This window comes from Scyliorhinus torazame, chromosome 2 (genome assembly GCF_047496885.1).
Source record: "Scyliorhinus torazame isolate Kashiwa2021f chromosome 2, sScyTor2.1, whole genome shotgun sequence".
Classification (NCBI taxonomy): domain Eukaryota; kingdom Metazoa; phylum Chordata; class Chondrichthyes; order Carcharhiniformes; family Scyliorhinidae; genus Scyliorhinus; species Scyliorhinus torazame.
In genome coordinates, this window is record NC_092708.1 from 13,350,764 (window position 1) to 13,494,942 (window position 144,179).

Here is a 144,179-nt window from a genome sequence, read left to right on the forward strand (position 1 = left end):
AAAATCCCCTCGTCGCCACATTCCAGCGCCTGTTCGGGTACACAGAGGGAGAATTCAAAATGTCTTTCGGGACTTGTGGGAGGAAACCGGAGCACCCGGAGGAAACCCACGCAGACACGGGGAGGACGTGCAGACTCCGCACAGACAGTGACCCAAGCTGGGAATCGAACCTGGGACCCTGGAGCTGTGAAGCAACAGTGCTAACCACTGCGCTACCATCTGCCCGATGCTTCACCCGATGCCTGTGTTCTGTGTACATTGTGGACCTTGTGTTGCCCTATTGTGTATTTTCTTCTCATGTACTTAATGATCTGTTGAGCTGCTCGCAGAAAAATACTTTTCACTGTCCCTCGGTACACGTGACAATAAACAAACCCAATCTAGCTCTTGAAGTTTAAGGAGTTACAGGATATGGGGGAAGGCGGGGACAGGCTGTTGAGCTGGATATGAATGGTGGAGCAGGCTCGATGGGCTGAATGGCCTCCTGCTCCTTGTTGCTGTGTTTCAAATTCTGCAATTTTCTCAGGCGTTGTGCGGTGCTGGCGCATGCTCAGTAGGTTACGCCGTGAGAGCGCATGCTCAGTAGGTTACGCCGTGCGAGCGCATGCTGAATGGGTTACGCCGTGCTCACGCATTCTCAGTGAGTTGCGCCGTGGGAGCGCTTGCTCAGTCAGTTGGGCCGTGCTGGCGCATGCTCAGTAAGTTGCGCCGTGGGAGCGCTTGCTCAGTCAGTTGGGCCGTGCTGGCGCATGCTCAGTGAGTTGCGCCGTGGGAGCGCTTGCTCAATCAGTTGGGCCGTGCTAGCGCATTCTCAGTTGCGCCGTGCTGGCGCATGCTCAGTGAGTTGCGCCGTGCTGGCGCATGCTCAGTAGCTCCGTGACCATGGGAAAGAAGGAGCGCGGTGAGGCCTGGAGCTCCCCGGCGGGACCCCCCTCCCCCGGATCCCTTCCACCCCCAGGACCCCACCCCTCCCACACGCACCCACCCGGGACCCCTCCCTGCCCCCCCCAAACCCCAGGAACCCCCTCCCACCAGGATTCCCCCCCCCCCCCCCAGGACCAGCCCCCCCAAAACCCCAGGAACCCCCTCCCACCAGGATTTCGCCCCCCACCCCCACAACCCTCCCCCCCCCCCCCAGGAACCCCCTCCCACCAGGATTTCGCCCCCCACCCCCACAACCCTCCCCCCCCCCCCCCCAGGAACCCCCTCCCACCAGGATCCCCCCACAACCCTCCCCCCAGGAACCCGCCCCCCCCCCCAACCCTCTTCCCCCCCCCCCCAACCCTCTTCCCCCCCACCCCCTCCACCCCCAGAAACCTCCTCCCCCCCAGGGACCCCCCCCCCCCACCAACCCCAGGACCCTCACGCCCCCCCCCCCCGGACTCTTCCCCCCCCCCCCCCCCCCAGCACCCCCCAACCCCAGGACCCCCCCTCCGTCTCCCCGTCCCCCCACCATGCCCAGTTTATGTCCTGTTGTATATATTCCTGAATGGAGAGAGATTGCCAAACCGATTGGGGCAGAGGGATCTGGGTGTCCTTATGTACGATTCACACAAAGTTGTGCAGGGCATTTGTGACATCTGGATACTGTCGTACGGTTTTAGGATATAATCCAGTGTGTAAATCAGTTCAGAGAAGCCTCGCGTGACTCATGCCTGAGATGAAGGGGCTTATGAAGAAAGAGGGTTGGCACGGTTCCTATTGGAGTTTAGAAGAATGAGAAGTGATCATATTGATCCTGAGAGGAATTGAGAGAGCGGATAGAGGGAAGATGTTTCCTCTTGTGGGGGAGACTGGAACTCGGGGACACGGGTTGACGGCATCACCTGAGCAGCCATGATCTGATACAATGGTGGAACAGGCTCCTAAGTCCTGTGTTCCTATTTGAACGGAGTGACGGCCTTGGCCACTTAAGAGGCAGCTCGGAAACATGCAGACTGATGCAGTACTGGAGTCACGTATAAGACAGAAGTGGTAGGGAAAGCAAGTTTCCTTCCTAAAGGGAATTAATAAATTGGCTATTTGCAATATTGACGTTTTACATTAAACTGAACTCAAATTCTCAGGCAGGCACTGTGTAATTTGAACGTGTGTTCTTTGTATTAATAGTGCTGGATTACTGGCCTGGGAATATACATTTTCTAATTTGTGTACTTGGACACCCAGATCCTTCTGCACCTCCAGCAGTCTCTCTGTTTTTCTCTTCTTCCCACCAGAGTGGACAACCTCACAGTTTCTCACATCAAACTCCAGCCATCAGATTTTTACCCGCTCACTTCACCATTTTATAATCCCTTTGCCGACACTGTGTCTCCCTCAGTTTCCTTTCCTACTTAGCTATGTGTCAGCAAATCTGGCTGCAATACAGTCGGTCCCTTCACCCAAGCCGTTCATGTAGATTGTAAACAGTAAAGAGATTAAGGCTCATAAATGCCTTAATCCTTCTCACGTTTTTTCCATCAGATAAGAAAAAGTTCAAGCGACGTCGTTGTGACGATGACGAAGACGACGAGGATGAGTTTTCTGTCGATGCGGAGTCTCAGGAGGCAGTTCCGTCTGCTGCTGGGAAACAGGTGGAGCAGGCTGTGGTTAAGGAAGATGAGTATGGAGCCAAGGATTACAGGACGCTGATGAATCTAAAGGAGGATCATTCCTCAAGGCCGCTGTGGGTGGTAGGTCAACAGCAACAACTTCCATTAGGACTGGTTAACCAACAGGATAAATGGGGCATTTCCAGGATGGCAAACTAACTTGTGGAGTGCCGCAGGCTGGGGCCTCAACCATTTGGGATCTACATTAATACGTTTTGCAGTGCAGCCGGATTCGCTGATGGGTCAGAAAGCAAGTTGTGAGGAAGTTACAAAGCATCAGCAAGGGGATACAGGTTCGGTGAATGAGGAAAAAATTGGCAGGAAGACTAGCAAAGCAGAATATTATTCGAATGGAGATATACTGCACAGTGCTGCCGTACAGAGGGACCCGGTGTCCTTGTACATCAGTCACAAAAAGTCAACATGCAGGTACAGCGAGTGATGAGGAAGGTAAATGGAATGTTGTCCTTTATTGCAAAATGGGGTGGACTATAAAAGTAGGGAAGTGTTTCTACAACTGTACAGGGCTTTGGTGAGTCCACACCGAGAATACTGTGAATAGCTCTAGTCTCCTTACCGAGGGAGGGACATACTTGCTTTGGAGGCAGTTCGGAGAGGCTTCGCTGGGCTGTTTGCTGGGATGCTGTGTTTGTCTACTGAAGATCCCCCCCCCCCCCCCCCCCCCCCCCCCCCGCCCCATGTTGATTTCAGTTGCCCCTTTAGCAACGTGACTGAGAGTATTCCTGTCACACAGTGACTGAGAGTATTCCTGCTGTACAGTGACTGAGAGTATTCCTGCTGTACAGTGACTGAGAGTATTCCTGTCACACAGTGACTGAGAGTATTCCTGTCACACAGTGACTGAGTATTCCTGTCACACAGTGACTGAGAGTATTCCTGTCACACACTGACTGAGAGTATTCCTGTCACACAGTGACTGAGAGTATTCCTGTCACACAGTGACTGAGAGTTTTCCGGCCACACAGTGACTGAGAGTATTCCTGTCACACAGTGACTGAGAGTATTCCTGTCACACAGTGACTGAGAGTATTCCTGTCACACAGTGACTAAGAGTATTCCTGTCACACAGTGACTGAGAGTATTCCTGTCACACAGTGACTGAGAGTATTCCTGTCACACACTGACTGAGAGTATTCCTGTCACACACTGACTGAGAGTATTCCTGTCACACACTGACTGAGAGTATTCCTGTCACACACTGACTGAGAGTATTCCTGTCACAGTGACTGAGAGAATTCCTGTCACACAGTGACTGAGAGTATTCCTGTCACACACTGACTGAGAGTATTCCTGTCACACACTGACTGAGAGTATTCCTGTCACCGTGACTGAGAGTATTCCTGTCACACAGTGACTGAGAGTATTCCTGTCACACACTGACTGAGAGTATTCCTGTCACAGTGACTGAGAGTATTCCTGTCACACACTGACTGAGAGTATTCCTGTCATACAGTGACTGAGAGTATTCCTGTCACACACTGACTGAGAGTATTCCTGTCACAGTGACTGAGAGTATTCCTGTCACACAGTGACTGAGAGTATTCCTGTCACACAGTGACTGAGAGTATTCCTGCCACACAGTGACTGAGAGTATTCCTGTCACACGGTGACTGAGAGTATTCCTGTCACACAGTGACTGAGAGTATCCCTGTCACAGTGACTGAGTATTCCTGTCACACAGTGACTGAGAGTATTCCTGTCACACACTAACTGAGAGTATTCCTGTCACACAGTGACTGAGAGTATTCCTGTCACACAGTGACTGAGTATTCCTGCCACACAGTGACTGAGAGTATTCCTGTCACAGTGACTGAGAGTATTCCTGTCACAGTGACTGAGAGTATTCCTGTCCCACAGTGACTGAGAGTATTCCTGTCACACAGTGACTGAGAGTATTCCTGTCACAGTGACTGAGAGTATTCCTGTCACAGTGACTGAGAGTATTCCTGTCACACAGTGACTGAGAGTATTCCTGTCACACAGTGACTGAGAGTATTCCTGTCACACACTGAGAGCATTCCTGCCACACAGTGACTGAGAGTATTCCTGTCACACAGTGACTGAGAGTATTCCTGTCACAGTGACTGAGAGTATTCCTGTCACACAATGACTGAGAGTATTCCTGTCACACAGTGACTGAGAGTATTCCTGTCACGCAGTGACTGAGAGTATTCCTGTCACACAGTGACTGAGAGTATTCCTGTCACACAGTGACTGAGAGTATTCCTGTCACACAATGACTGAGTATTCCTGTCACACAGTGACTGAGAGTATTCCTGTCACACAGTGACTGAGAGTATTCCTGTCACACAGTGACTGAGAGTATTCCTGTCACACAGTGACTGAGAGTATTCCTGTCACACACTGACTGAGAGTTTTCCGGCCACACAGTGACTGAGAGTATTCCTGTCACACTGTGACTGAGAGTATTCCTGCCACACAGTGACTGAGTATTCCTGTCACACAGTGACTGAGAGTATTCCTGCCACACAGTGACTGAGAGTATTCCTGTCACACAGTGACTGAGAGTATTCCTGTCACACAGTGACTGAGAGTATTCCTGTCACGCAGTGACTGAGAGTATTCCTGTCACACAGTGACTGAGAGTATTCCTGTCACACAGTGACTGAGAGTATTCCTGTCACACAGTGACTGAGTATTCCTGTCACACAGTGACTGAGTGTATTCCTGTCACACACTGACTGAGAGTATTCCTGTCACACAGTGACTGAGAGTATTCCTGTCACACAGTGACTGAGAGTATTCCTGTCACACACTGACTGAGAGTATTCCTGTCACACACTGACTGAGAGCATTCCTGTCACACACTGACTGAGAGTATTCCTGTCACAGTGACTGAGAGTATTCCTGTCACACAGTGACTGAGAGTATTCCTGTCATACAGTGACTGAGAGTATTCCTGTCACACACTGACTGAGAGTATTCCTATCACAGTGACTGAGAGTATTCCTGTCACACAGTGACTGAGAGTGTTCCTGCCACACAGTGACTGAGAGTATTCCTGTCACACAGTGACTGAGAGTATTCCTGCCACACAGTGACTGAGAGTATCCCTGTCACAGTGACTGAGTATTCCTGTCACAGTGACTAAGAGTATTCCTGTCACAGTGACTGAGAGTATTTCTGTCACACACTAACTGAGAGTATTCCTGTCACACAGTGACTGAGAGTATTCCTGTCACACTGTGACTGAGAGTATTCCTGCCACACAGTGACTGAGTATTCCTGTCACACAGTGACTGAGAGTATTCCTGCCACACAGTGACTGAGAGTATTCCTGTCACACAGTGACTGAGAGTATTCCTGTCACACAGTGACTGAGAGTATTCCTGTCACGCAGTGACTGAGAGTATTCCTGTCACACAGTGACTGAGAGTATTCCTGTCACACAGTGACTGAGAGTATTCCTGTCACACAGTGACTGAGTATTCCTGTCACACAGTGACTGAGAGTATTCCTGTCACACAGTGACTGAGAGTATTCCTGTCACACAGTGACTGAGTATTCCTGTCACAGTGACTGAGTGTATTCCTGTCACACACTGACTGAGAGTATTCCTGTCACACAGTGACTGAGAGTATTCCTGTCACACACTGACTGAGAGCATTCCTGTCACACACTGACTGAGAGTATTCCTGTCACAGTGACTGAGAGTATTCCTGTCACACAGTGACTGAGAGTATTCCTGTCATACAGTGACTGAGAGTATTCCTGTCACACACTGACTGAGAGTATTCCTATCACAGTGACTGAGAGTATTCCTGTCACACAGTGACTGAGAGTGTTCCTGCCACACAGTGACTGAGAGCATTCCTGTCACACACTGACTGAGAGTATTCCTGTCACAGTGACTGAGAGTATTCCTGTCACACAGTGACTGAGAGTATTCCTGTCACACAGTGACTGAGAGTATTCCTGTCACACAGTGACTGAGAGTATTCCTGTCACACACTGACTGAGAGTATTCCTATCACAGTGACTGAGAGTATTCCTGTCACACAGTGACTGATAGTATTCCTGTCACACAGTGACTGAGAGTATTCCTGCCACACAGTGACTGAGAGTATCCCTGTCACAGTGACTGAGTATTCCTGTCACAGTGACTAAGAGTATTCCTGTCACAGTGACTGAGAGTATTTCTGTCACACACTAACTGAGAGTATTCCTGTCACACAGTGACTGAGAGTATTCCTGTCACACAGTGACTGAGAGTATTCCTGTCACACAGTGACTGAGAGTATTCCTGTCACACACTAACTGAGAGTATTCCTGTCACACAGTGACTGAGAGTATTCCTGTCACACACTGACTGAGAGTATTCCTGTCACACACTGACTGAGAGTATTCCTGTCACACAGTGACTGAGAGTATTCCTGTCACACAGTGACAGAGAGTATTCCTGTCACACAGTGACTGAGAGTATTCCTGTCACAGTGACTGAGAGTATTCCTGTCACACACTAACTGAGAGTATTCCTGTCACACAGTGACTGAGAGTATTTCTGTCACACACTAACTGAGAGTATTCCTGTCACACAGTGACTGAGAGTATTCCTGTCACAGTGACTGAGAGTATTTCTGTCACACACTAACTGAGAGTATTCCTGCCACACAGTGACTGAGAGTATTCCTGTCACAGTGACTGAGAGTATTCCTGTCACACAGTGACTGAGAGTATTCCTGTCACAGTGACTGAGAGTATTCCTGTCACACACTGACTGAGAGTATTCCTGTCACACAGTGACTGAGAGTATTCCTGTCACACAGTGACTGAGAGTATTCCTGTCACACACTGACTGAGAGTATTCCTGTCACACAGTGACTGAGAGTATTCCTGTCACACAGTGACTGAGAGTATTCCTGTCACACACTAACTGAGAGTATTCCTGTCACACAGTGACTGAGAGTATTCCTGTCACACACTGACTGAGAGTATTCATGTCACAGTGACTGAGAGTATTCCTGTCACACACTAACTGAGAGTATTCCTGTCCCACAGTGACTGAGAGTATTCCTGTCACACACTGACTGAGAGTATTCCTGTCTCACAGTGACTGAGAGTATTCCTGTCTCACACTGACTGAGAGTATTCCTGTCACACACTGACTGAGAGTATTCCTGTCACACACTGACTGAGAGTATTCCTGTCACACAGTGACTGAGAGTATTCCTGTCACACAGTGACTGAGAGTATTCCTGTCACACAGTGACTGAGAGTATTCCTGTCACACACTGACTGAGAGCATTCCTGTCACACACTGACTGACAGTATTCCTGTCACACAGTGACTGAGAGTATTCCTGTCACAGTGACTGAGAGTATTCCTGTCACACAGTGACTGAGTATTCCTGTCACACAGTGACTGAGAGTATTCCTGTCACACACTGACTGAGAGTATTCCTGTCACACAGTGACTGAGAGTATTCCTGTCACACAGTGACTGAGAGTATTCCTGTCACACACTGACTGAGAGTATTCCTGTCACACAGTGACTGAGAGTATTCCTGTCACACAGTGACTGAGAGTATTCCTGCCACACAGTGACTGAGAGTATCCCTGTCACAGTGACTGAGTATTCCTGTCACACAGTGACTAAGAGTATTCCTGTCACACAGTGACTGAGAGTATTCCTGTCACACACTAACTGAGAGTATTCCTGTCACACACTGACTGAGAGTATTCCTGTCACACACTGACTGAGAGTATTCCTGTCACACAGTGACTGAGAGTATTCCTGTCACACAGTGACTGAGAGTATTCCTGTCACACAGTGACTGAGTATTCCTGCCACACAGTGACTGAGAGTATTCCTGTCACACACTGACTGAGAGTATTCCTATCACAGTGACTGAGAGTCTTCCTGTCACACAGTGACTGAGAGTATTCCTGCCACACAGTGACTGAGAGTATTCCTGTCACACAGTGACTGAGAGTATTCCTGCCACACAGTGACTGAGAGTATCCCTGTCACAGTGACTGAGTATTCCTGTCACACAGTGACTAAGAGTATTCCTGTCACACAGTGACTGAGAGTATTCCTGTCACACACTAACTGAGAGTATTCCTGTCACACAGTGACTGAGAGTATTCCTGTCACACACTAACTGAGAGTATTCCTGTCACACAGTGACTGAGAGTATTCCTGTCACACAGTGACTGAGAGTATTCCTGTCACACAGCGACTGAGTATTCCTGCCACACAGTGACTGAGTATTCCTGTCACACAGTGACTGAGAGTATTCCTGTCACAGTGACTGAGAGTATTCCTGTCACAGTGACTGAGAGTATTCCTGTCACAGTGACTGAGTGTATTCCTGTCACAGTGACTGAGAGTATTCCTGTCACAGTGACTGAGTGTATTCCTGTCACAGTGACTGAGAGTATTCCTGTCACACACTGACTGAGAGTATTCCAGTCACACAGTGACTGAGAGTATTCCTGTCACACAGTGACTGAGAGTATTCCTGTCACACAGTGACTGAGAGTATTCCTGTCACACACTAACTCAGAGTATTCCTGTCACACAGTGACTGAGAGTATTCCTGTTACACAGTGACTGAGAGTATTCCTGTCACACAGTGACTGAGTATTCCTGCCACACAGTGACTGAGCGTATTCCTGTCACAGTGACTGAGAGTATTCCTGTCACAGTGACTGAGAGTATTCCTGTCACAGTGACTGAGAGTATTCCTGTCCCACAGTGACTGAGAGTATTCCTGTCACAGTGACTGAGTATTCCTGTCACACAGTGACTGAGAGTATTCCTGTCACACAGTGACTGAGAGTATTCCTGTCACACAGTGACTGAGAGTATTCCTGTCACAGTGACTGAGAGTATTCCTGTCACAGTGACTGAGAGTATTCCTGTCACAGTGACTGAGTGTATTCCTGTCACAGTGACTGAGAGTATTCCTGTCACACAGTGACTGAGAGTATTCCTGTCACGCAGTGACTGAGAGCATTCCTGTCACACACTGACTGAGAGTATTCCTGTCACAGTGACTGAGAGTATTCCTGTCACACAGTGACTGAGAGTATTCCTGTCATACAGTGACTGAGAGTATTCCTGTCACACACTGACTGAGAGTATTCCTGTCACACACTAACTGAGAGTATTCCTGTCACACAGTGACTGAGAGTATTCCTGTCACAGTGACTGAGAGTATTCCTGTCACAGTGACTGAGAGTATTCCTGTCACAGTGACTTAGTGTATTCCTGTCACAGTGACTGAGAGTATTCCTGTCACACAGTGACTGAGAGTATTCCTGTCACACAGTGACTGAGAGTATTCCTGTCACACACTGACTGAGAGTATTCCTGTCACACAGTGACTGAGAGTATTCCTGTCACACACTGACTGAGAGTATTCCTGTCACACACTGACTGAGAGTATTCCTGTCACACACTGACTGAGAGTATTCCTGTCACAGTGACTGAGAGTATTCCTGTCACAGTGACTGAGAGTATTCCTGTCACACAGTGACTGAGAGTATTCCTGTCATACAGTGACTGAGAGTATTCCTGTCACACACTGACTGAGAGTATTCCTATCACAGTGACTGAGAGTCTTCCTGTCACACAGTGACTGAGAGTATTCCTGCCACACAGTGACTGAGAGTATTCCTGTCACACAGTGACTGAGAGTATTCCTGCCACACAGTGACTGAGAGTATCCCTGTCACAGTGACTGAGTATTCCTGTCACACAGTGACTAAGAGTATTCCTGTCACACAGTGACTGAGAGTATTCCTGTCACACACTAACTGAGAGTATTCCTGTCACACAGTGACTGAGAGTATTCCTGTCACACACTAACTGAGAGTATTCCTGTCACACAGTGACTGAGAGTATTCCTGTCACACAGTGACTGAGAGTATTCCTGTCACACAGCGACTGAGTATTCCTGCCACACAGTGACTGAGTATTCCTGTCACACAGTGACTGAGAGTATTCCTGTCACAGTGACTGAGAGTATTCCTGTCACAGTGACTGAGAGTATTCCTGTCACAGTGACTGAGTGTATTCCTGTCACAGTGACTGAGAGTATTCCTGTCACAGTGACTGAGTGTATTCCTGTCACAGTGACTGAGAGTATTCCTGTCACACACTGACTGAGAGTATTCCAGTCACACAGTGACTGAGAGTATTCCTGTCACACAGTGACTGAGAGTATTCCTGTCACACAGTGACTGAGAGTATTCCTGTCACACACTAACTCAGAGTATTCCTGTCACACAGTGACTGAGAGTATTCCTGTTACACAGTGACTGAGAGTATTCCTGTCACACAGTGACTGAGTATTCCTGCCACACAGTGACTGAGCGTATTCCTGTCACAGTGACTGAGAGTATTCCTGTCACAGTGACTGAGAGTATTCCTGTCACAGTGACTGAGAGTATTCCTGTCCCACAGTGACTGAGAGTATTCCTGTCACAGTGACTGAGTATTCCTGTCACACAGTGACTGAGAGTATTCCTGTCACACAGTGACTGAGAGTATTCCTGTCACACAGTGACTGAGAGTATTCCTGTCACAGTGACTGAGAGTATTCCTGTCACAGTGACTGAGAGTATTCCTGTCACAGTGACTGAGTGTATTCCTGTCACAGTGACTGAGAGTATTCCTGTCACACAGTGACTGAGAGTATTCCTGTCACGCAGTGACTGAGAGCATTCCTGTCACACACTGACTGAGAGTATTCCTGTCACAGTGACTGAGAGTATTCCTGTCACACAGTGACTGAGAGTATTCCTGTCATACAGTGACTGAGAGTATTCCTGTCACACACTGACTGAGAGTATTCCTATCACAGTGACTGAGAGTATTCCTGTCACACAGTGACTGAGAGTGTTCCTGCCACACAGTGACTGAGAGCATTCCTGTCACACACTGACTGAGAGTATTCCTGTCACAGTGACTGAGAGTATTCCTATCACACAGTGACTGAGAGTATTCCTGTCACACAGTGACTGAGAGTATTCCTGTCACACAGTGACTGAGAGTATTCCTGTCACACACTGACTGAGAGTATTCCTATCACAGTGACTGAGAGTATTCCTGTCACACAGTGACTGAGAGTATTCCTGTCACACAGTGACTGAGAGTATTCCTGCCACACAGTGACTGAGAGTATCCCTGTCACAGTGACTGAGTATTCCTGTCACAGTGACTAAGAGTATTCCTGTCACAGTGACTGAGAGTATTTCTGTCACACACTAACTGAGAGTATTCCTGTCACACAGTGACTGAGAGTATTCCTGTCACACAGTGACTGAGAGTATTCCTGTCACACAGTGACTGAGAGTATTCCTGTCACACACTAACTGAGAGTATTCCTGTCACACAGTGACTGAGAGTATTCCTGTCACACACTGACTGAGAGTATTCCTGTCACACACTGACTGAGAGTATTCCTGTCACACAGTGACTGAGAGTATTCCTGTCACACAGTGACTGAGAGTATTCCTGTCACACAGTGACTGAGAGTATTCCTGTCACAGTGACTGAGAGTATTTCTGTCACACACTAACTGAGAGTATTCCTGTCACACAGTGACTGAGAGTATTTCTGTCACACACTAACTGAGAGTATTCCTGTCACACAGTGACTGAGAGTATTCCTGTCACAGTGACTGAGAGTATTTCTGTCACACACTAACTGAGAGTATTCCTGCCACACAGTGACTGAGAGTATTCCTGTCACAGTGACTGAGAGTATTCCTGTCACACAGTGACTGAGAGTATTCCTGTCACAGTGACTGAGAGTATTCCTGTCACACACTGACTGAGAGTATTCCTGTCACACAGTGACTGAGAGTATTCCTGTCACACACTGACTGAGAGTATTCCTGTCACACAGTGACTGAGAGTATTCCTGTCACAGTGACTGAGAGTATTCCTGTCACACAGTGACTGAGAGTATTCCTGTCACAGTGACTGAGAGTATTCCTGTCACACACTGACTGAGAGTATTCCTGTCACACAGTGACTGAGAGTATTCCTGTCACACACTGACTGAGAGTATTCCTGTCACACAGTGACTGAGAGTATTCCTGTCACACAGTGACTGAGAGTATTCCTGTCACACACTAACTGAGAGTATTCCTGTCACACAGTGACTGAGAGTATTCCTGTCACACACTGACTGAGAGTATTCATGTCACAGTGACTGAGAGTATTCCTGTCACACACTAACTGAGAGTATTCCTGTCCCACAGTGACTGAGAGTATTCCTGTCACACACTGACTGAGAGTATTCCTGTCTCACAGTGACTGAGAGTATTCCTGTCACACACTGACTGAGAGTATTCCTATCACAGTGACTGAGAGTATTCCTGTCACACACTGACTGAGAGTATTCCTATCACAGTGACTGAGAGTATTCCTGTCTCACAGTGACTGAGAGTATTCCTGTCACACACTAACTGAGAGTATTCCTGTCCCACAGTGACTGAGAGTATTCCTGTCACACACTGACTGAGAGTATTCCTGTCTCACAGTGACTGAGAGTATTCCTGTCACACACTGACTGAGAGTATTCCTGTCACACAGTGACTGAGAGTATTCCTGTCACACAGTGACTGAGAGTATTCCTGTCACACAGTGACTGAGAGTATTCCTGTCACACACTGACTGAGAGCATTCCTGTCACACACTGACTGACAGTATTCCTGTCACACAGTGACTGAGAGTATTCCTGTCACAGTGACTGAGAGTATTCCTGTCACACAGTGACTGAGTATTCCTGTCACACAGTGACTGAGAGTATTCCTGTCACACACTGACTGAGAGTATTCCTGTCACACAGTGACTGAGAGTATTCCTGTCACACAGTGACTGAGAGTATTCCTGTCACACACTGACTGAGAGTATTCCTGTCACACAGTGACTGAGAGTATTCCTGTCACACAGTGACTGAGAGTATTCCTGCCACACAGTGACTGAGAGTATCCCTGTCACAGTGACTGAGTATTCCTGTCACACAGTGACTAAGAGTATTCCTGTCACACAGTGACTGAGAGTATTCCTGTCACACACTAACTGAGAGTATTCCTGTCACACAGTGACTGAGAGTATTCCTGTCACACACTAACTGAGAGTATTCCTGTCACACAGTGACTGAGAGTATTCCTGTCACACAGTGACTGAGAGTATTCCTGTCACACAGTGACTGAGTATTCCTGCCACACAGTGACTGAGTATTCCTGTCACACAGTGACTGAGAGTATTCCTGTCACAGTGACTGAGAGTATTCCTGTCACAGTGACTGAGAGTATTCCTGTCACAGTGACTTAGTGTATTCCTGTCACAGTGACTGAGAGTATTCCTGTCACACAGTGACTGAGAGTATTCCTGTCACACAGTGACTGAGAGTATTCCTGTCACACACTGACTGAGAGTATTCCTGTCACACAGTGACTGAGAGTATTCCTGTCACACACTGACTGAGAGTATTCCTGTCGCACACTGACTGAGAGTATTCCTGTCACACACTGACTGAGAGTATTCCTGTCACAGTGACTGAGAGTATTCCTGTCACAGTGACTGAGAGTATTCCTGTCACACAGTGACTGAGAGTATTCCTGTCATACAGTGACTGAGAGTATTCCTGTCACACACTGACTGAGAGTATTCCTATCACAGTGACTGAGAGTCTTCCTGTCACACAGTGACTGAGAGTATTCCTGCCACACAGTGACTGAGAGTATTCCTGTCACACAGTGACTGAGAGTATTCCTGCCACACAGTGACTGAGAGTATCCCTGTCACAGTGACTGAGTATTCCTGTCACACAGTGACTAAGAGTATTCCTGTCACACAGTGACTGAGAGTATTCCTGTCACACACTAACTGAGAGTATTCCTGTCACACAGTGACTGAGAGTATTCCTGTCACACACTAACTGAGAGTATTCCTGTCACACAGTGACTGAGAGTATTCCTGTCACACAGTGACTGAGAGTATTCCTGTCACACAGCGACTGAGTATTCCTGCCACACAGTGACTGAGTATTCCTGTCACACAGTGACTGAGAGTATTCCTGTCACAGTGACTGAGAGTATTCCTGTCACAGTGACTGAGAGTATTCCTGTCACAGTGACTGAGTGTATTCCTGTCACAGTGACTGAGAGTATTCCTGTCACAGTGACTGAGTGTATTCCTGTCACAGTGACTGAGAGTATTCCTGTCACACACTGACTGAGAGTATTCCAGTCACACAGTGACTGAGAGTATTCCTGTCACACAGTGACTGAGAGTATTCCTGTCACACAGTGACTGAGAGTATTCCTGTCACACACTAACTCAGAGTATTCCTGTCACACAGTGACTGAGAGTATTCCTGTTACACAGTGACTGAGAGTATTCCTGTCACACAGTGACTGAGTATTCCTGCCACACAGTGACTGAGCGTATTCCTGTCACAGTGACTGAGAGTATTCCTGTCACAGTGACTGAGAGTATTCCTGTCACAGTGACTGAGAGTATTCCTGTCCCACAGTGACTGAGAGTATTCCTGTCACAGTGACTGAGTATTCCTGTCACACAGTGACTGAGAGTATTCCTGTCACACAGTGACTGAGAGTATTCCTGTCACACAGTGACTGAGAGTATTCCTGTCACAGTGACTGAGAGTATTCCTGTCACAGTGACTGAGAGTATTCCTGTCACAGTGACTGAGTGTATTCCTGTCACAGTGACTGAGAGTATTCCTGTCACACAGTGACTGAGAGTATTCCTGTCACGCAGTGACTGAGAGTATTCCTGTCACAGTGACTGAGAGTATTCCTGTCACACACTGACTGAGAGTATTCCTGCCACACAGTGACTGAGAGTATTCCTGTCACAGTGACTGAGAGTATTCCTGTCACAGTGACTGAGAGTATTCCTGTCACACACTGACTGAGAGTATTCCAGTCACACAGTGACTGAGAGTATTCCAGTCACACAGTGACTGAGAGTATTCCTGTCACACAGTGACTGAGAGTATTCCTGTCACACAGTGACTGAGAGTATTCCTGTCACACAGTGACGGAGAGTATTCCTGTCCCACAGTGATTGAGAGTATTCCTGTCACACAGTGACTGAGAGTATTCCTGTCACACAGTGACGGAGAGTATTCCTGTCCCACAGTGACTGAGTATTCCTGTCACACAGTGACTGAGAGTATTCCTGCCACACTGTGACTGAGAGTATTCCTGTCACACAGTAACTGAGAGTATTCCTGTCACACAGTGACTGAGAGTATTCCTGTCACACAGTGACTGAGAGTATTCCTGTCACACAGTGACTGAGAGTATTCCTGTCACACAGTGACTGAGAGTATTGCTGTCCCACAGTGACGGAGAGTATTCCTGTCACAGTGACTGAGAGTGTTCCTGTCACACAGTGACTGAGAGTATTCCTGTCACACAGTGACTGAGAGTATTCCTGTCACACAGTGACTGAGTGTATTCCTGTCACACAGTGACTGAGAGTATTCCTGTCACACACTGACTGAGAGTATTCCTGTCACAGTGACTGAGAGTATTCCTGTCACACAGTGACTGAGAGTATTCCTGCCACACAGTGACTGAGAGTATTCCTGTCACACAGTGACTGAGAGTATTCCTGTCACACACTGACTGAGAGTATTCCTGTCACACACTGACTGAGAGTATTCCTGTCACACAGTGACTGAGAGTATTCCTGCCACACAGTGACTGAGAGTATCCCTGTCACAGTGACTGAGTATTCCTGTCACAGTGACTAAGAGTATTCCTGTCACAGTGACTGAGAGTATTTCTGTCACACACTAACTGAGAGTATTCCTGTCACACAGTGACTGAGAGTATTCCTGTCACACAGTGACTGAGAGTATTCCTGTCACACACTAACTGAGAGTATTCCTGTCACACAGTGACTGAGAGTATTCCTGTCACACAGTGACTGAGAGTATTCCTGTCACACAGTGACTGAGAGTATTCCTGTCACACACTGACTGAGAGTATTCCTGTCTCACACTGACTGAGAGTATTCCTGTCACACACTGACTGAGAGTATTCCTGTCACACACTGACTGAGAGTATTCCTGTCACACACTGAATGAGAGCATTCCTGTCACACACTGACTGACAGTATTCCTGTCACACAGTGACTGAGAGTATTCCTGTCACAGTGACTGAGAGTATTCCTGTCACACAGTGACTGAGAGTATTCCTGTCACACACTGACTGAGAGTATTCCTGTCACACAGTGACTGAGAGTATTCCTGTCACACAGTGACTGAGAGTATTCCTGTCACACACTGACTGAGAGTATTCCTGTCACACAGTGACTGAGAGTATTCCTGTCACACAGTGACTGAGAGTATTCCTGCCACACACTAACTGAGAGTATTCCTGTCACACAGTGACTGAGAGTATTCCTGCCACACACTAACTGAGAGTATTCCTGTCACACAGTGACTGAGAGTATCCCTGTCACAGTGACTGAGTATTCCTGTCACACAGTGACTAAGAGTATTCCTGTCACACAGTGACTGAGAGTATTCCTGTCACACACTAACTGAGAGTATTCCTGTCACACAGTGACTGAGAGTATTCCTGTCACACACTAACTGAGAGTATTCCTGTCACACAGTGACTGAGAGTATTCCTGTCACACAGTGACTGAGAGTATTCCTGTCACACAGTGACTGAGTATTCCTGCCACACAGTGACTGAGTATTCCTGTCACACAGTGACTGAGAGTATTCCTGTCACAGTGACTGAGAGTATTCCTGTCACAGTGACTGAGAGTATTCCTGTCACAGTGACTTAGTGTATTCCTGTCACAGTGACTGAGAGTATTCCTGTCACACAGTGACTGAGAGTATTCCTGTCACACAGTGACTGAGAGTATTCCTGTCACACACTGACTGAGAGTATTCCTGTCACACAGTGACTGAGAGTATTCCTGTCACACACTGACTGAGAGTATTCCTGTCACACACTGACTGAGAGTATTCCTGTCACACACTGACTGAGAGTATTCCTGTCACAGTGACTGAGAGTATTCCTGTCACAGTGCATGAGAGTATTCCTGTCACACAGTGACTGCGAGTATTCCTGTCATACAGTGACTGAGAGTATTCCTGTCACACACTGACTGAGAGTATTCCTATCACAGTGACTGAGAGTCTTCCTGTCACACAGTGACTGAGAGTATTCCTGCCACACAGTGACTGAGAGTATTCCTGTCACACAGTGACTGAGAGTATTCCTGCCACACAGTGACTGAGAGTATCCCTGTCACAGTGACTGAGTATTCCTGTCACACAGTGACTAAGAGTATTCCTGTCACACAGTGACTGAGATTATTCCTGTCACACACTAACTGAAAGTATTCCTGTCACACAGTGACTGAGAGTATTCCTGTCACACACTAACTGAGAGTATTCCTGTCACACAGTGACTGAGAGTATTCCTGTCACACAGCGACTGAGTATTCCTGCCACACAGTGACTGAGTATTCCTGTCACACAGTGACTGAGTATTCCAGTCACACAGTGACTGAGAGTATTCCTGTCACACAGTGACTGAGAGTATTCCTGTCACACAGTGACTGAGAGTATTCCTGTCACACAGTGACGGAGAGTATTCCTGTCCCACAGTGATTGAGAGTATTCCTGTCACACAGTGACTGAGAGTATTCCTGTCACACAGTGACGGAGAGTATTCCTGTCCCACAGTGACTGAGTATTCCTGTCACACAGTGACTGAGAGTATTCCTGCCACACTGTGACTGAGAGTATTCCTGTCACACAGTAACTGAGAGTATTCCTGTCACACAGTGACTGAGAGTATTCCTGTCACACAGTGACTGAGAGTATTCCTGTCACACAGTGACTGAGAGTATTCCTGTCACACAGTGATTGAGAGTATTGCTGTCCCACAGGGACGGAGAGTATTCCTGTCACAGTGACTGAGAGTGTTCCTGTCACACAGTGACTGAGAGTATTCCTGTCACACAGTGACTGAGAGTATTCCTGTCACACAGTGACTGAGAGTATTCCTGCCACACAGTGACTGAGAGTATTCCTGTCACACAGTGACTGAGAGTATTCCTGTCACACAGTGACTGAGAGTATTCCTGTCACACGGTGACTGAGAGTATTCCTGTCACAGTGACTGAGTATTCCTGTCACACAGTGACTGAGAGTATTCCTGTCACACAGTGACTGAGAATATTCCTGTCACAGTGACTGAGTATTCCTGTCACACGTTGACTGAGAGTATTCCTGTCACACAGTGACTGAGAGTATTCCTGTCACACAGTGACTGAGAGTATTCCTGTCCCACAGTGACTGAGTATTCCTGTCACACAGTCACTGAGAGTATTCCTGCCACACAGTGACTGAGAGTATTCCTGTCACACAGTGACTGAGAATTTTCCTGTCACAGTGACTGAGTATTCCTGTCACACGTTGACTGAGAGTATTCCTGTCACACAGTGACTGAGAGTATTCCTGTCACACAGTCACTGAGAGTATTCCTGCCACACAGTGACTGAGAGTATTCCTGTCACACAGTGACTGAGAGTATTCCTGTCACACAGTGACTGAGAGTATTCCTGTCACACAGTGACTGAGAGTATTCCTGTCCCACAGTGACGGAGAGTATTCGTGTCCCACAGTGACGGAGAATATTCCTGTCACAGTGACTGAGAGTGTTCCTGTCACACAGTGACTGAGAGTATTCCTGTCACAGTGACTGAGTATTCCTGTCACACATTGACTGAGAGTATTCCTGTCACACAGTGACTGAGAGTATTCCTGTCACACAGTGACTGAGAATATTCCTGTCACAGTGACTGAGTATTCCTGTCACACGTTGACTGAGAGTATTCCTGTCACACAGTGACTGAGAGTATTCCTGTCACACAGTGACTGAGAGTATTCCTGTCCCACAGTGACTGAGTATTCCTGTCACACAGTGACTGAGAGTATTCCTGTCCCACAGTGACTGAGTATTCCTGTCACACAGTGACTGAGAGTATTCCTGCCACACAGTGACTGAGAGTATTCCTGTCACACAGTGACTGAGAGTATTCCTGTCACACAGTGACTGAGAGTATTCCTGTCACACAGTGACTGAGAGTATTCCTGTCCCACAGTGACGGAGAGTATTCGTGTCCCACAGTGACGGAGACTATTCCTGTCACAGTGACTGAGAGTGTTCCTGTCACACAGTGACTGAGAGTATTCCTGTCCCACAGTGACGGAGAGTATTCGTGTCCCACAGTGACGGAGAGTATTCCTGTCACAGTGACTGAGAGTGTTCCTGTCACACAGTGACTGAGAGTATTCCTGTCACACAGTGACTGAGAGCATTCCTGTCACACACTGACTGAGAGTATTCCTGTCACAGTGACTGAGAGTATTCCTGTCACACAGTGACTGAGAGTATTCCTGTCACACAGTGACTGAGAGTATTCCTGTCACAGTGACTGAGTATTCCTGTCACACATTGACTGAGAGTATTCCTGTCACACAGTGACTGAGAGTATTCCTGTCACACAGTGACTGAGAGTATTCCTGTCACAGTGACTGAGTATTCCTGTCACACATTGACTGAGAGTATTCCTGTCACACAGTGACTGAGAGTATTCCTGTCCCACAGTGACTGAGAGTATTCCTGTCACACAGTGACTGAGAGTATTCCTGTCACACAGTGACTGAGAGTATTCCTGTCACACAGTGACTGAGAGTACAAAGAACAAAGAAATGTACAGCACAGGAATAGGCCCTTCGGCCCTCCAAGCCCGTGCCGACCATGCTGCCCCACTAAACTACAATCTTCTACACCTCCTGGGTCCGTATCCTTCTATTCCCATCCTATTCATGTATTTGTCAAGATGCCCCTTAAATGTCCCTGTCGTCCCTGCTTCCACTACCTCCTCCGGCAGCGAGTTCCAGGCACCCACTACCCTCTGCGTAAAAAACTTGCCTCGTACATCTACTCTAAACCTTGCCCCTCTCACCTTTAACCTATGCCCCCTAGTAATTGACCCCTCTACCCTGGGGAAAAGCCTCTGACTATCCACTCTGTCTATGACCCTCATAATTTTATATACCTCTATCAGGTCTCCCCTCAACCTCCTTTGTTCCAGTGAGAACAAACCGAGTTTATTCAATCGCTCCTCATAGCTAATGCCCTCCATACCAGGCAACATTCTGGTAAATCTCTTCTGCACCCTCTCTAAAGCCTCCACATCCTTCTGGTAGTGTGGCGACCAGAATTGAACACTATAATCCAAGTGTGGCCTAACTAAGGTTCTATACAGCTGCAACATGACTTGCCAATTCTTATACTCAATGCCCCGGCCGATGATGGCAAGCATGCCGTATGCCTTCTTGACTCCCTTCTCCATCTGTGTTGCCCCTTTCAATGACCTGTGGACCTGTACTCCTAGATCTCTTTGACTTTCAATTCTCTTGAGGGTTCTACCATTCCTGTCATTCCTGTCACACAGTGACTGAGTGTATTCCTGCCACACAGTGACTGAGTATTCCTGCCACACAGTGACTGAGTATTCCTGTCACACACTGACTGAGAGTATTCCTGTCACACACTGACTTGAGAGTATTCCTGTCACACAGTGACTGAGTATTCCTGTCCCACAGTGACTGAGAGTATTCCTGTCACAGTGACTGAGAGTATTCCTGTCACAGTGACTGAGAGTATTCCTGTCACAGTGACTGAGAGTATTCCTGCCACAAACTGACTGAGAGTATTCCTGTCACAGTGACTGAGTATTCCTGTCACACAGTGACTGAGAGTATTCCTGTCACACAGTGACTGAGAGTATTCCTGTCACACAGTGACTGAGAGTATTCCTCTCACAGTGACTGAGAGTATTCCTCTCACAGTGATTGAGAGTATTCCTGTCACACAGTGACTGAGTATTCCTGTCACACAGTGACTGAGAGTATTCCTGCCACACAGTGACTGAGAGTATTCCTGTCACACAGTGACTGAGAGTATTCCTGTCACACAGTGACTGAGAGTATTCCTGTCACACAGTGACTGTGAGTATTCCTGCCCACAGTGACGGAGAGTATTCGTGTCCCACAGTGACGGAGAGTATTCCTGTCACAGTGACTGAGAGTGTTCCTGTCACACAGTGACTGAGAGTATTCCTGTCACACAGTGACTGAGAGTATTCCTGTCACACACTGACTGAGAGTATTCCTGTCACACACTGACTGAGAGCATTCCTGTCACACAGTGACTGAGAGTATTCCTGTCACAGTGACTGAGAGTATTCCTGTCACACACTGACTGAGAGTATTCCTGTCATACAGTGACTGAGAGTATTCCTGTCACAGTGACTGAGAGTATTCCTGTCACACAGTGACTGAGAGTATTCCTGTCACACAGTGACTGAGAGTATTCCTGTCCCACAGTGACTGAGAGTATTCCTGTCACAGTGACTGAGAGTATTCCTATCACAGTGACTGAGAGTATTCCTGTCACACAGTGACTGAGAGTATTCCTGTCACACGGTGACTGAGAGTATTCCTGTCACAGTGACTGAGTATTCCTGTCACACACTGACTGAGAGTATTCCTGTCACACAGTGACTGAGAGTATTCCTGTCACACAGTGACTGAGAGTATTCCTGTCACACACTGACTGAGAGTATTCCTGTCACACACTGACTGAGAGTATTCCTGTCACACACTGACTGAGAGCATTCCTGTCACACACTGACTGAGAGTATTCCTGTCACAGTGACTGAGAGTATTCCTGTCACACACTGACTGAGAGTATTCCTGTCATACAGTGACTGAGAGTATTCCTGCCCACAGTGACGGAGAGTATTCCTATCACAGTGACTGAGAGTATTCCTGTCACACAGTGACTGAGAGTATTCCTGTCACACACTGACTGAGAGTATTCCTATCACAGTGACTGAGAGTATTCCTGTCACACAGTGACTGAGAGTATTCCTGCCACACAGTGACTGAGAGTATCCCTGTCACAGTGACTGAGTATTCCTGTCACACAGTGACTAAGAGTATTCCTGTCACACAGTGACTGAGAGTATTCCTGTCACACACTAACTGAGAGTATTCCTGTCACACAGTGACTGAGAGTATTCCTGTCACACACTAACTGAGAGTATTCCTGTCACAGTGACTGAGAGTATTCCTGTCACAGTGACTGAGTGTATTCCTGTCACAGTGACTGAGAGTATTCCTGTCACACACTGACTGAGAGTATTCCAGTCACACAGTGACTGAGAGTATTCCTGTCACACAGTGACTGAGAGTATTCCTGTCACACAGTGACTGAGAGTATTCCTGTCACACACTAACTCAGAGTATTGCTGTCACACAGTGACTGAGAGTATTCCTGTTACACAGTGACTGAGAGTATTCCTGTCACACAGTGACTGAGTATTCCTGCCACACAGTGACTGAGCGTATTCCTGTCACAGTGACTGAGAGTATTCCTGTCACAGTGACTGAGAGTATTCCTGTCACAGTGACTGAGAGTATTCCTGTCCCACAGTGACTGAGAGTATTCCTGTCACAGTGACTGAGTATTCCTGTCACACAGTGACTGAGAGTATTCCTGTCACACAGTGACTGAGAGTATTCCTGTCACAGTGACTGAGAGTATTCCTGTCACAGTGACTGAGAGTATTCCTGTCACAGTGACTGAGTGTATTCCTGTCACAGTGACTGAGAGTATTCCTGTCACACAGTGACTGAGAGTATTCCTGTCACACACTGACTGAGAGTATTCCAGTCACACAGTGACTGAGAGTATTCCTGTCACACAGTGACTGAGAGTATTCCTGTCACACAGTGACTGAGAGTATTCCTGTCACACAGTGACGGAGAGTATTCCTGTCCCACAGTGATTGAGAGTATTCCTGTCACACAGTGACTGAGAGTATTCCTGTCACACAGTGACTGAGAGTATTGCTGTCACACAGTGACTGAGAGTATTGCTGTCCCACAGTGACGGAGAGTATTCCTGTCACAGTGACTGAGAGTGTTCCTGTCACACAGTGACTGAGAGTATTCCTGTCACACAGTGACTGAGAGTATTCCTGTCACACAGTGACTGAGAGTATTCCTGTCACACAGTGACTGAGAGTATTCCTGTCACACAGTGACTGAGAGTATTCCTGTCACAGTGACTGAGAGTATTCCTGTCACACAGTGACTGAGAGTATTCCTGTCACACAGTGACTGAGAGTATTCCTGTCACACGGTGACTGAGAGTATTCCTGTCACACAGTGACTGAGAGTATTCCTGTCACACGGTGACTGAGAGTATTCCTGTCACAGTGACTGAGTATTCCTGTCACACATTGACTGAGAGTATTCCTGTCACACAGTGACTGAGAGTATTCCTGTCACACAGTGACTGAGAGTATTCCTCTCACAGTGACTGAGAGTATTCCTCTCACAGTGATTGAGAGTATTCCTGTCACACAGTGACTGAGTATTCCTGTCACACAGTGACTGAGAGTATTCCTGCCACACAGTGACTGAGAGTATTCCTGTCACACAGTGACTGAGAGTATTCCTGTCACACAGTGACTGAGAGTATTCCTGTCACACAGTGACTGTGAGTATTCCTGCCCACAGTGACGGAGAGTATTCGTGTCCCACAGTGACGGAGAGTATTCCTGTCACAGTGACTGAGAGTGTTCCTGTCACACAGTGACTGAGAGTATTCCTGTCACACAGTGACTGAGAGTATTCCTGTCACACACTGACTGAGAGTATTCCTGTCACACACTGACTGAGAGCATTCCTGTCACACAGTGACTGAGAGTATTCCTGTCACAGTGACTGAGAGTATTCCTGTCACACACTGACTGAGAGTATTCCTGTCATACAGTGACTGAGAGTATTCCTGTCACAGTGACTGAGAGTATTCCTGTCACACAGTGACTGAGAGTATTCCTGTCACACAGTGACTGAGAGTATTCCTGTCCCACAGTGACTGAGAGTATTCCTGTCACAGTGACTGAGAGTATTCCTATCACAGTGACTGAGAGTATTCCTGTCACACAGTGACTGAGAGTATTCCTGTCACACGGTGACTGAGAGTATTCCTGTCACAGTGACTGAGTATTCCTGTCACACACTGACTGAGAGTATTCCTGTCACACAGTGACTGAGAGTATTCCTGTCACACAGTGACTGAGAGTATTCCTGTCACACACTGACTGAGAGTATTCCTGTCACACACTGACTGAGAGTATTCCTGTCACACACTGACTGAGAGCATTCCTGTCACACACTGACTGAGAGTATTCCTGTCACAGTGACTGAGAGTATTCCTGTCACACACTGACTGAGAGTATTCCTGTCATACAGTGACTGAGAGTATTCCTGCCCACAGTGACGGAGAGTATTCCTATCACAGTGACTGAGAGTATTCCTGTCACACAGTGACTGAGAGTATTCCTGTCACACACTGACTGAGAGTATTCCTATCACAGTGACTGAGAGTATTCCTGTCACACAGTGACTGAGAGTATTCCTGCCACACAGTGACTGAGAGTATCCCTGTCACAGTGACTGAGTATTCCTGTCACACAGTGACTAAGAGTATTCCTGTCACACAGTGACTGAGAGTATTCCTGTCACACACTAACTGAGAGTATTCCTGTCACACAGTGACTGAGAGTATTCCTGTCACACACTAACTGAGAGTATTCCTGTCACAGTGACTGAGAGTATTCCTGTCACAGTGACTGAGTGTATTCCTGTCACAGTGACTGAGAGTATTCCTGTCACACACTGACTGAGAGTATTCCAGTCACACAGTGACTGAGAGTATTCCTGTCACACAGTGACTGAGAGTATTCCTGTCACACAGTGACTGAGAGTATTCCTGTCACACACTAACTCAGAGTATTGCTGTCACACAGTGACTGAGAGTATTCCTGTTACACAGTGACTGAGAGTATTCCTGTCACACAGTGACTGAGTATTCCTGCCACACAGTGACTGAGCGTATTCCTGTCACAGTGACTGAGAGTATTCCTGTCACAGTGACTGAGAGTATTCCTGTCACAGTGACTGAGAGTATTCCTGTCCCACAGTGACTGAGAGTATTCCTGTCACAGTGACTGAGTATTCCTGTCACACAGTGACTGAGAGTATTCCTGTCACACAGTGACTGAGAGTATTCCTGTCACAGTGACTGAGAGTATTCCTGTCACAGTGACTGAGAGTATTCCTGTCACAGTGACTGAGTGTATTCCTGTCACAGTGACTGAGAGTATTCCTGTCACACAGTGACTGAGAGTATTCCTGTCACACACTGACTGAGAGTATTCCAGTCACACAGTGACTGAGAGTATTCCTGTCACACAGTGACTGAGAGTATTCCTGTCACACAGTGACTGAGAGTATTCCTGTCACACAGTGACGGAGAGTATTCCTGTCCCACAGTGATTGAGAGTATTCCTGTCACACAGTGACTGAGAGTATTCCTGTCACACAGTGACTGAGAGTATTCCTGTCACACAGTGACTGAGAGTATTGCTGTCCCACAGTGACGGAGAGTATTCCTGTCACAGTGACTGAGAGTGTTCCTGTCACACAGTGACTGAGAGTATTCCTGTCACACAGTGACTGAGAGTATTCCTGTCACACAGTGACTGAGAGTATTCCTGTCACACAGTGACTGAGAGTATTCCTGTCACACAGTGACTGAGAGTATTCCTGTCACAGTGACTGAGAGTATTCCTGTCACACAGTGACTGAGAGTATTCCTGTCACACAGTGACTGAGAGTATTCCTGTCACACGGTGACTGAGAGTATTCCTGTCACACAGTGACTGAGAGTATTCCTGTCACACGGTGACTGAGAGTATTCCTGTCACAGTGACTGAGTATTCCTGTCACACATTGACTGAGAGTATTCCTGTCACACAGTGACTGAGAGTATTCCTGTCACACAGTGACTGAGAATATTCCTGTCACAGTGACTGAGTATTCCTGTCACACGTTGACTGAGAGTATTCCTGTCACACAGTGACTGAGAGTATTCCTGTCACACACTGACTGAGAGTATTCCTGTCACAGTGACTGAGAGTATTCCTGTCCCACAGTGACTGAGTATTCCTGTCACACAGTGACTGAGAGTATTCCTGTCCCACAGTGACTGAGTATTCCTGTCACACAGTGACTGAGAGTATTCCTGTCACAGTGACTGAGAGTATTCCTGTCACACAGTGACTGAGATTATTCCTGTCACACAGTGACTGAGAGTATTCCTGTCACAGTGACTGAGTATTCCTGTCACACATTGACTGAGAGTATTCCTGTCACACAGTGACTGAGAGTATTCCTGTCCCACAGTGACTGAGAGTATTCCTGTCCCACAGTGACTGAGAGTATTCCTGTCACACAGTGACTGAGAGTATTCCTGTCACACAGTGACTGAGAGTACAAAGAACAAAGAAATGTACAGCACAGGAACAGGCCCTTCGGCCCTCCAAGCCCGTGCCGACCATGCTGCCCCACTAAACTACAATCTTCTACACCTCCTGGGTCCGTATCCTTCTATTCCCATCCTATTCATATATTTGTCAAGATGCCCCTTAAATGTCCCTGTCGTCCCTGCTTCCACTACCTCCTCCGGCAGCGAGTTCCAGGCACCCACTACCCTCTGCGTAAAAAACTTGCCTCGTACATCTACTCTAAACCTTGCCCCTCTCACCTTTAACCTATGCCCCCTAGTAATTGACCCCTCTACCCTGGGGAAAAGCCTCTGACTATCCACTCTGTCTATGACCCTCATAATTTTATATACCTCTATCAGGTCTCCCCTCAACCTCCTTTGTTCCAGTGAGAACAAACCGAGTTTATTCAATCGCTCCTCATAGCTAATGCCCTCCATACCAGGCAACATTCTGGTAAATCTCTTCTGCACCCTCTCTAAAGCCTCCACATCCTTCTGGTAGTGTGGCGACCAGAATTGAACACTATAATCCAAGTGTGGCCTAACTAAGGTTCTATACAGCTGCAACATGACTTGCCAATTCTTATACTCAATGCCCCGGCCGATGATGGCAAGCATGCCGTATGCCTTCTTGACTACCTTCTCCACCTGTGTTGCCCCTTTCAATGACCTGTGGACCTGTACTCCTAGATCTCTTTGACTTTCAATTCTCTTGAGGGTTCTACCATTCCTGTCATTCCTGTCACACAGTGACTGAGTGTATTCCTGCCACACAGTGACTGAGTATTCCTGTCACACAGTGACTGAGAGTATTCCTGTCACACAGTGACTGAGAGTATTCCTTTCACACAGTGACTGAGTATTCCTGTCACACAGTGACTGAGAGTATTCCTGTCACACAGTGACTGAGAGTATTCCTTTCACACAGTGACTGACACTATTCCTGTCACACACTGACTGAGAGTATTCCTGTCACACACTGACTTGAGAGTATTCCTGTCACACAGTGACTGAGTATTCCTGTCCCACAGTGACTGAGAGTATTCCTGTCACAGTGACTGAGAGTATTCCTGTCACAGTGACTGAGAGTATTCCTGCCACAAACTGACTGAGAGTATTCCTGTCACAGTGACTGAGAGTATTCCTGTCACACAGTGACTGAGAGTATTCCTCTCACAGTGACTGAGAGTATTCCTCTCACAGTGATTGAGAGTATTCCTCTCACAGTGATTGAGAGTATTCCTGTCACACAGTGACTGAGTATTCCTGTCACACAGTGACTGAGAGTATTCCTGCCACACAGTGACTGAGAGTATTCCTGTCACACAGTGACGGAGAGTATTCCTGTCACACAGTGACTGAGAGTATTCCTGTCACACAGTGACTGAGAGTATTCCTGCCCACAGTGACGGAGAGTATTCGTGTCCCACAGTGACGGAGAGTATTCGTGTCCCACAGTGACGGAGAGTATTCCTGTCACAGTGACTGAGAGTGTTCCTGTCACACAGTGACTGAGAGTATTCCTGTCACACAGTGACTGAGAGTATTCCTGTCACACACTGACTGAGAGTATTCCTGTCACACAGTGACTGAGAGTATTCCTGTCACACACTGACTGAGAGTATTCCTGTCACACACTGACTGAGAGTATTCCTGTCACAGTGACTGAGAGTATTCCTGTCACACACTGACTGAGAGTATTCCTGTCACACACTGACTGAGAGTATTCCTATCACAGTGACTGAGAGTATTCCTGTCACACAGTGACTGAGAGTATTCCTGTCACACGGTGACTGAGAGTATTCCTGTCACAGTGACTGAGTATTCCTGTCACACACTGACTGAGAGTATTCCTGTCACACAGTGACTGAGAGTATTCCTGTCACACACTGACTGAGAGTATTCCTGTCACACACTGACTGAGAGTATTCCTGTCACACACTGACTGAGAGTATTCCTGTCACACAGTGACTGGGAGTATTCCTGTCACACACTGACTGAGAGTATTCCTGTCATACAGTGACTGAGAGTATTCCTGTCACACACTGACTGAGAGTATTCCTGTCACAGTGACTGAGAGTATTCCTGTCACACACTGACTGAGAGTATTCCTATCACAGTGACTGAGAGTATTCCTGTCACACAGTGACTGAGAGTATTCCTGTCACACGGTGACTGAGAGTATTCCTGTCACAGTGACTGAGTATTCCTGTCACACACTGACTGAGAGTATTCCTGTCACACAGTGACTGAGAGTATTCCTGTCACACACTGACTGAGAGTATTCCTGTCACACACTGACTGAGAGTATTCCTGTCACACACTGACTGAGAGTATTCCTGTCACACACTGACTGAGAGTATTCCTGTCACACAGTGACTGAGAGTATTCCTGTCACACAGTGACTGAGAGTATTCCTGTCACACACTGACTGAGAGTATTCCTGTCATACAGTGACTGAGAGTATTCCTGTCACACACTGACTGAGAGTATTCCTATCACAGTGACTGAGAGTATTCCTGTCACACAGTGACTGAGAGTATTCCTGCCACACAGTGACTGAGAGTATCCCTGTCACAGTGACTGAGTATTCCTGTCACACAGTGACTAAGAGTATTCCTGTCACACAGTGACTGAGAGTATTCCTGTCACACACTAACTGAGAGTATTCCTGTCACAGTGACTGAGAGTATTCCTGTCACAGTGACTGAGTGTATTCCTGTCACAGTGACTGAGAGTATTCCTGCCACACACTAACTGAGAGTATTCCTGTCACAGTGACTGAGAGTATTCCTGTCACAGTGACTGAGTGTATTCCTGTCACAGTGACTGAGAGTATTCCTGTCACACAGTGACTGAGAGTATTCCTGTCACACACTAACTGAGAGTATTCCTGTCACAGTGACTGAGAGTATTCCTGTCACAGTGACTGAGTGTATTCCTGTCACAGTGACTGAGAGTATTCCTGTCACACACTGACTGAGAGTATTCCAGTCACACAGTGACTGAGAGTATTCCTGTCACACAGTGACTGAGAGTATTCCTGTCACACAGTGACTGAGAGTATTCCTGTCACACACTAACTCAGAGTATTGCTGTCACACAGTGACTGAGAGTATTCCTGTTACACAGTGACTGAGAGTATTCCTGTCACACAGTGACTGAGTATTCCTGCCACACAGTGACTGAGCGTATTCCTGTCACAGTGACTGAGAGTATTCCTGTCACAGTGACTGAGAGTATTCCTGTCACAGTGACTGAGAGTATTCCTGTCCCACAGTGACTGAGAGTATTCCTGTCACAGTGACTGAGTATTCCTGTCACACAGTGACTGAGAGTATTCCTGTCACACAGTGACTGAGAGTATTCCTGTCACAGTGACTGAGAGTATTCCTGTCACAGTGACTGAGAGTATTCCTGTCACAGTGACTGAGTGTATTCCTGTCACAGTGACTGAGAGTATTCCTGTCACACAGTGACTGAGAGTATTCCTGTCACACACTGACTGAGAGTATTCCAGTCACACAGTGACTGAGAGTATTCCTGTCACACAGTGACTGAGAGTATTCCTGTCACACAGTGACTGAGAGTATTCCTGTCACACAGTGACGGAGAGTATTCCTGTCCCACAGTGATTGAGAGTATTCCTGTCACACAGTGACTGAGAGTATTCCTGTCACACAGTGACTGAGAGTATTCCTGTCACACAGTGACTGAGAGTATTGCTGTCCCACAGTGACGGAGAGTATTCCTGTCACAGTGACTGAGAGTGTTCCTGTCACACAGTGACTGAGAGTATTCCTGTCACACAGTGACTGAGAGTATTCCTGTCACACAGTGACTGAGAGTATTCCTGTCACACAGTGACTGAGAGTATTCCTGTCACACAGTGACTGAGAGTATTCCTGTCACACAGTGACTGAGAGTATTCCTGTCACAGTGACTGAGAATATTCCTGTCACACAGTGACTGAGAGTATTCCTGTCACACAGTGACTGAGAGTATTCCTGTCACACAGTGACTGAGAGTATTCCTGTCACACGGTGACTGAGAGTATTCCTGTCACAGTGACTGAGTATTCCTGTCACACATTGACTGAGAGTATTCCTGTCACACAGTGACTGAGAGTATTCCTGTCACACAGTGACTGAGAATATTCCTGTCACAGTGACTGAGTATTCCTGTCACACGTTGACTGAGAGTATTCCTGTCACACAGTGACTGAGAGTATTCCTGTCACACACTGACTGAGAGTATTCCTGTCACAGTGACTGAGAGTATTCCTGTCCCACAGTGACTGAGTATTCCTGTCACACAGTGACTGAGAGTATTCCTGTCCCACAGTGACTGAGTATTCCTGTCACACAGTGACTGAGAGTATTCCTGTCACAGTGACTGAGAGTATTCCTGTCACACAGTGACTGAGATTATTCCTGTCACACAGTGACTGAGAGTATTCCTGTCACAGTGACTGAGTATTCCTGTCACACATTGACTGAGAGTATTCCTGTCACACAGTGACTGAGAGTATTCCTGTCACACAGTGACTGAGAGTATTCCTGTCACACAGTGACTGAGAGTATTCCTGTCACACAGTGACTGAGAGTACAAAGAACAAAGAAATGTACAGCACAGGAACAGGCCCTTCAGCCCTCCAAGCCCGTGCCGACCATGCTGCCCCACTAAACTACAATCTTCTACACCTCCTGGGTCCGTATCCTTCTATTCCCATCCTATTCATATATTTGTCAAGATGCCCCTTAAATGTCCCTGTCGTCCCTGCTTCCACTACCTCCTCCGGCAGCGAGTTCCAGGCACCCACTACCCTCTGCGTAAAAAACTTGCCTCGTACATCTACTCTAAACCTTGCCCCTCTCACCTTTAACCTATGCCCCCTAGTAATTGACCCCTCTACCCTGGGGAAAAGCCTCTGACTATCCACTCTGTCTATGCCCCTCATAATTTTATATACCTCTATCAGGTCTCCCCTCAACCTCCTTTGTTCCAGTGAGAACAAACCGAGTTTATTCAATCGCTCCTCATAGCTAATGCCCTCCATACCAGGCAACATTCTGGTAAATCTCTTCTGCACCCTCTCTAAAGCCTCCACATCCTTCTGGTAGTGTGGCGACCAGAATTGAACACTATACTCCAAGTGTGGCCTAACTAAGGTTCTATACAGCTGCAACATGACTTGCCAATTCTTATACTCAATGCTCCGGCCGATGATGGCAAGCATGCCGTATGCCTTCTTGACTACCTTCTCCACCTGTGTTGCCCCTTTCAATGACCTGTGGACCTGTACTCCTAGATCTCTTTGACTTTCAATACTCTTGAGGGTTCTACCATTCCTGTCATTCCTGTCACACAGTGACTGAGTGTATTCCTGCCACACAGTGACTGAGTATTCCTGCCACACAGTGACTGAGTATTCCTGTCACACAGTGACTGAGAGTATTCCTGTCACACAGTGACTGAGAGTATTCCTGTCACACAGTGACTGAGAGTATTCCTGCCACACAGTGACTGACACTATTCCTGTCACACACTGACTGAGAGTATTCCTGTCACACACTGACTTGAGAGTATTCCTGTCACACTGACTGAGTATTCCTGTCCCACAGTGACTGAGAGTATTCCTGTCACAGTGACTGAGAGTATTCCTGTCACAGTGACTGAGAGTATTCCTGCCACACACTGACTGAGAGTATTCCTGTCACAGTGACTGAGTATTCCTGTCACACAGTGACTGAGAGTATTCCTGTCACACAGTGACTGAGAGTATTCCTCTCACAGTGACTGAGAGTATTCCTCTCACAGTGATTGAGAGTATTCCTCTCACAGTGATTGAGAGTATTCCTGTCACACAGTGACTGAGTATTCCTGTCACACAGTGACTGAGAGTATTCCTGTCACACAGTGACTGAGAGTATTCCTGCCACACAGTGACTGAGAGTATTCCTGTCACACAGTGACTGAGAGTATTCCTGTCACACAGTGACTGAGAGTATTCCTGTCACACAGTGACTGAGAGTATTCCTGTCCCACAGTGACGGAGAGTATTCGTGTCCCACAGTGACGGAGAGTATTCCTGTCACAGTGACTGAGAGTGTTCCTGTCACACAGTGACTGAGAGTATTCCTGTCACACAGTGACTGAGAGTATTCCTGTCACACACTGACTGAGAGTATTCCTGTCACAGTGACTGAGTATTCCTGTCCCACATTGACTGAGAGTATTCCTGTCACACAGTGACTGAGAGTATTCCTGTCACACACTGACTGAGAGTATTCCTGTCACAGTGACTGAGTATTCCTGTCACACAGTGACTGAGAGTATTCCTGTCACACAGTGACTGAAAGTATTCCTCTCACAGTGACTGAGAGTATTCCTCTCACAGTGATTGAGAGTATTCCTGTCACACAGCGACTGAGAGTATTCCTGTCACACACTGACTGAGAGTATTCCTGTCACACAGTGACTGAGAGTATTCCTGTCACACAGTGACTGAGAGTATTCCTGTCACACAGTGACTGAGAGTATTCCTGTCACAGTGACTGAGAGTATTCCTGTCACACAGTAACTGAGTATTCCTGTCACACACTGACTGAGTATTCCTGTCACACAGTGACTGAGAGTATTCCTGTCACACAGTGACTGAGAGTATTCCTGTCACACAGTGACTGAGAGTATTCCTCTCACAGTGATTGAGAGTATTCCTGTCACACAGCGACTGAGAGTATTCCTGTCACACACTGACTGAGAGTATTCCTGTCGCACACTGACTGAGTATTCCTGTCACACAGCGACTGAGAGTATTCCTGCCGTACAGTGACTGAGAGTATTCCTTCCTTTTGGTCTGAGCTGAATTAACTGGCGTTGTCCGGATTTGTATCACATGTTGGCCTCAGTGCCCCGGGATATCTATGGAGAGACAGTTTGTGGGAAGGGGGCATCGGGAGGGATTCTCGAACCTGATTGCACTTTACTCTAAAATGTGTCTGGTGTTTGTGATGCAATGTTGGGAATGGACTGGAACGTGATGCCTCCGGCAGTTCAGTAGTCTGCTGAAACCTGCTGTTGGCTCACAGTTGCTCATGGATTGATTGATTGATAGATAGATATTTATCGTCACATATACCAAAGTACGGTGAAAAATATTTTTCTGCGACCAAGGGAACGTACGCAGTACATTCATAGTAGACAATAAGAATAATCGACAGGGAACATTGACAAATGGTACATCGACAAACAGCGATTGGTTACAATGCGGAACAAGGGGCCAAACAAAGCAAATACATGAGCAAGAGCAGCATAGGGCGTGGTGAATAGTGTTCTTACAGGGAACAGATCAGTCCGAGGGGGAGTCGTTGAGGAGTCTTGTAGCTGTGGGGAAGAAGCTGTTCCTATGTCTGGATGTGCGGGTCTTCAGACTTCTGTACCTTCTGCTTGATGGAAGGGTCTGGAAGAAGGCAATGCCTGGGTGGGAGGGGTCTCTGATAATGCTGTCTGCCTTCCTGAGGCAGCGGGAGGTGTAGACAGAATCAATGTGGGGGTGGAAAGCTTGTGTGATGCGTTGGGCTGAGTTCACCACACTCTGCAGTTTCTTGCGATCTTGGCCGAGCAGTTGCCATACCAGGCTGTGATGCAGCCGGATAGGATGCTCTCTATGGCACATCTGTAGAAGTTTGTGAGAGTCGATGCAGACATGCCGAATTTCTTTAGCTCCTGGAGGAAGTAGAGACGTTGTTGGTCTTTCCTGACTGTTGCAAAAACGTGAGGGGACCAGGACAGACTGTTGGTGATGGTGATCCCCAGGAACTTAAAGGTATCGACCATCTCCACTTCGGAGCCATTGATGCAGACGGGAGTGTGTGTCGTGCTACGCTTCCTGAAGTCGATGATCAGTTGCTTGGTCTTTCCAACATTTAGAGAGAGGTTGTTTTCGGTGCACCGTGCAACCAAGTGATCTATCTCCCTTCTACAGTCTGATTCGTCGTTGTTTGAGATGCAACCCATCACCGTCGTATCGACCCAAACTTATGGATTGAATTGGAGTTGAATCTCCGCACATAGTCGTGTATGTACAGGGAGTACAGTAGAGGACTGAGCACACATCCTTGCGGGGCCCCGGTGTTGAGGACTATTGTGGAGGAAGTGCTGTTCCTATCCTGACAGATTGTGGTCTGTTGGTGAAGTCAAGGATCCAGCTGCACAGGGAGAGGTCAAATCCAAGGTTTCAGAGTTTGGTTATTAGTCTTGTCGGGATAATGGTGTTGAAGGCGGAGCTGTAGTCTATGATCAGCAGTCTTACATAGGTGTCCTTGTTGTCGAGGTGTTCAAGTGTTGATTGTAGGGCCAGAGAGATAGCATCTGCTGTGGACTGGTTGCGGTGATAGGCGAACTGCAATGGATCAAGACCGTCTGGGGGGCTGGCGTTGATCCATCTCATGACTAGCCGCTCAATGCATTTCATGATAACAGACGTCAGGGCCACCGGTCGGTAGTCGTTGAGACAGGCTACCTTGTTCTTCTCTGGTATTGGTATTATGGTGGTCTTCTTGAAGGAGGTAGGGACCTCGGAGTGGAGAGTGAGGTGATGAAGATATCTGCGAGTACACTCGCCAGCTGGTCAGTGCAGGCTCTGAGTGCTCACCCAGGGACTCCGTCGGGGCCGTCGCTTTCCGCGGATTTACTTTCAAGAAGGCAGCTCTTACCTCTGAGGGTGTAATAGTGGGTATGGGTGTGTCCAGGGCTGTTGGGGCGGGTGGCACTGATACATTGGCTGACTGCTCAAAGCGGGCATAGAACTTGTTCAGATCATGGGGGAGGGATGCTCCAGCCACAGATATTCTGCCTGGCCTTGCTTTGTAGCCTGTGATCTCATGTAAGCCCTGCCATAGACAGGGTTTGTGTCGTTGGCCTGGGACTCTAGTTTGATCCGGTATTGTCTTTTGGTGTCCCTGATGGTTTTCCATACGTCGTACCTGGATTTCTTTTTTTTAAAAATATATTTTATTGAAATTTTTTTTTCCAAACAACAATTTTTCCCTCTTACAAAGCAAACGAAACAATAACAAAACAGAAATTTTTAACAATACACAAGTAACAAAACCCCATTATCTATTGACCTAAGCTAAACTAAAGCGCCCCCCCCCCCCCTCCCCCTGGGTTGCTGCTGCTGGTCATCTGTCTTCCCTCTAACGTTCCCCTAGGTAGTCGAGAAATGGCTGCCACCGCCTGGTGAACCCTTGAGCCGATCCTCTCAGGGCAAACTTTATCTGCTCCAGTTTAATGAACCCCGCCATATCGTTTACCTAGGCCTCCAGTCCGGGGGGTTTCGCCTCCTTCCACATGAGTAGGATCCTGCGCCGGGCTACTAGGGACGCAAAGGCCACGACATCGGCCTCTTTCGCCTCCTGCACTCCCGGCTCTTCCGCAACTCCAAATAGAGCTAACCCCCAGCCTGGTTTGACCTGGGCCTTCACCACCTGCGAAATCACTCCCGTCACTCCCTTCCAATACCCTTCCAGTGCCGGGCACGCCCAAAACATATGTGCGTGGTTTGCCGGGCTCCCGCCACACCTCCCACATTTGTCCTCCACTCCAAAGAACCTGCTCAATCTTGCCCCCGTTATGTGTGCTCTATGTAGCACCTTAAATTGAATCAGGCTAAGCCTGGCGCATGAGGTAGAGGAATTTACCCTGCTTAGGGCATCAGCCCACATACCCTCCTCTATCTCCTCCCCTAATTCTTTTTCCCACTTTCCTTTTAGTTCGCCCACCGACTCCTCCCCCTCTTCCCTCATCTCTCTATAAATCTCTGACACCTTGCCCTCTCCGACCCACACCCCTGAAAGCACCCTGTCCTGTATCCCCTGTGTCGGGAGCAACGGAAATTCCCTCACCTGTTGTCTAGTAAACGCCCTCACCTGCATATATCGCAAGAAATTTCCCCGGGGCAACTTATACTTTTCCTCCAATGCTCCCAAGCTCGCAAAAGTCCCATCTATAAATAAATCTCCCACCTTCCTAATTCCCAACTGGTACCAGCTCTGAAATCCTTCATCCATTTTTCCTGGGGCGAACCTATGGTTGTTCCTGATAGGGGACCCCACCAGGGCTCCCCGCACCCCTCTCTGTCGCCTCCACTGTCCCCAGATATTCAGTGTTGCCGCCACCACCGGGTTCGTGGTAAACTTTTTTGGTGAGATCGGTAGCGGCGCCGTCACCAGCGCCTCTAAACTCGTCCCTTTACAGGACTTTCTCTCCAGTCTTTTCCACGCCGCTCCCTCACCCTCCATCATCCATCTACGTATCATTGCCACATTGGCGGCCCAATAGTAATCACCCAAGTTCGGTAGTGCCAGTCCTCCTCTGTCCCTACTACGCTGAAGGAACCCCCTCCTTACTCTCGGAACTTTCCCTGCCCACACGAAGCTCGTGATGCTCCTATCTATTTTATTAAAAAAGGTCTTGGTGATTAGTATAGGGAGACATTGAAATACAAATAAGAACCTCGGGAGGACCATCATCTTAATTGCTTGCACCCTGCCCGCCAGCGATAGAGGCTGCATGTCCCACCTCTTGAAGTCCTCCTCCATTTGTTCTACCAGCCGTGTCAGATTAAGTCTGTGCAAGGTTCCCCAGCTCCTAGCGATCTGAATCCCCAGGTATCGGAGGTTTCTTTCCACTTTCCTTAGCGGTAAGCCTTCAATCTCTCTACTCTGGTCCCCTGGGTGTATCACAAATAATTCACTCTTCCCCATGTTTAACCTATACCCCGAGAATTCCCCGAACCCCCTCAAAATTCGCATAACCTCTATCATCCCCCCCGCTGGGTCCGACACGTATAACAATAGGTCATCTGCGTATAACGAGACTCGGTGTTCTTCTCCCCCTCTAATCACCCCTCTCCATTTCCTGGAGTCTCTCAACGCCATGGCCAGAGGTTCAATTGCCAACGCGAACAACAATGGAGACAGCGGGCATCCCTGTCTTGTTCCCCTATATAATCGGAAATACTCCGATCTATGTCGACCTGTAACTACGCTTGCCGTTGGAGCCCCATAAAGAAGTCTAACCCAGCTAATAAACCCGTTCCCAAACCTCCTTAACACTTCCCATAAATACTCCCACTCCACCCTATCAGATGCCTTCTCTGCGTCCATTGCCGCCACTATCTCTGCCTCCCCCTCCACTGGGGGCATCATTATCACCCCTAATAGTCGTTGCACGTTAACATTCAGTTGTTTCCCTTTTACGAACCCTGTCTGGTCTTCGTGCACCACCCCCGGGACACAGTCCTCTATCCTCAATGCCAGTACCTTTGCCAGCAATTTGGCGTCCACGTTCAATAGTGAAATAGGTCTATAGGACCCGCACTGCAACGGATCTTTGTCCCTCTTCAAAATTAGCGATATCGTCGCCTCCGACATCGTCGGGGATAGAGTCCCCCCTTCCCTGGCCTCATTGAACGTCCTCGCCATCAACGGGGCCAACAAGTCCACATATTTTCTGTAATATTCCACCGGGAACCCGTCTGGCCCCAGGGCCTTCCCTGCTTGCATGCTTCCCAGTCCCTTAATAACCTCGTCCACCTCAATCGGTGCCCCCAGGCCTGCCACCTCCTGCTCCTCCACTTTCGGGAACCTCAATTGGTCCAGGAACTGCCGCATCCCCTCCTCTCCCTCTGGGGGTTGAGACCTATACAGTTCCTCATAGAAGGTCTTGAACACCTCATTTATCTTTCCTGCCCTTCGCACCGTGTCTCCCCTTTCGTCTCTAATTCCTCCTATCTCCCTCGCTGCTGCCCTCTTTCGCAATTGATGTGCCAACAGGCGACTAGCCTTTTCCCCATATTCATACCTCCTCCCCTGTGCCTTCCTCCACAGTACCTCCGCCTTTCTGGTGGTCAGAAGGTCAAACTCCGTCTGGAGTCGTCTCCTCTCCCTGTACAATTCCTCCTCCGGGGTCTCTGCAAATTCCCTGTCCACCCTTAAAATCTTCCCCAGTAATCTTTCCCTTTCCTTGGCCTCTGTTTTCCTTTTGTGGACCCCAATAGAGATCAGCTCTCCTCTGACCACCGCTTTTAATGCTTCCCAGACCACTCCCACAGGGACCTCGCCATCGTCATTGACCTCCAGGTATCTCTCAATACACCCCCGCACTCTTGCACACACTCCCTCATCCGCCATCAGTCCCACATCTAATCGCCAGAGTGTTCTCTGCTCCCTGTCCTCTCCTACTTCCAGGTCCACCCAATGTGGGGCATGATCCAAAACCGCTATGGCTGAGTACTCAGCTTCTTCCACCCTAGAGATCAACGACCTTCCCAAAACAAAAAAATCTATCCGGGAGTACACTTTATGGACATGGGAGAAGAAGGAAAACTCCCTAGCCCTAGGTCTAAAAAATCGCCATGGATCCACTCGCCCCATTTGGTCCATAAACCCCTTAAGTACCTTGGCCGCTGCCGGCCTTCATCCGGTCCTTGAGCTGGATCTATCTAGCCCCGGGTCCAGCACCGTATTAAAGTCCCCTCCTAAAATCAAGTCTCCTGCCTCCAGGTCCGGTATACGCCCCAGCATCCGTCTCATGAATCCCGCATCGTCCCAATTTGGGGCATACACATTAACCAACACGACCTCCATTCCCTCCAGCCTACCACTCACCATTACATATCTACCTCCGCTATCTGCTACGATGTTCTTTGCTTCAAATGCTACCCGTTTCCCCACCAAAATGGCCACCCCTCTGTTCTTTGCGTCCAGTCCTGAGTGGAACACCTGTCCCACCCATCCTTTCCTTAGCCTAACTTGGTCCGCCACCTTTAGGTGCGTCTCTTGGAGCATAACCACGTCTGCCCTTAGTCCTTTCAAATGCGCGAGCACTCGGGCCCTTTTTATCGGTCCATTCAGGCCTCTCACGTTCCACGTGATCAGCCTCACTAGGGGGCTACCTGCCCCCCTCCCGTGTCGACTAGCCATTACCTTCTCTAGGCCAGTCCCATATCCCGCCTCCGCGCTCCCGCTCGCTCCCCCAGCGTCGCACACCATCCCCGCCCACCCACTCTTTAGCCATTTCCTTTTGGATTTCCGCAGCAGCAACCCAGCTGTGTCCCCGTCCCCCCGTCCCCCGTCCCGTCCCCCCCGTCCCGTCCCCCCGCTAGATCCCTATCTAGCATGATTGCTCCCCCATATCACTTCCGTAAGTCAGCTGACTTCAACTGACCCCGGCTACTCCTCACTCCTCGACCCCCCCCCCCCCGTGTGGGGGAGCTCCCATCCGCCTTGCGCCTGTCTTCCCACCTTATTCTTTCTGGCGCGGGAACATCCCTTTACCTGACCCGCCTCTTATGGCGCAGCTCCCTTTCCCCTCCCCCTCTCCTTCCCCATTCTCCGACTATGTCCCGTCTTTCCCCCCTCACCGGCGCCCACATTTCCCCAATGTCTCCCCCCTTCCCTGTTTACTTCTCAATTAACTTCCACCGTAACATTAACAAAAACAATAACAATAACATTTCCTGCAGCATCAGTCCCTCAGTTCCGGTCCAATTTCTCTTCTTTGATGAAGGACCATGCTTCCTCCGCCGTCTCGAAATAATAGTGTCTCTCCTGATACGTGACCCATAGTCTTGCCGGCTGCAGCATCCCAAACTTCACCTTCCTTTTATGCAACACCTCTTTGGCTCGGTTGAAGCTCGCCCTCCTTCTCGCCACCTCCGCACTCCAATCCTGGTATATCCGTACCACAGCATTCTCCCATCTGCTACTCCGCACCTTTTTAGCCCATCTCAGGACCTCTTCTCTGACCTTAAGGCGGTAAAATCGCACGATTATCGCCCTCGGTGGTTCTCCCGCTTTTGGTCTTCTCGCCGGAATCCGATTTGCCCACTCCACCTCCATGGGGCCCGCAGGGGCCTCAGCACCCATCAGTGAGCTCAGCATCTTACTTGCGTACGCTCCACAGTCCACTCCTTCCACACCCTCAGGGAGACCTAGTATCCGAAGGTTCTTCCTTCGCGCTCCGTTTTCTAGGGCCTCGATCCTTTCAGTGCACTTTTTATGAAGTGCCTCGTGCGTCTGAGTCTTAACCGCCAGGCCCAGGATCTCGTCCTCAATATCTGTCACCTTCTGCTCCACCACGCGGAGCTCAGTCTCCTGGGTCTTTAATGTCTCCTTGAGCCCCTCAATTGCCTGTAGCATCGGGGTCAGCACCTCCCTCTTCAGCAGCTCCACGCACCGTCTCACGATTTCATCCTGCTCAGGCCCCCATGTCGCCTGCGCTTTCTCCGCCGCCATCTTGTATTTCTCTCCCTCTGACCTTTTGGTCGATGATTCCTCGCGCTGCAGCCGCCGCCGCCGGTTTCTTCCTCCTTCGTTCGGGGGGACTCCCTTCCCACACACCCCACACCGGGTCGCGTCGTCGAAAAAATCCCCGTTGGGGCTCTTAAAAGAGCCCGAAGGTCCGTCGGAGCTGGAGCCGCCGAAACGTGCGGCTAGCTCGGCATCACCGCAACCGGAAGTCCACCCCTGGATTTCTTATATAGGTCTTCAGACCTGAACGCCTCCGTCTGGGACTTTAGCAAGGAGTGGACCTTTTGGTTGAGCCTCAACACACTTCCTGATGAAGTCTGTGACGGTGGTTGCGTACTTGTCCAGGTTAGCTGCCACGGCCGTGAATATGGACCAGTCCACAGTCTCCAAGCAGTCGCGAAGAATGCCCTCAGATTCCTCGGACCAGCGCTGCACGCTTTTCTTGACTGGCTCAGCACGCTTGAGTTGTTGTTTGTAAGCCGGAAATAGGAGTACTGACTTGTGGTCGGATTTGCCAAAGTGTGGTCGGGGAATGGAGCGGTAGGCACCTTTGATGCTCGTGTAGCAGTGGTCCAGGGTGTTTGCACCTCTCATGGGGCAGGAGATATGTTGATGGAGTTTGGGTAGAACCTTCCTGAGGTTGGCCTGGTTGAAGTCTCCAATCACGATTATCAGGGCTTCAGGGTGATTTGTTTCTTGGTTGTTGATGGTGGAATGTAGTTCGTCAAGTGCTTTCTTCACTTCAGTCTGGGGTAGGATGTAGGCTGCTGTGATGACTGCAGAGGTGAATTCACGTGGAAGGTAGAAGGGGCGACACTTCATGGTTAGGTATTCTAGGTCTGGGGAGCAGCGGCACGCTGGGGACACCACATCTGAGCATCAGGAGGTGTTGATGAGAAGGCAAACACCCCCGCCCTTCGACTTGCCTGAGGCCATCGTGCGGTCCATTCGGTGGATCGAGAAGCCTTCGGGTTGGATGCAGTCTGGTGTGGCCAGAGTGAGCCATGTCTCTGTGAAGCAGAGCACACAGCAGTTCCTCACTTCCCTCTGGGAGATAAGTCGAGCGTTGAGGCCATCAAGCTTGTTCTCAATCGCTTGAACGTTCGCCAGGAGTACGCTGGGGAGTGTCTCCAACGCAAGTGAGTGCCTTTAGGAGGGGAAGGGGAAGAAAGGTACTTGTGCTGTTGCCTTTTCTGTTTTGTGAAGAGGGTGAGATTGGAGGGGCTAAGGAGTGGAATTTCAGAGCTCTAAACGACTCACTGCCAGCCCTTTGAAGCTGGGGTCCAGACTTGTCGCCCCTCCAGAACGTCAGTGATGTTCGCTAGACCCAGTACCCGGGATGGGGTCAGACCTGGAATGTTTGAGCAGAGCGTCCTCCAGCTTTACCTCCAGGGGAAAGCAAGGGGAGAGTGGTGGGAATGGATGACAAGGGGAGAGTGGTGGGAATGGATGGCAAGGGGAGAGTGGTGGGAATGGACGGCAAGGGGAGAGTGGTGGGAATGGACGGCAAGGGGAGAGTGGTGGGAATGCACGGCAAGGGGAGAGTGGTGAGAATGGATGGCAAGGGGGGAGTGGTGGGAATGGATGGCAAGGGGAGAGTGGTGGGGATGGACGGCAAGGGGAGAGTGGTGGGAATGGACGGCAAGGGGAGAGTGGTGGGAATGGACGGCAAGGGGAGGTGGTGGGAATGGACGGCAAGGGGAGAGTGGTGGGAATGGACGGCAAGGGGAGGTGGTGGGAATGGATGGCAAGGGGAGAGTGGTGGGAATGCACGGCAAGGGGAGAGTGGTGAGAATGGATTGCAAGGGGGGAGTGGTGGGAATGCACGGCAAGGGGAGAGTGGTGGGAATGGACAGCAAGGAGCGAGTGGTGGGAATGGACGGCAAGGAGCGAGTGGTGGGAATGGACGGCAAGGGGAGAGTGGTGGGAATGGATGGCAAGGGGAGAGTGGTGGGAATGGACGGCAAGGGGAGAGTGGTGGGAATGCATGGCAAGGGGAGAGTGGTGGGAATGGACGGTAAGGGGAGAGTGGTGGGAATGGACGGCCAGGAGAGAGTGGTGGGAATGGACAGCAAGGAGAGAGTGGTGGGAATGGACGGCAAGGGGAGAGTGGTGGGAATGGATAGCAAGGAGAGAGTGGTGGGAATGGACGGCAAGGGGAGAGTGGTGGGAATGGACGGCAAGGGGAGAGTGGTGGGAATGGACGGCCAGGAGAGAGGCCGGTGTGGGGAGAGGCCTGGCAGCTGCCAGTCCATGACCAGCTTTGAAGGCAGCATTGAGGTGGGAGTGTGCCCACACTGGGAAAGTGCCAAAACGTATCCAAGTGCAGTTAGGGTTGATACAGGAAACCGCCTGGAATTTTGCTGACTTCACGGGCTGTGACACAACACTGCTTATGTGCAGGAATTGCTCCCCTCAATGTTGCAGTCCAGATAAATGCAGCCTTTTGTTTCCTGCTTCTCTGATTTGGTTGAATAAGTTGAGCAGCAAATCTGCCAAGCCCGGTCGTTTTAATATTACCATCTGTTATTTCAGCATAATGTGTGGGCATTTATGTCACTAATTCTTCTCTCGTGCATCAGATATCCAGCGATGTGGAACTTTGGTTAATGTGGAGAGACTGGAGAAGCTGAGCTTGTTGTCCTTGGAGCAGGGAGGGTTAGAGGGAGGTTCAATCGAGGTATTTTGATCGAGTAAATAAAGAGAAACCTCTTTCTAGTGACAGGTGGGTCGATAACCAGAGGGACGTGAATCGAAGATAGCTGATAAAGAACAGGAGGAGAAATGAAGAGTGATATTTTAACACAGCGAGTTGCTGTGATCTGGAAGGTGCTGCCTGAAAGGGCGATGGAAGCAGGTTCTGCAGGAACTTCCACAAAAGGAATTGAATAAATGGTTGAAAGGGCAAATTTGCAATGGATAAAGCTGTGTGTGTGTGTCTGTGTATGTGCGTCTGTCTGTGTGCGTCTGTCTGTGTGTGTCTGTCTGTGTGCGTCTGTCTGTGTGCGTCTGTGTGTGTCTGTGTGCCTGTGTGTGTGTGTCTGTGTCTTATGTGTGTGTGTGGCGCTGTGCGTGTGTCTGTGCGTGTGTCTGTGTGCGTGTGTCTGTGTGCGTGTGTCTGTGTGCGTGTGTCTGTGTGCGCCTGTCTGTGTGCGCCTGTGTCGTGTGTGTGTCTGTGTGCGCCTGTGTGTGTCTGTGTCTTATGTGTGTGTCTGTGTGTGGTGTATGTGTGTATCTGTGTGTGTGGTGTGTGTGTGTGTGTCTGTGTCTTATGTGTGTGTCTGTGTGTGGTGTATGTGTGTGTGTGTGTGTGTGTGAGGAGGTTGAAGTAGGACTACTTGGACAGCTCCTTCAAAGAGCTAGCAGAAGTATGCGGAGTGCCGTATGGCCTCTCCCTGTGCGTCACGAGCCACAGCTTCACTCAGTTACACATTTATTGTAACTGTGGTTTAGCACAGTGGGCTAAACAGCTGGCCTGTAATGCAGAACATTGCGAGCAGCGCGGGTTCAATTCCCGTACCGGCCTCCCTGAACAGGCGCCGGAACGTGTGTGTGCCTGTTGAAGCCGACTTGTGACAATAAGCGATTATTATTATTAGGTGTTTTTAATTGTTGGGTTTTTATTTCATGTCTGCAGGCTCCTGATGGACACATTTTCCTTGAAGCCTTTTCCCCAGTTTATAAGTATGCGCAGGACTTCCTGGTCGCCGTGTCTGAGCCTGTGTGCAGGCCCACACACACGCACGAGTATAAACTGACAGCGTACTCGCTGTATGCGGCTGTCAGTGTCGGGCTGCAAACCAGTGACATTATCGAGTATCTGCAGAAACTGAGCAAGACTTCAATTCCTGACGGGATCGTACAGTTCATTAAGGTGAGCGTTCTTTAATACTTGTTGTCGAGTTGCCCACAATACTGGCTATCCTTGGCATTGACCACGCAGCACGAGTTGCTGAGAGGGCATCGAGCCAACAAGAGGTGTGGAACTGTAACCAGGTGTGGGTTAGAAGGGGTGATGACAAAAACATTGGTGAACCGTTTTGGTTTTATGACTTTGCGGCAGTTTCATAGGATCAAAAGTAGACCATTCAGCACTGCAGCCTGCTCTGCCATTCAACTCGATCAGGGGTGATCGTCTACCTCATCGACATTTTCCCCGACGAGCTCCATGAAGTTTATCTGTCACCTGTCCACCGAACACCCAATGTGCCCCCAAATCACCTTGCCAGCTTGTCGCGGTGGGGTTTGAACACTCGTCTCTGGAATGTGAACCTGGCTTTGGAACCACAAGGCTGCCATATCCTTACCTTGTGCCCAGTGTATACTCTACGTATGCAGGAGCATGGCGGCACGGTAGCACAGTGGTTAACACTGTTGCTTCACAACGCCAGGGTCCCAGGTTCGATTAGCGCTGGGTCACAGTGCGGAGTCTGCACGTTCTCCCCGTGTCTGCGTGGGTTTCCTCCGGGTGCTCCGGTTTCCTCCCACAAGTCCTGAAAGACGTGCTGTTAGGTGAATTGGACATTCTGAATCCTCCCTCTGTGTACCCAAACGGCGCCGGAGTGTGGCGACTAGAGGATTTTCACAGTAACCTCATTGCAGTGTTAATGTAAGGCCTACTTGTGACAATAAAAGAGATGATTATTATTATACGGGGATCCCTCTAAGAAACAATCAGATCCTCCAACTGAAATTTGTTTCCAACAACAACTTGTATTTATGTATCCTTTTTGACATAGTCAAATACCCCATGGGGGGGCACAGTTCCCCTTCACAGCTCCTGGGTCCCAGGTTCGATTCCCGGCTTGGGTCACTGTCTGTGCGGAGTCTGCACGTTCTCCCCGTGTCTGCGTGGGTTTCCTCCGGGTGCTCCGGTTTCCTCCCACAGTCCAAAGATGCACAGGTTAGGTGGACTGGCCGTGCTAAATTGTCCCTGGTGTCCAAAAAGGTTGGGTGGGGTTACGGGGATAGGGTGGAGGTGTGGTCTTGGGGGGGTGGTGGGGGGGTGAGGTGGGGGGGGGGGTGGGGTGGGGGGGGGTTGGTGGGGGTGGGGGGTGGGGGGGGGGGTGGGGGGGAGGGGGAGTGGGGGGGGTGGGGTGGGGGGGGGTTGGTGGGGGTGGGGGTGGTGGGGGGGGTGGTGGGGGGGGTGGGGGGGGAGGGGGAGTGGGGGTGGTGGTGGTGGTGGGGGGGAGGGGGGGTGGGTGGGGGGGGGGGGTGCTCTTTCCCGGGGCGGGTGCAGACTCACCAAAGAAACGAGATCTGACCACACATTCGGAATCTTGGTCAAAGAGGTCGGTTGTGGGAAAGGCGGAGAGAGAGCAAAGATTGAGGGAGAGAATTCCAGAGCTTGGGGACCACCCAGCTGGAGGCACGGTGCCTGATGGTGGTGTGATTAGAAACACCAGTCCGTCTACCGCAGACCACATCACCAGCTGTGTTCCATGTAGACGGGGACCCAGTGGAGGGTGAATCTTTTATCGGGAGGCAGGGTTACAGATGACTCTCTCGCTCTCTCTGGTCCAGAATTGCTCTTATCTCCTGGGCGAAGAGCAATATAATGAAACTTGTGGAAAGATGAATGTGCTGAGTGCTGAAGCTGTGTTTGTTCCCACAGCTCTGCACTGTTAGTTACGGCAAGGTCAAAATGGTCCTCAAACACAACAGGTAAGGACACGCATATTCGTGTGCTATTTCTCAGCTTGTTTAATGTATCTTCCGTTTCAGAATACTCAACTGTTAGAGGGTCAGAGAGTATTTTTTTAAAATTTGTTTATGTGCCAGCATTTATTGCCCAACCTTAATTGCCCTCGAGGGGGCAGTTAAGAGTCGACCATATTGCTGTTAGTCTGGAGTCACGTGTAGGCCAGATTGGGTAAGGGCGGCAGATTTCCTTCGCGAAAGGAATTAACTTTTTATCACAATCAACAATGGCTTCATGGTCATCATTAGACATTTTAATTCCAGATTTTTATTGAATTCAAATTTCACCATCTGCAGTGACGGGATTTGAACTTTAGGTGGAGTTACTGGGTTACGGGGATGGGGTGGAGGCATGTGCTTAAGTGGGGTGCTCTTTCCGAGGGCCGGTGCAGACTCGATGGGCCAAATGGCGGCCTCCTGCACTGTAAATTCTATGATCCCCAGAGCATTACTCTGGGGTCTCTGGTTTACTCGTCCAGTGACAATACCACTACGCCATCGCCCCCCACAGCACAGAAAGAGGCTCTTCAGCCCATGGTGTACACTCTGGCCATCAAGCACCTATCTACTCTAATCTCATTTTTCAGCACTAGGTCTATAGCCTCGTATGCTGTGACATTTCAAGCTCCTCAGGCAGTGAGTTCCAGATTCCCACCACCCTCTGGGTGAAACAGTTTTCCCTCGTATCCCCTCTAAACTTCCTGCCCCCTTACCTTAAATCTAGGTCCACTGGTCATTGACCACTCCCTGCGAAGGGCAAAGGTTCCTGCCTATCCACCCTATCTATGCCGCTGAATTTTATACACCTCATCCATTCTGCTCCAAGGAAATCAACCCCAGTCTATCCACCCTTTCTTGTGTCCAGATCATTAATGGACACTACAAACAGGAAGGGACCCAGCACCGATCCCTGTGGTACACATCTGGGCAAAGGCTCCAGTCACAAAAAAACCTTTTGACCGTCACCCACTGCCTCCAACCACTAACCCAATTTTGGATCCAAATTGCCCTGGGAGCCAGGACAATTTGGATCCAAAATTGGGTTAGTGGTTGGAGGATGTGGGCTCTTAGCAACTTGACAGGTCTCCCAAGCGAACAATTGTGGCAGCATTTTAAGTTAGGGGTGGGGTCGAAGATGGCACTGATCCGTCCAGGTCACGTAGAATCAGAGAATCATAGAATTTACAGTGCAGAAGGAGGCCATTCGGCCCATCGCATCTGCATCAGCCCTAGGAAAGGGCACCCTACCTATCCCCGGAACCCAATATCCCCATCTAACATTTTGGACACCAAGGGCAATTTATAGCGGCCAGCCCACCTAACCTGCACATCTTTGGACTGTGGGAGGAAACCGGAGCACCCGGAGGAAACCCACGCACACACGGGGAGAAAATGGCAACACCACACAGACAGTCACCCGAGGCCAGTATTGACCTCGGGTCCCTGGAGCTGTGAGGCAGCAGTGCTAGCCACTGTGCAGCCCCTTGTTTGTTTGAAGCGGCCAGATTAGATGCTAGGTTCCCAGGCTGGGACGATAAGGGTGTGGTAGGAATGAAGGATTTGTTTCTGGAGGGGCGGTTCGAGCGTTTGGAGGAGTTGACGGAGAAGTTTGGGATCCCACGGACTGAGATTTCCGGTATATGCAGGTGCAGGATTTTGCGAGGAAGATCTTTCCGATGTTCCTGGTGAGACCGCCCTCCTCGCTGGAGGGAGTGCTGCCGGCGGGTATGGAGGAGGGGGTTACCCTGGGGATTTACAGGAGGATTCTGGAGGAAGATTTGGTGCCGCTGGAGGAGGAGTTAGGGGTGGCGCTGGTGGAGAGGGTGAGGTGTGAAGTGTTGCGCAGGGTGAATGTCACGGCTTTGTGTGTGAGATTAGGGTGGATTCAATTCAAGGTGGTGCAGAGGGCACATTTAACCAGGTCGAGGATGAGCCGGCTGTTTGAGGGAGAGGAGGACAAGTGTGAGCAGTGTCGGTAGAGGAACGGTTGAGGACTCTGGGTCTGTACTCGTTGGAGTTTAGAAGGATGAGGGGGGATCTTATTGAAACTTACAAGATACTGCGAGGCCTGGATAGAGTGGACGTGGAGAGGATGTTTCCACTTGTAGGAAAAACTAGAACCAGAGGACACCATCTCAGATTAAAGGGACGATCCTTTAAAACAGAGATGAGGAGGAATTTCTTCAGCCAGAGGGTGGTGAATCTGTGGAACTCTTTGCCGCAGAAGGCTGTGGAGGCCAATTCACTGTGTGTCATTAAGACGGAGATAGACAGGTTCTTGATTAATAAGGGGATCAGGGGTTATGGGGAGAAAGCAGGAGAATGGGGATAAGAAAAATATCAGCCATGATTGAATGATGGAGCAGACTCGATGAGCCGAGTGGCCTAATTCTGCTCCTATGTCTTATGGTCTTATAGAGGGGCCCGGCCAATCATGTTCACATGTTCTGGTCCTCGCCTGAGCTGGGAGGCTTGGGGGCTCGTTCCTCAGCACCATGTCGGCAATCCTGCAAATGGATTGGAGCCCAGACCCCTAAGGGTTATATTTGGGGTGTCGGAGCTGGGGGTGGGGGAGGCTGTATTAGCCTTTGCCTCACTGATCACTCGCAGGCGGGTCCTGTTGAGGTGGAGGTGAGCCTCTCCACCCTGTGCCTCAGCGTGGCTGGGGGACTTAATGAAATTCCAATACCTTGAAAAAGTTACGTTCACCGTGACAGGGAGGATTGGGGGATTCCCGTCCATTCTGTATTTCAAGGGGTTGAGCACCATCAGGTGCTCGGTTGAGGAGTAGGGTTTTGGGGGGGGGGGGGGTAGGGGAATGTTGTGGGTGTTTCTTTTTGTTCTGGCTCTGTTTGGGGAGGGGTGTGTTTTCTTTGTTTTGTATAAAATGTTAAAAATGTTGTTAAAATATTGCAAAAAAGAAGACTCCCATGCACGACCTTGCCAAAAGCCTTCCTGAAGACCATGTGGACTACATCAGTGGCACTGCCTCTATCGACACGCCTAATCACCTCAAAATTGAAACAGATTTGGAAGACATGATCTTCCTTTCACAAAGCCATACTGACTAGATTAATCCTCGCCTCCCCAAGTGGAGATTGATTCTATCCCTCAGATCTTTTCCAAGTTTCCTTACCACTGATGTTAGGTTCCCTGGCCTCTAATTTCTTGGTTTATATTTATCGGCCTTCTTGAATGATGTCACCACATTGGTTGTCCCTAAGTCCTGTGACAACTCTCCTGTGGACAGAGAGGATTTGAAGATTATTGCCAGAGCCTCTGCAATCTCCTGCCTTGCCTCCCACAGTAGCCTGGGATACATCTCATCTGGGCCTGGGGATTTATCCACTTTTAAATCCACTAAACTGGGTAATACCTTGTTATTCTCAACATTAATTTGTTCAAGTACATAACAATCCCGCTCCCTGATTTCGAGACCGACATTGTCCATCTCCAGAGACAACACAGATGCAAAATATTCATTTAACATCTTACCTACGCCTTCGGTCTCCACACACACTGCAACACTGGTCCATAATGGACCCTTCACATTCCCTGGTCACCCTCATCCTTTATATACTTATAAAACACCTTGGTATTTTCCTTCATTTTACCGCCGTGTTTTTTCATGATCCCTATTCGCTCTCCTAATTTCTTTTCAAAGTAACCCCCCCCCCCCCGTACTTTTTGTGCTCCTCGAGGCCTTCTGCATTGTCAGGGTCAGTATTGAGGGGGTGCTTCACTATCAGAGGGTCAGTACTGAGGGAACACTGCACTGTCAGAGGGTCAGTACTGAGGGAGTGCTGCACTGTCAGAGGGTCAGTACTGAGGGAACATTGCACTGTCAGAGGGTCAGTACTGAGGGAGTGCTGCACTGCCAGAGGGTCAGTACTGAGGGAGTGCTGCACTGTCAGAGGGTCAGTACTGAGGGAACATTGCACTGTCAGAGGGTCAGTACTGAGGGAGTGCTGCACTGCCAGAGGGTCAGTACTGAGGGAGTGCTGCACTGTCAGAGGGTCAGTACTGAGGGAGTGCTGCACTGTCAGAGGGTCAGTACTGAGGGATTGCTGCACTGCCAGAGGGTCAGTACTGAGGGAGTGTTGCACTGTCAGATGGTCAGTACTGAGGGAACACTGCACTGTCAGGGGGTCAGTTCTGAGGGAACATTGCACTGTCAGAGGGTCAGTACTGAGTGAGTGTTGCACTGTCAGAGGGTCAGTACTGAGGGAGTGCTGCACTGTCAGAGGGTCAGTACTGAGGGAACATTGCACTGTCAGAGGGTCAGTACTGAGGGAGTGCTGCACTGCCAGAGGGTCAGTACTGAGCGAGTGCTGCACTGTCAGAGAGTCAGTAATGAGGGAACACTGCACTGTCAGAGGGTCAGTACTGAGGGAACATTGCACTGTTAGAGGGTCAGTACTGAGGGATTGCTGCACTGCCAGAGGGTCAGTACTGAGGGAGTGCTGCACTGTCAGAGGGTCAGTACTGAGGGAACACTGCACTGTCAGAGGGTCAGTACTGAGGGAACATTGCACTGTCAGAGGGTCAGTACTGAGGGAGTGCTGCACTGTCAGAGGGTCAGTACTGAGGGAACATTGCACTGTCAGAGGGTCAGTACTGAGAGAGTGCTGCACTGCCAGAGGGTCAGTACTGAGGGAGTGCTGCACTGTCAGAGAGTCAGTACTGAAGGAGTGCTGCACTGTCAGAGAGTTAGTACTGAGGGAATGCTGCATTGTCAGAGGGTCAGTACTGATGGAGTGCCGCACTGTCAGAGGGTCAGTACTGAAGGAGTGCCGCACTGTCAGAGGGTCAGTACTGAGGGAGTGCCGCACTGTCAGAGGGTCAGTACTGAGGGAGTGCTGCACTGTCAGAGGGTCAGTACTGAGGGAGTGCTGCACTGTCAGAGGGTCAGTACTGAGGGAGTGCTGCACTGTCAGAGGGTCAGTACTGAGGGAGAGCTGCACTGTCAGAGGGTCAGTACTGAGGGAGTGCCGCACTGTCAGAGGGTCAGTACTGAGTCAGTGCCGCACTGTCAGAGGGTCAGTACTGAGGGAGTGCTGCACTGTCAGAGGGTCAGTACTGAGGGAGTGCCGCACTGTCAGAGGGTCAGTACTGAGGGAGTGCTGCACTGTCAGAGGGTCAGTACTGAGGGAGAGCTGCACTGCCAGAGGGTCAGTACTGAGGGAATGCTGCACTGTCAGAGGGTCAGTACTGAGGGAGTGCTGAACTGTCAGAGGGTCAGTACTGAGGGAGTGCTGCACTGTCAGAGGGTCAGGACTGAGGGAGTGCTACACTGTCAGAGGATCAGTACTGAGGGAGTGCTGAACTGTCAGAGGGTCAGTACTGAGGGAGTGCTGCACTGTCAGAGGGTCAGTACTGAGGGAGTGCCGCACTGTCAGAGGGTCAGTACTGAGGGAGTGCCGCACTGTCAGAGGGTCAGTACTGAGGGAGTGCTGCACTGTCAGAGGGTCAGTACTGAGGGAGAGCTGCACTGTCAGAGGCTCAGTACTGAGGGAGTGCCGCACTGTCAGTGGATCAGTACTGGGGGAGTGCCGCACTGTCAGAGGGTCAGTACTGAGGGAGTGCGAATGCTGCATCCAATGATCCAGTTTGAGGATGTCAGTGGCAGGAGATGTGTTTTGGGCATCAGTCATGGATGTGGTGTTTGGTTTGACAGTGGATCTCTTTCCGGGGCAGGTACTTTGTGGAGAGCACACATCCCGATGTGATCCAGAAGCTGTTGCAGGACAAGATCATAAAGGAATGTCGCCTGAGATCAGAAGAAGGTGATGAAACTGAACTCATCATGGGGACAGTCTCCAGTAAATCTGCCATGTTGGTAAGTCATTGGAATCCATAATCTTCATCACTTCATTTGAACACAAAAAATCACAGGGGCAGGAAACAATCACATGGCCCAATAAACCCAGCAGGAAACATGCTCAGTGTATCTCGCGAATCCTGGTTAGATACAGAGTAAAGCCCCCTCTACACTGTCCCCAGCAAACACTCCCAGGACAGGTACAGCACGGGGTTAGATACAGAGTAAAGCTCCCTCTACACTGTCCCCAGCAAACACTCCCAGGACAGGTACAGCACGGAGTTAGATACAGAGTAAAGCTCCCTCGACACTGTCCCCAGCAAACACTCCCAGGACAGGTACAGCACGGGGTTAGATACAGAGTAAAGCTCCCTCTACACTGTCCCCATCAAACACTCCCAGGACAGGTACAGCACGGAGTTAGATACAGAGTAAAGCTCCCTCGACACTGTCCCAATCAAACACTCCCAGGACAGGTACAGCACGGAGTTAGATACAGAGTAAAGCCCCCTCTACACTGTCCCAGCAAACACTCCCAGGACAGGTACAGGACGGGGTTAGATACAGAGTAAAGCTCCCTCGACACTGTCCCCAGCAAACACTCCCAGGACAGGTACAGCACGGAGTTAGACACAGAGTAAAGCTCCCTCTACACTACCCCCAGCAAACACTCCCAGGACAGGTACAGCACGGGGTTAGATACAGAGTAAAGCTCCCTTTACACTGTCCCCAGCAAACACTCCCAGGACAGGTACAGCACGGAGTTAGATACAGAGTAAAGCTCCCTCGACACTGTCCCCAGCAAGCACTCCCAGGACAGGTACAGCACGGAGTTAGATACAGAGTAAAGCTCCCTCTACACTGTCCTCATCAAACACTCCCAGGACAGGTACAGCACGGAGTTAGATACAGAGTAAAGCTCCCTCGACACTGTCCCCATCAAACACTCGCAGGACAGATACAGCACGGGGTTAGATACGGAGTAAAGCTCCCTCTACACTGTCCCCAGCAAACACTCCCAGGACAGGTACAGCACGGAGTTAGATACAGAGTAAAGCTCCCTCTACACTGTCCCCATCAAACACTCACAGGACAGGTACAGCACGGGGTTAGATACAGAGTAAAGCTCCCTCTACACTGTCCCCATCAAACACTCACAGGACAGGTACAGCACGGGGTTAGATACAGAGTAAAGCTCCCTCGACACTGTCCCCATCAAACACTCCCAGGACAGGTACAGCACGGGGTTAGGTACAGAGTAAATCTCCCTCTACACTGTCCCTAGCAAATACTCCCAGGACAGGTACAGCACGGGGTTAGATACAGAGTAAAGCTCCCTCTACACTGTCCCCAGCAAATACTCCCAGGACAGGTACAGCACGGGGTTCGATACAGAGTAAAGCTCCCTCTACACTGTCCCCAGCAAATACTCCCAGGACAGGTACAGCACGGGGTTAGATAGAGTAAAGCTCCCTCTACACTGCCCCCATCAAACACTCACAGGACAGGTACACCACCGGGTAAGATACAGAGTAAAGCTCCCTCTATACTGTCCCCATCAAACATTCCCAGGACAGGTACAGCACGGGATTAGATACAGAGTAAAGCTCCCTCTACACTGTCCCCATCAAACACTGCCAGGACAGGTAGAGCACGGGGTTATGTACAGGATAAAGCTCCCTTTACCCTGTCCCCATCAAACACTCACAGGACAGGTACAGCACGGGGTTAGATACAGAGTAAAGTTCCCTCTACACTGTCCCCATCAAACACTCTAGGACAGGTACAGCACGGGGTTAGATACAGAGTAAAGCTCCTTCTACAGTGTCCCCATCAAACACTCACAGGACAGGTACAGCATGGGGTTATGTACAGGATAAAGCTCCCTTTACCCTGTCCCCATCAAACACTCACAGGACAGGTACAGCATGGGGTTATGTCCAGGATAAAGCTCCCTTTATCCTGTCCCCATCAAACACTCCCAGGACAGGCACAGCACGGGGTTAGATACAGAGTAAAGTTCCCTCTACACTGTCCCCATCAAACACTCCAGGACAGGTACAGCACGGGGTTAGATACAGAGTAAAGCTCCTTCTACAGTGTCCCCATCAAACACTCACAGGACAGGTACAGCATGGGGTTATGTACAGGATAAAGCTCCCTTTACCCTGTCCCCATCAAACACTCCAGGACAGGTACAGCATGGGGTTAGATACAGAGTAAAGCTCCCTCTACACTGTCCCCATCAAACACTCCCAGGCCAGGTACAGCACGGGGTTAGATACAGAGTAAAGCTTCCTCTACACTCTCCCCATCAAACACTCCCAGGACAGGTACAGCACGGGGTTAGATACAGAGTAAAGCTCCCTCGACACTGTCCCCATCAAACACTCCCAGGACAGGTACAGCACAGGGTTAGATACAGAGTAAAGCTCCCTCTACACTGTCCCCATCAAACACTCCCAGGACAGGTACAGCACAGGGTTAGATACAGAGTAAAGCTCCCTCTACACTGTCCCCATCAAACACTCCCAGGACAGGTACAGCACAGGGTTAGATACAGAGTAAAGCTCCCTCTACACTGTCCCAGAGAGATCACTGTGTTCTATTAAGGAATGCTGCATGAGTGATATTTTCCCAGTCCTGCTCTTAGCCCTGGGGGTGGGTTGGGTTGTCTGAATGGGATTGCCGATGTTGTATATCTACAGTTAGACAAATTGGGGATTGAATTGGCAGCTTTTGGTTTTTGTGTGGCTGTGCAGTCGGTTGGGTTTTGGGATATTGCTGCAGCACAGTCACAAACAACGTTGTTCGGCACAGATGCCCAAGCCCGTGCAGAATAACGGAGCCCCTTCGACGTCACAGAGCGTGGAGCCCACCCCCAATAAACCCGATGTTCCTGCCGATCTGTTTGATTTCTATGAACAAATGGACAAGGAGGAGGAAGAGGAGGAGGAGTTGCAGACGGTGTCGTTTGAAGTCAAACAGGTGATGATCTGTACCTTTTTTCAGTGAATAAATCTGTACGGGATTCTGGAGGAACACCTGTACCCAGAGAGGGATGAGTGTGTGGACCTCACTTCCCTGTCGCAGGCGAGCAGTATCCATACTGTTCAGAAAAACTTGGGGGGTAAACCCCAGCACGGACCAGCTGGGCAGAATTGTCTCTTTCTCTGCTATACAATTCTACATAACTGGTGGCACTTGAACTGAGCCGATGGTTACTGCAGGATTTATTTATTTATTTATTAGAATTTTAATTGTCACAAGTAGGCTTACATTAACACTACAATGAAGTTACCGTGAAAATCCCCTGGTCGCCCATTCCGACGCCTGTTTGGGTGCACACAACAATATAGCACAGGAACAGGCCCTTGGCCCTCCATGCCTGCGTCGATCATGTGTCCTATCTGGACCAACCGCCTGTATCTTTTTATACCCCATCTGTTCATGTGCCTGCCATGAGGGACCGCATCAAATGCTCGATTTCATCTCTTGTCTCCCTCGGTCATCTGGGATAGATGCCATCTGGCCCTGGGGATTTGTATCCTTAATGCTTTTTAACAGCACCTTAATTCTTTTTAAGCTTAATGCTTTTTAGGGGCTGGTTTAGCACAGTGGGCTAAATAGCTGGCTTGTAATGCAGAACAAGGCCAGCAGCGCGGGTTCAATTCCTGTACCGGCCTCCCCGAACAGGCGACGGAATGGGGCGACTAGGGGCTGTACAGAGGGAGGACACAGTAACTTCATTGAAGCCTACTTGTGACATTTTTAACACCTAACAAACAAAGAACAAAGAACAAAGAAATGTACAGCACAGGAACAGGCCCTTCGGCCCTCCAAGCCCGTGCCGACCATACTGCCCGACTAAACTACAATCTTCTACGCTTCCTGGGTCCGTATCCTTCTATTCCCATCCTATTCATATATTTGTCAAGATGCCCCTTAAATGTCCCTATCGTCCCTGCTTCCACTACCTCCTCCGGTAGTGAGTTCCAGGCACCCACTACCCTCTGCGTAAAAAACTTGCCTCGTACATCTACTCTAAACTTTGCCCCTCTCACCTTAAACCTATGCCCCCTAGTAATTGACCCCTCTACCCTGGGGAAAAGCCTCTGACTATCCACTCTGTCTATGCCCCTCATAATTTTGTATACCTCTATCAGGTCGCCCCTCAACCTCCTTCGTTCCAGTGAGAACAAACCGAGTTTATTCAATCGCTCCTCATAGCTTATGCCCTCCATACCAGGCAACATTCTGGTAAATCTCTTCTGCACCCTCTCTAAAGCCTCCACATCCTTCTGGTAGTGTGGCGACCAGAATTGAACACTATACTCCAAGTGTGGCCTAACTAAGGTTCTATACAGCTGCAACATGACTTGCCAATTCTTATACTCAATGCCCCGGCCAATGAAGGCAAGCATGCCGTATGCCTTCTTGATTACCTTCTCCACCTGTGTAGCCCCTTTCAGTGATCTGTGGACCTGTACTCCTAGATCTCTTTGACTTTCAATACTCTTGAGGGTTCTACCATTCACTGTATATTCCCTACCTACATTAGCCCTTCCAAAATGCATTACCTCACATTTGTCCAGGTTAAACTCCATCTGCCATCTCTCCGCCCAAGTCTCCAGACAATCTAAATCCTGCTGTATCCTCAGACAGTCCTCATCGCTATCCGCAATTCCACCAACCTTTGTGTCGTCTGCAAACTTACTAATCAGACCAGTTACATTTTCCTCCAAATCATTTATATATACTACAAAGAGCAAAGGTCCCAGCACTGATCCCTGTGGAACACCACTGGTCACAGCCCTCCAATTAGAAAAGCATCCCTCCATTGCTACCCTCTACCTTCTATGGCCTAGCCAGTTCTGTATCCACCTTGCCAGTTCACCCCTGATCCCGTGTGACTTCACCTTTTGTACTAGTCTACCATGAGGGACCTTGTCAAAGGCCTTACTGAAGTCCATATAGACAACATCTACTGCCCTACCTGCATCAATCATCTTAGTGACCTCCTCGAAAAACTCTATCAAGTTAGTGAGACACGACCTCCCCTTCACAAAACCGTGCTGCCTCTCACTAATACGTCCATTTGCTTCCAAATGGGAGTAGATCCTGTCTCGAAGAATTCTCTCCAGTAATTTCCCTACCACTGAAGTAAGGCTCACCGGCCTGTAGTTCCCGGGATTATCCCTGCCACCCTTCTTAAACAGAGGAACAACATTGGCTATTCTCCAGTCCTCCGGGACATCCCCTGAAGACAGCGAGGATCCAAAGATTTCTGTCAAGGCCTCAGCAATTTCCTCTCCAGCCTCCTTCAGTATTCTGGGGTCGATCCCATCCGGCCCTGGGGACTTGTCTACCTTAATATTTTTTAAGACACCCAACACCTCGTCTTTTTGGATCACAATGTGACCCAGGCTATCTACATCCCCTTCTCCAGACTCAACATCTACCAATTCCTTCTCTTTGGTGAATACTGATGCAAAGTATTCATTTAGTACCTCGCCCATTTCCTCTGGCTCCACACATAGATTCCCTTGCCTATCCTTCAGTGGGCCAACCCTTTCCCTGGCTACCCTCTTGCTTTTTATGTACGTGTAAAAAGCCTTGGGATTTTCCTTAACCCTATTTGCCAATGACTTTTCATGACCCCTTCTAGCCCTCCTGACTCCTTGCTTAAGTTCCTTCCTACTTTCCTTATATGCCACACAGGCTTTGTCTGTTCCCAGCCTTTTAGCCCTGACAAATGCCTCCTTTTTCTTTTTGACGAGGCCTACAATATCACTCTTCATCCAAGGTTCCCGAAAATTGCCGTATTTATCTTTCTTCCTCACAGGAACATGCCTGTCCTGTATTCCTTTCAACTGCCACTTGAAAGCCTCCCACATGTCAGATGTTGATTTGCCCTCAAACATCCGCCCCCAATCTATGTTCTTCAGTTCCCGCCTAATATTGTTATAATTAGCCTTCCCCCAATTTAGCACATTCATCCTCGGACCACTCTTATCCTTGTCCACCAGTACTTTAAAACTTACTGAATTGTGGTCACTGTTACCGAAATGCTCCCCTACTGAAACATCTACCACCTGGCCGGGCTCATTCCCCAATACCAGGTCCAGTACCGCCCCTTCCCTAGTTGGACTGTTTACATATTGTTTTAAGAAGCCCTCCTGGATGCTCCTTACAAACTCTGCCCCGTCTAAGCCCCTGGCACTAAGTGAGTCCCAGTCAATATTGGGGAAGTTGAAGTCTCCCATCACCACAACCCTGTTGTTTTTACTCTTTTCCAAAATCTGTCTACCTATCTGCTCCTCTATCTCCCGCTGGCTGTTGGGAGGCCTGTAGTATACCCCCAACATTGTGACTGCACCCTTCTTATTCCTGATCTCTACCCATATAGCCTCACTGCCCTCTGAGGTGTCCTCTCGCTAACAATTATACCCTCGTAATAACACCCTGTTCTAAAGTGTTTACACATCCCTCTGAGACACCACCAATCAACGTGTCAATCTCCTTTGTGAATACCGATGCAAAATACTCATGAAGGACCTCACCTTCTTCCTCTGGTTCGACACATAATTTCCCTCCTTTGTCCTTGAGTGGACCAACTCTTTCTCGAGCTACCCTCTTGTTCCTAATATATGTATAAAATGCCTTGGGATTCTCCTTAATCCTGTCTGCCAAGGACATTTAGTGACCCCTTTTTGCCCTCCTAACTCCCTGCTTGGGCCCCTTTCTACTTTCCTTGTTCCCCAGGTGCTTTTTCTGTTTTTAGTTGCCTGTACCTCACAGATGCATCTTTTTTCTTTTTGATAATATTCGCAAATTCCCTGGTCATCCATGGTTCCCGAATCCTGCCTTTGCTCTCCTTCCTTTTTACCGGCACATGCCTGCCCTGCACTCCCATAAACTGCTCCTTAAAAGACTCCCACATGCCAAATGTGGATTTACCCTCAAACAGCCTCTCCCAAACACCAGCCTCCAAATCCTGCCTAATCTGGTTGTAGCCCAATTTAGCACCTTAACCCGAGGACAACACTTGTCCTTTTCCATGAGTATCCGAAAGCTTAAGGAATTGTGTCCACTGGTGGCCATATGTTCTCCCACTACAACGTTGATGCCCAGGCTGGGCTCATTCCCTAGTACTAGGTCCAATATAGCCCCCTCTTTAGTCGGACCATCCACATATTGTTCCAAAAAACCTTCCTGGACACACTTAACAAATTCCTCACCACCCTAGCCCTGAGGGATTTCCAGTCAATATGGGGAAAATTAAAGTCTCCCACTACAACAACCCTATTATTTCTACGTCTATCCAGAATCCGCTTACATATCTGTTCTTCAACTTCCCGTGGGCTGTTGGGAGGCCTGTAGTACACCCCCATCATAGTGACTGCCCCCTTCCTGTTTCTGAGCTCTACCCACAGTGCATCGGTACTTGAAAGCAAAGAGAAAATGCTGGAAAATCTCAGCAGGTCTGGCAGCATCTGTAGGGAGATAAAAGAGCTAACGTCTGGAGTCCAGACTTGATTCTTCCATGGTGGCCTCCCTCTGTACAGCAGTAATATGTTTCCAAACAAGTATTGCAACTCCCCCACCTCTTTTACCTTCCTCCCTGTCTTGCCAAAAACACCTATATCCTGTAATATTTAGCTGCCAGTCCTGTCCCTTTCTTAACCAAGTCTCGGTTACAGCAACCACATCCAAGTTTCGCATGTGAATCAAGGCCGTGTTATACTCCGTGCATTGAAGCAGATACACTCCAGACCTCCAGTCCCACTCAGTTCGACCTCCCCCAGCCTACCCTTCCTCTTTGCCAGCCTGACCCTGGTACCATGCTCATCACCAGTGTCTCCACTTGCTGGCTTACTGTCCTGATTCCCACCCCCCTGCCAAATTAGTTTAAACCCACCAGAGGGAGAATTCAGAATGTCCAATTCACCTAACAAGCACGTCTTTCGGGGCTTGTGGGAGGAAACCGGAGCGCCCGGAGGAAACCCACGCAGACACGGGGAGAACGTGCAGACTCCGCACAGTCAGTGACCCAAGCGGGAATCGAAGCCGGGACCATGGAGCTGTGAAGCAGCAGTGCTAACCACTGTGCTACCTTGCCCTATTCAGGGCTCGAGTACTGACAATGTAAAGATCAGGCTGTTGCCAACACTCCCTTGTGTGATCAAACAGGATTAATTCCTATGACCGTATTTATAAAACAAAACGTCTGTTTGAACGTGTCAGTCTGTGGTGACATCCTCCTGGCTGAGTTGACCTGATGGGACAGGTTGAACTCCTTGTTTTATTTGTATTTCACTGTGTTCTGGTCTGGAGGGATATGTTTCTAAACAGTGACTTCTGACAGGAAATGATTGAGGAGCTGCAGAAACGCTGTATTCACATGGAGTACCCGTTACTGGCAGAATACGATTTCCGGAATGATACCGTCAATCCAGATGTTAACATCGATCTGAAGCCCACGGCTGTGCTCCGACCCTATCAGGAAAAGAGCCTGCGGAAGATGTTTGGGAATGGCCGTGCTCGGTCAGGAGTTATTGTCCTCCCCTGTGGTGAGTATTGGAGACTCTGTTCATCTTAAAAGATTCTGCACAGCCTCGCAGGCTGTCTAGAATACATGTTTTAACCAGGAGCCCTGCTCGAGAATTTAGAAAGCTGCCTTTCTCACAAAATGGATCTGTTTGATTTCACCCTCCAGAACACTAATTTGGTTACCTCCCAACTGCAGTTCCATGTTTCCAACTGTGCAGCACTCCCTCAGTACTGACCCTCTGACAGTGCAGCACACCCTCAGTACTGACCCTCTGACAGTGCAGCACTCCCTCAGTACTGACCCTCTGACAGTGCAGGTCTCCCTCAGTACTGACCCTCTGATAGTGCAGCACTCCCTCAGTACTGACCCTCTGACAGTGCAGCACTCCCTCAGTACTAACCCTCTGACAGTGCAGCACACCCTCAGTACTGACCCTCTGACAGTGCAGCACTCTCTCAGTACTGACCCTCTGACAGTGCAGCACTCTCTCAGTACTGACCCTCTGACAGTGCAGCACTCCCTCAGTACTGACCCTCTGACAGTGCAGCACTCCCTCAGTACTGACCCTCTGACAGTGCAGCACTCCCTCAGTACTGACCCTCTGACAGTGCAGCACTCCCTCAGTACTGACCCTCTGACAGTGCAGCACTCCCTCAGTACTGACCCTCTGACAGTGCAGCACTCCCTCAGTACTGACCCTCTGATAGTGCAGCACTCCCTCAGTACTTACACTCTGACAGTGCAGCACTCCCTCAGTACTGACCCTCTGCCAGGGCAGCACTCCCCTCAGTACTGACCCTCTGACAGTGCAGCACTCCCTCAGTACTGACCCTCTGACAGTGCAGCACTCCCTCAGCACTGACCCTCTGACAGTGCAGCACTCCCTCAGTACTGACCCTCTGACATTGCAGCGCTCCCTCAGTACTGACCCTCTGACATTGCAGCACTCCCTCAGTACTGACCCTCTGACAGTGCGGCACTCCCTCAGTACTGACCCTCTGACAGTGCGGCACTCCCTCAGTACTGACCCTCTGACAGTGCGGCACTCCCTCAGTACTGACCCTCTGGCAGTGCGGCACTCCCTCAGTACTGACCCTCTGACATTGCAGCACTCCCTCAGTACTGACCCTCTGACAGTCAGTGCGGCACTCCCTCAGTACTGATCCTCTGACAGTGCAGCACTCCCTCAGTACTGAGCCTAGACTCTGCAAACCGCTCAGTAACTGCATTAATGTAAGACTGAACTATCTCTTCAAACCTGCAAAGCAGCCGAACTCTATTTGGGATGTGCTGCCTAGGGTCCTGGCCTATGTTTTATCCTCAACAAACATCATCAAAAATATGTTACCTTTTGCATTTCACAAGTCGTATGTGAGACTTAAGTGAAGCGTAGATACTGGGTGAATTGTTTGGACAGAATGACCCATTCGTACAATTACAGCTGAGGCTACATTTGCGAAATATTTCATTGTCTGGAAGCGCTTTGAGATTTCCTGCATTGATGAACAGTGCTGGATAAAGTTGTTTAAAAATTATTCAATTGCGTTGCAAGATGTGATTGTTGCCCATTTCCTTGTCAGGTGCTGGGAAGTCCCTGGTGGGTGTAACAGCAGCATGCACAGTGCGGAAGCGCTGCCTGGTACTCTGTACGTCAGCTGTGTCTGTGGAGCAGTGGAAGTCACAGTTCAAAATGTGGTCGACCATTGATGATAGCCAGATCTGCCGCTTCACGTCGGACGCCAAGGACAAACCGATTGGCTGCTCAATCGCCATCAGCACTTACTCGATGTTGGGACACACCACTAAACGTTCCTGGGAAGCTGAGCGGGTGATGGAATGGATGAAGAGCCAGGAATGGGGTTTGATGCTGCTCGATGAGGTGCACACAATTCCAGGTAATGGCAGCAGCCCGTCAACACCTGAGTGCAGTTGATCAAATTGAATTCAGAGCACCGTAACGGAGTGCATCAGATTTCAAACCTTTCTTTGGGAATACTCCATGCAAATTTGAGAATGAGACAAGATATGTTTCTCATCGGAGTGTTTGATGGGGACAGTGTAGAGGGAGCTTTACTCTGTATCTAACCCCATGCTGTACCTGTCCTGGGAGTGTTTGATGGGGACAGTGTGGAGGGAACTTTACTCTATCTAACCCCGTGCTGTACCTGTCCTGGGAGTGTTTGATGGGGAGAGTGTAGAGGGAGCTTTACTCTGTATCTAACCCCGTGCTGTACCTGTCCTGGGAGTGTTTGATGGGGACAGTGTAGAGGGAGCTTTACTCTGTATCTAACCCCGTGCTGTACCTGTCCTGGGAGTGTTTGATGGGGACAGTGTAGAGGGAGCTTTACTCTATCTAACCCCGTGCTGTACCTGTCCTGGGAGTGTTTGATGGGGACAGTGTAGAGGGAGCTTTACTCTGTATCTAACCCCGTGCTGTACCTGTCCTGGGAGTGTTTGATGGGGACAGTGTAGAGGGAGCTTTACTCTGTATCTCACCCCATGCTGTACCTGTCCTGGGGGTGTTTGATGGGGACAGTGTAGAGGGAGCTTTACTCTGTATCTAACCCCGTGCTGTACCTGTCCTGGGAGTACAGTAAGAAGTCTTACAACACCAGGTTAAAGTCCAACAGGTTTGTTTCAATGTCACCAGCTTTCGGAGCGCTGCTCCTTCCTCGGGTGAATGAAGAGGTATGTTCCACAAACATATATATAGACAGATTCAAAGATGCTATGCCACCTATATGCACACCAAGAACAGGAAGCTTGAGAAACTCGGCATCACCACCAGCAGCAACCAAGCCACCCCCGGTACCACAGTAGAAAACAAAAGAGAGAAATCTATTATCAACTTGTCAGACTACACCCTTCAACCAGACAAAATCGAAGTCCTCAGCAGAGGGCTCAAATTCTGCACCACCACCAAAATGGATCCCATCAGTCTTGCGGCAGACACGGAGGAATTCATCAGGCAAATGAGGCTCCGGGAATTCTTCCACAGACCCCAAGAGGCCAACAGCGAACCCAAGCAGACTACCAATGAACTGGAACAGCAGACCGAGAGATCTGCGGTGCGGCAACCGAAGAGGAAAGAGTCAAATTGGATCCCTCTGGAAGGGCACTGCCCTAGACTCGACATGTATGCTCAAGCCGTCAGGAGTCGCGTCAATGCCAGAGTCATCAGTCGCATTCACAAAACAGCCCCGAGCGTCACCCAAGCACAACGCAATGCCATCCACGCTCTCAAGACCAACCGCAGCATCGTCATCAAACCAGCAGACAAAGGGCCACTGTCATACTGAATAGAACGGACTATTGCAAAGAAGTATACCGACAACTGAACAACCAAGAACAGTACAGACAGTTACCCGCAGATCCGACCGAGGAACACATCCGCCAACTTAACAGACTGATCAAGACCTTGGATCCAGATCTTCAGAGCACCCTCGGTGCTCTCATCCCACGTACTCCCCGCATTGGAGATCTCTACTGCCTCCCGAAAATACACAAGGCCAACACACCAGGCCGCCCTATCGTTTCAGTCAATGAGACCCTGTGTGAGAACCTCTCTGGCTCCATCGAGGGCATCTTGAAACCCATCGTACAAAGTACGCCCAGCTTCTGTCGCGACACGATGGACTTCCTACAGAAACTCAGCACCCATGGACCAGTTGAACCAGGAACATTCCTCGTCACAATGGACGTCTCAGCACTCTATACCAGCATCCCCCATGACGACGGCATTGCTGCAACAGCCTCAGTACTCAACACCGACAATTGCCAATCTCCAGACGCAATTCTGCAACTCATCCGCTTCATTCTGGATCACAACGTCTTCACCTTCGACAACAAGTTCTTCATCCAGACGCACGGAACAGCCATGGGGACCAAATTTGCACCCCAATACGCCAACATCTTCATGCACAAGTTTGAACAAAACCTACTCACCGCACAGGACCTTCAACCGACGTTATACACCAGATACATCAATTACATTTTTTTCCTTTGGACCCATGGCGAAGAATCAGTCAAACGACTACACGATGACATCAATAAGTTCCATCCAACCATCAGACTCACCATGGACTACTCTCCAAAATCAGTTGCATTCTTGGACACACTCGTCTCCATCAAGGGCGGTCACCTCAGCACTTCGCTTTGCCGCAAAGCCACGGCTAACCTCACGATGCTCCACTTCTCCAGCTTCCACCCTAAACACATTAACAAAGCCATCTCCTATGGACAAGCCTCTCCGTATACACAGGATCTGCTCAGACGAGGAGGAGCGTAACAGACGTTGAAAGATGCCCTCGTACGAACGGGATATGGCGCTCGACTCATCGATCGACAGTTCCAACGCGCCACAGCAAAAAACCGCACCGACCTCCTCAGAAGACAAACATGGGAAACAACCGAAAGAATACCGTTCGTTGTCCAGTACTTTCCCGGAGTGGAGAAACTACGACATCTTCTTCACAGCCTTCAACACGTCATTGATGATGATGAACATCTTGCCAAGGTCATCCCCACACCCCCACTACTTGCCTTCAAACAACCGCGCAACCTCAAACAAACCATTGTTTGCAGCAAACTACCCAGTCTTCAGAACAGTGACCACGACACCACACAACCCTGCCATGGCAATCTCTGCAAGACGTGCCAGATCATCGACATGGATACCACCATTACACGTGCAAACACCACCCACCAGGTACGCGGTACAAAATCGTGCGACTTGGCCAACGTTGTCTACCTCATACGCTGCAGGAAAGGATGTCCCGAAGCGTGGTACATTGGCGAGACCATGCAGACGCTGCGACAACGAATGAACGGACATCGCGCGACAATCACCAGGCAGGAATGTTCCCTTCCAGTCGGGGAGCACTTCAGCAGTCAAGGGCATTCAGCCTCTGATCTCCGGGTAAGCGTTCTCCAAGGCGGCCTTCAGGACGCGCGACAACGCAGAATCGCCGAGCAGAAGCTTATAGCCAAGTTCCGCACACATGAGTCGGCCTCAACCGGGACCTGGGATTCATGTCGCATTACATTCATCCCCCACCATCTGGCCTGCAAAATCCTACCAACTGTCCTGGCTTGACACAATTCACACCTCTTTAACCTGGGGTTACCCCATCTCTGGATCTGTAAAGATTTAATCACCTGCTAATGCTCGCATTCCAAGCATTGTCTGGCATCTTTGAATCTGTCTATATATATGTTTCTGGAACATACCTCTTCATTCACCTGAGGAAGGAGCAGTGCTCCCAAAGCTAGTGACATCGAAACAAACCTGTTGGACTTTAACCTGGTGTTGTAAGACTTCTTACTGTGCTCACCCCAGTCCAACGCTGGCATCTCCACATCATGTCCTGGGTGTGTTTGATTTGGACAGTGTAGAGGGAGCTTTACTCTGTATCTAACGCCGTGCTGTACCTGTCCTGGGAGTGTTTGATGGGGACAGTGTAGAGGGAGCTTTACACTGTATCTAACCCCGTGCTGTACCTGTCCTGGGAGTGTTTGATGGGGACAGTGTAGAGGGAGCTTTACTCTATCTAACCCCGTGCTGTACCTGTCCTGGGAGTGTTTGATGGGGACAGTGTAGAGGGAGCTTTACTCTATCTAACCCCGTGCTGTACCTGTCCTGGGAGTGTTTGATGGGGACAGTGTAGAGGGAGCTTTAGACTGTATCTAACCCCGTGCTGTACCTGTCCTGGGAGTGTTTGATGGGGACAGTGTAGAGGGAGCTTTACACTGTATCTAACCACATGCTGTATCTGTCCTGGGAGTGTTTGATGGGGACAGTGTAGCGGGAGCTTTACTCTGTATCTAACCCCGTGCTGTACCTGTCCTGGGAGTGTTTGATGGGGACAGTGTAGAGGGAGCTTTACTCTGTATCTAACCCCGTGCTGTACCTGTCCTGGGAGTGTTTGATGGGGACAGTGTAGCGGGAGCTTTACTCTGTATCTAACCCCGTGCTGTACCTGTCCTGGGAGTGTTTGATCAGGACAGTGTCGAGGGAGCTTTACTCTGTATCTAACCAGTGCAGTGCTGAATTGGCACAATGCTACTTTCTAACACTGTGTGTGTCTGAAAGTGGATCTTAACTCGCAATCTATTTGTTGATTGTATGTGTACTCAGTTGTTGTGTTAATGCTGATGGCCCCAGTCCTTTGTCCCTTCCAGCAAAAATGTTCCGGCGTGTCCTGACCATTGTACAAGCTCACTGCAAGCTGGGGCTGACGGCCACGCTGGTCCGGGAAGATGACAAAATTGTCGACCTGAATTTCCTCATTGGGCCAAAGCTCTTCGAAGCCAATTGGATGGAGCTTCAGAACAACGGTTACATTGCCAAGGTGCAGTGCGCTGAGGTGAGTCACTCACAAAGAACGAGGAATTATCAGTAAAGTTAGATGGGAAAACTGCTGTGTGCTGCTTGGAGTTGGCCCGTCACATGGCGAGCGCTTGGGATCTGTATAGTTACCTTTCAATGAAATATTATTGGTAATCACCGACCAAGCTGTGAACAGACTGATGTTGTGATGTTTCTTCGGCATTGGCTCCGAATAAGTATGTTAGTGGAAGGATAATGCTCCTGTGCTGAGAATCCCGAGAGCAGGTGTTTGTATTCCACTACTCTGTATCCGAGCGACCCAGCTACTGAGTTGTTTTCACTCGTTCGCAGGATATGGACATCACTGTCAAAGCCATCATTTTTAAAAAAAATTTAGAGTACACATTTATTTTTTTTCCAATTAAGGTGCAATTCTAACATGGCCAATCCACCTACCCTGCGCATCTTTGGGTTGTTGGGGTGAAACCCACACAGACATGGGGAGAATGTGCAAACTCCACACGGACAGAGACCCAGGGCCGGGATCGAACCCGGGTCCTCAGCCCTGTGAGGCAGCAGTGCTAACCACTGTGCCACCGTGCCGCCCCAATCATTTATTACCCACCCTGAAGTTGACCTGAGATTATGGTGCTGACCAGTGCCCCTTTCTACTGCTGCAGAAGGCAACACGGTAGCATAGTGGTTAGCACTGTTGCTTCACAGCTCCAGCGTCCCAGGTTTGATTCCCGGCTTGGGTCACTGTCTGTGCAGAGTCTGCACGTTCTCCCCGTGTCTGCGTGGGTTTCCTCCGGATGCTCCGGTTTCCTCCCACAAGTCCCGAAAGACGTGCTGTTGGGTGAATTGGACATTCTAAATTCTCCCTCTGCGTACCCGAACAGGCGCCGGAATGTAGCGACTAGGGGATTTTCACAGTAACTTCATTGCAGTGTTAATGCAAGCCTACTTGTGACAATAAATATTATTAAAATTGTTAAAGGTGGTTTGATCATGTGTCATGCTGGGGGAATTAAAAGTCAGCCATGTTGGTGTGGACTGCAGTCACGCAGAGGCCCAGTAGACCAGGGTGAGGACAGCATGCCCCAGTGATCCTGCCACTGGTTCAACACACAAGTGATTCTTTGGTCAGTGTGATAATGAAATACTTCAGATATGTGGGCTGTGCTCTATCCAGAGTCGAGGCCATCTGGATATGGGACTGAGAGAAGCGTTACGGAGAGTTGGTGGGAAATGGATGCTGACAGAGACACCCATTGACTGAGACGTCGAATGTCTTCTGGGGGTGGGTACAGGACTCTGTGAGATCTCAGAAACACAGAATAACACAGTCCAGAAAAGGCCCTTCAGCCCATCGAGTCTGCACCGCCGCATGTAAAACCCCTGACCTGCCAATCCTAATCCCATTGGCCAGCTCTTGGCCCACAGCCTCGAATGGTAAGACGTTGCCAAGTGCTCATCCAGGTACTTTTTAAAGGAAGTGAGGCAACTCGCCCCTACCCCCCTCCCAGGGAGTGCGTCCCAGACCCTCACCACCCTCTGGGGAAAAGGGTTTCTCCATAAATACCCCCCTAAACCTCCCACCCCTCACCTTGAACTTGTGTCCCCCTCGTAACTGACCCTTCAACTAAGGGGAACAGCTGCTCCCTATCCACCCTGTTGTTGCTAACTTTTGGTTGGTTCAATTTGCTCTGTTTGAAACCTTTGCTCTCGAGTCGCCAGGTATCTTTATGATACCGCCACGAGGTTCAAGTACTGATCAATAACTCAACACCAATTAGTAAGATGCAAATCAAAACACATTTATTATACACAGTCAATCGCTACTCATGCATAAATTCTACTTAATAAACTATCTCTATCACTAACAGGCCTATACTTAGCTTTGGACTGGCCCACCAGGTCAGGGGAACAAATGGCCTTTCGTTCGGGTTCTGAAACTGGAGGATTCAAAAGCTGGTATGGACTGGTAACTAGGAGAGCCTATCTCGTAGCGAGTGTTGACTGGAGACTTACTTGGTTGATGCGGCAGCTTGGGCAGTTCACTCTCAAGGGTTGATTCGCTGCTGAGTGACCCTGCCAAGAAGGACAAATTGAACTTGGGGACTCTATTTTATAGTGCCCAGGGGCATCCCGCCCCTTTGGGCGGACCCTGTACCTGGTTCCAAGTGATTGGACTTCGCTCCGATCACTTGGATCGATTTCTCCAATACTGGAGTTGTTCCCTGATCGCTGGGCGGTCCCTAAGTGGTCCGTTGGCCTTCCTTTGTCTTGGCCCCTACTGGCGCCGAGGAGTCTGGCTTGGCCTTATTCACCTTAAATGTTTCAATTGTTCCCGGGATCGCTCATTAGTATGCAGATGGCTGCTGGTTTCGGTGCTGTCTGGGTTTCTGCTAGTTCTAATACATAGGAAACTTTGCACCTGCTAGGTTTTGCCTGTGTTGGCTGAATTTCCCTGCAGCCTTTGTGGATCTCCATTTTAAGTCGGGAAGTGGCCAACCCAGGTGGCTACACACCCTCCTTGTGATCCCTAACGCGAAGTGTGAAGGATCACATAACTGCGTTGTCTTCATTCCCTGACCCAGCGAGCACTCTTCCATGGCCTCTACACTGACCATAGCTATGCAAGAAATTTTTAACTAACATTCTAAGTGGCGCTATGTCATAAAGGGGCATGCATTACAAAATTTTAAAAAACGGTACCTCTAACTATCCTCAATAAACTACACTCACTCATACATTCAATCATACTAACTTCCTAACAATACAAAAATAAAAGCAGCATTCACATTTTTCCTGGCTTGGCAGTCAAGCACAGGGTTGTACAATCTTTCCATCGTAAATGAAACATATTTTTTTTTTTATTTACAAAAAGAACGCAAACTAATGTCCTTTATTATAGATCGAGGGGTTCGGGGTCCAGGTGGAAACCGACAATAGGGGATCTTATCCTGTATACCGGGGTGCTAGAGCGGTAGGCTCTCCTTCTGCATTTCCTCATGCGGATAGTCTACATGATGCTGCAGAGTATCGCCAATGCTAATAGGGATTCTACTACGTAGGAAAGGGAGTTCCATGTTATGAGCTTATCAGACAATGAGGGTGTGGTGTTGCCTGTTACTGGGCTCTGGGTGCTATGGGGAAGTGAATCATTAACCACCGGGGGGGTTTGGGGTCAGGGGGTTCGCGTTCGTGCGCAACCGAATGCCCTTTATTTTTTAAAAAATATATTTTATTCAAGATTTTTGGCCAAACATAACAGTACGTAGTGTTTCTTTTACACAACAATAAAGCAATATAAATAACAGTGGCCAGTTTTAAACAAATAAATAAATAATATATAAACAAAAACAAAAACAGAACTGAATGGCAACTGCATTGTCCAAAATAAATACTCTCCAAAAATACAATCCAACAATCCAATATACAATTACCGATAACAACTACCTATACATATTATACATATACAATAACATCTCTGAGAGTCCGTTCGATTCCCCACCTCCCCCCTGGGTTGCTGCTGTTGTCTACTTCTTTTCCATTCCCTCTATCTTTCTGTGAGGTAATCGACGAACGGTTGCCACCGCCTGGTGAACCCCTGAGCCGAATCCCTTAACACAAACTTAATCCGTTCTAACTTTATAAACCCTGCCATGTCGTTTATCCAGGTCTCCACACCCGGGGGTTTGGCTTCCTTCCACATTAACAATATCCTGCGCCGGGCTACTAGGGACGCAAAGGCCAACACGTCAGCCTCTCTCGCCTCCTGCACTCCCGGCTCTTCTGCAACCCCAAATATAGCCAACCCCCAGCTTGGTTCAACCCGGACCCCCACCACCTTCGAAAGCACCTTTGCCACCCCCACCCAGAACCCCTGTAGTGCCGGGCATGACCAGAACATGTGGGTGTGATTCGCTGGGCCTCTCGAGCATCTCGCACACCTATCCTCTACCCCAAAAAATTTACTGAGCCGTGCTCCAGACATATGCGCCCTGTGTAACACCTTAAATTGTATCAGTCTTAGCCTGGCACACGAGGACGATGAGTTTACCCTACGTAGGGCATCAGCTCATAGCCCCTCCTCAATCTCCTCCCCCAGCTCCCCTTCCCACTTCCCTTTCAGCTCATCCACCATGATCTCCCCCTCGTCCCTCATTTCCCTGTATATGTCCGACACCTTACCATCCCCCACCCATGTCTCTGAGATCACTCTATCCTGCACCTCCTGCGTCGGGAGCTGCGGGAATTCCCTCACCTGTTGCCTCGCGAAAGCCTTCAATTGCATGTACCGAAATGCATTCCCTTGGGGCAACCCATATTTTTCCGTCAGCGCTCCCAGACTCGCAACGTCCCGTCTACAAACAGATCTCTCAGTTGTACTACCCCAGCTCTTTGCCATACTCCAAATCCCCCATCCATTCTCCCCAGAACAAACCTATGGTTATTTCTTATTGGGAACCGCACCGAGGCTCCCGACTTTCCCCTATGCCGTCTCCACTGCCCCCAAATTTTCAATGTAGCCACCACCACCGGGCTTGTGGTGTATTTCTTTGGTGAGAACGGCAACGGCGCCGTCACCATTGCTTGTAGACAAGTCCCCCTGCAGGACGCCCTCTCCAATCTCTTCCACGCCGCTCCCTCCCCCTCTCCCATCCACTTACACACCATTGAAACATTGGCGGCCCAGTAGTACTCACTTAGGCTCGGTAATGCCAGCCCCCCCCTGTCCCTACTACGCTGCAAGAATCCCCTCCTCACTCTCGGGGTCTTCCCAGCCCACACAAAACTCAGAATACTCTTCTCGATCCTTTTGAAAAAAGCCTTTGTGATCACCACCGAGAGGCACTGAAACACAAAAAGGAATCTCAGGAGGACCACCATTTTAACCGCCTGCACCCTACCTGCCAATGACAGGGACACCGTGTCCCATCTCTTAAAGTCCTCCTCCATCTGTTCCACCAACCGCGTTAAGTTAAGTCTGTGTAATGTACCCCAATTCTTTGCTATCTGGATCCCCAAGTACCGGAAGTCCCTTGTTACCTTCCTCAACGATAAATCCTCTATCTCTCTGCTCTGCTCCCCTGGATGCACCACAAACAACTCACTTTTCCCCATGTTCAGTTTGACCCTGAAAAATCCCCAAACTCCCCAAGTATCCGCATTATCTCTGGCATCCCCTCCGCCGGGTCCGCCACATATAGCAACAAATCATCCGCATACAGAGATACCCGGTGTTCTTCTCCCCCCCTGAGTACTCCCCTCCACTTCCTGGAACCCCTCAATGCTATGGCCAGGGGTTCAATCGCCAGTGCAAACAATAACGGGGACAGAGGACATCCCTTCCTCGTCCCTCTATGGAGCCGAAAATAGTCAGACCCCCGTCCATTCGTGACCACGCTCGCCATCGGGGCCCTATACAGCAACTGTACCCACCTGATATACCCATCCCCAAAACCAAATCTCCTCAGCACCTCCCACAAATAATCCCACTCCACTCTATCAAATGCTTTCTTGGCATCCATCGCCACCACTATCTCCGCTTCCCCCTCTGGTGGGGGCATCATCATTACCCCTAGCAGCCTCCGTATATTTGTATTCAGCTGTCTCCCCTTCACAAACCCAGTTTGGTCCTCATGAACCATCCCCGGGACACAATCCTCTATCTTCATTGCCATTACCTTGGCCAGAATCTTAGCATCCACATTCAGGAGGGAAATGGGCCTGTCGGACCCGCATTGCAGCGGGTCTTTTTCCTTCTTTAGGAGGAGCGATATCGTTGCCTCTGACATAGTCGGGGGCAACTGCCCCCTTTCCCTCGCCTCATTAAAGGTTCTCATTAGTAGCGGGGCCAGCAAGTCCATATATTTCCTATAGAATTCAACTGGGAATCCGTCTGGTCCCGGGGCCTTCCCCGCCTGCATACTCCCAATCCCTTTCACCACCTCCTCCGTCTCAATCTGTGCTCCCAGTCCCGCCCTCTCCTGCTCCTCCACCATGGGAAATTCCAGCCGGTCCAGAAAGCCCATCATTCTCTCCTTCCCATCCGGGGGCTGAGCTTCATATAATCTTTCATAAAATGCCTTGAACACTCCATTCACTCTCTCCGCTCCCCGCTCCATCTCTCCCTCCTCATCTCTCACTCCCCCTATCTCCCTCGCTGCTCCCCTTTTCCTCAGTTGGTTGGCCAGCAACCTGCTCAACCTTCTCCCCATATTCGTACTGTACACACTGTGCCTTCCTCCATTGTGCCTCTGCATTACCCGTAGTCAACAAGTCAAATTCTGAGGGCTTCCGGGTGCGGCGATGACCAGCTAAGTCGCACGTTTCGGCAGCTCCCGGTGGAACGGACTTTTGGGCTCTTAATAAGAGCCCCAACGGCAATTTTAACGGCTAGAAGCACTGTGCGGTAAACCAGAAGGGAATCCCCCCTGGAAACGGATGGAAATAGGAGAGGGAAGTGGCCAGATTGCAGTGGATCCTTTGGAGCAGCGGCAAGGAAGGCAAGCAAGAACCAAGATGGTGACGGAAGGTGGCAGTTTAACATGGGGCCCTGAACAACAAGAGTTTTTGAAATGTTGTGTGGAAGAACTTAAAAAGGAAATGAAGAAGGAGCTGTTGGCCCCGATATTACAGGCGATCGAAGGGCTAAAGGATGAGCAAAAGACCCAGGAGCGGGAGCTTCGGGTCGTGAAGGCAAAGGCTGCCGAGAACGAGGACGATATACAGGGCCTGGTGGTGAAGACGGAAATGCATGAGGCACACCATAAACGATGTGTGGAGAGACTGGAGGTGCTGGAGAATAACGCGAGGAGGAATAATTTAAGGATTCTTGGTCTTCCTGAAGGTGCAGAAGGAGCGGACGTCGGGGCATATGTGAGCACGATGCTGCACTCGTTAATGGGAGCGGAGGCCCCGGCGGGTCCGCTGGAGGTGGAGGGAGCATACCGAGTGATGGCGCGAGGACCGAGAGCAGGAGAAATTCCTAGAGCCATAGTGGTGAGATTCCTCCGTTTTAAGGACAGAGAGATGGTCCTTAGATGGGCAAAGAAAACTCGGAGCAGTAGGTGGGAGAGCACGGTGATCCGCGTATATCAAGACTGGAGTGCGGAGGTGGCGAGAAGGAGGGCGAGCTTTAATCGGGCCAAGGCGGTGCTTCACAAAAAGATGATAAAATTTGGAATGCTGCAACTGGCAAGACTGTGGGTCACATATCAAGGGAGGCACCACTACTTTGAGACGGCGGATGAGGCGTGGACTTTTATTGTGGAAGAAAAACTGGAATAAGCGGGTTATTAAAAAGAACGTTTGAAACAAAGTGGTGGGGCGAAGAGGGGGGAAAAAGGGGGGGAAAGATGAGTTTTATGTTATTAATCCTGCGATGCGGTAACTTTTCTCTCTTCCACAGGTGGTGGTGGAGGGAGGAAGGGAGGTGGAGGAGATGGGGCGTTGGCCATGGGGGGCGGGGCCAAAAGGGAAGCGCGAGCTTTGTTCCCGCGCTATGATAATCATGGCGGGAATAGGGAAGCAGGAAGGAGGGGGCGTCGCACGGTGCGAGCCGAGGTCACGGGGGGAAGCCGAGGTCGGCCAGAGTTTGCTGACTTCTGGGAGCAACATGGGGGGTGTAACTACGCTAGTGGGGGATCTAGCGGGGGGGGTGGGAGGGGGGAGTTACTGGGTTGCTGCTGCTGGGGAGAGGGGGGAGCCGGAATGGGGTGGGGTGGGCGGGGGGGCACCGCCTGGGGGGGACACAACTGCGTGGGAACCGGGTGAGGAGCTGGAAAAAGGGGATGGCTAATCGACAAGGGCGGGGGGGGGTAAAAAGCCCCCCAACCCGGTTGATCACGTGGAATGTGAGAGGGCTGAACGGGCCGATAAAGAGGGCACGAGTACTCGCACACCTTAAACTTAAGGCAGACGTGGTTATGTTACAAGAGACGCACTTGAAACTTATAGACCAGGTTAGACTACGCAAAGGATGGGTGGGGCAGGTGTTTCATTCGGGGCTAGATGCGAAAAACAGGGGGGTGGCTATACTAGTGGGGAAGCGGGTTATGTTTGAGGCAAAGACCATAGTGGCGGATAGCGGGGGCAGATACGTGATGGTGAGTGGCAAATTACAGGGGGAGGCGGTGGTCTTGGTAAACGTATATGCCCCGAACTGGGATGATGCCAATTTTATGAGGCGCATGCTAGGACGCATTCCGGACCTAGAGGTGGGAAAGTTGGTAATGGGGGGAGATTTTAATACGGTGCTGGAGCCAGGGCTGGACAGGTCGAGGTCCAGGACTGGAAGGAGGCCGGCTGCAGCCAAGGTGCTTAAAGATTTTATGGAGCAGATGGGAGGAGTAGACCCGTGGAGATTTAGTAGACCTAGGAGTAAAGAGTTTTCGTTTTTCTCCTATGTCCACAAAGTTTATTCGCGAATAGACTTTTTTGTTTTGGGAAGGGCGTTGATCCCGAAGGTGAGGGGGACGGAGTATACGGCTATAGCCATTTCGGATCACGCTCCACATTGGGTAGACTTGGAGATAGGGGAGGAAACAGAAGGGCGTCCACCCTGGAGAATGGACATGGGACTAATGGCAGATGAAGGGGTGTGTCTAAGGGTGAGGGGGTGCATTGAAAAATACTTGGAACTCAATGATAATGGGGAGGTCCAGGTGGGAGTGGTCTGGGAGGCGCTGAAGGCAGTGGTTAGAGGGGAGCTGATATCAATAAGGGCATGTAAAGGAAAGCAGGAGAGTAGGGAACGGGAGCGGTTGCTGCAAGAACTTCTGAGGGTGGACAGGCAATATGCGGAGGCACCGGAGGAGGGACTGTACAGGGAAAGGCAAAGGTTACACGTAGAATTTGATTTGCTGACAACGGGTACTGCAGAAGCACAGTGGAGGAAGGCACAGGGTGTACAGTATGAGTATGGGGAGAAGGCGAGCAGGTTGCTGGCCCATCAATTGAGGAAAAGGGGAGCAGCGAGGGAAATAGGGGGAGTGAGGGATGAGGAAGGAGAGATAGAGCGGAGAGCGGAGAGAGTGAATGGAGTGTTCAAGGCATTCTATAAAAGATTATACGAAGCTCAGCCCCTGGATGGGAAGGAGAGAATGATGTGCTTCCTGGACCGGCTGGAATTTCCTACGGTGGAGGAGCAGGAGAGGGTGGGACTGGGAGCACAGATCGAAATGGAGGAAGTAGTGAAAGGAATTAGGAGTATGCAGGCGGGGAAGGCTCCGGGACCGGATGGATTTCCAGTCGAATTTTATAGGAAATATGTGGACTTGCTTGCCCCGCTACTGATGAGAACCTTTAATGAGGCGAAGGAAAGGGGACAGTTGCCACCGACTACGTCAGAGGCAACGATATCGCTTCTCCTAAAGAAGGAAAAAGACCTGCTGCAATGCGGGCCCTATAGACCTATTTCCCTCCTAAATGTAGACGCTAAGATTCTGGCCAAGGTAATGGCAATGAGGATAGAGGATTGTGTCCCGGGGGTAGTCCATGAGGACCAAACTGGGTTTGTGAAGGGGAGACAGCTGAATACAAATATACGGAGGCTGCTAGGGGTAATGATGATGCCCCCACCAGAGGGGGAAGCGGAGATAGTGGTGGCGATGGATGCCGAGAAAGCATTTGATAGAGTAGAGTGGGATTATTTGTGGGAGGTGTTGAGGAGATTTGGCTTTGGAGATGAGTATATTAGATGGGTACAGCTGCTGTATAGGGCCCCGATGGCGAGCGTGGTCACGAATGGACGGGGGTCTGCGTATTTTCGGCTCCATAGAGGGACGAGGCAGGGATGTCCTCTGTCCCCATTATTGTTTGCACTGGCGATTGAGCCCCTGGCAATAGCATTGAGGGGTTCCAGGAAGTGGAGGGGAGTACTCAGGGGAGGAGAGGAACACCAGGTATCTCTTTACGCGGACGATTTATTGGTGTATTGGCGGACCCGGCGGAGGGGATGCCAGAGATAATGCGGATACTTGGGGAGTTTGGAGAATTTTCAGGATATAAGCTGAACATGGGGAAAAGTGAGCTGTTTGTGGTGCATCCAGGGGAGCAGAGCAGAGAAAGGGAGGACTTATCGCTGAGGAAGGTAACAAGGGACTTTCGCTACTTGGGGATCCAGATAGCCAAGAATTGGGGTACATTGCATAGGTTAAACTTAACGCGGTTGGTGGAACAGATGGAGGAGGACTTCAAGAGATGGGACATGGTATCCCTGTCACTGGCAGGGAGGGTACAAGCGGTTAAAATGGTAGTCCTCCCGAGATTCCTCTTTGTGTTTCAGTGCCTCCCGGTGGTGATCACGAAGGCTTTTTTCAAAAGGATTGAGAAGAGTATCATGAGTTTTGTGTGGGCCGGGAAGACCCCGAGAGTGAGGAAGGGATTTTTGCAGCGTAGTAGGGATAGGGGGGGGCTGGCGCTACCGAGCCTGAGTGAGTACTACTGGGCCGCCAACATCTCAATGGTATGTAAGTGGATGGGAGAAGAGGAGGGAGCGGCGTGGAAGAGATTGGAGAAGGCGTCCTGTAGGGGGACTTGTCTACAAGCCATGGTGACGGCGCCGTTGCCGTTCTCACCGAAGAAATACACCACAAGCCCGTGGTGGTGGCTACTCTGAAAATTTGGGGGCAATGGAGACGGCATAGGGGAAAGACGGGAGCCTCGGTGTGGTCCCCGATAAGAAATAATCATAGGTTTGGTCCGGGGAGAATGGATGGGGGATTTGGAACATGGCAAAGAGCAGGAGTAACACAATTGAGAGATCTGTTTGTAGATGGGACGTTTGCAAGTCTGGGAGCGCTGACCGAAAAATATGGGTTGCCCCAAGTGAATGCATTCCGGTATATGCAACTGAGGGCTTTTGCGAGGCAACAGGTGAGGGAATTTCTGCAGCTCCCGACGCAGGAGGTGCAGGACAGAGTGATCTCAAAGACATGGGTAGGGGACGGTAAGGTATCAGACATATATCGGGAAATGAGGGATGAGGGGGAGCTTATGGTAGATGAGCTGAAAGGGAAATGGGAAGAAGAGCTGGGGGAGGAGATAGAGGAGGGGCTGTGGGCTGATGCCCTAAGTAGGGTAAACTCATCGTCCTCGTGTGCCAGGCTAAGCCTGATACAATTTAAGGTGTTACACAGGGCGCATATGACTGGAACACGGCTTAGCAAATTTTTTGGAGTAGAGGATAGGTGTGCGAGATGCTCGAAAAGCCCAGCGAATCACACCCACATGTTCTGGTCATGTCCGGCACTACAGGGGTTTTGGGTGGGGGTGACAAAGGTGCTTTCGAAGGTAGTGGGGGTCCGGGTCGAACCAAGCTGGGGGTTGGCTATATTTGGGGTTGCAGAAGAGCCGGGAGTGCAGGAGGCAAGAGAGGCTGATGTTTTGGCCTTTGCGTCCCTAGTAGCCCGGCGTAGGATACTGTTGATGTGGAAGGAAGCCAAGCCCCCGGGTGTGGAGACCTGGATAAATGACATGGCAGGGTTTATAAAGCTGGAACGGATTAAGTTCGTCCTAAGGGGATCGGCTCAAGGGTTCACCAGGCGGTGGCAACCGTTTGTCGAATACCTCACAGGAAGATAGAGGGAATGGAAAAGAAGAAGACAGCAGCAGCAGCCCGGGGGGGGGGGGGAGAATCGAACGGACTCTCAGAGATGTTATTGTATATGTATAATATGTATAGGTAGTTGTTATAGGGGGGGGGGAAACCAGAGGGATTCTCAGGGATGTTAATATATAAGTATAATATGTATAGGTTGTTGTTATAGATAATTGTATATTGGACTGCTAAAACATATTTTTGGAGAATATTTATCTGGGACAAGGCAGTTGCCATTTAGTTTTGTTTTTGTTTATATATTATTTATTTCTTGTTTATAAAACTGGCCATTGTTATTTATATTGTTGTATTACTGTGTAAAGGATACACAATGTACTGTGATGGTTGGCCAAAAATTTTCAATAAAATATAAAAAAAAACAAAAAAAAAACAAGCCAAATTCTACATGTAGCCTTTGCCTTTCCCTGTACAGTCCCTCCTCCGGTGCCTCCGCATATTGTCTGTCCACCCTCAGAACAATCGCTCCCTTTCCCTACCCTCCTGCTTTCCTTTATGTGCCCTAATAGATATCAGCTCCCCTCTAACCACTGCCTTCAGCACCTCCCAGACCACTCCCACCTGTACCTCCCCATTATCATTGAGTTCCAAGTACCTTTCAATACACCCCCTCACCCTTAAGCACTCCCCCTCATCTGCCAATAATCCCATGTCCATTCTCCAGGGTGGACGCTGTTGTTTTTCTTCCCCTATCTCCAGGTCCACCCAATGTGGAGCATGATCCAAAATGGCTATAGCCGTGTACTCCGTCCCCGTCACCTTTGGGATCAGTGCCCTTCCCAGAACAAAGAAGTCTATCCGTGAATAAACTTTGTGGACATAGGAGAAAAACGAAAACTCCTTACTCCTAGGTCTACTAAATCTCCAGGGGTCTACTCCTCCCATCTGCTCCATAAAGTCCTTAAGCACCCTAGCTGCAGCCGGCCTCCTTCCGGTCCTGGACCTCGATCTGTCCAGCCCTGGGTCCAGCACCGTATTAAAATCTCCACCCATTATCAACTTCCCCACTTCTAGATCCGGGATTCGTCCTAACATACGCCTCATAAAGTTGGCATCATCCCAGTTCGGGGCATACACGTTCACTAATACCACCGCCTCCCCTTGCAATTTACCACTCACCATCACGTATCCGCCCCCAGTATCCGCCACTATAGTCTTTGCCTCAAACTTTACCCGCTTCCCCACTAGTATGGCCACCCCACTGTTTTTTGCATCTAGCCCCGAATGAAAAACCTGCCCCACCCATCCTTTGCGTAGTCTGACCTGGTCTATCAGTTTCAGATGCGTCTCCTGAAGCATAACCACATCTGCCTTAAGTTTCTTTAGGTGTGCGAGTACCCGTGCCCTCTTAATCGGCCCATTCAGCCCTCTCACATTCCACGTGATCAACCGGGTTGGGGGGCTCTTTACCCCCCCCCCCCCCTTGACGACTAGCCATCTCCTTTTCCAATCCAGCTCCTCACCCGGTTCCCACGTAGCCGTATCTCCCCCAAGCGGCGCCCCCCCCCCGCCCCGACCACACCCCCCCCCCACCCCATACCAGCTCCCCCTTCTCCCCAGCAGCAGCAACCCAGTTACCCCCCCCCCCCCCCCACCCCCCCGCTAGATCCCAAACTAGCGTAATTGCACCCCCCATGTTGCTCCCAGAAGTCAGCAAACTCTGGCCGACCTCGGCTTCCCCCCCGTGACCTCGGCTCACACTGTGCAAGGCCCCCTCCTTCCTGCTTCCCTGTTCCCGCCGTGATTACCATAGCGCGGGAACAAAGCCCGCGCTTCCCTTTTGGCCCCGCCCCCAATGGCCGGCGCCCTCAGCTCCTCATCCTCCCTCCCCCACGACATGGGGAAGAGAGAAAAGTTACAGGGTCGCAGAATTAACAACTTGGGAAGTCATCTTTTCCCTCTTTTCCCCCCCCTTCATCCCACATATTCACCCCCCACTTTGTCCCAAACGTTCTTTTTATGGCCCGCTCACTCCAGTTTCTCCTCGACAATAAATGTCCACGCCTCTTCTGCCGTTTCAAAGTAGTGGTGTTTCCCTTGACGTGTGACCCACAGTCTTGCCGGTTGCAGCATTCCAAATTTAATCTTCCGTTTGTGCAGCACCGCCTTGGCCCGATTAAAGCTTGCCCTCCTTCTCGCCACCTCCGCACTCCAATTTTGATATACGCGGATCACCGCGTTCTCCCACCTACTGCTCCGAGTTTTCTTTGCCCATCTGAGGACCATCTCTCTGTCCTTATATCGGAGAAATCTCACCACTATGGCTCGAGGAATTTCTCCAGCCCTCGGTCTTCGCGCCATAACTCGATAGGCTCCCTCCACCTCCAGCGGACCCGTCGGGGCCTCAGATCCCATTAACGAGTGCAGCATCGTGCTCACATATGCCCCGACGTCTGCCCCTTCTACACCTTCGGGAAGACCAAGAATCCTTAAATTCTTCCTCCTCGCATTATTCTCCAGCACCTCCAGCCTTTCCACACACCTTTTGTGTTGTGCCTCGTGCGTCTCCGTTTTCACCACCCGGCCCTGTATGTCGTCCTCATTCTCAGCAGCCTTTGCCTTCACGACCCGAAGCTCCTGCTCCTGGGTCTTTTGCTCCTCCTTTAGCCCCTCAATCGCCTGTAATATCGGGGCCAACAGCTCCTTCTTCATCTCCTTTTTGAGTTCTTCCACGCAACGCCGCAGGAACTCTTGTTGGTCAGGGCCCCATATTAAACTTCCTCCTTCCGACGCCATCTTGCTTTGTGCCTGCCTTCCTGGCCGCTGCTCTAGAGGATCCACCGCAATCCGGCCACCTTCCTCTCTTTTTTCCATCCGTGTCCAGGGGGGATTCCCTTCTGGATTACAGCAGTGTTTTGTGCCGTTAAAATTGCCATTGGGGCTCCTATCAAGAGCCCAAATGTCCGTTCCACCGGGAGCTGCCGAAACGTGCGACTCAGCTGGTCATCGCCGCACCCGGAAGTCCCGAATACCCATTATAATGGTGGTGATCAACATGGAGAAGTCCTCATTGTTCTTCTTTCTCTTCTTTTCTTTCCTTGGGGCTTCTGGAGTTCTGTGGGATCAAGCATAGTCTCTGTTACTATCTTGGTTAATATCTCGTATGTTAGTATGTCTGTCCTTTAGTGCCAATTTCCCTTTATAATTGGTCACTATCTGTGACTCCCTCTTTTTTTTAAAACCGAATATTCAGGACAAGACACACTTAAAAATACTGAAACAGTGCGAGCCGTCTCGCAGGCTGTGCGATTTACCATCCAAATGTTTGAGGATGTAAATAGCATAGGGATGGCAACCTAAGGGTCGCCTGAAAACAAAACAAAACTTTTTTGAACCAAAATTGCCGCGATGAGGTGCGTATGGGCCACGACAGATAAGATTTGGATGGAACCCCCGGGTAGGATGGCGACCAATGCCGTGTGTTCTCTACCCGAGCGTAGCTGACCAGAGGGGGGGTCCTCAGGCAGGGTGGAGACCAATGCCGTTTCTCCACTGCCTGAGCAACCGACAAGAACGGGCCAAAATGTAGTCATCGTGGGGGGGGCTGCCGTATTGGTTCTACCTTCGAACCAGAAGAGCAGTTACGAACGGGGGGTTTGGCAAGCTCTCAGCAGATGAGTGTGCTGGCAAGTTCTCACAGGTTTCTGCCGACAAATAAGGCGTGGGGCTATGGAAAAAATTTCCGATCTTACAAACAGCATTTAACACTAACAGTAACAAACATCATTAAACAACATGCTGCAGGTTCCATCAGAAAGGACACTGTTTTTTTTTCTCAAGCGGTTCCTTTTAAAACTTCATCTGGACACCTCAGTTATCGGTTGCGAACAGGGTCGCAAAGGGGTTCTCGTTTTGGGAGTCAGACTCAAAGTCGTCATCTTCTCCCGGATGCCATACTCTCGAATGTATAAGGTGTTGCTAACTTTCTCCTTGGTTCAATTGCTCTGTTTTATTACCTTTGCTCTCGAGTCGCCAGGTATCTTTATGATACCGCCACGAGGTTCAAGTCCGAGTAATGATCAATAATCCAATACACCGATCAGTAAGATTCAAATCAAAGCACATTTATTATACACAGTAATCGCTACTCATGCACATCTTCTACGTCTAAGCTACTTCTACAACTAACAGGCCTATACTTAACTTCGGACTGGCCCATCAGGTCAGGGGAACAAATGGCCTTTCGTTCGGGTTCTGAGTCTGCGGGATTCGAAGTTGGTACAGATTGGTAGCTAGGAGCGCCTATCTCGTAGCGAGCGTTGAATTAAGACTTACTTCTGTCGGTGGTCACTGCACCGGTCACGGTCAATGTTGGTTCGTGTTGCTGGGTGACCCGGGCAGGACGAAGAGGTGAAGAGAGCAATTTGAACTTGGGGCTTAACACTTATAGTCCCCAGGGGCTTCCCGCCTTTCGGGCCGGACCCTGTACCTGGTCACAAGTGATTGGACTTTGTCCCAATCGCTTGGTTCAATTTCTCCAATACTGGAGCGGTTCCCTGATCGATGGGCGGTCTTGAGGTGCTCGTTCACCTCCTTTGTGTTGGCTCCTGCTGGCGCCGAGGAGTCTGGCTTTGCTTTGTGTGTCCAAAATGTTACTCATTGTTCCCGGGGATTGTTCATCAGTATGCAGATGGCTGCTACATTGTTATGGTGATGGTCGCTGGTATGGATGTTGTCTGGCCTTTTGCAGAGTTAAATACACAGCAAATCTGCACCTGCTGGTTTCTGTCTTGTTGGCTGACTCTCCCATCAGCCTTTGCAGTTCGCCATTTTAAATCAGGAGTTGGCCAATTTAGGTGCCTACAAAGGGCTGATAGGGCTGCATGGTGCGATTTGGGGTCCATCTCGTCGTTCCGGACGAGCCTTTATGAATTGTCACGGTGCCAGAAAGTTGTAGCTAATTCTGTGGGGATGGTGTCGTTGTCGTCATCGTAGGGCGGTGGTCTTTGGTGGGAATTGTTGAGGAATGTGATCAGGAAGGGATCGCTCTAATCGTGTTCAGATTCGCTGGGTGTGGGGCATGTTTGAGGCGTGCTGTGGCTATCGTCAGTGTCACAGTCGCTGTCTCTGCTGCTGCTGTCTGTGGGCGTTCCGGGGCGGAGTCTAGAGTTCGGGGGTGGAGTCGAGGGTGAGTCCGTGGATGGGGTGGACGTGTTGGGGGAGGGTAGGGATACGTTGGCTGTGGGCGGGGCGTGGTCTGCTGCGTCGAGCATGACGTGGTGTGCGTGGTTGGACTGTGGGCCATATGCCTTAAGCTGGTTAATATGGAGCCACGCAGTCTTTCCGTTGGGGTACTTAATTTTATTCACGGAGGGGCTTACTTTGTCCGCAATGGAGTACGGACTCGAATATTTAGGTGACAGGAATGTGCTGGGGTTATAGATGGAGAGCAAGACCTGCTGTCCTACCTCAAACTCAGTCGCATGCACTGTCTTGTCAAAACAGGCCTTCCTCTGTTTCCTCCTTGTGCCTAATCTTACTGCGGCTGCTAGCTGAGCCGTTTTCACATTCTCCACTAGCTGTTTGACTGCGTTCTCGTGTGTGAGGGCCGTCACTTCGGGGCTGGTCAAGTCCAATCCTAATAAAAATTCTGTGCCTTTCATGGGGCGTCCGGTCATGAGGGTGTGTGGGGTGTAACCTGTGGATATTGAAATAGTATTTCTCAAAAACATCAGCGCAAAAGGGAGGACTGAATCCCAAATAGTGTTTTGCTGGACCATTTTTCTGAGGGTGGCTTTTAGGGTCCGATTCATGCGCTCCACGATACCACTTGACTGGCGGTGGTATGCGATGTGTAATTTTTGGGTAATGCCAAATATCGTGAGGACGTTCTTCATGACACGTCCCGTAAAATGGGAACCTTGGTCGGATTCAATGCTGCGGGGAAGTCCCCATCTCGTAAAGATGTGGTGGGTTAAGATCTTTGCGGTGGTCTTTGCCGTGTTCGTTCGGGATGGGAATGCCTCTACCCATTTTGTAAACGTGTCTATCACAACGAGTACATACTTATAACCATTCCTGCAAGGGGGCAATGGTCCTATAAAATCAATCTGGAGGTTAGTCCAGGGGCCATTAACGGGGCGGATGTGACTAAGTTGAGCTTTCTTGGCGTATCTGTCCGGATTGTTCTGGGCACAGATAAGGCAATTCTCAACGTAGTGCATTACGTCTTCTTTTAAACTTGGCCACCAACAGAGCTGCCTGAGGTGGGCTGTAGTGGGATCAATTCCCTGATGTCCATGACTGTCATGGAACAAACAAATAAGTTGATTCCTGTCCTGTTCAGGAACCACATAAAGGGTGTCTTTTAACACCACACCGTCATGTGTGGTCAGTGCATTTTTAAACCTATCATAGGGTGCTGTAAATTGTCCTTTTAAAATCTCCCTGAGATTGCTATCCTGCTTCTGGGCCTGCACTAAATCATCGATATCAGTCTGCGAGACCTGAACTGCATTCACTGATGCGCTTTCGGGGGGTGTCCAAAAATATCCATGCCTGGAACCTGCTTTTGCCAGTGCGTCAGCCTTTACATTTCCAGGGGGAAGGAACGGTGGTGACTGCGAATTTTAACAATACCAAAGATCCTGTCCTGTGCTTTCTCTAAAATGTGGCGGAGCAATGGGGCTGAAGGGAGGGGTTTTCCGTCTGCGGAAACAAATCCTCTTGTTTTCCACAGGGGTAGGAATTCTGTAAGGCTATTGCAGACATAGAGGCTGTCCGAGTATATGTCTGCTGGGCTGGGGAAGGAATCTGGGTGATCCACAATGTACTCAACGGCTGCTAGTTCTGCCGCCTGCGCGCCTTAGTGTCCTGGTAGTTTTAGTGAGATCTCTTCTACTACGCGTCCCTGCGCGTCCTCAACATATATGCCGCATCCTGTAATGCGCTTCCCTTCTAATACAGTGGAAGATCCATCCACATATATCCTTAAGGGTTCGCACGTGTCTGTGTATTGGGAGCTCTGGGGTGAACTACCTATCTTTCTGGGGGGTGTTTTCGCAATAAAGGGGCCTGTGTTGTGGTGCGGCGAGATAATTTCACATTTATGGGGGGTGCCTGGGTACTGAAGGTTATTGGCTAAGAAAGTGCGGGTCTTGGTCCTTTTAACATGGATGTCCCGTCCCTGCAAAAGAAGGGTCCATCTTGCTGCTCTAATTTGGCTGACTGTACCGTACTTAAGTCGTCCGTCCAACTGTGAGGATTGTGATGGGGTTTAGTCCGGTTATGTAACAAAAATATTGAACTGCCCAGAAAACTGCGAGCAGGTGCCTTTCACAGGCCGAAAATCCCTGCTGCAGTTAAAGCCACGGGTGTTAACTGTTCGTATCGTTCCTGGAGGAGCACGGCCGAAAGGGTGCAGTCGGTGCAAACTATCTCTATAGCATAGGGGGAAAGCGGGTCTGGAACTTGTGGTGTGGGCACTGCGATGAGGGCTCTTTTCAAAGCATCCACAGCATCCGTATGCTGCGGAAGCCATTCCCAAGGGCTGGAGAATAGCCAATGTTGTCCCTCTGTTTAAGAAGGGTAGCAAGGATAATCCAGGGAACTACAGGCCGGTGAGCCTTACTTCAGTGGTAGGGAAATTACTGGAGAGAATTCTTCGAGACAGGATCTACTCCCATTTGGAAGCAAATGGACGTATTAGTGAGAGGCAGCATGGTTTTGTGAAGGGGAGGTCGTGTCTCACTAACTTGATAAGAGTTTTTCGAGGAGGTCACTAAGATGATTGATGCAGGTAGGGCAGTAGATGTTGTCTATATGGACTTCAGTAAGGCCTTTGACAAGGTCCCTCATGGTAGACTAGTACAAAAGGTGAAGTCACACGGGATCAGGGGTGAGCTGGCAAGGTGGATATAGAACTGGCTAGGTCATAGAAGGCAGAGAGTAGCAATGGAAGGATGCTTTTCTAATTGGAGGGCTGTGACCAGTGGTGTTCCACAGGGATCAGTGCTGGGACCTTTGCTCTTTGTAGTATATATAAATGATTTGGAGGAAAATGTAACTGGTCTGATTAGTAAGTTTGCAGACGACACAAAGGTTGGTGGAATTGTGGATAGCGATGAGGACTGTCAGAGGATACAGCAGGATTTAGATTGTTTGGAGACTTGGGCGGAGAGATGGCAGATGGAGTTTAATCTGGACAAATGTGAGGTAATGCATTTTGGAAGGTCTAATGCAGGTAGGGAATATACAGTGAATGGTAGAACCCTCAAGAGTATTGAAAGTCAAAGAGATCTAGGAGTACAGGTCCACAGGTCACTGAAAGGGGCAACACAGCTGGAGAAGGTAGTCAAGAAGGCATACGGCATGCTTGCCTTCATAGAATCATAGAATCATAGAAGTTTACAGCATGGAAACAGGCCCTTCGGCCCAACCAGTCCATGCCGCCCAGTTTTTACCATTAAGCTAGTCCCAGTTGCCCGCACTTGGCCCATAACCCTCTATACCCATCTTACCCATGTAACTATCTAAATGCTTTTTAAAAGACACAATTGTACCCGCCTCTACTACTACCTCTGGCAGCCCATTCCAGACACTCACTACCCTCTGAGTGAAGAAATTGCCCCTCTGGGCCCTTCTGAATCTCTCCCCTCTCACCTTAAACCTATGCCCTCTAGTTTTAGACTCCCCTACCTTTGGGAAAAGATGTTGACTATCTACCTTATCTATGCCCCTCATTATTTTATAGACCTCTATAAGATCACCCCTAAGCCTCCTACGCTCCAGGGAAAAAAGTCCCAGTCTATCCAGCCTCTCCTTATAACTCAAACCATCAAGTCCCGGTAACATCCTAGTAAATCTTTTCTGCACTCTTTCTAGTTTAATAATATCCTTTCTATAATAGGGTGACCAGAACTGCACACAGTATTCCAAGTGTGGCCGTACCAATGTCTTGTACAACTTCAACAAGACGTCCCAACTCCTGTATTCAATGTTCTGACCAATGAAACCAAGAATGCCGAATGCCTTCTTCACCACCCTGTCCACCTGCGACTCCACCTTCAAGGAGCTATGAACCTGTACTCCTAGATCTCTTTGTTCTATAACTCTCCCCAACGCCATACCATTAACTGAGTAGGTCCTGGCCTGATTCGATCTGCCAAAATGCATCACCTCACATTTATCTAAATTAAACTCCATCTGCCATTCGTCGGCCCACTGGCCTAATTGATCAAGATCCCGTTGCAATCCTAGATAACCTTCTTCACTATCCACTGTGCCACCAATCTTGGTGTCATCTGCAAACTTACTAACCATGCCTCCTAAATTCTCATCCAAATCATTAATATAAATCACAAATAACAGTGGACCCAGCACAGATCCCTGAGGCACACCACTGGTCACAGGCCTCCAGTTTGAAAAACAACCCTCTACAACCACCCTCTGCCTTCTGTCGTCCAGCCAATTTTGAATCCAATTGGCAACCTCACCCTGGATCCCGTGAGCTTTAACCTTCTGCAACAACCTACCATGCGGTACCTTGTCAAAGGCTTTGCTAAAGTCCATGTAGACAACGTCTACTGCACTGCCCTCATCTACCTTCTTGGTCACTCCCTCAAAAAACTCAATCAAATTTGTGAGACATGATTTTCCACGCATAAAGCCATGCTGACTGCCCCGAATCAGTCCTTGCCTCTCTAAATGCTTGTAGATCCTGTCTCTCAGAATACCTTCTAGCAACTTACCTACTACAGACGTTAGGCTCACAGGTCTGTAGTTCCCAGGCTTTTCCCTGCTGCCCTTCTTAAACAAGGGCACAACATTCGCCACTCTCCAATCTTCAGGCACCTCACCTGTGGCTGCCGATGATTCAAATATCTCGGTTAGGGGACCCGCAATTTCCTCCCTAGCCTCCCACAACATCCTGGGATACATTTCATCAGGTCCCGGGGATTTATCTACCTTGATGCGCTTTAAGACTTCCAGCACCTCCTCCTCTGTAATATGCACACTTCTCAAGACATCACTATTTATTTCCCTTAGTTTCCTAACATCCATGCCTTTCTCCACCGTGAATACCGATGAGAAATATTCATTCAGGATCTCACCCAACTCTTGTGGCTCTGCACATAGATGTCCTTGTTGATCCTTAAGAGGCCCTACTCTGTCCCTAGTTACTCTTTTCCCCTTTATGTATCTGTAGAATCTCTTTGGATTCTCCCTTGCATTATTTGCCAAAGCAATTTCATGTCCCCTTTTTGCCCTCCTGATTTCCCTCTTAACTCTATTTCGACAATCTCTATACTCTTCAAGGGATCCACTTGATCCAAGTTGCTTATGTACGTCATATGCCTCCTTCTTCTTTTTGACCAGAGTCTCAATATCTCGAGTCATCCAGGGTTCCCTATTTCTACCAGCCTTGCCCTTCACTCTAAAGGGAATGCGCTTACCCTGCACCCTGGTTAACACATTTTTAAAAGCCTCCCATTTACCAGCCGTCCCTTTGCCTGCCAATAGTCTCCCCCAATCTACCTCTGCAAGTTCCTGTCTGATACCATCAAAATTGGCCTTGCCCCAATTAAGAATTTTAACTCTTGGGCCAGACCTATCATTCTCCATAGCTATCTTAAAACTAATGGAATTATGGTCACTTGTCCCAAAGTGATCCCTCACTAACACTTCTGTCACTTGCCCTTCCTTATTTCCTAAGACGAGGTCAAGTTTTGCCCCCTCTCTAGTCGGTCCATCCACATACTGAATGAGAAATTCCTCCTGAATACATTCAACAAATTTCCCTCCATCCAAGCCCCTAATGCTATGGCTGTCCCAGTCAATGTTGGGAAAGTTAAAGTCCCCTACTACTACCACCCTATTATTCTTGCAGCTATCTGTAATCTCCTTACATATTTGCTCCTCAATTTCCCGCTGACTATTTGGGGGCCTGTAGTACAGTCCTACCAAGGTGATCTCTCCCTTCTTATTTTTCAGTTCCACCCATATAGACTCAGTGGGCGAACCCTCGGATATATCCCCTCTAAGTACTGCCGTGATGTTCTCCCTAATCAAAAACGCCACTCCCCCTCCTCTCTTACCTCCTGTTCTATCCTTTCTAAAGCATCTGTACCCCGGAACATTGAGCTGCCAGTCCTGCCCCTCCCTTAGCCATGTTTCAGTCATAGCTATAATATCCCAGTCCCATGTGCCCGTCCATGCCCTGAGTTCATCCGCTTTGCCCGTCAGGCCCCTTGCATTGAAATAAATGCATTTTAATGTAGACCTTCCTTGCTCTCTGCCCTGCTTTCTCTGGTCATGCTTTACACAATCTCCCTTCCTGCCTTTTGTTTCTGTCCCCACTGACTTCCTACATCGGTTCCCATCCCCCTGGCACATTAGTTTAAACCCTCCCCAACTTCATTGGCCGGGGCATTGAGTATAAGAATTGGCAAGTCATGTTGCAGCTGTATAGAACCTTAGTTAGGCCACACTTGGAGTATAGTGTTCAATTCTGGTCGCCACACTACCAGAAGGATGTGGAGGCTTTAGAGAGGGTGCAGAAGAGATTTACCAGAATGTTGCCTGGTATGGAGGGCATTGGCTATGAGGAGCGGTTGAATAAACTCGGTTTGTTCTCACTGGAACGAAGGAGGTTGAGGGGCGACCTGATAGAGGTCTACAAAATTATGAGGGGCATAGACAGAGTGGATAGTCAGAGGCTTTTCCCCGGGGTAGAGGGGTCAATTACTAGGGGGCATAGGTTTAAGGTGAGAGGGGCAAGGTTTAGAGTAGATGTACGAGGCAAGTTTTTTACGCAGAGGGTAGTGGGTGCCTGGAACTCGCTGCCGGAGGAGGTGGTGGAAGCAGGGACGATAGTGACATTTAAGGGGCATCTTGACAAATACATGAATAGGATGGGAATAGAGGGCTACGGACCCAGGAAGTGTAGAAGATTGTAGTTTAGTCGGGCAGCATGGTCGGCACAGGCTTGGAGGGCCGAAGGGCCTGTTCCTGTGCTGTACATTTCTTTGTTCTTTGTTCTTTCTTTAGGAGGTCTGAGAGGGGCGCTGCCTTGCTGGCGAAACCGTCAATATGGTTTCGGCAGTAGCCAACCAGTCCTAAAAACGACCGGAGGGCTGAAACATTCTGGGGAAGGGGCAATTTGGCAATCAAGTCAATTCTTTTCTGCTCGATCTCGCGTTTACCATGCGTGATAATCATACCCAAATATATCAGCTTGTTTTCCATAATTTGGGCCTTTTTGGGGTTTACTTTGCAGCCAATCTGTTGTAGGAGTTCCAGGAGTTCGGACAGAAGCTCGATGTGCTCTGCCTTGGTGTCTGTCTGCAGTGATAGGTCGTCCACATACTGGACCAGACATTCGGGGCGAGAACATTTCGCTAAACCATTTGCCAGCTGTCGGTGGAAAATGGAGGGGGAGTTGTGGAATCCTTGTGGAAGGCATGTCCACGTATACTGCTGAGCTTTAAAGGTGAAGGCAAATTTGTATTGGCACGCTTTTGCCAATGAAATGGACCAGAATCTGTTACTCATGTCCAAAACCGTAAAATATCGTGAGTTGAGTCCCTGTTTGAGCATGGTCTCGGGACTTGTGGCTACCGTGGGGGCTGCTGTGGGGGTGACTTTGTTGAGTTCCCGGTAATCGCTGGTCAGTCGCCATGATCCATTGGGCTTTCTCACTGGCCAAATCGGGCATTATTAGTGGAGGCTACTGGTCTGAGTACACCCTGCTCTAATAAGCTGTCGATAACTTTTGAGATTTCTCCCTCTGCCTCTTGGGGAAATCCGTATTGCTTTTGGGGTCTAGGGTCAGGTCCTGTGATTTGAATGGAATCAATCATCCGGCCACAGTCGTGTTTGTGGGTCGCGAATGCTGTCCTGTGCTTCTGCAGAACTGCCCTAACCTGCTTGTCTGTGCTAATCGTGGTCGGGTCAAACCAGAAATTGCCGACTGCGCTAATCTTGTTTGCGTATTCACCTACTGTGAGCGTTGCGGGGGCTCTTGCGGATTTTGCCATTTTCCAGACACATTGGTTGACTGGATCAAAGGACAGGTTGTGGGAATTCATAAAGTCTATGCCCAAAATGTGTTCTGCTGTGTGGGGCAGGTCGACTAAGACTATGGGGTGCTTGGTGGTGATGTTGCCGATTTGAATGGGTACAGGGGCGGTGATGTGTCCCTGTTGTGAGTGGCCTGTGAAACCGCTGAGGGTGATTGTGGCTGTAGTGGGCCACGTGTCCTTTTGGAACATGGTGGAGGAATTAATTGTGGTGTGGGACCCTCCTGTGTCCCAGAGAAATTCGATGGGCTGTCCCCGTACTTTCGCTGCAACTACCGGTCGGCCCGACCTATCCCAAAGGGTGTCGCAGACCCAAGTGAGGGAGCCCGAACACCGTCAGTCAGTTCCGTTCAGGTCTGCTTGGTCTGAACGGGTGCTTACACTATGGACTGGCTTTGTCCTGTTCCTATTCAGAGTGCCTGTCTGCTGGGCTCTCTGTGGCTTTTGTGGGGCATTGCATTCTCGTGCAAAGTGTCCTAATTGTCCACAGTTGTAACACTCCTGTGGTTTCTGTGGGGGGGCTGTTCCTTCCTTTGTTTACTCATGCGGGGTTCTGGTGCTGTGTGGATATCTGCCTCTGCCTGCTGTTCTTCGGGTTTCTTAATTACGGGTTTGTTTTGGACAGATTGCTCCCCAGTGCGGGACAATCTTTTTAAAACCCATTTCTCATTGTGGGCTTCCTCTGAGGGGTCATAGTTGGTACAGGCTTTTTGTCCTGCCTCTGTGGCATGGGAGATAAGGGTGCGGGTCCATTTGGCCATACCGTCTTGGGACAAATGGTCGCGGTCTAAATTTCCGAAAACGGCTGTGAAATGGACCCACAGGCGTCCAGCAAACGCTGTGGGATGTTCTGTCTTTTTCTGCCTGCACTTATTCAGGCCTTCTACGGGGTCATCTCTGTTGTAGCCGATCACGTCTAGTATCGCTGTGTGCATTTCTGCAAGGGTGCCTCCTCCTACATTCTGTGGGTCGGGAAGGGCTGCTACGACCGAAGGGTCTAAGCTCAAAACTGTGAGCTTCACTTGCTCACGCTCGTCCAGGCCATACATGGTCGCCTGCTGCTTTACTCTGGCAAAGAAGTGGTGGGGTCTAAGGTGGGGTGGAACGGTGTGATTTTCTCGCACGCATCCCATAATTGGGTCATGGTTAAGGGGGTCGTGTACAGGAATTCCGTGTCTCCTTCCGATGTGACTGTGCGGTGGGTGATTACTGGGTTCATTGGTGCCTGAACTATCTGCTCTGTGGGTGGTTGGGGCGCTTTTCTCTTCTGGGGCTTTCCTTGCGCACGTGTTCCTTGAACATACCTATGCGCTGTCACATTTAATTCTTCCCAATCCGGGCCGTCTTCTGCACCTAACTGGGATCCAAAGGTGCTCTGGAACCCATTCTGAACTGAAAGCAAAGACTGAAGTTCTGCAATCTGCTTCTGGCACTTTGCGTGGCCTAATGAGCTTTGTCGGTGCTCCGTGGTGGCAGCATGGAGTGCTCGTAATGCTGCTTTCAGGTCGCTACACTGCCGTTGCAATGCCTCTACCTGTTTCTCTGTTTCCCCTCTTACCAGGACTGCACGTTGCGTGTCCTGATAGGCCATTTCGTACTGTGTCCGGAAGCTACTTAGGTGCGCCAGACAAGACTGGTATGCCCTCTTGCATCATCCACCTCTCCGTCCTTTGCTGCTAACTTCCTTCTCAACTCTATGTTCTCTTTCTCAACCTCACTTACATCGACCTTGCTCTTTCGATGTATTCCTTCTATCTCTTTACGGAGCGTCCGAACGACCTCCTCTGTGCCTCGTAATTGTGCCAGACAGGACACGATTGCCATCGGCTTGCGAGCTTTCCCTAAGCTCTTCTTATGGATCTCTGACAGGTTCTCCCACCAAGCATGTCCGATACTCCCGGGTCCTGTTTCCTCATTGTCACAGAATTCACTCCAAAGGGGCCATCCCTTCCCTTTGAGATATTTTCTGATCTCTTCTTCCCAAACGGGACACTGTCCTACTCTACTGCTGGTCGCTGCGACCACAAATTCTTCAGGGTTCATGAGGCGTTGCATTGCCTGCATTGCCATCTTTCCTCTCTAAATACTCTCTTAAAATTTTGGAACGAGGGGTACTAAGGCTGTGCTGTAATTATGGGTACGGCTTTCGCTATTTTCCGGAATACAAACTCCCAACAGTTTTTCGCAACAAAAATCTATCAGTTTTACCTTATAGCCCTGTTAGTTACGCATGCATTAACACGCTTCCGAATTATGAGGATTGATCAGAACTGCTTGAACACTTGTGGTTATTTCTGTTCCCAATTGGATTCTAAATTCAAATTTTGGGTTCTCCCGGAGTGGTTAGGCCACTTCTAAGTCGGATCCCACCAGAGTCGCCAGTAATATGTTGCTAACTTTTGGTTGGTTCAATTTGCTCTGTTTTATAACCTTTGCTCTAGAGTCGCCAGGTATCTTTATGATACCGCCACAAGGTTCAAGTTCAAGTACTGATCAATAACTCAACACATCAATTAGTAAGATTCAAATCAGAACACATTTATTATACACAGTCAATCGCTACTCATGCATAAATTCTACTTAATAAACTATCTCTATCACTAACAGGCCTATACTTAGCTTTGGACTGGCCCACCTGGTCAGGGGAACAAATGGCCTTTCGTTCGGGTTCTGAAACTGGAGGATTCAAAAGCTGGTATGGACTGGTAGCTAGGAGAGCCTATCTCGTAGCGAGCGCTGACTGGAGACTTACTTGGTTGATGCGGCAGCTTAGACAGTTCACTCTCAAGGGTTGATTCGCTGCTGAGTGACCCTGCCAAGAAGGACGAATTGAACTTGGGGACTCTACTTTATAGTGCCCAGGGGCTTCCCTCCCCTTTGGGCGGACCCTGGACCTGGTTCCAAGTGATTGGACTGCGTTCCGATCACTTGGATCGATTTCTCCAATACTGGAGTTGTTCCCTGATCGCTGGGCGGTCCCTAAGTGTCCGTTGGCCTTCCTTTGTCTTGGCCCCTACTGGCGCCGAGGAGCCTGGCTTGGCCTTATTCACCTTAAATGTTTCAATTGTTCCCGGGATCGCTCATTAATATGCAGTTTGGCTGCTGGTTTCGGTGCTGTCTGGGCTTCTGCAAAGTCTAATACACAGGAAACTTTGCACCTGCTAGTTTTTGCCTGTGTTGGCTGAATTTCCCTGCATCCTTTGTGGATCTCCATTTTAAGCCGGGAAGTGGCCAACCCAGGTGGCTACACTGTCCATGCCCCTCGTAATCTTGTGCACCTCAATCAGGTCACCCCTCAGTCTTCTCGGCTTCAGAGAAAACAGCACAAGCCAAGGGGGGGCAGGGTAGTGCAGTGGTTAGCACTGCTGCCCCACGGCGCTGCAGTCTCAGGTTCGATCCCGGCCCTGGGTCACAGTCCGTGTGGAGTTCGCACATTCTCCCCGTGTTTGCGTGGGTTTCGCCCCCACAACCCAAAGATGTGCAGGTGGATTGGCCAAACTAAATTGCCCCTTAATTGGGAAAAAAAACAATTGGGTTCTCTAAATTTATTTAAAAAATGAAAGCAACCCACGCCTTCCAACCTCTCTTAATAACTGAAATGTTCCATCCCAGGCAACATCCTGGTGAATCTCCTCTGCACCCCCTCCAGTGCAATCACCTCCTTCCTATAATGTGGCGACCAGAATCGCACACAGTGCTCCAGCTGAGGCTTTATCAATAGTCTATACAACTCCAACATGACTTCCTTGATCTCAGCATTAATGAAAGAGCAGTGAGTTCTCCCCGTGACCTGGGCCAACATTTTCTTCTTGACCAGAATTAGATGAACATCGCCCAGTGTCTTTGGCTGTCGCGTTTGTCTCAATTACAGTTTGTTGGTTCTGAAGTGCCCTGGGGCTATGACTGCGTTGCCAGCTCGGTTCAGCGAGTGGCACAATTGCTTCAGTCCCACTCCAGGGACCTTGACATAAAACCCAGGCTGACGTTCCAGTGCCACACTGAGGGAGTGCTGCACCATCTTTCAGATGTGACATTAAAGCCATTGCCCTCACTGCCCCCTTGGATAGATACAAAAGGTGCCTTGGCCGTTGTTTGATAAAGGGCCAGGAAATTCTCTCTGGTGCCCTGGCCAATGTTTATCTCTCAAAGATTATCACTCAAGATAAACTGGTTATTATCACGGCTGTTTGTGGGCTGCTGCTGTGTACATATTGGGGCTGGCTACGTTTTTCTCACTTTCAGCAGTGACTCAAACAGTATTTCATTGTCCATAAAGTGTTTTTGTGATGTCCTGAGATTGTGCCCGGGGCTATAGAAATGGAGGTTTACCTGTTTTAGTAACTGGTTATGAACCTGCGGCAGGCTCTGCCCCAGGCTGCACCGTTTAATCTGTAGAGACAGCACTGCCCCTGTAGCGCTTTTCACTCTGCCCCTCCCCACCCCCACCACCTTTTTGCACCTGTCAGTTTGCAGAGTCTTACTGCGTATGCCGTAACTGACTGTAGGTGAGGATGTTTGAAAGAGGTGAGCAGGCGCCGTCTTATTGTCCCTCTTGATGAGATGTTGAACTGAGACCCCCATCTGCCCTCTCGGGTGGATGTAAACGATCCCATGGCCACTGGTTCGAAAAGTATTGGAAGTACCCAGCAGGTCAGGCAGCCTCTGTGGAGCGAGACAGAATTAGCTTTTCAGGTCGATGATCAGGAGTTCTGATGCTCATTACAATCTGAAACGTTAACTCTGGCTTTTCTCTCCGCAGATGCTGCCTGACCTGCTGAGTGCTTCCAGAAATTTTTGTCCTTTCTTTGCTTTATCCCTCAATCAACAGCACAAGAAAACAGATGACCTTGTCATTATCCCATTGCTGTTTGTGGAATCTTACTGGGCGCAGATTGGTTGCTGCGTTTCCTGCATTACAACAGTGACCACATTTCACAAATGCTGATTGGCTGTAAAACACTTTGATGGTGATTTCTGGAGAGTGCTAGATAATTGCTTCCTTCCCACTGGCTGTGTTTTGTAGGTCTGGTGCCCAATGTCACCCGAGTTTTACAGAGAGTACGTTGCGATTAAGACGAGGAAGAGAATGCTGCTTTACGTGATGAACCCCAACAAGTTCAGAGCTTGTCAGTTCTTGATTCGCTTCCATGAGAGGAGAAATGACAAGATCATAGTGTTTGCGGACAATGTGTTTGCACTCAAGGAGTACGCGATCAAACTAAACAAGTAAGTCACGGCTGAGAGAACCTCTGGCACCGCCTTCCGAGATCAGGGTCAGGGTGAAACCTAGCTCACGAAGATGCAGAGAGCGGGAAAGTCAGTGGCTTTTTACAGGGCCGGCCTGTGGGTGGAGTGTGGGTGTGGCAGGATGGCGGCATGGTAGTAGGACATGGACGACCTCTGGTTTGTCAGTGTGGATGGCGACACGGGCAGGCATTGGCTGTGAGTGTGCCCCGCAGATTGTGCCTGCTGCAGTATCAGGCTGTTCAGACATCTCTTGCCTGCCGACGAGCTGTAAACATTGTGTTTGCAGCCTCCAGTGTTCCCATTGCTCGTTCCTCTGGTTTGATTACTCTCACTTTGTCTCACTTTGGATTGCAGAGGAGCTTCCTGGAAATGTTATTTTGCCCTTGCCAGGAGCTGAGGCTGACTGGTGCTTCACTGCAAGCCGACCTCAGGGTGCTCGCTACTTCCCTGATTGAGTGCAGTTTCCTCACTCCATTGATGCGATTAATCAGCCCTCTTAATCCCTGTATTACCTTTTAAAGCTCTCGAGCCGCGTCTTGCTGTACTACTGGGTAGCTGATTAGTCGTAAATACCCAGACTCTCCCTCACTATCTGCTTCCCTTCCACATGATGGTGTTCAGTGAGGCACGGTTACACAATGCTCCCGGTATCAGAGAGCCTGGGTAAAGAAGCCAACATCCTGCCAAAACTATTGAACCCAGCTTGCCTGCGGTGTGTAGAGATGGAGGGTTTGTTGGTGAGAAATAGTGATCAATAGTTCAAAATGAAAGACCTCCAATTCCTGAAGGTCAATTAACATTAGTAATAATAAGCTTTGGTTAAAAAAATGAAACTATCTTTGACAGCTTACTGTACAGAATTTGAGGTGGGGTGTCTGTCATTATTCATTATTACCAATTTGAATAACAGATTAGTAAATATTAGCCAGGTTGGTAACAGTTTACAGATTCTGGGCTGACTTTGCAGGGATTCAGAGTTCAGTTCCCACTGTGGCAAGTTGCGATATGGAATTGCCTTGGTTACTATGGTCTGGCAGTACTTTGCTGTTGGAGGTGGGGTTGAGATTTTAGAATAACTCGTGCCTCTCATTCCTTGAATTTCAGGCCTTACATTTATGGACCAACGTCACAGGGTGAAAGGATGCAGATTCTGCAGAACTTCACTCACAACCCAAAGATAAACACCATTTTTATTTCCAAGGTAAATGGGAAGGAAGCTGGATTTTAGTGCTCAAGTTATTTTGGTTGTCTGTACGAATCCCTGTGCGTGGGTAATGTGTGTGTGGTGCCAACAGTTTCTGCGTCGGTGCATCACGACCTGTTTCTTCCCCTGTACCGTGCTCTGTATTGGCAATACGATGATTGTGATGTGGCACTTACACTCTGATCTCTGGTAGGTGGGCGACACATCATTTGATCTGCCTGAAGCCAATGTACTGATACAGATATCATCACACGGGGGATCCAGGCGTCAAGAGGCTCAAAGATTGGGCAGAGTGCTACGGGCCAAGAAAGGTGAGAGCACTTCCCTGCTGTTATTGCGAGCGTTCTGGGGTGGATGTCTTTTAAAATTTGTTAATGGGTGTGGGCGTCACTGATTAGACTGGCATTTATTGCCCATCCCTAATTGACTTTGAGGTGGTGGTGAGCCATCTTCTTCAACCGCTGCAGTCAATGTGGTGTAGGTACCCCCCACGGTGCTGTTAGGGAGGGTGTTGCGGTATTTTGATCCAACAATGTGTCATGTGAGAGTACCTTTAAGAAATGGGTGTTTATCAGTGATGTCAGAGTGTGGGTGGAGCTGGGCTGTCTGTCAGCTTTTAGTTTCGCTTTGAGGAAAAGCTTGGGTGTGTCTGCGTTTTTTTGATTTCGTTTTAGTGTTGGAGCTGAAGCCAGCCAAAGAAGGTGTAATTTTGATCTCTCTGCCATCTAAAGACTATCTCTAGATCATTTGGTGAATTCAGAGTGATAACTGTTCTCAGTAGTGAATTTAAACCTGATGTGCTTTTGTTAAAAGGTTTTTTTTGTCTTATGGATGTTAAAAGGAAAGTTTAAGGATTATTTAGAGTGTTGTATTCTTTGGGGGCGTATTTGAATTGATGGTTGCTCAGATGTTCACTGTATGTTTTTAAAAAGTTAACTGAGTTCATAGAATAAACATTGTTTTGCTTTAAAAATTAATTTTAAATTTCTGCTGCACCACGCCTGTAGAGTGGGCCTTGTGCTCCCCATACCATAATCTAGTCAAATGTGTGGGCCAGGTGAACTCAATGATACACTTTGGGGTTCTCTACACCCTGACTCATAACAAATGACTGAAGGATTGATGCTATACTTCCAAGTCATGATGGTGAGTGACTTGGCGGCGGGGAATTTGCAGGTGATGGTGTTCCCAGGTATCTGCCCTTGTCCTTCTAGTTAGTCCCAGGTTTAGCAGGTGCTGTCAAAGGGAGCCATGGCAATTTGCTGCTATTAATCTTGTAGATGATGCACTCTGTCATTGTGAGAGGGAGTTAATGTTTAAGATGGTGAAAAAGATGCTGATCAAATGGGCTTATTTGTCCTGGATGATGTCGAGCTTCCTGAGTGTTGTTGGAGCTGCACTCATCCAGGCAAGTGGAGAGTATTCCACCACATTCCTGACTTGTGCTTTGTTGATGGTGGACAGGCTTTGGGGATTCAGGAAGTGGGTTACTCGTTCAGAATTCCTAGCCTCTGACCTCCTCTTGTAGCCACAGTATTTATATGGCGAGTGCAGTTTATAGTCAATGGTAACCCCCAGGATGTTGTCACTGGGGGATTCAGCGATAGTAATGCTATAAAATATCAAGGGCACAAGGCTAGATTCTCTCTTGTTAGAGATGGTCTGTGTTTTTGTGGTGTGAATGTAACTTTCCACTTGCCAACCCAGGCCGGGATATTGTTGAGCTCCGATGTGAACTCTGTAATCAGTGCTAGGAAGCAGGTCTTGACTCCTTCCACTTCACGTTTATTGTGTTTAGCCATCACTTCAACAGCAAAACAGTGCCACCTGTATCCCCTTTATATATCGATGCAATCTATTAAACAATTCCAACTTAACTATTAGGGAACATTAACTCTTGCCTAACAGATATTGTCCATACAGATGTATGAGCTAGGAGTAGGGGGAGGCCCCTGGGTGCTTCTGCCATTCAACAAGACCGCGGCTGGTCTGATTGTGAACGGAACTCCACATTCTCGCTCACCCCCAATAACCCCCAGGTCGTGCTGCATTGGACATGGACTGCTTCAGGAGCCGCGAATGGTGCTGAACATTCAGCAATCATCAGCCACCCTCCACCTTCTGACCTTATGATGGAGGTAATGTCATTGATGAAGCAGCTGAAGATGGTTGGGTCTAGGACACTACCCTGAGGAACTCCTGCCGTGATGTTTCAGGACTGAGATGTGTTTTGACCACTGCTGATGCTGTTGCTGAGTAAGCCAGCCCCCTGACCAAAGTCTGTCTCACTGATCATCAACCTTTTTTTATTGAGAAAACGCGGAGGACCTCAAAAGCATAGAACTCCAGTATCACCATTAAATTTAAAAAATAATTATTAAAAAATACCTGAAGCACACAACTTAAGCAATAACTTAAACTACCTTTATGGGCAGCACGGTAGTATACTGGTTATCACTACAGCACTGTGGCTTCACAGCGCCAGGGTCGCAGGTTCGATTCCCGGCTTGGGTCACTGTCTGTGCAGAGTCTGCACGTTCTCCCCGTGTCTGCGTGGGTTTCCTCCAGTTTCCTCCCTCAATTCCCGAACGGCGTGCTGTTAGGTAATTTGGACATTCTGAATTCTCCCTCTGTGTACCCGAACAGGCGCCGGAATGTGGCGACTAGGGGATTTTCACAGTAACTTCATTGCAGTGTTAATGTAAGCCGACTTGTGACAATGAAGATTATTTTTAAAATTATTTAAAGACAAAATCAGATAAATCAGCCACATCGAACAACTGTCAAAAAACATGCTTGGTCAAAAGTACGCAATTAAACTACCTTTTTGGTAACAATGCCGTATAAATCCTTAACTGTAGAATTCCAGTAAACATTACCTAAGTCAAGGAATTGCTGTCACATGAATAAAGGCGTACCTCATGAATTCCCAGGCATGTCCACTCTAACGTCAATAACCCCCATTGACCCCCATCGAGTTTCTGTCTCTTGCAAAGTCTACAGATGTCTGATTGTCTCTTTTTTTCTCATAAGTGTTTGATATTGCCTTTTTGACTACTTTGCACTCTGCAGATTGTTCTCATCTGCTTGCATTCACTCTCATGGCCATATCTGACAGAACACTCTCTAACATTTTGGTCCAAGTACCTTTTGCCCTACTCAACATCCTTTCAAATGAGGTGAAATATTTTTCAACCCCACCCTCTGTAAGCTTTGTAAGAAGTCTTACAACACCAGGTTAAAGTCCAACAGGTTTGTTTCAAACACTAGCTTTCGGAGCACTGCTCAGGCACCTGAGGAAGGAGCAGTGCTCCGAAAGCTAGTGTTTGAAACAAACCTTTTGGACTTTAACCTGGTGTTGTAAGACTTCTTACTGTGCCCACCCCAGTCCAACGCCGGCATCTCCACATCATTTCTGTTTCGTTACATCTGTCATTTTCTTATTCCTTCTCTCTTTCTAACTCGAGTCTCTTCATTTCTCTCTTTTTCTTTTTCTTGTAGTTCAGGTTTTCTTGGTTGCATTTCTTTTTCAAGCTTAAGCTTCCTGCCTTTGCCTCTTGCTAGAAGAACATAAGAACTAGGAGCAGGAGTAGGCCATCTGGCCCCTCGAGCCTGCTCCGCCCTTCAATGAGATCATGGCTGATCTTTTGTGGACTCGGCTCCACTTTCCGGCCTGAACACCATAACCCTTAATCCCTTTATTCTTCAAAAAACTATCTATCTTTATCTTAAAAACATTTAATGAAGGAGCCTCCACTGCTTCACTGGGCAAGGAATTCCAGAGATTCACAACCCTTTGGGTGAAGAAGTTCCTCCTAAACTCAGTCCTAAATCTACTTCCCCTTATTTTGAGGCTATGCCCCCTAGTTCTGCTTTCACCCGCCAGTGGAAACAACCTGCCCGCATCTATCCTATCTATTCCCTTCATAATTTTATCTGTTTCTATCAGATCCCCCCTCATCCTTCTAAATTCCAACGAGTGCAGTCCCAGTCTACTCAACCTCTCCTCGTAATCCAACCCCTTCAGCTCTGGAATTAACCTAATAGATCTCCTCTGCACACCCTCCAGTGCCAGTACATCCTTTCTCAAGTAAGGAGACCAAAACTGAACACAATACTCCAGGTGTGGCCTCACTAACACCTTATACAATTGCAGCATAATCTCCCTAGTCTTAAACTCCATCCCTCTAGCAATGAAGGACAAAACTCCATTTGCCTTCATAATCACCTGTTGCACCTGTAAACCAACTTTTTGCTTCTTACCATCTCATTGCACTAGCACACCCAGGTCTCTCTGCACAGCAGCATGTTTTAATATTTTATTATTTAAATAATCCCTTTTGCTGTTATTCCTACCAAAATGGATAACCGCACATTTGTCAATAGTGTATTCCATCTACCAGACCCTAGCCCAGTCACTTAGCCTATCCAAATCCCTCTGCAGACTTCCGGTATCCTCTGCACTTTTTGCTTCACCACTCCTCTTAGTGTCGTCTGCAAACGTGGACATATTGCCCTTGGTCCCCAACTCCAAATCATCTATGTAAATTGTGAACAATTGTGGGCCCAACACTGATCCCTGAGGGACACCACTAGCTACTGATTGCCAACCAGAGAAACACCCATTAATCCCATTTAAATTAACCAATCCTCTATCCATGCTACTACTTTCCCCTTAATGCCATGCATCTTTATCTTATGCAGCAACCTTTTGTGTGGCACCTTGTCAAAGGCTTCCTGGAAATCCAGATATACCACATCCATTGGCTCCCTGTTATCTACTGCACTGGTAATGTCCTCAAAAAATTCCACTAAATTAGTTAGGCACAACCTGCCTTTATGAACCCATGCTGCGTCTGCCCAATACGACAATTTCATTCCAGATGCCTCGCTATTTCTTCCTTGATGATAGATTCCAGCGTCTTCCCTACTACCGAAGTTAAGCTCACTGGCCTATAATTACCCGCTTTCTGTCTACCTCCTTTTATAAACAGTGGTGTCATGTTTGCTCATTTCCAATCCGCCGGGACTACCCCAGAGTCTAGTGAATTTTGGTAAATTATCACGAGTGCATTTGCAATTTCCCTAGCCAACTCTTTTAGCACTCTGGGATGCATTCCATCAGGGCCAGGAGACTTGTCTACCTTTAGCCCCATTAGCTTGCCCATCACTACCTCCTTAGTGATAACAATCCTCTCGAGGTCCTCACCTGTCATAGCCTCATTTCTATCAGTCACTGGCATGTTATTTGTGTCTTCCAATGTGAAGACCGACCCAAAAAGCCTGTTCAGTTCCTCAGCCATTTCCTCATCTCCCATTATTAAATCTCCCGTCTCATCCTCTAAAGGACCAATATTTACCTTAGCCACTCTTTTTTTGTTTTATATATCTGTTAGAAACTTTTACTTTCTGGTTTTATATTCTGAGCAAGTTTACTCTCATAATCTATCTTACTCTTCTTTATAGCTTTTTTAGTAGCTTTCTGTTGCCCCCTAAAGTTTTCCCAGTCCTATAGTCTCCCACTAATCTTTGCCACTTTGTATGCTTTTTCCTTCAATTTGATTCTCCCCTATTTCCTTAGATATCCACGGTCGATTTTCCCTCTTTCTACCGTCCTTCCTTTTTGTTGGTATTTCTACCGTCCTTTTTGTTGGTTTCAATCTGCTTCATCTGCAATGGAATTCTTCCTACCTCAAATTGTGTGACACTGTTTCAGGTACCTCCTCTCATTTTAAATGCTGGTTAAGTGCTTTAACCATATCATCAGCCCAATTAAATTCTACTTTTCTTTCCACCTTCACTTCCCTTGCTAACTCGCTCACCTGACCCTTAGCCCAGGATTTCAAACACTCTACAGTCACACCTGCCACCCCAGAAAAGTCTTAGTAACTGCTACAGTCATTCTGTAGTCCAACCATTTTAATATCCTTCAACATAAAACCCCTGAGTTCAGTATCCTCCTCATAAACTCCAATTTATTTTGATCTTGCAAGAGTCCCCAAATTTGTTACCACCACAGTTCATGTTATTAAGTCAGACCCCAAACAAAGTCTGCTTTTTAAAAAAAATTTAGAGTACCCAATTCATTTTTTCCAATTAAGGGGCAATTTAGCATGACCAATCCACCTAGCTTGCACATTTTTGGGTTGTGGGGGCGAAACCCACGCAAACACGGGGAGAATGTGCAAACTCCACACGGACAGTGACCCAGAGCCGGGATCGAACCTGGAACCTTGGCGCCGTGAGGCCGCAGTGCTAACCACTGCGCCACCGTGCTTCCCTCACAAAGTCTGCTTTAAGACCATAAGACACAGGAGCAGAATTAGGCCACTCGGCCCATCGAGTCTGCTCCTCCATTCAATATTTTTCTCATCCCCATTCTCCTGCGTTCTCCCCATAACCCCTGATCCCCTTATTAATCAAGAACCTACCTATCTCTGTCTTAAAGACTCTCAGTGATTTGGCCTCCACAGCCTTCTGCGACAAAGAGTTCCACAGATTCACCACCCTCTGGCTGAAGAAATTCCTCCTCATCTCTGTTTTAAAGGATCGTCCCTTTAGTCTGAGATGGTGTCCTCTGCTTCTAGTTTTTCCTACAAGGGGAAACATCCTCTCCACGTCCACTCTATCCAGGCCTCGCAGTATCCTGTAAGTTTCAATAAGATTCCCCCCTCATCCTTCTAAACTCCCAACGAGTACAGGCCCAGAGTCCTCAAACGTTCCTCATACGACAAGTTCTTCATTCCAGGGATCATTCTTGTGAACCTCCTCTGGATCCTTTCCAAGGCCAGCACATCCTTCCTTAGATACGGGGCCCAAAACTGCTCTCAATACTCCAAATGGGGTCTGACCAGAGCCTTATACAGCCTCAGAAGTACATCCCTGGTCTTGTATTCTAGCCCTCTTGACTTGAATGCTAACATTGCATTTGCCTTCTTAACTTCCGACTGAACCTGCACATTAACCTTAAGAGAATCGTGAACAAGGACTCCCAAGTCCCTTTGTGCTTCGGATTTCCGAAGCATTTCCCCATTTAGAAAATAGTCTATGCCTAAATTCCTCCTTCCAAAGTGCATAACCTCACACCTTTCCACATTGTATTTCATTTGCCACTTCATTGCCCACTCTCCTAGCCTGTCCAAGTCCTTCTGCAGCCCCCTTGCTTCCTCAATACTACCTGTCCCTCTACAGATCTTTGTATCATCTGCAAACTTAGCAACAATGCCTTCAGTACCTTCTTCCAGATCATTAATGCTTTGCTGGTCATAAACCTTTTTTAATCACCATGAAAACAAGGAAGAAGAGCAACTGACCCCAAAAGCATAGGACTCCAGTAGCACCTTTAGAATGTTACAAATTAAAAGATTTGTAACAAAAAATTAAGCACACAAGATTAAAGTAACCGAGTTGAAGTGTAAAGTTACAGAACAAGTCCCAAAAAAGTTTTGACAAAACTTTGACAAAGGGCCATCTGGACTCGAAACGTTAGCTCTTTTCTCTCCCTACGGATGCTGCCAGACCTGCTGAGATTTTCCAGCATTTTCTCTTTGGTCCCAAAAAAGTACAAAATTCTACTACCATTTTGGTAGCAATCTCCTTAAATCCAGTAATATTACCCAGGTCTAGAAGTTGTCGTCACTTTAATAAAGGTACACCTCACGACTTTTTCCACGCTTCCACTTTTTCAAACTTTTTTTCAATTAAGGGGCAATTTAGCGTGGCCAATCCACCTACCCTGCACATCTTTGTGTTGTGGGGGACGAGACTCACGCAGATATGGACAGTGACCCGGGGCCGGGATTGAACCCGGGACCTCAGCGCCTCGAGGCATAGCCACACTACTGTTAAACATCCCTCCTTAAATATCTTTTCCCCCTTTAATCTCAGGTTCCACTGTTCTCAAATCCTTCTTTGAACTCAGCTTCTCTAAATATGCAAATCTATCTTCTTTTCTATTTTGTCTCTATTTCTGGGTCAATCAAATTGAATATATTTAATCCCTGTTTTCTTAGGAACCCCTGAGAGCTCCAAATGTTCCTTGTCACCTCTGAACTCCCTTTTTGAAATTCAGTAGCTGAAAATGCAGTTTCTCCACTTTTGTGAGGCCATGAAGAATCCAGCCCGAGTTTGTAGAATCAAAAGAAATAACTTTATTTACAATTACATATATACAACAGCAGCAGTACTCCGCCACTGCTCTCTCCTCTCTGGTTGGTTCCACACTGGCAAGCTCTATTTATGCAGGGAATCTGCTCATGATTTCTCCACCCCTCCCCCCCTCATTGGGGAAGCTCATACTCACAAAGGATTGTGGGATTGCCATTAGTCCCCAGCCAGTAGTATTTCGGCAGGTTATAACACCCACTTATCTCACAATGCAGATTTCACATCCGACCTATAACCCACCTAATCTAACACTCACCATAATCTCTCATTTCAAATGCGCAAATGTAACACCTTTAACCTCAAAGGCAAGCTGTCTCTAGTAACCTTCCCCACGTCCAATTCACCGAGGTCTCGCCACACAATTCTCTTCACCTGCACAAAACATAATCATAAAAATATGCACCTTTCATCACAGGTGATTGATTTCCAACAACCATCTTTATTTGTGTTGGGTCGTGGCGAGATTCCCCACTGATTCCCATTGCCTTCAGTTTTGCGAGGGGCTCCCCGTTGATGATCTCAATTAAACGTCAAGGACATTGTTTCTCACCTCACCGTTGCAATTCAGCTCTTTAGCCAGTATTTAGAGCACGGCTTTGCTACATATTGTCAGGGCTCACAGCCTCCAGCTGCTTCTTGGTGTCACATGGAATGAATCGAATTGACTGAAGATTACCATCTGTGGTGCTGGGGACCTCGGGAGGAGCCCGAGGTTAATTGTGCACTCAGCACTTTTGTCTTGTCTGATTGTGATTACAAACATTACTTGTTTTTCTCCCTGATATGCAGGCCTGCCTATTATTGGAGGTGGGGGTATCTGTGGTGCTTCCTCCTGTTAGCTATTTGATTATCTACAACCATCCACGACTGCATGTGGCATGTCTGTTTGTGGGTCTGTGTGTCCGCCTGCCTGTTGTGTGTGGCCTCCCAAGGGTGTATGGTTGCTCTCTCAGTCAGTTGCCTTACTCTATAAAGGTCACTCTCAAATTATCTGTGGTACTTGTATTTAACATTGGCAAATAAACATGAGATGGAATTGATTTGAACTCCCCGCACCCATTTCGAAAATACTGGGGCCATGAAACACGTTCGTCCTTTTGCTATGTGCTGACTTTAATTCTCATGGCGTTCTGTCCCGGGTCTTGTGCTATCTCATAGGGATGGTTGCTGAGGAGTACAACGCATTCTTCTATTCCTTGGTGTCTCAGGATACACAGGAGATGGCTTACTCTGCGAAGAGACAGAGGTTCCTGGTGGATCAGGGCTACAGCTTTAAGGTGAGCAGAAAATGGAGCTGAGTTTCCCTCGGGGTTGAGGTAGAGCTAAGGTCGCATGTCATACAGGTCACTGCTGTGAAGGGTTGTCTCTGTTCTCTGAGACCTCTGGTCAGAGATCCATCAGATTGTTGGCCAAAGCAAAGGAATGTATGCAGACATGAGGGTGCTAGGTGGTAATGGAAAACATTTTTTAAAAAAAATTTAAATATGGTTTACAACAGATACGTTCCTTTCAGGCGCAAAAACCGAGGAGGAAAAGTGATCCAACTCTGACTAACGAGAAGTTGATGATTGTATTAAATAGAGGAAGAGGCTGACAAAGTTGCTACCTGAGGATTGGGAGAATTTTAAATTCAGTAAAAGAGGACCAAGAAACTGTTCGCGAGAATAGATTGAGAGTAAACTAGCAAGAAGCACAAAACAGACGGTAAAAGCTTCTATATGAATGTGAAAATAGGAAAAGATTGGTGAAAACAAATGTGGGTCCATTACAGGAAAGGACAGGAGAATTTCTAACGGGGAATAGGGAAATGACAGAGAAGCAAAAATACTTTGCCTGCCTTCATTGAGGAAAATACAAGAAGTCTCTCCGAAATAATAAAGATTCAAGGGCCTCGGGTGAATGAGGAACAGAAAGAGTTCAGTGTTAGTTTTTTAAAAATAAAGTAGCACTGGAGAAATGAATGGGACTGGAAGTTGATAAATCCCTGGGACTTACATCCCAGAGTGTTGAAAGATCTGGCTGGAGAGATAGTGGGTGTATTGGTGATCATCTGGCAAAATTTAGATTCTGGAATGGTTCCTGCAGATTGTAAGGTAGCAAATGTCACCTCACTATTTGCGAAGGGAGCAAAAGAGAAAACGGGGATCCACAGGCTTGTTCGCCTGACATCAGTGAACAGGAACATGCTGGAATCTGTTATGGGGCAGCACGGTAGCATTGTGGATAGCACAATTGCTTCACAGCTCCAGGGTCCCAGGTTCAATTCTGGCTTGGGTCACTGTCTGTGCAGAGTCTGCACATCCTCCCCGTGTGTGGGTGGGTTTCCTCCGGGTGCTCCGGTTTCCTCCCACAGTCCAAAGATGTGCAGGTTAGGTGGATTGGCCATGCTAAATTGCCCTTAGTATCCAAAATTGCCCTTAGTGTTGGGTGGGGTTACTGGGTTATGGGGATAGGGTGGAGGTGTTGACCTTGGGTAGGGTGCTCTTTCCAAGAGCCGGTGCATACTCAATGGGCCGAATGGCCTCCTTCTGCACTGTAAATTCTATGATAATCTATGATAAAGGATGTGATAACCGGACCTTTGGAAAACAATGCTTTGATTGGGTAAAGACAACACTGATTTCTGAGGGGGAAATCAAGTTTGACAAAACTGTTTGGGAGTTTTTGAGGATGTAAATAGCAGAAGAGGTAAAAGAGAACCAGGGGCTGTAGTGTATTTAGATTTTCCGAAGAGTTTCCGTGAGGTCCCACTCAGGTTTGTAAGTCAAATGAGAGCACATGGGATTGTGGGTAATACGCTGGCATGGATTGTGAATTGGTTAATGGACAGAAAACCTAGAGTAGAAATAAACGGATAATTGTGAGGATAGCAACTGCAACGAGTGGGGCACTGCAAGGATTAATGATCGAACCCTGGCTATTCACAATATTTTATCAGTGATTTGGATGTGGGAACCAAATGTAATATTTCCAAATTTGCAGATGACACAAAGCTAGAGGGTTCTGAGGAGGATGCAGGCAGGCTGAGTGAGTGGGCAGACTGAGGTCTCTGAACAATTGTGACGTAGGGAGTGAGGAGGTACTGGAGCTTTTGGCGGATATAAAAGTGGACAAATCCCAGGTCCGGATGAGTTGTATCGCAGGCTACTGTGGGAGGCAAGAGAGGAAATTACTGGGGCTCCGACTCAAATTTTCAATTCCTCTTTGGCCACAGGGGAGGCACCAGGAGACTGGAGGGGGTGGTTAATGTTCCACTGTTCAAGAAACCAGGGAGTTATACACCTGAAAGTCTCACCTCAGTGGTAGGGAAAGTATTGGAGGAAATTCTGAAGGAGAGAATTAATCTCCACGTGGAGAGGCAACATTTGATCAGGGATAGTAAGCATGGCTTTGGCAGAGGGAGGTCATGCCTAACAAATTTGATTTAATTTTTTGAGGAGGTGATCAGGTGTGCAGATGAGGATAGTGCAGATGATATAGTTTACATTGTGCCACATGGAGATTGATATAGAAGGCAAGATAATAATCTTTATTAGTGTCACAAGTAGGGTTCCATTAACACTGCAATGAAGTTACTGTGAAATTCCCAGCACATGAGATCCAGGCTAACTTGGGAAGTTGGGTCCAAAACTGGCTTAGTTGTAGGAGATGGAAGGTGGTGGTAGAAGGTTGTGTGACTGGAAGCGTGTCCAGTGACATACCACAAGGATCAGTGCTGGATCGTGATATATATATATATGAACAAAATGTCTCGAACTAGGGGGTCACAGAGTCGGAGTAAGGGGCAGGTCATTGAGGATTGCGATAAGGACGAGTCTCTTCTACCGAAGTTTGGGCAACCTGTGGAATTCTCCCCCAGAGGCTGTGGAATCTCCATCACTGAGTATTGAACAAAGAGCATTGCAGCACAAGAACAGGCCGTCCAAGCCTGCCCTGACCATGCTGCCCATCTGAACTAAAACCCTTCCAGAGACCATATCCCGCTATTCCCATCCTATTCATGTATTTGTCAAGATGCCCCTTGAAAGTCACTATCGTCCCTGCTTCCACCACCTCCTCCGGCAGCGAGTTCCAGGCACACACTACCCTGTTCAAAGCAGAAATGTATAGATTTCCAGATATTAAAGCTATCAAGGAGATAGTGCAGGGAAAATGACGTTGAGGTGGAAAATCGAGTTGAATGGTGGAACAGGCTTGAGGGATTAAATGGCTGACTGCTCCTGTTTCCTACGTTCCTGTGGCTCTCAGGGTGGTGATAGTTCAGCAAGATCCTGCTGGATCTCATTCCACTCTCTGTCCTGGCCTGTTTTTGCAGGATCAGCTCAAACAAAGTAGCAGGAAAAATTTTGAAATAGTTGGCGAAACATGGCTGAGATCATCCCCCATACTCTGAATGGCAACAAATAAACTGTAAATGAGCAGAATTGTCAAATATCTCCAATCTCTTGATGAATCCAAACTGGAATATTGTAACAGACTTTGCGTGTATTCGTGTTCCTCCTTTGTCATTCCTGATGGAATACGGTCCCTCTGTCGTGCCTCAGAGGGCTCTGTCCATGTGACCAGGCCCGAGACCCAAAACCAGCCGCCCAAGGATCCAATGCTCGCTCCCAGGGCTTCGCTGCTCTTTCACCGGTGGTTAATTCAGACCCTTGGAGTTACTGACTTTAGAATTCCAGCTCAATAATTTCAATCTGTGCCTAGGAGCCGTGTGAGTTGCATTTCCTCTCTCCCTTGGCAGGTAATTACAAAGCTGGCAGGAATGGACGAGGAGGATTTGGCCTTTGCTACAAAAGATGACCAGCAGCAGCTTCTGCAGAAGGTTCTAGCAGCTTCGGACCTGGATGCGGAGGAGGAGGTTGTGCTCGGGGAATTTGGGTCAAAGTCAGGGCAGGTAAGAAGTTGCAGTGTGATTGTTAAACTGCAGAATGGGTGCGGGGGCTGAGAGGAGGAGGTGGGAATCTGCTGCAACCGTGTTTGTTGGAGGTTAGTGTGTAATCCAGATGATGACCTTCAGAGTGGACCCGAGTGTGGATATGCTGAGAGGGCAGTGAATTTAAATGAAGCGTGACAGAAATCTTCGACAGCCAAATCCTGATTCACTCGGCCAGCATGCGTTGAAACTCGGGGCGGAACAGATTTGGAGAAAATTCGGATAGTGCAGCACTCCCTCAGTACTGACCCTCTGATAGTGCAGCACTCCCTCAGTACTGACCCTCTGACAATGCAGCGCTCCCTCAGTACTGACCCTCTGACAATGCAGCGCTCCCTCAGTACTGACCCTCTGACAGTGCAGCGCTCCCTCAGTACTGACCCTCTGACAGTGCAGCACTCCCTCAGTACTGCCCCTCTGATAGTGCAGCACTCCCTCAGTACTGACCCTCTAACCGTGCAGCACTCCCTCAGTACTGACCCTCTGACAATGCAGCACTTCCTCAGTACTGACCCTCTGACAGTGCAGCACGCCCTCAGTACTGACCCTCTGACAGTGCAGCACTCCCTCAGTACTGACCCTTTGACAGTGCAGCGCTCCCTCAGTACTGACCCTCTGACAGCGCAGTACTGACTCTCTGACAGCGCAGCACTCCCTCAGTACTGACCCTCTGACAGTGCAGCGCTCCCTCAGTACTGACCCTCTGACAGCGCAGTACTGACTCTCTGACAGCGCAGCACTCCCTCAGTACTGACCCTCTGACAGTGCAGCACTCCCTCAGTACTGACCCTCTGACAGCGCAGTACTGACTCTCTGACAGCGAAGCACTCCCTCAGTACTGACCCTCTGACAGCGCAGCACTCCCTCAGTGCTGACCCTCTGACAGTGCGCACTCCCTCAGTGCTGACCCTCTGACAGTGCAGCACTCCCTCAGTACTGACCCTCTGACAGTGCGGCACTCCCTCAGTACTGACCCTCTGACAGTGCGGCACTCCCTCAGTACTGACCCTCTGACAGTGCAGCACTCCCTCAGTACTGACCCTCTGACAGTGCAGCACTCCCTCAGTACTGTCCCTCTGACAGTGCAGCACTCCCTCAGTACTGACCCTCTGACAGTGCAGCACTCCCTCAGTACTGACCCTGTGACAGTGCGGCACTCCCTCAGTACTGACCCTCTGACAGTGCCGCACTCCCTCAGTACTGACCCTCTGACAGTGCAGCACTCCCTCAGTACTGTCCCTCTGACAGTGCAGCACTCCCTCAGTACTGACCCTCCGACAGTGCAGCACTCCCTCAGTACTGACCCTCTGACAGTGCAGCACTACGTCAGTACTGACCCTCTGACAGTGCAGCACTCCCTCAGTACTGACCCTCTGACAGTGCAGCACTCCCTCAGTACTGACCCTCTGACAGTGCAGCACTCCCTCAGTACTGACCCTCTGACAGTGCAGCACTCCCTCAGTACTGACCCTCTGACAGTGCAGCACTCCCTCAGTACTGACCCTCTGACAGTGCAGCACTCCCTCAGTACTGTCCCTCTGACAGTGCGGCACTCCCTCAGTACTGACCCTCTGACAGTGCAGCACTCCCTCAGTACTGACCCTCTGACAGTGCAGCACTCCCTCAGTACTGACCCTCTGACAGTGCAGCACTCCCTCAGTACTGTCCCTCTGACAGTGCGGCACTCCCTCAGTACTGACCCTCTGACAGTGCAGCACTCCCTCAGTACCGTCCCTCTGACAGTGCAGCACTCCCTCAGTACTGACCCTCTGACAGTGCGGCACTCCCTCAGTACCGTCCCTCTGACAGTGCAGCACTCCCTCAGTACTGACACTCTGACAGTGCAGCACTCCCTCAGTACTGACACTCTGACAGTGCAGCACTCCCTCAGTACTGACCCTCTGACAGTGCGACACTCCCTCAGTACTGACCCTCTGACAGTGCAGCACTACGTCAGTCCTATACTGCAACTGTCGGTCTGAATTCTGTGCTCTGGCCTGTGGAGCGGGATTTAAATCCACAACTTTCTGGTGTGTGTGAAACTGTGACAAATACATTATAATGGACGTGGGATCAAAGGAGCTGCGTTTGATCCTTTCTCATTCGCTGTGTTTTCCGGTCTGACTCCCTGTTTTTAAATTCCTTTTCTTCAGGTTTCACGCCGTTTTGGAACGATGAGTTCAATGTCGGGGGCCGATGACACCGTTTACTTGGAGTATCATCGGAGCAAGAGCTTTGGCAAAAACATCCACCCTCTGTTCAAACGCTTCAGGAAATGAGTGGGTGACAACTGTGGGCACTGCAGGGTAATGGAAGACGCTGTATAACCTGGGTTTCCACTGGCAGCAACAAGACTGCCAGTGTTTCAAATCTACAAGCCAAATATGCGGAGCGTTTTTTTGGGGGGGGCTTATTTATTACGACGGATCTGAGTTGCATTGTTGTTGAAATAATTAAAAAATCCTTTTTATAAATGTCGGTTTTCTTTCTTGCCCCCTGTCTCCTGTTCCCTTCCGATGAACAAAGAACAAAGAAATGTACAGCACAGGAACAGGCCCTTCGGCCCTCCAAGCCCGTGCCGACCATACTGCCCGACTAAACTACAATCTTCTACACTTCCTGGGTCCGTATCCTTCTATTCCCATCCTATTCATATATTTGTCAAGATGCCCCTTAAATGTCCCTATCGTCCCTGCTTCCACTACCTCCTCCGGTAGCGAGTTCCAGGTACCCACTACCCTCTGCGTAAAAAACTTGCCTCGTACATCTACTCTAAACCTTGCCCCTCTCACCTTAAACCTATGCCCCCTAGTAATTGACCCCTCTACCCTGGGGAAAAGCCTCTGACTATCCACTCTGTCTATGCCCCTCATAATTTTGTATACCTCTATCAGGTCGCCCCTCAACCTCCTTCGTTCCAGTGAGAACAAACCGAGTTTATTCAACCGCTCCTCATAGCTTATGCCCTCCATACCAGGCAACATTCTGGTAAATCTCTTCACCCTCTCTAAAGCCTCCACATCCTTCTGGTAGTGTGGCGACCAGAATTGAACACTATACTCCAAGTGTGGCCTAACTAAGGTTCTATACAGCTGCAACATGACTTGCCAATTCTTATACTCAATGCCCCGGCCAATGAAGGCCAGCATGCCGTATGCCTTCTTGACTACCTTCTCCACCTGTGTTGCCCCTTTCAATGACCTGTGGACCTGTACTCCTAGATCTCTTTGACTTTCAATACTCTTGAGGGTTCTACCATTCACTGTATATTCCCGACCTGCATTAGACCTTCCAAAATGCATTACCTCACATTTGTCCGGATTAAACTCCATCTGCCATCTCTCCGCCCAAGTCTCCAGACAATCTAAATCCTGCTGTATCCTCAGACAGTCCTCATCGCTATCCGCAATTCCACCAACCTTTGTGTCGTCTGCAAGTTAGCCTCGTGGCTGATTCATCTTGGGAGCCGGGATCTCCTAGCTCACCGGGATCTAGTTGTTGCTGTGCTTCCATTGGGCAGCAGCCGAGGTCGTGCAGATTGAGTTTCCCGTTGATGCAGAGACAGAAAACGGAGATCGGGCGAAACCGTTCTCACTCGAAAAAGGGTCGATAAGGAGAGGGCTCCGATTTAAAGCAAATGTGATGTGAGGAAAAAGAATATTTCACACCGACTGTTTTGCTTCTGGAGTGCACGGCCTGGAGGTGAGGTGGAGGCAGCTTCAATCGAGGCACTCAAGTTTCACTTTGGAAGCAAAAACAGGAAGGCAGATTACTACCTGAATGGTTGTAAATTGGGAGAGGGGAGTGTGCAGCGGGACCTGGGTGTCCTTGTGCACCAGTCACTGAAGGTAAGCATGCAGGTGCAGCAGGCGGTAAAGAAGGCTAATGGTATGTTGGCCTTCATTGCGAGAGGTTTCGAGTATAGAAGCAGGGATGTGTTGCTGCAATTGTACAGGGCCTTGGTGAGGCCACACCTGGAGTATTGTGGGCAGTTTTGGTCTTCTCGGAGGAAGGATGTTCTTGCTCTTGAGGGAGTGCAGCAAAGGTTTACCATGTTAGCCTGAGGCTGCTGTTGAGTAAAGAGTCAAGAGATCTGCTCCATTTCCCAAACACCTTTAGTTTTCTTTGAACACACTCAGCACCAAACTGTACATCACATCACCTGCTCCAAAGGCCAGAGGCCAAAATACCTCTTTACATATCAGTGCAAATTATTGGAGCAATGAGACATCTAATCGGAATGTTTCTTAACCGATTCCTTAATAGTCTCCCCTTTGGAGAAAAAAAATAATTTGGTGAAAACAAAATTGCAAGAAACTCAAAAACACGCAATTTCCCCCCTCTTTTTTTCATTTTTTTGGAAGGAAAAATAACCCAAAACAGTCACAGAAACAGGCGGCCTTCATTAACAATATCCAACAGTTTCTGTGAACTAGCCCCTCTTTTCGTAAAACAGTCGGACAATTGATAGCTCCTGTCGACCCATTTAATTTTTGATATCTCCCCTCTGTCCAACATCTGCTTCAAACTTGCAATGTCTTTCCTGAACCTTTTTTCATTGACACTTTTTGTAGAGTACACATTTTCCCACAGGGGTTTATTGTCAATGTGACATTCAATAGGTATATTACCCAAATCCCCAAATTTCTGTCAATATCAGAGATATATAAAAGGCCATATCCACCGCCTCTACAAGGCTTAAAGTCTCAGCAGCCAAAGTGCTTTTCTTTTTTGTTTTGTTTTTTATAAATTTAGTGTACCCAATTCATTTTTTTCAATTAAGGGGCAATTTAGCGTGGCCAATCCACCTAGCTGCACATCTTTGGGTTGTGGGGGCGAAACCCACGCAAACATGGGGAGAATATGCAAACTCTACACGGCCAGTGACCCAGAGCCGGAATCGAACCTGGAACCTCGGCGCCATGAGGCTGCAGGGCTAACCCACTGCGCCACCGTGCTACCCCGCCAAAGTGCTTTTGACCACTCTCCTTATTTTCTTTGTTTCCCACAGGAGTGCAACATTTGAAAATTAAATGGAATGAAAATCGCTTATTGTCACAAGTAGGCTTCAAATGAAGTTACTGTGAAAAGACCCTAGTCGCCACATTCCGGCACCTGTTCGGGGAGGCTGGTACGGGAATTGAACCGTGCTGCTGGCCTGCCTTGCTCTGCTTTCATAGCCAGCGACTTAGCCCTGTGCTAAACAGCCCCTGTCTGGTAAATGTAATTTACCATTAATGGTTCCCCATAAGGAAAATTATAAAACCTCATGCGCTTGAAACCCCATCACGTAACTTTGCATAGGACGTATCACTATAAACTATGAGTTTCAAGTGCCTAAGATCACCCAGAACCGGGAACCTCAAAACACACTCCTGCATTTTTAGTTTGACCAATGCTTTATTTGCTCTTATTATGTCTTCCACTTTGGGATCATTCATTTTTGTACTCAACTTTGAGACATCAAAACTAACATCCGGCCTAGTCTGTCTACCGAACCAGTTCAGTTGCCCAATTAAACTTTGCAGTTGCTCTTTTTCTATCTTTGAAACCACTGTGTGTTTTTGTGAAACCTGACCACGACTAATTGCTATTGGGCTGGTGCTTTCCAAATAAGATTGCTGACATAAAGTTGCCCCTAATTTAATCTGTCCAATTTCCAGTCCAATATATTTAAATGCCCCGGAAGCCTGACTTCCAACCCTGAATTCTTTCCTCAAACCAGAGATTACAATAGTTTCGAAATCACTAGTCCCATCCCACAAAAAATCATCGACATGCATCATAAAGATGCCAGAAAGATTTCCCTTATGGTGCCAGTAAAACATTGCTGGATCTGCTTTCAACTGGCAACGGCCTAACTTTAACAAAACTTACCTTACCGAAAAATACCAGAGCCTGACTGCATCATTTAATCCATATACATATTTGTTCAACCTCCAGAGTACCCCTTCTGTGTTAGCTGCCTCTTTAGGAGGACGGAGAAAAATGTCTCTCTGGAGCTGATGCCCCTGCAAAAAGGCAGCTTTTATATCTATAGATTTGCATTCCCATGTCTTTGTGGCTAATAGAGCCAAGAAGATCTTGAAAATAACCTTTCCTGCCGTAGGTGAATCTACCCTGAAATCCTGATCTTCTAAGTTTTCTTCAAATCCCCTTGCCACAAGCATGGCCTTTGCTTTATAAGTTCCATCTGGAAGAACCTTTTCCATGCAAATCCATCTGTGGGATAGAGCTCTTTGTCCCCTATCCGGTACTTCCGTGTATACCCCAAATTCACTCCAACTATGCAGTTCTTGCTGTTTGGCATCTTTGATAACTTTTTCATCCAATTTGTTGGAGTCCACTAAAATCTCACGTACATGTGGGCTTCCACTCCTAGTAGCATTCATAGTCTTACCCATGTTCCGAGACCTTGACAAACTACGTCCCCTATCCCGCCTGGTATCCTGTTCTGTATTGCTACTGCTTGATCTTTCCCTTCTGCTGTGGGATGTCCTTTCAATAGTTCTCGACCTTTTCCTGCAGACCTGTTCACTATCCGATGTACTATCTGAACTGGCACCGCGTTACTGTGCCCTCCATTTTTGAACTTCATGTTCCCAATCCATTGTCTTGACACCCTCCCTGAATGCTGTACATTCAACCAGTGTTTATACTTTCCAGTGGCCTTCCCTACTAAAAACAGTTGCATCCTTCCATTGACTAGGCACTTCAGGCAAGTATGTCACTTTTGTACAAACCTTTGGCAGTTGTCCTTTCGGAAAAATGGCCTGTTCTAATTCATCAGTGTTCCTCTACAGAAACCTTGTCTATATCAGTTAACTGGTCCTCATAGTTCTGTAACAAGTGCGAACCAGATGACCCTGGTTCCTCATCATGTCTGTCTGCTCTGTCTAAACTTGAACATTTGTAATCTGTACCCATTATCCTTGATGAATGTACCCTAACAGTTTGATTGCCATGTTGCAAAATAATTGATTTGCCATCTATGATTTACCCTGGGCCTTTCCATTCATTAAAATTGTCTCTCTTATAGTATACTATGTCTCCTTGCTGAAAAAAGTACTTGGTGGCCGTACATTATGCCTTAAAGCTCTGCGAATTCTTTCAGAGACTTCTGCTTCCAAAAAAGCTTTTCTACTGCGATGTAATGCAAATGCTCAGCAAAGGTAGAGCTAATTGTCAAACCTTCCTAAGCTGGAGGCTGGTCATCCAAAATGGATGGAATTTTAGGATTTGTACCAAACACTAATTGATAGGGACTACAGCCCCCAACCATCTGCAACAAATTCTTTGCATGTACCGCCCATGCTAAAGCTGAATTTAACTTGCAGTTTGGTCTATCTGTCAAAATTTTCCGGAGCATGTCATCTATTACCGCGTGGTTTCTTTCACACATGCCATTACTAAATGGGCTTTCCGCAGCCGTATTCATAACTGTGATATTTAGGTTTTCACACATCCGCAAACCTGAAACTTGTGGAACTTTCAAATTCCTGAACCTTGTTACGATTTTCAGCATTCAAAGAGTCCAGGTAACATTTTAACCAGTCAATTACCCACACAGTAGATGTGCAGCCACTGTCCAATACAGCACAATTGAAGGATTCTGCAACCAACACCCTCATTACCAGAGTAAAATTGTTTGTTAAGAGGGCAATGCCTTCTTTCTGGTCACTACCTTTTTCCTCTTCCATGTCATGTGTAGCTTCAAACACTATTATAATGTATTGGACAGTTGAAAGCATAATGGTATTGAGAGTCACACCGAAAACATCGATTTATCATACCCCGGGCATTTCTGGGGTTCAAAGAACAAAGAAGAACAAAGAAAGGACAGCACAGGAACAGGCCCTTTGGCCCTCCAAGCCTGCGCCGACCATGCTGCTCGGCTAAACTAAAATCTTCTAACTTGGAAAGGGCCGACACCGTACTGGACGCAACAAGAAAGAAATGGGAGGAAGACCTGGAGATTGAAATAGTGTGGGGACTCTGGAGCGAAGCATTGCATATAGTCAACTCCACCTCCACGTGCGCAAGGCTCAGCCTGACGCAACTAAAAGTGGTACATAGAGCCCACTTAACAAGAACCCGTATGGTGGAGGATAGATGTGAACGGTGCCAAGGAGGCCCGGCCAACCACGCCCACATGTTCTGGTCTTGCCACGGACTTGCAGGGTACTGGACAGTCTTCTTCGAGGCAATGTCCAAAGTGGTGGGGATGAGGGTGGAGCTATGCCCGAAAGTGGCGGTCTTCGGGGTATCAGACCAGCCAGATATATTCCTGGGGAGGAGGGCGGGCGCCCTTGCCTTTGCCTCCCTGATCGCCCGCCGTAGAATCCTGTTCGGCTGGCGGTCAGCAGCACCACCCAAAGCTGCAGACTGGCTGTCCGACCTCTCGGAATCTCTCCAAATGGAGAAAATCAAATTGGCCATCCGAGGGTCAGACAACGGCTTCCACAGAACGTGGGAGCCATTCACCCAATTGTTCCGGGACCTGTTTGTGGCCAACGAACAAGCAGAAGAATAGCCAGCTAGCCAAGAATCAGGAGAAAGTAACCGAGGCGGTGGAGGGAGGGATGTGAGGGGGCGGGGGAAAGGACAGCTTAACCTAAGAGAAAAGAAAGGCAAATGTGGGGGTGGGGGGGGGGGGGGGAGAGAGGGAGGAGACGGGTAACAATAGAGGGGAACCAGGGAGGTGGGGGGGGGAGGCAAGGGAATGACAGCTGGAAGGAGGGCACAGGAAACAACAAATTTGGCATCTCCAGGAGCAGAGAACAAGGAAAATCCGGGCGAAAGACGGGACGAACGGCTGAAGTGGAGGTGAACGCGAGACGACAACGGCAGCGAAAACCGTCCGGGAGAAGCAAGCGACAACGCCAACACCAGATTCATTTGTGTATTGCCCTCTGTAATTGTTCTGTAATTGTTTCTCCGGCATCCAAATGTATATGTACCCCCCCCCCCCCCCGTTTCCGCCCCCTCCCCACAAACAGATGCCTACTTATGTGTTAAAAATAATATTGCCAATTGTATAGAGATGCTGTTGTTGAGCGAGCGCATAATGCTCTACCAGTTATTGTAATTTTTTTTTTAATGCGTGTTCCCTTCTCTTCTATATATATTTTTTATTCGTGTACATAACGGTAAATATGCTTTGTTCAAAAACCCAATAAAAAATATTTTTTTTAAATCTTCTACACTTCCTGGGTCTGTATCCCTCTATTCCCATCCTATTCGTGTATTTGTCAAGGTGACCCTTAAACGTCACTATCATCCCAGCTTCCACCACCTCCTCCGGCAGCGAGTTCCAGGCACCCACTACCCTCTGTGTAAAAAACATGCCTCGTACATCTCCTCTAAACCTTGCCCCTCGCACTTTAAACCTATGCCCCAAGTAATTGACCCCTCTGCCCTGGGGAAAAGCCTCTGACTATCTACTCTGTCTATGCCCCTCATAATTTTGTAGACCTCTATCAGGTCGCCCCTCAACCTCTGTCGTTCTAGTGAGAACAAACTGAGTTTATTCAACCGCTCCTCATAGCTAATGCCCTCCATACCAGGCAACATTCTGGTAAATCCCTTCTGCACCCTCTCTGAAGCTTCCACATTTTCCTATTTCCATTCTCCATGTCCCTCCTCCTATTATAATTTTTAAATGAGTTTCTGTCCTCATAATATCCGGGTCCCTTCCATATTCTCGTAACCTGTTCGTAGCCGTACAATCTCGCCACCCTCTCAGTAGTGTATCTTCCATAGTCTGCTTTATCGCTGACTTACCCATTTGTGACATGAGAGCCATAGGAATTGAATGTTTCCCCAGGAACTTCTTGAAGGCCTCTATCATCTGATCAAATAAAGTATCATTATCCGCAAACTTAACTCCTGTCAAAACCAGGAGTCTATCCATATTGGACACTCTAGCACAGTCTAGTAACTTAAATGCCAACACAGGTTGTGGAAATTCCAGGCAGTGTTTGTGCAGCCTTCTGTATAGTCTGCTGAAGTCCTCAATAGAAATGTTTTCCGGAATCTATCGAATTCTGACCAGGCTTCATACGCACTTAACAAGTCATCCTTTTGATAAATCTTATCCATAAGCTGCAATCGAGTCTCCAGACCTTCTTCTGAGTCTAATCGTTTCAATTGCAGCTCAGAAAATCCTTCGCTTCGGATTTTACACCCAAAAGGTAGAGAAAGAGCCAATGCCATACCTTGTTTCCACTTTCCCAAGGCAGACCTTAGTCCACATAACAACTGCACTTCTCCATTGGTCGTACGATCCCCTTTCAGAAAATAATGGTGGATAGTCATAACCGGCTATCTTTATCCTAGGTTCAGCCATATTTTATTTTTCCTTCTCACTCACTCACTCGGTTGAAAAAACATTGTTATATTTTTTCCTGGAAAAGTATCTTTCAACCCTTTACATTTACACAGCAACCATCCTCTGCTACCACTGTTAGCCTCAGGACTGCTGTTGAGTAAAGAGTCAAGAGATCTGCTCCATTTCCCAAACACTTTAATTTTCTTTGAACACACTCAGCACCAAACTGTACATCACATCACCTGCTCCAAAGACCACCTGTAGCCTCTTTACATATCAGTGCCAATTATTGGATCAATGAGACATCCAATTGGAATGTTTCTTAACCCATCCCTTAACAGACTGGACTGATTCCAGGGATGTCATATGAGGAGAGATTGACTAGGTTGGGATTGTTCTCGCTGGAGTTCAGAAGAATGAGGGCGGGGGGGGGGGGGATCTCATAGAGACTTATAAAATTCTAACAGGACTAGACAGGGTAGATGCAGGGAAGATGTTACCAATGATGAGTGTGTCCAGAACCAGGGGTCACAGCCTGAGGATTCAGGGTAAACCGTTTCAGACAGAGATGAGACATTTCTTCACCCAGAGAGTGGTGAGCCTGTGGAATTCATTACCACAGGAAGTAGTTGATGCTAAAACTTTGAATATATCCAAGAGGCGGCTGGATATAGCACTTGGGGAGAATGGGATCAAAGGCGATGGGGAGAAAGCAGGATTAGGCTAGTGAGTTGGATGATCAGCCATGATCATGATGAATGGCGGAGCAGGCTCGAAGGGCCAAAAGGCATCCTCCTGCTCCGATCTTCTATGTATCTATGTAGGGTATTAGATGGTTATTTGAATAGAAATAATGTGCAGGGATGCGGGGAAAAAGCAGAGGAACGAAACTGAGTCATGATGCTCATTTGGAGAGCTGGTGGGCCGAATGCCCTCCAGGACCGTAACAAAACTTTGAATGTAGAACAAAGAACAAAGAAAAGTACAGCACAGGAACAGGCCCTTCAGCCCTCCATGCCCGTGCCGACCATGCTGCCCGTCCAAACTAAAATCTTCTACACTTCCTGGGTCCGTATCCCTCTATTCCCATCCTATTCATGTATTTGTCAAGATGCCCCTTGAAAGTCACTATCGTCCCTGCTTCCACCACCTCCTCCGGCAGCGAGTTCCAGGCACCCACTGCCCTGTTCAAAGCAGAAATGTATAGATTTCCAGATATTAAAGCTATCAAGGAGATAGTGCAGGGAAAATGACGTTGAGGTGGAAAATCGAGTTGAATGGTGGAACAGGCTTGAGGGATTAAATGGCTGACTGCTCCTGTTTCCTACGTTCCTGTGGCTCTCAGGGTGGTGATAGTTCAGCAAGATCCTGCTGGATCTCATTCCACTCTCTGTCCTGGCCTGTTTTTGCAGGATCAGCTCAAACAAAGTAGCAGGAAAAATTTTGAAATAGTTGGCGAAACATGGCTGAGATCATCCCCCATACTCTGAATGGCAACAAATAAACTGTAAATGAGCAGAATTGTCAAATATCTCCAATCTCTTGATGAATCCAAACTGGAATATTGTAACAGACTTTGCGTGTATTCGTGTTCCTCCTTTGTCATTCCTGATGGAATACGGTCCCTCTGTCGTGCCTCAGAGGGCTCTGTCCATGTGACCAGTCCCGAGACCCAAAACCAGCCGCCCAAGGATCCAATGCTCGCTCCCAGGGCTTCGCTGCTCTTTCACCGGTGGTTAATTCAGACCCTTGGAGTTACTGACTTTAGAATTCCAGCTCAATAATTTCAATCTGTGCCTAGGAGCCGTGTGAGTTGCATTTCCTCTCTCCCTTGGCAGGTAATTACAAAGCTGGCAGGAATGGACGAGGAGGATTTGGCCTTTGCTACAAAAGATGACCAGCAGCAGCTTCTGCAGAAGGTTCTAGCAGCTTCGGACCTGGATGCGGAGGAGGAGGTTGTGCTCGGGGAATTTGGGTCAAAGTCAGGGCAGGTAAGAAGTTGCAGTGTGATTGTTAAACTGCAGAATGGGTGCGGGGGCTGAGAGGAGGAGGTGGGAATCTGCTGCAACCGTGTTTGTTGGAGGTTAGTGTGTAATCCAGATGATGACCTTCAGAGTGGACCCGAGTGTGGATATGCTGAGAGGGCAGTGAATTTAAATGAAGCGTGACAGAAATCTTCGACAGCCAAATCCTGATTCACTCGGCCAGCATGCGTTGAAACTCGGGGCGGAACAGATTTGGAGAAAATTCGGATAGTGCAGCACTCCCTCAGTACTGACCCTCTGATAGTGCAGCACTCCCTCAGTACTGACCCTCTAACCGTGCAGCACTCCCTCAGTACTGACCCTCTGACAGTGCAGCACTCCCTCAGTACTGACCCTCTGACAGTGCAGCACTCCCTCAGTACTGACCCTCTGACAATGCAGCGCTCCCTCAGTACTGACCCTCTGACAGTGCGCACTCCCTCAGTACTGACCCTCTGACAGTGCGGCACTCCCTCAGTACTGACCCTCTGACAATGCAGCGCTCCCTCAGTACTGACCCTCTGACAGTGAGCACTCCCTCAGTACTGACCCTCTGACAGTGCAGCACTCCTCAATACTGACCCTCTGACCGTGCAGCACTCCCTCAGTACTGACCCTCTGACAGTGCAGCGCTCCCTCAATACTGACCCTCTGACCGTGCAGCGCTCCCTCAGTACTGACCCTCTGACAGCGCAGTACTGACTCTCTGACAGCGCAGCACTCCCTCAGTACTGACCCTCTGACAGTGCAGCACTCCCTCAGTGCTGACCCTCTGACAGTGCGGCACTCACTCAGTACTGACCCTCTGACAGTGCAGCACTCCCTCAGTACTGAAACTCTGACAGTGCAGCACTCCCTCAGTACTGACCCTCTGACAGTGCGGCACTCCCTCAGTACTGACTCTCTGACAGCGCAGCACTCCCTCAGTACTGACCCTCTGACAGTGCAGCACTCCCTCAGTACTGTCCCTCTGACAGTGCAGCACTCCCTCAGTACTGACCCTCTGACAGTGCAGCACTCCCTCAGTACTGACCCTCTGACAGTGCAGCACTCCCTCAGTACTGACGCTCTGACAGTGCAGCACTCCCTCAGTACTGACCCTCTGACAGTGCAGCACTCCCTCAGTACTGACCCTCTGACAGTGCAGCACTCCCTCAGTACTGACCCTCTGACAGTGCAGCACTACGTCAGTACTGACCCTCTGACAGTGCAGCACTCCCTCAGTACTGACCCTCTGACAGTGCAGCACTCCCTCAGTACTGACCCTCTGACAGTGCAGCACTCCCTCAGTACTGACCCTCTGACAGTGCAGCACTCCCTCAGTACTGACCCTCTGACAGTGCAGCACTCCCTCAGTACTGTCCCTCTGACAGTGCAGCACTCCCTCAGTACTGACCCTCTGACAGTGCAGCACTCCCTCAGTACTGACCCTCTGACAGTGCAGCACACCCTCAGTACTGACCCTCTGACAGTGCAGCACTCCCTCAGTACTGACCCTCTGACAGTGCAGCACTCCCTCAGTACTGACCCTCTGACAGTGCGGCACTCCCTCAGTACTGACCCTCTGACAGTGCAGCACTCCCTCAGTACTGACCCTCTGACAGTGCGGCACTCCCTCAGTACTGACCCTCTAACAGTGCAGCACTCCCTCAGTACTGACCCTCTGACAGTGCAGCACTCCCTCAGTACTGACCCTCTAACAGTGCAGCACTCCCTCAGTACAGACCCTCTGACAGTGCAGCACTCCCTCAGTACTGACCCTCTGACAGTGCTGCACTCCCTCAGTACTGACCCTCTGACAGTGCAGCACTCCCTCAGTACTGACCCTCTGACAGTGCAGCACTCCCTCAGTACTGACCCTCTGACAGTGCAGAACTCCCTCAGTACTGACCCTCTGACAGTGCAGCACTACGTCAGTACTGACCCTCTGACAGTGCAGCACTCCTTCAGTACTGACCCTCTGACAGTGCAGCACTCCCTCAGTACTGACCCTCTGACAGTGCAGCACTCCCTCAGTACTGACCCTCTGACAGTGCAGCACTCCCTCAGTACTGTCCCTCTGACAGTGCAGCACTCCCTCAGTACTGACCCTCTGACAGTGCAGCACTCCCTCAGTACTGACCCCCTGACAGTGCAGCACTCCCTCAGTACTGACCCTCTGACAGTGCAGCACTCCCTCAGTACTGACCCTCTGACAGTGCAGCACTCCCTCAGTACTGACCCTCTGACAGTGCAGCACTCCCTCAGTACTGTCCCTCTGACAGTGCAGCACTCCCTCAGTACTGACCCTCTGACAGTGCAGCACTCCCTCAGTACTGACCCCCTGACAGTGCAGCACTCCCTCAGTACTGACCCTCTGACAGTGCAGCATTCCCTCTGTACTGACCCTCTGACAGTGCAGCACTCCCTCAGCACTGACCCTCTGACAGTGCAGCACTCCCTCAGTACTGACCCTCTGACAGTGCAGCACTCCCTCAGTACTGACCCTCTGACAGTGCAGCACTCCCTCAGCACTGACCCTCTGACAGTGCAGCACTCCCTCAGTACTGACCCTCTGACAGTGCAGCACTCCCTCAGTACTGACCCTCTGACAGTGCGGCACTCCCTCAGTACTGACCCTCTGACAGTGCAACACTCACTCAGTACTGACCCTCGGACAGTGCAGCACTCCCTCAGTACTGACCCTCGGACAGTGCAGCACTCCCTCAGTACTGACCCTCTGACAGTGCAGCACTCCCTCAGTACTGACCCTCTGACAGTGCGGCTCTCCCTCAGTACTGACCCTCTGACAGTGCAGCACTCCCTCAGCACTGACCCTCTGACAGTGCAGCACTCCCTCAGTACTGACCCTCTGACAGTGCAGCACTCCCTCAGTACTGACCCTCTGACAGTGCGGCACTCCCTCAGTACTGACCCTCTGACAGTGCAACACTCACTCAGTACTGACCCTCGGACAGTGCAGCACTCCCTCAGTACTGACCCTCGGACAGTGAGACACTCCCTCAGTACTGACCCTCTGACAGTGCGACACTCCCTCAGTACTGACCCTCTGACAGTGCGGCTCTCCCTCAGTACTGACCCTCTGACAGTGCAACACTCACTCAGTACTGACCCTCGGTCAGTGCAGCACTCCCTCAGTACTGACCCTCTGACAGTGCAGCACTCCCTCAGTGCTGACCCTCTCACAGTGCAGCACTCCCTCAGTACTGACCCTCTGACAGTGCAGCACTCCCTCAGTACTGACCCTCGGACAGTGCAGCACTCCCTCAGTACTGACCCTCTGACAGTGCAGCACTCCCTCAGTACTGACCCTCTGACAGTGCGACACTCCCTCAGTACTGACCCTCTGACAGTGCGACACTCCCTCAGTACTGACCCTCTGACAGTGCAGCACTACGTCAGTCCTATACTGCAACTGTCGGTCTGAATTCTGTGCTCTGGCCTGTGGAGCAGGATTTAAATCCACAACTTTCTGGTGTGTGTGAAACTGTGAGAAATACATTATAATGGACGTGGGATCAAAGGAGCTGCGTTTGATCCTTTCTCATTCGCTGTGTTTTCCGGTCTGACTCCCTGTTTTTAAATTCCTTTTCTTCAGGTTTCACGCCGTTTTGGAACGATGAGTTCAATGTCGGGGGCCGATGACACCGTTTACTTGGAGTATCATCGGAGCAAGAGCTTTGGCAAAAACATCCACCCTCTGTTCAAACGCTTCAGGAAATGAGTGGGTGACAACTGTGGGCACTGCAGGGTAATGGAAGACGCTGTATAACCTGGGTTTCCACTGGCAGCAACAAGACTGCCAGTGTTTCAAATCTACAAGCCAAATATGCGGAGCGTTTTTTTGGGGGGGGCTTATTTATTACGACGGATCTGAGTTGCATTGTTGTTGAAATAATTAAATATTCCTTTTTCTAAATGTCGGTTTTCTTTCTTGCCCCCTGTCTCCTGTTCCCTTCCGGAGAAGTTAGCCTCGTGGCTGATTCATCTTGGGAGCCGGGATCTCCCAGCTCACCGGGATCTAGTTGTTGCTGTGCTTGCATTGGGCAGCAGCCGAGGTCGTGCAGATTGAGTTTCCCGTTGATGCAGAGACAGAAAACGTAGATCGGGCGAAACCGTTCTCACTCGAAAAAGGGTCGATAAGGAGAGGGCTCCGATTTAAAGCAAATGTGATGTGAGGAAAAAGAATATTTCACACCGACTGTTTTGCTTCTGGGATGCACGGCCTGGAGGTGAGGTGGAGGCAGCTTCAATCGAGGCAGTCAAGTTTCACTTTGGAAGCAAAAACAGGAAGGCAGATTACTACCTGAATGGTTGTAAATTGGGAGAGGGGAGTGTGCAGCGGGACCTGGGTGTCCTTGTGCACCAGTCGCTGAAGGTAAGCATGCAGGTGCAGCAGGCGGTAAAGAAGGCTAATGGTATGTTGGCCTTCATTGCGAAAGGTTTCGAGTACAGGAGCAGGGATGTGTTGCTGCAATTGGACAGGGCCTTGGTGAGACCACACCTGGAGTATTGTGGGCAGTTTTGGTCTTCTCGGAGGAAGGATGTTCTTGCTCTTGAGGGAGTGCAGCAAAGGTTTACCATGTTAGCCTGAGGCTGCTGTTGAGTAAAGAGTCAAGAGATCTGCTCCATTTCCCAAACACCTTTAGTTTTCTTTGAACACACTCAGCACCAAACTCTATCATCACATCATAGAATCATAGAATCATAGAAGTTTACAGCATGGAAACAGGCCCTTCGGCCCAACCAGTCCATGCCGCCCAGTTTTTACCATTAAGCTAGTCCCAGTTGCCCGCACTTGGCCCATAACCCTCTATACCCATCTTACCCATGTAACTATTTAAATGCTTTTTAAAAGACACAATTGTACCCGCCTCTACTTCTACCTCTGGCAGCCCATTCCAGACACTCACTACCCTCTAAGTGAAGAAATTGCCCCTCTGGGCCCTTCTGAATCTCTCCCCTCTCACCTTAAACCTATTCTCACCTGCTCCAAAGGCCAGAGGCCAAAATACCTCTTTACATATCAGTGCAAATTATTGGAGCAATGAGACATCTAATTGGAATGTTTCTTAACCAATTCCTTAATAGTCTCCCCTTTGGAGAAAAAAAATAATTTGGTGAAAACAAAATTGCAAGAAACTCAAAAACACGCAATTTCCCCCCTCTTTTTTTCATTTTTTTGGAAGGAAAAATAACCCAAAACAGTCACAGAAACAGGCGGCCTTCATTAACAATATCCAACAGTTTCTGTGAACTAGCCCCTCTTTTCGTAAAACAGTCGGACAATTGATAGCTCCTGTCGACCCATTTAATTTTTGATATCTCCCCTCTGTCCAACATCTGCTTCAAACTTGCAATGTCTTTCCTGAACCTTTTTTCATTGACACTTTTTGTAGAGTACACATTTTCCCACAGGGATTTATTGTCAATGTGACATTCAATAGGTATATTACCCAAATCCCCAAATTTCTGTCAATATCAGAGATATATAAAAGGCCATATCCACCGCCTCTACAAGGCTTAAAGTCTCAGCAGCCAAAGTGCTTTTCTTTTTTGTTTTGTTTTTTATAAATTTAGTGTACCCAATTCATTTTTTTCAATTAAGGGGCAATTTAGCGTGGCCAATCCACCTAGCTGCACATCTTTGGGTTGTGGGGGCGAAACCCACGCAAACATGGGGAGAATATGCAAACTCTACACGGTCAGTGACCCAGAGCCGGAATCGAACCTGGAACCTCGGCGCCATGAGGCTGCAGGGCTAACCCACTGCGCCACCGTGCTACCCCGCCAAAGTGCTTTTGACCACTCTCCTTATTTTCTTTGTTTCCCACAGGAGTGCAACATTTGAAAATTAAATGGAATGAAAATCGCTTATTGTCACAAGTAGGCTTCAAATGAAGTTACTGTGAAAAGACCCTAGTCGCCACCTGTTCGGGGAGGCTGGTACGGGAATTGAACCGTGCTGCTGGCCTGCCTTGCTCTGCTTTCATAGCCAGCGACTTAGCCCTGTGCTAAACAGCCCCTGTCTGGTAAATGTAATTTACCATTAATGGTTCCCCATAAGGAAAATTATAAAACCTCATGCGCTTGAAACCCCATCACGTAACTTTGCATAGGACGTATCACTATAAACTATGAGTTTCAAGTGCCTAAGATCACCCAGAACCGGGAACCTCAAAACACACTCCTGCATTTTTAGTTTGACCAATGCTTTATTTGCTCTTATTATGTCTTCCACTTTGGGATCATTCATTTTTGTACTCAACTTTGAGACATCAAAACTAACATCCGGCCTAGTCTGTCTACCGAACCAGTTCAGTTGCCCAATTAAACTTTGCAGTTGCTCTTTTTCTATCTTTGAAACCACTGAGTGTTTTTGTGAAACCTGACCACGACTAATTGCTATTGGGCTGGTGCTTTCCAAATAAGATTGCTGACATAAAGTTGCCCCTAATTTAATCTGTCCAATTTCCAGTCCAATATATTTAAATGCCCCGGAAGCCTGACTTCCAACCCTGAATTCTTTCCTCAAACCAGAGATTACAATAGTTTCGAAATCACTAGTCCCATCCCACAAAAAATCATCGACATGCATCATAAAGATGCCAGAAAGATTTCCCTTATGGTGCCAGTAAAACATTGCTGGATCTGCTTTCAACTGGCAACGGCCTAACTTTAACAAAACTTACCTTACCGAAAAATACCAGAGCCTGACTGCATCATTTAATCCATATACATATTTGTTCAACCTCCAGAGTACCCCTTCTGTGTTAGCTGCCTCTTTAGGAGGACGGAGAAAAATGTCTCTCTGGAGCTGATGCCCCTGCAAAAAGGCAGCTTTTATATCTATAGATTTGCATTCCCATGTCTTTGTGGCTAATAGAGCCAAGAAGATCTTGAAAATAACCTTTCCTGCCGTAGGTGAATCTACCCTGAAATCCTGATCTTCTAAGTTTTCTTCAAATCCCCTTGCCACAAGCATGGCCTTTGCCTTATAAGTTCCATCTGGAAGAACCTTTTCCATGCAAATCCATCTGTGGGATAGAGCTCTTTGTCCCCTATCCGGTACTTCCGTGTCTTCCCCAAATTCACTCCAACTATGCAAACAAAGAACAAAGAAATGTACAGCACAGGAACAGGCCCTTCGGCCCTCCAAGCCCGTGCCGACCATACTGCCCGACTAAACTACAATCTTCTACACTTCCTGGGTCCGTATCCTTCTATTCCCATCCTATTCATATATTTGTCAAGATGCCCCTTAAATGTCCCTATCGTCCCTGCCTCCACTACCTCCTCCGGTAGTGAGTTCCAGGCACCCACTACCCTCTGCGTAAAAAACTTGCCTCGTACATCTACTCTAAACTTTGCCCCTCTCACCTTAAACCTATGCCCCCTAGTAATTGACCCCTCTACCCTGGGGAAAAGCCTCTGACTATCCACTCTGTCTATGCCCCTCGTAATTTTGTATACCTCTATCAGGTCGCCCCTCAACCTCCTTCGTTCCAGTGAGAACAAACCGAGTTTATTCAATCGCTCCTCATAGCTTATGCCCTCCATACCAGGCAACATTCTGGTAAATCTCTTCTGCACCCTCTCTAAAGCCTCCACATCCTTCTGGTAGTGTGGCGACCAGAATTGAACACTATACTCCAAGTGTGGCCTAACTAAGGTTCTATACAGCTGCAACATGACTTGCCAATTCTTATACTCAATGCCCCGGCCAATGAAGGCAAGCATGCCGTATGCCTTCTTGACTACCTTCTCCACCTGTGTAGCCCCTTTCAGTGATCTGTGGACCTGTACTCCTAGATCTCTTTGACTTTCAATACTCTTGAGGGTTCTACCATTCACTGTATATTCCCTACCTGCATTAGCCCTTCCAAAATGCATTACCTCACATTTGTCCAGGTTAAACTCCATCTGCCATCTCTCCGCCCAAGTCTCCAGACAATCTAAATCCTGCTGTATCCTCAGACAGTCCTCATCGCTATCCGCAATTCCACCAACCTTTGTGTCGTCTGCAAACTTACTAATCAGACCAGTTACATTTTCCTCCAAATCATTTATATATACTACAAAGAGCAAAGGTCCCAGCACTGATCCCTGTGGAACACCACTGGTCACAGCCCTCCAATTAGAAAAGCATCCCTCCATTGCTACCCTCTGCCTTCTATGGCCTAGCCAGTTCTGTATCCACCTTGCCAGTTCACCCCTGATCCCGTGTGACTTCACCTTTTGTACTAGTCTACCATGAGGGACCTTGTCAAAGGCCTTACTGAAGTCCATATAGACAACATCTACTGCCCTACCTGCATCAATCATCTTAGTGACCTCCTCGAAAAACTCTATCAAGTTAGTGAGACACGACCTCCCCTTCACAAAACCGTGCTGCCTCTCACTAATACGTCCATTTGCTTCCAAATGGGAGTAGATCCTGTCTCGAAGAATTCTCTCCAGTAATTTCCCTACCACTGAAGTAAGGCTCACCGGCCTGTAGTTCCCGGGATTATCCCTGCCACCCTTCTTAAACAGAGGAACAACATTGGCTATTCTCCAGTCCTCCGGGACATCCCCTGAAGACAGCGAGGATCCAAAGATTTCTGTCAAGGCCTCAGCAATTTCCTCTCCAGCCTCCTTCAGTATTCTGGGGTAGATCCCATCCGGCCCTGGGGACTTATCTACCTTAATATTTTTTAAGACACCCAACACCTCGTCTTTTTGGATCACAATGTGACCCAGGCTATCTACACCCCCTTCTCCAGACTCAACATCTACCAATTCCTTCTCTTTGGTGAATACTGATGCAAAGTATTCATTTAGTACCTCGCCCATTTCCTCTGGCTCCACACATAGATTCCCTTGCCTATCCTTCAGTGGGCCAACCCTTTCCCTGGCTACCCTCTTACTTTTTATGTAAGTGTAAAAAGCCTTGGGATTTTCCTTAACCCTATTTGCCAATGCCTTTTCATGACCCCTTCTAGCCCTCCTGACTCCTTGCTTAAGTTCCTTCCTACTTTCCTTATATGCCACACAGGCTTCGTCTGTTCCCAGCCTTTTAGCCCTGACAAATGCCTCCTTTTTCTTTTTGACGAGGCCTACAATATCACTCGTCATCCAAGGTTCCCGAAAATTGCCGTATTTATCTTTCTTCCTCACAGGAACATGCCTGTCCTGTATTCCTTTCAACTGACACTTGAAAGCCTCCCACATGTCAGATGTTGATTTGCCCTCAAACATCCGCCCCCAATCTATGTTCTTCAGTTCCCGCCTAATATTGTTATAATTAGCCTTCCCCCAATTTAGCACATTCATCCTCGGACCACTCTTATCCTTGTCCACCAGTACTTTAAAACTTACTGAATTGTGGTCACTGTTACCGAAATGCTCCCCTACTGAAACATCTACCACCTGGCCGGGCTCATTCCCCAATACCAGGTCCAGTACCGCCCCTTCCCTAGTTGGACTGTTTACATATTGTTTTAAGAAGCCCTCCTGGATGCTCCTTACAAACTCTGCCCCGTCTAAGCCCCTGGCACTAAGTGAGTCCCAGTCAATATTGGGGAAGTTGAAGTCTCCCATCACCACAACCCTGTTGTTTTTACTCTTTTCCAAAATCTGTCTACCTATCTGCTCCTCTATCTCCCGCTGGCTGTTGGGAGGCCTGTAGTATACCCCCAACATTGTGACTGCACCCTTCTTATTCCTGATCTCTACCCATATAGCCTCACTGCCCTCTGAGGTGTCCTCTCGCTGTATAGCTGTGATACTCTCCTGAACAAGTAGCGCAACTCCGCCTCCCCTTTTACATCCCCCTCTATCCCGCCTGAAACATCTAAATCCTGGAACGTTTAGCTGCCAATCCTGCCCTTCCCTCAACCAGGTCTCTGTAATGGCAACAACATCATAGTTCCAAGTAGTAATCCAAGCTCTAAGTTCATCTGCCTTACCCGTAATGCTCCTTGCATTAAAACATATGCACTTCAGGCCACCAGACCCGCTGTGTTCAGCAACTTCTCCCCGTCTGCGCTGCCTCAGAGCCACACTGTCCCTATTCCCTAGTTCTCCCTCAATGCTCTCACCTTCTGACCTATTGCTCCCGTGCCCACCCCCCTGCCATACTAGTTTAAACCCTCCCGTGTGACACTAGCAAACCTCGCGGCCAGGATATTTATGCCTCTCCGGTTTAGATGCAACCCGTCCATCTTATACAGGTCACACCTGCCCCGGAAGAGCTCCCAGTGGTCCAGATAACAGAAACCCTCCCTCCTACACCAGCTGTTTAGCCACGTGTTTGTCTGCTCTATCTTCCTATTTCTAGCCTCACTGGCACGTGGCACAGGGAGTAATCCCGAGATTACAACCCTCGAGGTCCTGTCTTTTAACTTTCTGCCTAGCTCCCTGAACTCCTGCTGCAGGACCTCATGCCCCTTCCTGCCTATGTCGTTAGTACCAATATGTACAACGACCTCTGCCTGTTTGCCCTCCCCCTTCAGGATTCCCTCTACCCGTTCGGAGACATCCTGGACCCTGGCACCAGGGAGGCAACATACCATCCTGGAGTCTCTTTCACGTCCACAGAAGCGCCTATCTGTGCCCCTGACTATAGAGTCCCCTATAACTATTACTCTTCTGCGCTTTGACCCTCCCTTCTGAACATCAGAGCCAGCCGTGGTGCCACTGCTCTGGCTGCTGCTGTTTTCCCCTGATAGGCTATCCCCCCCGACAGTATCCAAAGGGGTATATCTGTTCGAGAGGGGGACAACCACAGGGGATTCCTGCACTGACTGCCTGCCCTTTCTGGTGGTCACCCATTTCTCTGCCTGCACCTTGGGTGTGACCACACTTACATAACTGCGATCTATGACGCTTTCCGCCACCTGCATGCTCCTAAGTGCATCCAATTGCTGCTCCAACCGAACCATGCGGTCTGTGAGGAGCTGCAGTTGGGTGCACTTTCTGCAGATGAAGCCATCCGGGACACTGGAAGCCTCCCGGACCTGCCACATCTCACAGTCAGAGCACAGCACCCCTCTAACTGACATTGCGTCAATTAATTAAAAATTAAAATTTGTCTTTTTTTTTTTTTTTAATACTTTTTTTAAATTTCAAAGTTACTGTCAACTATCTGTTTCCTAGCACTAGATTTCTAATAGAAATGCGATAGCTAACTATAATATTCTCCGATCTCTGGCTTAGATATCCTCTAAATTATAATTAAGTTATTATGTTTAATTAGATCCCAAATACTCAAAAAAATTTAGGTTAGAATCCCAACCAGCCACTCAGGTCACAGCTTTTCTGTGATGTCACTTCAGTTTCCCCCCGACACACAATTTGAAAAACAGGTATAAAAGTAAAAATCACTTGCTTACCTTCTGAGATGTTCTCAGGTTCCCTCGCTGACAGAGACTGCTCCTCCACCTCCAATCCTTGACCTGCACAATGCTAATAATATAATAATATAATATAATATGGCACTTACCTTACACCAATGGGTCTTATTATTAGGTTAGAGGAGGAGGGCGGGTGGGAGACACTACACGTGTAGTGTCTCGGGTTTCCTCTCCACCAGAATTTATTGGGGGGGGGGGGGCACTTGCCAGAGGTCGAACTTCCGGTTCCCGCCGAAATCCAAAGGGCTGCTCCTGTAAAGGTAAGTGCTTTTAAACTAACTACTCACCTCCCAGAAGGCCCCTGCGCACCGCTGCCGCCGAAATCCAAAGGGCTGCTCCTGCAAAGGTAAGTGCTTTTAAATTCACTACTCACCTCCAAGAAGGCCCCTGCGCACCGCTGCCGCCGAAATCCAAAGGGCTGCTCCTGTAAAGGTAAGTGCTTTTAAACTAACTACTCACCTCCCAGAAGGCCCCTGCGCACCGCTGCCGCCGAAATCCAAAGGGCTGCTCCTGCAAAGGTAAGTGCTTTTAAATTCACTACTCACCTCCAAGAAGGCCCCTGCGCACCGCTGCCGCCGAAATCCAAAGGGCTGCTCCTGCAAAGGTAAGTGCTTTTAAATTCACTACTCACCTCCAAGAAGGCCCCTGCGCACCGCTGCCGCCGAAATCCAAAGGGCTGGGTGTTCTTGCTGTTTGGCATCTTTGATAACTTTTTCATCCAATTTGTTGGAGTCCACTAAAATCTCACGTACATGTGGGCTTCCACTCCTAGTAGCATTCATAGTCTTACCCATGTTCCGAGACCTTGACAAACTACGTCCCCTATCCCGCCTGGTATCCTGTTCTGTATTGCTACTGCTTGATCTTTCCCTTCTGCTGTGGGATGTCCTTTCAATAGTTCTCGACCTTTTCCTGCAGACCTGTTCACTATCCGATGTACTATCTGAACTGGCACCGCGTTACTGTGCCCTCCATTTTTGAACTTCATGTTCCCAATCCATTGTCTTGACACCCTCCCTGAATGCTGTACATTCAACCAGTGTTTATACTTTCCAGTGGCCTTCCCTACTAAAAACAGTTGCATCCTTCCATTGAGTAGGCACTTCAGGCAAGTATGTCACTTTTGTACAAACCTTTGTCAGTTGTCCTTTCGGAAAAATGGCCTGTTCTAATTCATCAGAAGTATTGTGTTCCTCTACAGAAACCTTGTCTATATCAGTTAACTGGTCCTCATAGTTCTGTAACAAGTGTGAACCAGATGACCCTGGTTCCTCATCATATCTGTCTGCTCTGTCTAAACTTGAACATTTGTAATCTGTACCCATTATCCTTGATGAATGTACCCTAACAGTTTGATTGCCATGTTGCAAAATAATTGATTTGCCATCTATGATTTACCCTGGGCCTTTCCATTCATTAAAATTGTCTCTCTTATAGTATACTATGTCTCCTTGCTGAAAAAAGTACTTGGTGGCCGTACATTATGCCTTAAAGCTCTGCGAATTCTTTCAGAGACTTCTGCTTCCAAAAAAGCTTTTCTACTGCGATGTAATGCAAATGCTCAGCAAAGGTAGAGCTAATTGTCAAACCTTCCTAAGCTGGAGGCTGTCATCCAAAATGGATGGAATTTTAGGATTTGTACCAAACACTAATTGATAGGGACTACAGCCCCCAACCATCTGCAACAAATTCTTTGCATGTACTGCCCATGCTAAAGCTGAATTTAACTTGCAGTTTGGTCTATCTGCCAAAATTTTCCGGAGCATGTCATCTATTACCGCGTGGTTTCTTTCACACATGCCATTACTAAATGGGCTTTCCGCAGCCGTATTCATAACTGTGATATTTAGGTTTTCACACATCCGCAAACCTGAAACTTGTGGAACTTTCAAATTCCTGAACCTTGTTACGATTTTCAGCATTCAAAGAGTCCAGGTAACATTTTAACCAGTCAATTACCCACACAGTAGATGTGCAGCCACTGTCCAATACAGCACAATTGAAGGATTCTGCAACCAACACCCTCATTACCAGAGTAAAATTGTTTGTTAAGAGGGCAATGCCTTCTTTCTGGTCACTACCTTTTTCCTCTTCCATGTCATGTGTAGCTTCAAACACTATTATAATGTATTGGACAGTTGAAAGCATAATGGTATTGAGAGTCACACCGAAAACATCGATTTATCATACCCCGGGCATTTCTGGGGTTCAAAGAACAAAGAAGAACAAAGAAAGGACAGCACAGGAACAGGCCCTTTGGCCCTCCAAGCCTGCGCCGACCATGCTGCTCGGCTAAACTAAAATCTTCTAACTTGGAAAGGGCCGACACCGTACTGGACGCAACAAGAAAGAAATGGGAGGAAGACCTGGGGATTGAAATAGTGTGGGGACTCTGGAGCGATGCATTGCATATAGTCAACTCCACCTCCACGTGCGCAAGGCTCAGCCTGACGCAACTAAAAGTGGTACATAGAGCCCACTTAACAAGAACCCGTATGGTGGAGGATAGATGTGAACGGTGCCAAGGAGGCCCGGCCAACCACGCCCACATGTTCTGGTCTTGCCACGGACTTGCAGGGTACTGGACAGTCTTCTTCGAGGCAATGTCCAAAGTGGTGGGGATGAGGGTGGAGCTATGCCCGAAAGTGGCGGTCTTCGGGGTATCAGACCAGCCAGATGTATTCCTGGGGAGGAGGGCGGGCGCCCTTGCCTTTGCCTCCCTGATCGCCCGCCGTAGAATCCTGTTCGGCTGGCGGTCAGCAGCACCACCCAAAGCTGCAGACTGGCTGTCCGACCTCTCGGAATCTCTCCAAATGGAGAAAATCAAATTGGCCATCCGAGGGTCAGACAACGGCTTCCACAGAACGTGGGAGCCATTCACCCAATTGTTCCGGGACCTGTTTGTGGCCAACGAACAAGCAGAAGAATAGCCAGCTAGCCAAGAATCAGGAGAAAGTAACCGAGGCGGTGGAGGGAGGGATGTGAGGGGGCGGGGGAAAGGACAGCTTAACCTAAGAGAAAAGAAAGGCAAATGTGGGGGTGGGGGGGGGGGGGGAGAGAGGGAGGAGACGGGTAACAATAGAGGGGAACCAGGGAGGTGGGGGGGGGGAGGCAAGGGAATGACAGCTGGAAGGAGGGCACAGGAAACAACAAATTTGGCATCTCCAGGAGCAGAGAACAAGGAAAATCCGGGCGAAAGACGGGACGAACGGCTGAAGTGGAGGTGAACGCGAGACGACAACGGCAGCGAAAACCGTCCGGGAGAAGCAAGCGACAACGCCAACACCAGATTCATTTGTGTATTGCCCTCTGTAATTGTTCTGTAATTGTTTCTCCGGCATCCAAATGTATATGTACCCCCCCCCCCCCCCGTTTCCGCCCCCTCCCCACAAACAGATGCCTACTTATGTGTTAAAAATAATATTGCCAATTGTATAGAGATGCTGTTGTTGAGCGAGCGCATAATGCTCTACCAGTTATTGTAATTTTTTTTTTAATGCGTGTTCCCTTCTCTTCTATATATATTTTTTATTCGTGTACATAACGGTAAATATGCTTTGTTCAAAAACCCAATAAAAAATATTTTTTTTAAATCTTCTACACTTCCTGGGTCTGTATCCCTCTATTCCCATCCTATTCGTGTATTTGTCAAGGTGACCCTTAAACGTCACTATCATCCCAGCTTCCACCACCTCCTCCGGCAGCGAGTTCCAGGCACCCACTACCCTCTGTGTAAAAAACATGCCTCGTACATCTCCTCTAAACCTTGCCCCTCGCACTTTAAACCTATGCCCCAAGTAATTGACCCCTCTGCCCTGGGGAAAAGCCTCTGACTATCTACTCTGTCTATGCCCCTCATAATTTTGTAGACCTCTATCAGGTCGCCCCTCAACCTCTGTCGTTCTAGTGAGAACAAACTGAGTTTATTCAACCGCTCCTCATAGCTAATGCCCTCCATACCAGGCAACATTCTGGTAAATCCCTTCTGCACCCTCTCTGAAGCTTCCACATTTTCCTATTTCCATTCTCCATGTCCCTCCTCCTATTATAATTTTTAAATGAGTTTCTGTCCTCATAATATCCGGGTCCCTTCCATATTCTCGTAACCTGTTCGTAGCCGTACAATCTCGCCACCCTCTCAGTAGTGTATCTTCCATAGTCTGCTTTATCGCTGACTTACCCATTTGTGACATGAGAGCCATAGGAATTGAATGTTTCCCCAGGAACTTCTTGAAGGCCTCTATCATCTGATCAAATAAAGTATCATTATCCGCAAACTTAACTCCTGTCAAAACCAGGAGTCTATCCATATTGGACACTCTAGCACAGTCTAGTAACTTAAATGCCAACACAGGTTGTGGAAATTCCAGGCAGTGTTTGTGCAGCCTTCTGTATAGTCTGCTGAAGTCCTCAATAGAAATGTTTTCCGGAATCTATCGAATTCTGACCAGGCTTCATACGCACTTAACAAGTCATCCTTTTGATAAATCTTATCCATAAGCTGCAATCGAGTCTCCAGACCTTCTTCTGAGTCTAATCGTTTCAATTGCAGCTCAGAAAATCCTTCGCTTCGGATTTTACACCCAAAAGGTAGAGAAAGAGCCAATGCCATACCTTGTTTCCACTTTCCCAAGGCAGACCTTAGTCCACATAACAACTGCACTTCTCCATTGGTCGTACGATCCCCTTTCAGAAAATAATGGTGGATAGTCATAACCGGCTATCTTTATCCTAGGTTCAGCCATATTTTATTTTTCCTTCTCACTCACTCACTCGGTTGAAAAAACATTGTTATATTTTTTCCTGGAAAAGTATCTTTCAACCCTTTACATTTACACAGCAACCATCCTCTGCTACCACTGTTAGCCTCAGGACTGCTGTTGAGTAAAGAGTCAAGAGATCTGCTCCATTTCCCAAACACTTTAATTTTCTTTGAACACACTCAGCACCAAACTGTACATCACATCACCTGCTCCAAAGACCACCTGTAGCCTCTTTACATATCAGTGCCAATTATTGGATCAATGAGACATCCAATTGGAATGTTTCTTAACCCATCCCTTAACAGACTGGACTGATTCCAGGGATGTCATATGAGGAGAGATTGACTAGGTTGGGATTGTTCTCGCTGGAGTTCAGAAGAATGAGGGGGGGGGGGGGGATCTCATAGAGACTTATAAAATTCTAACAGGACTAGACAGGGTAGATGCAGGGAAGATGTTACCAATGATGAGTGTGTCCAGAACCAGGGGTCACAGCCTGAGGATTCAGGGTAAACCGTTTCAGACAGAGATGAGACATTTCTTCACCCAGAGAGTGGTGAGCCTGTGGAATTCATTACCACAGGAAGTAGTTGATGCTAAAACTTTGAATATATCCAAGAGGCGGCTGGATATAGCACTTGGGGAGAATGGGATCAAAGGCGATGGGGAGAAAGCAGGATTAGGCTAGTGAGTTGGATGATCAGCCATGATCATGATGAATGGCGGAGCAGGCTCGAAGGGCCAAAAGGCATCCTCCTGCTCCGATCTTCTATGTATCTATGTAGGGTATTAGATGGTTATTTGAATAGAAATAATGTGCAGGGATGCGGGGAAAAAGCAGAGGAACGAAACTGAGTCATGATGCTCATTTGGAGAGCTGGTGGGCCGAATGCCCTCCAGCACCGTAACAAAACTTTGAATGTAGAACAAAGAACAAAGAAAAGTACAGCACAGGAACAGGCCCTTCAGCCCTCCATGCCCGTGCCGACCATGCTGCCCGTCCAAACTAAAATCTTCTACACTTCCTGGGTCCGTATCTCTCTATTCCCATCCTATTCATGTATTTGTCAAGATGCCCCTTAAATGTCACTATCGTCCCTGTTTCCACCACCTCCTCCGGCAGCGAGTTCCAGGCACCCACTACCCTCTGTGTAAAAAAAACTTGCCTCGTACATCTCTAAACCTTGCCCCTCGCACCTTAAACCTGTGCCCCCTAGTAATTGACCCCTCTACCCTGGGAAAAAGTCTCTGACTATCCATTCCGTCTATGCCCCTCATAATTTTGTAGACCTCTATCAGGTCGCCCCTCAACCTCCTTTGTTCCAGTGAGAACCTCTCCTCATAGCTAATGCCCTCCATACCAGGCAACATCCTGGTAAATCTCTTCTGCACCCTCTCTAAAGCCTCCACATCCTTCTGGTAGTGTGGCAACTATAATTGAACACTATACTCCAAGTGTGGCCTAACTAAGGTTCTATATAGTTGCAACATGACTTGCCAATTTTTGAACTCAATGTCCCGGCCAATGAAGGCAAGCATGCCGTATGCCTTCTTGACTACCTTCTTCACCTGTGTTGCCCCTTTCAGTGACCTGTGGACCTGTACACCTAGATCTCTCTGACTGTCAAAACTATTGAGGGTTCTACCATTCACTGTATATTCCCTACCTGTATTAGACCTTCCAAAATGTATTACCTCACATTTGTCTGGATTAAACTCCATCTGCCATCTCTCTGTGATGATGTGCATCAATGTAAATGCATGTAGGCTAGCTAGACACTAGAGGGAGCACCAGAAACATCACACACACACTCAACCAATAGATCAGTTAGATAGGACGCGACCAATGGACATTCACGATGCACACGGAGGTGACACGACCATAAGAGGGCATTACACCAACCCATATATAAAGGACACCACACACATGATCTGCCTCTTTCCAGTGGAGACAGTCAGTGAGTACAGACACACGGTTGATTCAACATTACACCCACCACGCGGATTGCAGCAACTGGTTAGTCAGTCTGAGTAGCTATAGTAGGATTAGCAGTAGTGTCGAACCCAAGTAATAGAATTGTAAATAGTTTAATAAACATGTTGAAGTTATCTCCACGTCTGAACCTTCCTTTGTCAAGTGCACCACAAGGAAGCCATGTTACACTGACAACATAACAAATCATGGTACCAGGACTGAACTGTTTCAATCCACATAGCCATACCTCAGTGTACAGTGACAACCAGCAATGATACCCAGGCAAGCTGTTCGAGATCCGGGTTCCGCAGCGGCTCCAGTGCCACGGCGATCTCTGCGAAAACTGGCGGGCATTCCGGCAAAAGTTTGAAATCTTCCTGGTGGCAGCCAAACTAGAAGACGTGGCCGATGCTGAAAAAACAGAGCTTCTCCTCACCATCGCCGGTGCCAGAGCAGAAGAAATCTTTTTTAAAATCAAGTTCTCCAAGGGGCAAAACAGGAGCGACTTTCAGGCAGTCTGATGCACTAAGCGTCAAGAACCACAAAGACATGTGAGACTTTAACCAAGGCTTTAATACACGACATAGGAAGCTTACCCGACACAGACGACCCCAGACAAAATGGGTCATGTCTCAGAAGCTGGTCTTATACCTAATTCCTGGGGGAGTGGCCAAGGCGGAGCTCTCCGTGGCCAGGTCAGGTTACATACAGGTGACCGAACCTCTACAGAGCTACAGTACAATACACAGTACCATACACAGGATTACAGGGCCACGTTACACACAACTATTATATAACTATGTACAATGCTAGGGAAGTACAGTGGTGTATCACCACACAGTCCTGGACAAATTCGGCAAATACTGTGAGGAAAACACACTCCAACCAGCAAGAAAAGGTAAGAGAAGCGCCAGTGCTCACCTCGAGGCCGAAATCCCGGAGCAGAGAACAGTTATGATCGGCGGCCATCTTTCTAAAGGTACTGCACTTGCGCAGTTGCGCGAAGCCAAGCATGCGCAAATGAGAACAAGGCCCAAATTTGAGAAACAGCGATCTGCGCATGCGCAATCACTTCCTACGTGCTACGTCACGTGCGTCATGACATCAGAGGCCCCGGACCACGCCCATTTAATGGGGAAATGTCCCAAATTTTAAAGCCGTAAAACAACCTTCCTTCACCTGGAATGACAGCACAATGCCTCAAATTGAACCAGGGAATGAAATTAACCTCTGAAGAACCCTGCAACAAGCGGTTACCTACCCCCAAACCGATGATTCCGACCTTGAATACTTCGATACCAAGGTAGGCAGAAAGCAGGTAATTATAGGCCAGTGAGCTTAACTTCGGTAGTAGGGAAGATGCTGGAATCTATCATCAAGGAAGAAATAGCGAGGCATCTGGATGGAAATTGTCCCATTGGACAGACGCAGCATGGGTTCATAAAGGACAGGTCGTGTATAACTAATTTAGTGGAATTTTTTGAGGACATTACCAGTGCGGTAGATAACGGGGAGCCAATGGATGTGGTATATCTGGATTTCTAGGAAGCCTTTGACAAGGTGCCACACAAAAGGTTGCTGCATAAGATAAAGATGCATGGCATTAAGGGGAAAGTAGTAGCATGGATAGAGGATTGGTTAATTAATAGAAAGCAAAGAGTGGGGATTAATGGGTG

The 144,179-nt window shown here is 48.6% G+C and overlaps 1 protein-coding gene and 1 long non-coding RNA gene across 4 annotated transcripts; both read left to right on the top strand.

The window, feature by feature from the left end:
- The first annotated feature begins 828 nt into the window (after nucleotides 1–828).
- Nucleotides 829–114,489, top strand: ercc3 (excision repair cross-complementation group 3). 3 transcript variants are annotated; one of them, XM_072468675.1, is made up of 15 exons: nucleotides 829–901; nucleotides 2,464–2,672; nucleotides 45,052–45,288; nucleotides 47,029–47,078; nucleotides 52,812–52,953; nucleotides 55,756–55,923; nucleotides 61,304–61,508; nucleotides 63,070–63,384; nucleotides 67,670–67,854; nucleotides 97,489–97,691; nucleotides 98,817–98,913; nucleotides 99,110–99,227; nucleotides 108,241–108,359; nucleotides 111,824–111,976; nucleotides 114,169–114,489. In XM_072468675.1, exons 1-15 carry the CDS (start codon nucleotides 862–864, stop codon nucleotides 114,292–114,294), a joined length of 2,367 nt encoding a protein of 788 aa, XP_072324776.1. In that variant the 5' UTR covers nucleotides 829–861; the 3' UTR covers nucleotides 114,295–114,489. The 3 variants fall into 3 exon arrangements, with proteins under 3 accessions (XP_072324776.1, XP_072324777.1, XP_072324778.1); XM_072468676.1 differs by lacking the exon at nucleotides 55,756–55,923; XM_072468677.1 differs by lacking the exons at nucleotides 97,489–97,691; nucleotides 98,817–98,913.
- Nucleotides 114,490–124,034: 9,545 nt separating this feature from the next.
- Nucleotides 124,035–128,288, top strand: LOC140407751 (uncharacterized). Its single transcript, XR_011939778.1, has 2 exons — nucleotides 124,035–124,336; nucleotides 127,968–128,288. It is a non-coding gene; the product is annotated as an uncharacterized lncRNA (long non-coding RNA).
- The last annotated feature ends 15,891 nt before the right edge of the window (nucleotides 128,289–144,179 follow it).

Bases quoted from the DNA above. Each gene is read 5' to 3' on its own strand.
- ercc3 (XM_072468675.1), top strand. From the start codon at position 862: ATGCTCAGTAGCTCCGTGACCATGGGAAAGAAGGAGCGCG. The intron at 61,509-63,069 runs GTGAGTATTGGA...TTTCCTTGTCAG, and splicing joins AGTTATTGTCCTCCCCTGTG to GTGCTGGGAAGTCCCTGGTG. The intron at 111,977-114,168 runs GTAAGAAGTTGC...CCTTTTCTTCAG, and splicing joins TTGGGTCAAAGTCAGGGCAG to GTTTCACGCCGTTTTGGAAC.